Source organism: Amblyomma mixtum, chromosome 1, assembly GCF_055824585.1.
Source record: "Amblyomma mixtum isolate Tamu chromosome 1, ASM5582458v1, whole genome shotgun sequence".
In the NCBI taxonomy this organism is placed as follows: domain Eukaryota; kingdom Metazoa; phylum Arthropoda; class Arachnida; order Ixodida; family Ixodidae; genus Amblyomma; species Amblyomma mixtum.
Window position 1 is genome coordinate 82,421,515 of NC_143012.1, and position 144,179 is coordinate 82,565,693.

The 144,179-nt window shown below is 49.5% G+C and overlaps 4 protein-coding genes and 2 pseudogenes across 4 annotated transcripts; 4 read left to right on the forward strand and 2 right to left on the reverse strand.

Moving 5' to 3' along the window:
* Positions 1–4,096: 4,096 nt before the first annotated feature.
* Positions 4,097–88,880, reverse strand: LOC149366979 (flap endonuclease GEN homolog 1-like). The gene is made up of 5 exons (XM_089572442.1): positions 88,533–88,880; positions 81,157–81,340; positions 79,477–79,566; positions 77,301–77,387; positions 4,097–4,147 (listed from the first exon to the last, which is right to left on the reverse strand). Exons 1-5 carry the CDS (start codon positions 88,688–88,690, stop codon positions 4,097–4,099), a joined length of 570 nt encoding a protein of 189 aa, XP_089428568.1. The 5' UTR covers positions 88,691–88,880.
* On the reverse strand, positions 16,217–17,920 carry LOC149366980 (uncharacterized). Its single transcript, XM_089566234.1, has one exon. The coding sequence runs from the start codon at positions 17,840–17,842 to the stop codon at positions 16,217–16,219; it is 1,626 nt and encodes a 541-aa protein (XP_089422360.1). The 5' UTR covers positions 17,843–17,920.
* On the forward strand, positions 25,376–29,515 carry LOC149366981 (uncharacterized). The gene is made up of 2 exons (XM_089553475.1): positions 25,376–26,788; positions 26,883–29,515. The coding sequence occupies exons 1-2, from the start codon at positions 25,628–25,630 to the stop codon at positions 26,955–26,957; spliced, it is 1,236 nt and encodes a 411-aa protein (XP_089409601.1). The 5' UTR covers positions 25,376–25,627; the 3' UTR covers positions 26,958–29,515.
* On the forward strand, positions 54,500–61,735 carry LOC149366982 (uncharacterized; annotated as a pseudogene).
* Positions 64,181–65,296, forward strand: LOC149366983 (iripin-8-like). Its single transcript, XM_089570478.1, has one exon. It carries the CDS (start codon positions 64,181–64,183, stop codon positions 65,294–65,296), a length of 1,116 nt encoding a protein of 371 aa, XP_089426604.1.
* Positions 88,881–114,285: 25,405 nt separating the features above from the next.
* Positions 114,286–115,130, forward strand: LOC149366984 (uncharacterized; annotated as a pseudogene).
* Positions 115,131–144,179: the final 29,049 nt, after the last annotated feature.

Genomic DNA, 144,179 nt, shown 5'->3' on the forward strand with positions numbered 1-144,179 from the left:
TTTGTGATTCAAGACGCGCCTAGGTTTACCTCGATTGATCGCATCCAGACGGAGCCAATTCTGTGTTTTTCCAGAATGTTCTGGTAACTTTCCAAGCTTTATCTCGAAAGTTCGCCAGAGCGTTCAGGAACAAAGTAGAGTCGTTTATCGCTTTGTTTGTGATTAAAGACGCGCCTAGGTTTATCTCGATTGATCTTATCCAGACGGAGCCGATTCTATGTTTTTCCTGAATGTTCTAGCAACTTTCCAAGTTTTATCTCGACAGTTCGCTAGAACATTCAGGAACAACGTAGAATCGGCTCCGCATGGATGCGATCAATCGAGATAAATCTAGGCGCGTCTTGCATCACAAAAAAAGCGATAAAGCAGCGTGTCGGCAGCTTTGAAGAATGAACAAACACTACGAAGATTCGCGGCAGAGGGGAGTAATGAACAATCTTTGTAGTGCTCAGGAGGACACAGGGGCGCGATGGGGGGCACGGGCGTGGAAGTAGACAGGGACAAGCGCTTGTCCCTGTCTGCTTCTATGTCCCTGTCTTTTGTTGCGCCCCTTTGTCCTCCTGAAAAGTTATGAACCAACACGCCCAAAGACAAGTACTTCTGAGTATACTATCGCTCTTTGCATCCTTCCCACGTCATATCTTCCACCACATTTCCGGCCTTCTCACCTTCTCCCTTTGTCCACTTTTTTTCTCTCTTTCTCCTAATCCCCTACTATCAGTTCTCGGAAACCATGATATTCCGGTTACCCCCTCCGCCCGCACCTTTTGGCTTTCTCTGAACTCGAGCCATTCCCCCCCCCCCCCCGCCTTGTCCTTTCTTGGAAATGCCGCCCCCCCCCCCCCCTTTCTTTCTCCTTCCAGTGCCAGCCTATTTTGTTTGCCTTGTTCTCATTTCCCTGTACCACGCTGATTAATCCTCTTATCTGAGTTTTTCAGGTCCACCCAGCGCCAACCCCCTGTCGCAGCCCCTTCAAAGCCTTTGTTCATTACACACACCCCGGATATAAGTTTTTCCACTATTGCAGCTTAACGAATCAAAATTCACCTCCCTCCCCTTCCTGACACGCATCCCCTCTCACACCACTTTCCTTCCCCACCCCCGGGGCCTTCCTCCTCGGAGCGAAGGCCCTATTTAATCACTGCCAATGATGAACGCTTTGCCCAGACGAATACAAGTCCCCTTGTCGAAACGTTGGCTCAAGCAACCTGAGGTTTTCCCCTCCCTTGTTCATTTTGTGATCGCCAAGGAACATCTACCACACCCTCTCTCCACCATGGACTTTGTAGTGCTTGTTTGTTAAATCTTCAAAGCTGCCGGCAAGCCGCTTTATCGCTTTGTTTGTGATTCAAGACGCGCCTAGGTATAGCTCGATTGAACGCATCCAGACGGAGCCGATTCTGTTTTTCCAGAATGTTCTAGTAACTTTCCAAGCTTTCTCTCGAAAGTTCGCTAGAACATTGAGGAACAACGTAGAATCGGCTCCGCCTGGATGCGATCAGTCGAAATAAATCTAGGCACTTCTTGCATCACAAGCAAAGCGATAAAGCAGCGTGTCGGCAGCTTTGAAGAATGAACAAACACTACAAATATTCACGGCAAAGGGAAGTAATGCCCAATCTTTGTAGTGTTTGTTTATTCAATATTCAAAGCTGCCGGCAAGCCGATTTATCGTTTTGTTTGTGATGAAAGACGTGCCTAGATTTACTTCGATTGAACGCATCTAGGCGGAGCCGATTACACGTTGCTGCAGAATGTTCTAGTAACTTTCCAAGCTCTATCTCTAAAGTTCGCTGTCAGCTTTAAAAAGAGCACGGCCGATAGCAGCGGGCATTTTGTTCGACGACCACCGAGCACGCTTGTTGCTACGCCGCCGCCCCGTGATTCAGTTCTTTACGGGCGCAGGTCAGCCCAAATAAAGAGTTTCCATAACATAAGAGTAGCGCAAAACCAGGACGACGGACAAAAAGGGAGAGAACACACACCAACAACACATGGCTCGTTTGGGAGCCATCCCTGCTCTTTTCCTGTTCGCCGGACTGCAACCACCACTACGTGACCATATTTTTGACAAAGACTGCACATAATTTCCTCATTTTCAACCATGCTGATCGTTCTGGCCTGTGTGATTCCCATTAGTAAACGAGTTACCAATAAAAGCCGCGAGAGACGTGCGCCAAAGCTCTGTGAAGATAAGAAAGTGCCACTAACCTTGAAGCACTGCAGCTTTGTCATAGCTATCCATGCACGACTATTTGACAGGATTCGTTCCCGAACACTACTCACTGGTTGTCCCAGAAATGACTGATGGATTTTGAAAATCAATAAAAACAAAGACTGAATGAGGAAGAATTGTATTGTTTGCGGCGTTATGCTTCGAAAATCATGGAATTTTATCCCTTCAAAATTCAAATTTAGTTTACAATTCCACCAACACGTGGCGCTGCAGTCGATCTGGAACAGGTATAGCTAAAACGGAGCATATTTGAGCTCGTCATTCCGAAGTTCGCCATCAAGCTGATAGCGTGTGCTATTGAGATTGCAGTTCCGCTTTACCAAACTGGTTTATTCCGTTGAACAGGGGGTATTTATTGTGTTAGAGTTCCACTACCTGGAACACAGTTTTGTTGAAACGAGGCGCAGTTTCCAAAGAAAATACCCGCCACCTGTTGGTGAAAATGTTAACTAAATTTGAAATTTGAAGGGATAAAATTCCCTGATTTTCTAAGCGTAAGGCCGCATACAATACAATTCTATCTCATTCCGTCTTTTTTTTATTGAATTTCAAAATCCATCAGTCATTTTTGGGACACCCATTATGTACAAAAAACATTTCGTTTGCAGCACTGTGATCGGAGAGGTCTCGCTCCCGTTAAGTATGGTAAGTTTAGGAAATGAGCCGCTGACGAGTAATGTCTTTCTTCTGCTTGCTGCAGTGTGCAAATGATGAGAAGACCTGCATTTTTTAAGGCGAAAGCGTCATAAGGCTCCGTTACGTCAGCAAAAAGTGTGCGCAATTTTTGTCCGTGCGATTACGTCGTTCTCTGAAGGTAAATTCCAAGGCTTACAAGCTGCTCTTCGCCGTGGAGCCCATGAACAACTGGTCGCAGAAATTCGACAACTACATCACTATGCCATCAATAAAGGACATGACATTATCTACCAATGGCTACCGGGGTACAGCGGCATAGCAGGCAATCACCGCGCGGATGAGGTCGCGCGAACTGCTCACGACGACGGCGATTTTGTGTCGATCCCTCTTTCGAGATCAGACGCAGCGGGCAGGCTTCGCGCACTTGCGCGGAACAACACGCTTGCCGCGTGGAATTCCGGGTAATTCTGCAATTCACGTTTAAAAACCTTGGACCCAGATATGAAGCTCCGGCTTCCATCAGGCCTACCTCGACGAGAAGAAACTTTGCTGTGTCGCCTCTCGCTTGGTGTAGCTTTCACCAACCAATACTCATTCTTAATCGGTATTGCTGATAGCCCTGCATGTGCCATCTGCGGGCTGACGTCAATTTTCTGCTGCTCTTCTTTCTCTTTCTTTTTTTTATCTCCTCACCTCCTTCCCCCCGTGTAGTGCAGCAAACCGATTATTCTTCCGGTTAACCTCCCTGCATTTCCTTCTCCTCATCCTCCTGAAGATAAATTTGTCAAAGTGTGATTGTGACAGATAGCGCGTGAGAAAATGGTGCCATGGGAAAAATTTGGCTGGTGAAGTTTAATTAGTTGTTTAATTAAAGGTGAAAAAAACGCGAAAAAATGCACTTAGACGTCAAAATAGCCATGGACGTCGGTATAGTACATGGTCGTGGGAAAAGCCACGGAGGTCGATATAGTACGTGGACGTTTTGCTTTCGCATTGCTCCAATGCGAGTCGCCCCAGTGATCTCGAAGTTTTTGTTCGGTAAGATGCAATCGGCACTCCACTTCGGGCTCTAAACAAGCCGATCAAATAACACGAACTGATCAAGCTAGCAAATGCGATCTGAAGTCTTCAACTGTATTAATGACACCTATCTGTACACATAACTTCCATAATTTCAAGCCATGCTAATCTTTCCAGCATATTTGCTTCGCGTTGTTTCAAGACTCACCTATTAAAGACCGGTAGGGAAGCGCTGGGCTTGCTTGTGTAAAAGTCCTGTAAAGATAAGCAAGGGCAACAAATTTTATCAGGTGTTCACTCGAAGCACGTCTTATCGTGTGGCTACTTTCTGGCGGCTACGAAAGAATGGAGCGCCGGGGCAAATACGGCGCACTTGTGGGCTGTTCGATTGATGACAACAGGCAAGACCCCTGTTCAGGTTCTGCATATGGTTGCCATAAGGGAGTAATTACTCATTCGCATCCACCCAAGCGCAGCCTAACGGCTGCAAAGAAAAGCGATACAGCTTTCTCAGAAACTTCCTAGTTAAAGAAAAGTTCATCCTGTGGTCCGGGGTTCGAACCCGGGACCACCGCTTCACCGAAGCAGTCGCTCTACCAACTGAGCTAACCGGGACGGCAAGCTTATGGTCGGGCGAGAGCGAATTGAACAATAACTCGAAGTGGGAAGTGTGTTGGTAAAATGTTTAGGGGAATCCCCCAAGGTGGAGTAAATTTGTAATAAGGGAGTCATTTGTAGCCGTATGGCTGCGCTTGGGTGGGTGCCAATGAGTAATTACTCCCTTATTACAAATTTATTCCACCTTGGGGGATTCCCCTAAACATTTGACCAACATATGGTTGCCATGACAGACGCCATAAGTAATCACTAGCTAAAAGTCAAACCCAATGAAACCGAACAGGAGTGATAAAAAGCTACGAATGTCTCATAGCTTTGCATTACCCCTGTTCAATTCTAGTGCTTTTGACTTTCAGCTAGGCACAAGTAGTCACTAGCCGAAAGGCAAGCGCAATGGAACTGAATAGGAGTGATATAAAGCTATGAATATCTCATAGCTCAAGGAAGCGAGCCGTTGTTTCGCCGTAATCGAACTGTTAAAGAACAAAGAACGATATTTACGCGCAAGTCGGCACTACCCCTAGCTGCACAGAGAAACCCGAAGCTTTCAAATTTTGTATCCATGCTTTCATACCTAAATTAACGCGCATACGGCGTCTAGACTACGTCACAATACACAGCGCTTTGTCAAAATTGTTTAATCAGCACAGTGTATGGGGCAGGTAGATGATACGGTGCTCTGTGCTCGTTACACAATAAATGAGACCTTTCGTAAAGAAACATGAACTCACTCTCAGCTGTCTCTTTATAGTGAGGATCCCGATAACAATAACTACGGCAATAAGACCGTGCTCTTATCTGTGGCTATATCATTAATCCACAAAAATTGATTGCCTACGAGGCCGTCGAGAACACAAAACATCTAATTTACTGTCTTCCCCCACTGCCGTCTTAGTACCATGTTGAAGGGCACCTAAATAAGTAGCTAAAATTAACCAAAATGTTGAAAATAACGATCAACACAAACAAAATCCGCAAGTCAGCTGAAACGCCACTCGCGGAAATTATCACTTTATACATGCTGTAAGTAGCGAAGTGATTATGTTACTAGATGCACAGGCTTGCTCGGAACAACCGCAATGATTTGCACTGGAGTGCCAAGTTTTGAGTAGAATAGGATAGGATAGGATAACTTTATTTAGCTTTAGCGCAAGTGCTTTTATGCGGTCAGATGCGTCCATCCGCAATGGTCGGTTGCCGCTATTCCAGGGCTAAAAAGATGCGAAAATTTCTAACTTGTATGACAGCAAGAAGAAGTTATGGGCTTTCGACTTCTTAGGCCTTCCGAGGGCAGTGAAACATTTATTGTTGTTGCTAGCCTTTGAACAGATGGCACATACCCACACTGGGGGATAGGCCAAGAATCGGGAGGTAAAGGTTGCTTTTCACCTGTACATACTAATGGCAAAAGAATAGCACACGGCAGAGCAACACCAGGGAGTCTACCACAAGGAGGGCAGGGAGTTAAAAAAGATAAGGGAGATAAGAGTTAAGTGATAACAGATAAGAAATAAGAAACATAAGAGAGGGTCCCATGACCGTCCCACTTGAGAATGTAGCGCGTCAGGCGACACCTTCCGCTAAGCGCGAATGGTGTAGGTCTACCTTTATGGGCTTTAACGTCTCAAAGCGACTCAGGCTAAGGTGGAGGGCTCCGGATAATCTCGACCGCCCTGGGTTCTTTACCGTGCGCTCACATCGCAAAGTACAGGTGCCTCTAGCATTTCGCTTCCATCGAAGTGCAATCGCCGTGGCCGGGATCGAACCTGCCCCTTCTGGCTCAGCATTCGAGCACCGGTTTGGTTTATTTGGCTCGGTTTAATGGGGTTTGTCGTCCCAAACCAACACAGGCTATGAGAGACGCCGTAGTGGAGGGCTCCGGAAATTTCGACCACCTGGGGTTCTTTAACATGCACTGACAACGCGCAGCACACGGGTGCCTCATCGCGCTTTCGTGTATATGCAGAAATCGCGATGAGTTCTTTCGCTCCTACCTTCCTCCCTTCCCTTACAGAGCGGTTTAGGTGTCCGCCGAGATATGCGAGACAGATACTACGCCATTTCCTTTCCTCACAAACGAATTTACCAATTTTACCCGTGTGCTGTGTGATGTCAGTGCATGCTAAAGATCCCCAGGTGGTCGAAATTATTCCGGAGGCCTCCACTACGCCACCTCTTTCTCTCTTCAGCCGCCGTGGTGGCTCAGTGGTTATGGTGCTCGGCTACTGACCCGAAAGACGCGGGTTCGATCCCGGCCGCGGCGGTTGAATTTCTTTGGAGGAGAAATTCTAGAGGCCCGTGTACTGTGCAATGTCAGTGCACGTTAAAGAACCCCAGGTGGTCGAAATTTCCGGAGCCCTCCACTACGGCGTCTCTCATAGCCTTAGTCGCTTTGGGACGTTAAACCCCATAAACCAAACCAAACTAAACCATCTTGCTCTCTTTCTTCTTTCACTCCCAACTTCCTCCCTTCCCTTACGGCGCGGTTCAGGTGTCCGCCGAGATATGTGAGACAGATACTGCGCCATTTCCTTTCCTCAAAAATCAATTTACCAATTTACCAATTTATTTTAGAAAGCGCCCACTTGTCGCTGCTCAGCATCCTGCCTGAATGCTTGATTAGGCGCATTATACCATTTTAGAGAGCTATCTCTAATTAGCTCTTTCTTCAGCTTTGCGCAGTAGTTGCAGGCGTCGTCGCTGGCGTCCGCAGCGCCACCTGCCGCCTGTCAATGGAGGCAGGTGGCAGAAAGGGTATCCTCCTCTCATCTCTTAAGGGAGAAGGCAGAGAGAAAAAGTGGGAGAGAAGGAAAAAGTGCCGAAGGGTACTACGGGTGCAAAACTTTAGAGGGAGAATTCGTTGCTCAACATTTAGGGGAGAATAGCGTAAGAAAGGAGAGGATGAACGGCGGTGTTAGACCAAGTGGCTTACGCTACACCCTCGATTGCGGGAAGTGATTGGTTCGAATCCCACCGCTTAATCGCTCCACCGCGGTGCCAGAAGTGGTACAACCAGCTCCAGCAATCTATGACTTCGAGTCCAGAATGTAGAATTCCGCACGTTGGGGGAAAACTAATTACTCTATCGACTCATACCCTTGAGGCGAAGATTAGGTGCCTCCTCTGGCGCTGTGTGTGTGTGTGTGTGTGGAGGGGGGGGGGGCATTTCCGCATTATCTTTCATGCTGGCCTTATCTGTGTGCATCACGTGAGCACAGTGAATCCCACGAACGGAGCGGCCGGAAACAAAGCGGATTAACTTTTGGGGAAATGTATCTCTCGCCCCCTCATGTCCTTTCAGTACATGAAATAAATGAAATCAAATGAACGAGTGCGAAGTCCAGCCTCCACTAGCCAGCGAAATGATGGCTGCGGAAGCTCCTTAATCAACTTAATGTGAATGCCTATATTGTATTTGAGTTTCGCACAGCCATCATTCTTTCGGCTCAGATTTCTGTGGTGCGCATCTATTAACCTTGCTTTCAGCACAATATATCAGCTCTCTTCTATCAGCACGACGCCGTGATAGACTTATTGCTGCTAGTCGATGTGTCCTTAATATTCGCGTCTTTTTCCTTGCTATAGCCACTTCCTAAGCAATTCTGTCGGTATAATCAGCTGTTGTCACCCACTTCCTTCTCTGAACCAGCTCGCCAAATAAATGGACTGAGCGTACCACAAAATGCGGTATTCAATTATTCGATCAATGAAAGGACAATAATCTCAATGGAAGTATCTGATTTCCCCCCTTTCAGCCATGTTCATAGCGCAGTCTGTGTGCTGCCGATTAGTTTGGGACTTACCTATTAAAGGCCACAAGAGCAGAGCTGTGCTTCCTTGAGCCGGAGTCCTGTAGAGATAGGTAAAGGCAACAAAGCTTCGCGGCGTGACCCCCGTCGTATCGTGTGGCTACCTTCCGGCGTGGACGCAAGATTGCAGAGCTGGTGTACTGTTCGACTGATCACGGCGCACAAGGACTGAATGCAGGTTCAGCATATGGTTGCTGTGACAAGAGGTCGTAAGTAATCAGTAGCTGAGGGGCAGGGGCGCTCAATTGAATCCCTGGGATGATGCAAAGGCATATATATATCACAGCTGAAGGAAACGTGCCTTTAGTTCGCCGGAACGATGGTGTAAGAATAATTTAGGTGCTGACACTGACTGCCCGCCGCAGCGGAGAGCGCGCACAGATCTTGTTCGCCCTTTAGTACATGCGCCGACCGCAGCGACGCGGGGCCGCTGCGGAGCAGGGTCCATAAAGCCCCCAAGTTGCTCTACTTGCTTATCGGCCTTCAGCGTCAAAATTAACTCTTTTTCTGAAGCAGCTCTCACAAATGTGAAGACCACGCGATGTCTTACTCATCCTAACCTGAACATATTTTATCTTCTGAAGCAAACAGAGTGGTTTTTTGTTGAATATGCTGACTGCAACACAGTGTACTGGGACACCATACACGGGGTGATTGATTCCTACACGGTGACTTTCCCATGTACTGATCACAAGGAAGAAGTAATCGCACATCTCCACTATTACGTCAGCATCACCATCAGCAGTCTCAAGAAAAAAAGAAACAGGCCAAGCTGAGTTCAACCTAGATGGTGGAGGTTTCATTACTTAGTGCGTCGTCCAAATAGACGCTTGCAGTGATCAAGGTTGCTGTCATGGTCATGCCTCTAGACTACACAAAAGTAGCCCAGCGAGTTGTGGTTTATTGTGCTTTGTGCATAATCTAGCGAAAATACGCAATCATATCTCTCTATGACTGGAATATTGGCAAAATAATCCCTGTTTACAAATCTGGCGACAAAAACACTGTTAGTAACTACCGCCCCATATCACTAACGAGTATTCCATGTAAGCTACTTGAACACATCGTTGCATCTAACATCGCGAGCCATCTCGAGAACAACGATTTCTTTTTCCCACGCCAGCACGGATTCAGAAAAGGGTTTTCCTGTGATACACAACTAATTACACTAACTAGTGATTTATTCAAGAACATGGATGAAAACTACCAGACTGACTGCATATTCATTGACTTTTCCAGAGCGTTTGACCGTGTTGCCCATTGTCGCCTTATAGCTAAAATATCGTCGCTTAATTTAGACTCGCTAACTGTCTCCTGGATCCGGAACTTCATATCTTTGCGAAAGCAGTTCACGGTAACAAACAACTTTTCATCACCCCTTAGTGACGTCACTTCTGGCGTCCCTCAGGGAAGTGTTCTCGGTCCCTTATTATTTTCAATTTTCATAAATGACCTGCCATCGCATCTTATATCATCAGTCCGACTGTTCGCCGATGACTGCATAATTTATCGCCAAATCCCGCTCAACCACTGACCATGCAATTCTTCAGCGGGACCTTGAATGCGTAACTAACTGGTGCCCATCACGGCAAATTACACTTAATACTGACAAATGTAAAATTATGATAGTTAGCCGGAAGCATTCAAACTCGCTCTTCACTTATTCCCTTAACAGTGTCACGCTATCCCGCACGTCTTCCTGAAGAAAGATTAGAAATCAGATAAACGCCAAGGTATTTACCTTGGCGTTTATCTGATTTCTAATCTTTCTTGGGCGGAACATAATCAATACATAACTGCCAAAGCATCGCGCACGCTTGGCTACCTGAAAAGAAATCTTCATAGCGCACCTGTTTCTACCCGCAAGCTAGCATACTTAACATTTGTCCGTCCCCAACTAGAATATGCATCAGCTATCTGGTCACCACATCAGGCTTATTTAATTCATTCCCTCGAAGCAATTCAGAACCGTGCAGCGCGTTTTATTTCTCACGACTACAACCGTCATTCCAGCGTAACAAGCATCAAGTTATCTTTATCGCTAACAAGTTTACAGACACGTAGGGATATCGCACTTCTTTGCTTACTACAGAAACTGATATACAGTCGTCACGCGTCCACACTGCCACTGACACGCCGAATGCGCACTTCAGGTCGCCTAAATAATAATCTTAGCTTCCAACGTCTATTCGGCCGAACACTCGCGTTTAATTCTTCTGCTTTGCCACGTGCTATCAAGTGTTGGAATGGCCTTCCGGATTGCATTACTACCATACGTGACCCATTAATGTTCAAAAACGAATTTACCACCTTCATGCATCCATGATATTGTACATTGTGCTATTGTGTTCGTATGTGTAGTCAAATCCATGCAGTGCCGCTATTTGAGTAAAACACGTTTTTGGGCAAGTTGGTAACATTCTTGATTCATATTGCAGCGAAGAAGCACAAACGCACGCAGAAGGAACACGTCCGTGTTCGTCCGTGTTTTTTGCGTGTTCCTTCGCGTGTGTTTGTGCTTCTTCGCTGCAATATGAATCAAGAATGCCGCTATTTGTTTGCTGTTTTTTCCCTCTGTGTCAATATATTACGGTTTTCTTCAAGTACGGTGTAATAATTGTTTGCAGTCCAATGTATTTAATATTGTTTACTTTTGTTCTTTCCACTTTGTACCATCTTTCGTCTGCTAAATATTCTAACCCCTCCACTCAAACAATGTTCCAAGTGTGGAACCTGTGAGGTATTTGTATAAATAAATAAATAAATAAATAGAAGGGGCATACTTGTAGTTATACCTTTGTTTGTTGCACAGAATGACTATTCAGGCCTCAATTGAACAAACAAATGCCAATTATGCCGTTTATACTTCCGGAAGCGACAAATGGGTATTAATAGATGGCGCACTGGAAGGCTCCAAATTTAGACCACATCGAATCCTTCACACCACACAGCACACGGGCACCTTTCGCGTTGTTTTGAGGCCGCCGCAACCGGCATTCAACCCTAGTTCTCCGACTTAGTAGTCGAGCTTCCTGGTCATTAGGTATCCTCGTGCTTAAAATTCTGGAGGTCATGAGGTAATCGAATGAAATAATTGAAGCTACTAATAGGGGTCTGGGCTGCCTGTTTCTGTGTGGAGGAAGCCAATTTTTCAAGAAGCCTCTACAAAGACGCACTAGATGCGACATGCCGTGGCAGCGGAGCATTTACTTTCCTTCGGTGATCTCGTGGCCATTTCCCACTCGCTGTAAAATTTGGTCCCACAAAACATAGTGGCATGAAGGCAAAAGACACGCCGGGAACGAAGACATGCCAGTAATCTTTATAGCAAATATGCAGCCACATAATTTTCAGCACCCTAGAATGCTCGATGAAGGTTTTCATGGCCCAGTATAATTGAGATCAACATTTTCAGGTCAGCATTTTCGATTCTCCTGCGCCTTGCCGAACTTAACAATGCGCCTATAGACGCCGCGGCACCGAACAATCACGCAACACTTGCGTTACGGCCGCCGCAACACGGCGAAGAGACAAGACCCCGTTGTCTGGCGCCATCTGTCCGCATTCGAAAGAAGCGCAAGGAGGAGCAAACACTATCTGGTCGCGCCGCTGGGTGCAATGTCAGCACTTAAATATATTCTTACACCATGGCCGGAACCAAATCGTTGCAGACGACTGAATAATGGCTCCGTCCATGAATGCTTCAGTTTGCACAGAAAAGCGTGGAGGTTTCGAAGTGGGCTGTGGATCCTGTACAGAGACTATTCTGAGAAAAGGAGCGCTTGCGTACGAATACGAAGGAGAAGTGAAGAATGCTATGCTGAGCAAAAATTTTACTTCCGAACAGTTCCAAACCACACTTTTTAACGTGAAAGCCTTTAATGCCGCATAGTGTCGTTAGCAGCCGTGTCGGCAGATGTGTCCGCGTATCGGTTACGCGCATTATATGGGCATATGCCAATCATTAGTTAATCGATACTTAATCGATGGAATTTGAATGATATCGGAACGCGATTTAAGGCATTGTATGATAATTTAATGAAAATTAATGAACAGTTGAGTAATAATAGTTAACCAATTAGCCTAATCAACCTTTGCAGTTCGACCAGATAAATAAGCAAAACCGAGTAGGAAATTCGTTGAGTTGGGGAATCGAACCAGGGTCTCCGGAGTGCGAGACGAGCACGCTACCCCCCCCCCTCCCCCCCCCCCTCCCCCCCCCCCCGCCATGCCAGCTTGATAGTTTGGAATGAACAAATTAGCGTCTATACTCCGTTTCATACATAGCTGTCAACGTAGCCAAGGCTACGGCGCCTGTTCGCGCTCCTCGTCCGCATCGTAATGTAGTGCGTCGAAAGTGAAAAGAGTAATGAACTCAAAATTAAAGTTATTGTTGGTTAATATTGCAGTATAATGATAATGGTGTTTTATTTTGCAAAAAGATTGCTTTTTCTTTAATGTTCTTCAAAACAGAGTGCCTTAGTTTTCTGGGTTTTTTTCGGCTCCTCCTGTATCAGGTTTTCGCAGCTAGGCCGGCCGGCGATTTCGTCTGCTTTCGTCTTTCGGTTTCCGAGTATGCGAAAATGGCACCGCTATCTCCTACTCGCTTGTTTTCTTCGTCCACTGCGGCTTTAAAAACATCTCCTGCTCGCATATTCTCCAAGCTGAAGCCTCCGAAAATTTCGAAAGACTGCAAGCAGGTGATTGTCAACGTTTACTGTAGCGTAAGGAAGCGCTTCCCGGAGAAGACTGCGCGTGATGTTCTCGAAACTGTGGGTGAGGTGACCGGGGTGAGCCGTCGGACAGTTGCGAGGTTCAAGAAAGAAGGTCTCTCTACTGGAATAAGATCACCTTGTGTGCCGCATGCTAAAAAGTCGCTCATTGCCCGAGAAAAGCACTTCGCAATCACGTCCGTCGCCAATAGACTACACTGCCCTTTCCCTTCGAAGCAAGTAAAGAGCGCTGTGTTTTTCAAGGTAGGCATTAGAGTTTGACAGTTTCGACTTTCTACCTAATGATTATTTTAATAAAAATAAAAAAGAAATGAAAAAAAAAACAGCAAAAGCCGGGAGTCGAACCTTGGCATCTTGTAAAATGAACACACAGGCGCGCTTCGTACCACTCAGCCACGACGCGAGGCGGACGGATACATTTTCCTTGTTTTTTTGCAGAGGACTACTTTCGTACCTTTGGCAGCGTTGACAGCTATGTATGAAACGGAGTATAGTGAATACGGTGTCTTCGTTCACTTCCATCTTCCTCCCTTCTTGTTACGGCGAGGTTAAGGTGTCCACCGAGACATGCGAGACAGATACATTTTTTTCCCTAATAAACCAATTTACCGACGAGCAAGGCCTACAGCCGAACGGGCGATGGCGCTGTGTGGACTCCCTGGCAGCTTTGCAAGACGCTGTCGTGCTCCTCTCTTAGAAGCGAAGCATAACATCTTAACTACACATCAGTGACACAAGCAGCAACACCGCGCTTAAGGCTTTCGCCTCACCACACTTTAGGTCAGCAAAGTGCCCCCCTGAATTTTTTATACTTATATGCGTGGTGGGATGGCCCAAGCTATGGTAGTATGACCACGTGATCATATGACTATGGCCATTGGACACCTGACCTTGACCTTCGACATTGACCCTGACCCTTGACATTTGATTTGAGACAGTGGAGGCCGTGCTTAACAGAGTTTTGGATCATATAACTAGTTTCAAGCCACGTTGAACCCCAGTCATTTTTTTCCTTTCGCTTTTTCATTTCCCTTTGACTGCTTTAGAAGATCCTACTTCCTATCGTCAACCCCCCAGTCTTGTGTTCTTTCTCCGTGTATACTCTGTTTTAGTTAGCTTGTCAGCTTTGAGTCCTACGGATGTCAACCCAGAAATAAGTGACAGTGACCACCGGACACTAATCAATTCTACGGGCCGGATCGTCGACGTTCATGGTTTCCGCCGCTCGAAATGTGCAAAGTTAGATATTGAAACTGACTTTTTCCGATCACAACTTTAGAGTGGGCTATGTAAGTCATCCTGTCCGTCTGTATGTTCCCAGGCCTGTTCCGTGCCAAAAATGCAACAAGATTGGACAAGTGAGTGCTCTTTACAGAAACGAGCACCAGGAGGACATTTGCTAAATGGAGACTAGAACGAGATACAAATGCTGAAGAAGATGGTGAAAGACAATTCCACTCACCAAGAAGCTGCTGCGTCTATTGATCGACACTCACGTCGCTGCAGACGCCGACTCTCGAGTCACACAACACGGCTATAGTCTGGATAAGCCGACGTCACATCTAACGTCATCTGCAGTGTCCCCAAGTCGCCACGAAAGTTTAGTCAGATGCGGTTGTAAGAAAGGCCTCCCCCGATGTTCTGCTCTTACTGTTCTCCCAAAAAACACCATCACCGGCACGCCCCAGTTGGGTTGCTACTCCACCCAATAACATCGACAAACCCGAAAACGCACAGCAGAAAACAAAAATTGGCAGAGGCTTAGCTTGGTTAAGCCCCGTAAGTTGCGAAAGCAATAGCCCTTGCTGCGCCTGGTTTGGCTGGGGGAGTGTCTTGGTGGTGGTCTTTGTAAAGCTTGGATCCGCTGGCTTGGATCCGCTGGCGTGGTTCTGCTGGGACAGCAGCGACGAGCCGAGCTGGGGCCCCAGTTTTCTCTCCGTCTGGCGTGACGTCTTCACCGCTGCGCGGCGCGGCGTGGATCCGCTGGGACAGCAGCGACGAGCTCAGTTGGGCCCCAGTTTTCTCTCCCTCTGGCGTGACGTCACAACTGAGGACGAGCTAAAGGTCAAACTTGGATCCGCCGGGACGACGCTGAGGGCTCAAAACCTAGCGCAGTATTGCTTTCGCAATAAAAATAGTTCTTGAGGAAATGAGAGGTTCAGTAACTGCCTCACTCCTCGGTGGGATTATTGACTTTTACCCTCCGTGGTGGCTCATTGGTTAGGGCACTCGGCTGCAGATGCAGAGCCCCCGGGTTGGAACCCGACCAGGGCGGCCGCGTTTCGATGGAGGCGACCCGTCGAAGGTGCCATTCTGCTGTGTCGCTGTTGCGTTGTAGTTGCGACTGATGGAAGGATGAAAAGTGCACAGGCCTGCCCACTGGCTCGAGCTGAACCACAATCGCTGCAACGAGCAGACAGAGGAGAGTTACAAGATGTGAGAGGAAAGATTGAATGAACAGACACGCGTCGCAACAACCTCGTTTTCCCTCGCCAGTGTGCGGTGTCAGTCCACGTTAAAGATCCTCAGGTCGCCAAAATGATTCTGGAGCCGTCCAATACGACACCTCTTGCACTCTTCTTTCACTCTAACCTTCTCCCTTTCTCTCACGCTACCATTAAGATGTCCAGCAGCAAGTGGGTCAAATAATGCAGCGTTTCCTTTCGTAAAGAAAAAATTGGCTGGGGCTTAGCTTCGGTTAAGCCTGGTAGGTTGCGAAAGCAAAAGCGCAGCGCCTCACCAATACATGCAAAAAAAATGGCTGAGGCTTAACTTGGTTAAGCCTGGAGAATGCGAAGCATCATCGTGTCGCGTAATTTGGAGGCGCACAACCACAGCGACGGCGCGAGGTGGGCCCCCATTTCTCCACTCTCGTGACGTCATCGTGTCACGTGGTGTGACGTCAAGTATCACGTGATTTGAAGGCGCACAACCACAGCGACGGCGCGAGGTGGGCCCCCGTTTCTCCACTGCCGTGACGTCATCGTGTCACGTGGTGTGGCATCATCGAGTCACGTGATTTGGAGGCGCACAACCACAGCGTCGGCGCGAGGTGGGTCCCCGTCATAATCATCATCAAAACGTTTATTTCCACCGAAATGAGACTCCTTTTTGGACCCCCCGGCACGCAGGCCTAAGGGAGCCCTACTTAGGAGCCTCGCAAACTAAGGTCTGGTAAAGACACATTGTCTCTTCACGGCCTCAGCCGCCAGGCGGATGGCTTGTTGCTGCTTAGCGGGGTCCTCGCTCCGCAGCAAGGTCTCCCAGGCTTCTCTATCTTCTATATTTTGACCGGCGCCCGGGCTTCCAGCACATTCCCATATGACATGGTCGAGATTGCCCCTCTCCCCGCACGTTATACAATATTGGTCTTTCTCCTCTTTGGAGATTGTTATGTATACCCAGAAGGGGCTTATATGATTCCCCCCTTGCAATCTTCTCCACGCAATTGCCTCCTCTTTTGCGAGGGAACGGTCGGGCGGTGGATAGACCCTCCTGCTCAGCTTATAATGTTCCGTGATCTCGTGGTATGAAATTAGGCTATCTTTCATGTCTATGCGGGAGGGCTGCTCTGCGGCCGCCCGGTGATAGAGAGCTCGGGCAAGCTCGTGTGCAGCCTCATTTCCTGCAATAGACTCATGCGCTGGGATCCATATTATCTCTATGTTACGTTCTATTGGCCTCGCCTCGAGGACGTGTTTGGCCTCTTCCGAGATTCTTCCTTTCGCGAAGTTTCTTACTGCAGTTTTGCTGTCACTTAAAATCGTCGTGGCCTTGGTACCGACGCAAGCGAGCGCTATCGCCAACTCTTCCGCCGCATTGGCATCTCTCGTGCGGCTCGAAGCCGCTACCGTTTTTACTCCTGCCCCGTCGACCACAGCGGATACAGCCGCCCCGTGCTGTCCGCACGCCGCGTCTACGTACGCCACCTGGTCTGCCGGTCGCTCCTTCATCTTCCTCTCGTAGGCCTTAGCCCTATGTTCTCGCCTTTCCTTGTTATACACGGGGTGCATGTTCCGCGGCATAGGTGGGACGCATATCTTGGCCCTGATTCCCGCCGGGATGTTTACCATCTTGTGCGTGCTACTTTCTGGCCGGATTCCTACCCATTCGAGTATTGTCCTGCCCGTTTCAGACTGCCCGAGCCGTTCTAATTGGGATATTCTCACCCCCTCTGCCAGCTCAACCCATCTGTTGTGTACCCCCATTTTTTCAAGCCGCTCCGTCGACGTAGATATCGGAAGTCCCAGAGCTCGCTTGGCGCATTTCCTCAATATTCTGTCTACCTTCTCTATTTCTGCCTTGTTCATGTTTAGGTACGGCGTCGCATAACAGATCCGACTTATTACGTACGCCTGCGACATTCTCAGGAGATTCCTTTCTTTTAGTCCTCGCCCTTTTACCGCTACCCTCCTGAATATGCCTACCACTTGGTCTGCATATGTGGCTAATTTCTTTATGGTATTGGTGTTGTTGCCTTTCTTGTTGATAAACATGCCTAGGATCCTCATTTCCTCGACCCTGGGCACCTCCAGGCCTCCCACCACCACTTTAATTTCTACGTCTCTCTTGTTCCTGCTGTCGCTATTGTACACGAAGAGCTCCGACTTCTGCGGTGAGCACGCCAGGCCTCTTTCGGCCGCGTACTTCACCACTACGTCTGCTGCCCTTTGAAGACTCCACTCAATTTCCGCGTCGCTTCCGTTATTCATCCACATGTTTATGTCGTCCGCGTACATGCTGAATTTTAGATCAGGGATCTTGTTCAGCATGGCCGGGAGACCTCTCATCGCTATGTTGAATAAGAAGGGGGACAGTACGGCGCCTTGCGGGGTGCCTTTGCTGCCCAGCCTTATGGCGAGGGACTCTGCGTCGTGGAATTTAATCACCGCCTTCCTCCCTTGGAGAAAGTCCTTGATGTACTCGTATGTTCTCTTACCCACGTTTACCTCCTCCAGACCTCTGAGCACCGCCTCGTGTCGGACGTTGTCGAAGGCCTTCGTGAGGTCAAGACCTAGGATCACCTTGTTTCTCCACTGTCGTGACGTCATCGTGTCACGTGGTGTGACGTCATGTATCACGTGATTTGGAGGCGCATAACCACGGTGAAGGGCTGAAGTGGTAGCTAAAGTAGTATGCTTCGCATAAAAAAACCGCATCCTCGAACTCACACAACAGGCAGCGGAATATGCTACTCAGCTAGCCGACACTAACTGGGTGGACCGGTGAAACGCGGCTGCTCGCCAGATGTCTGGCCACAACACGTGCCGCCTGTTCCGCGCTCTCATCGATCCAATACAAACAGGCACGGAAACCCAACGTCAATTACATAGGGCCTTGCACAACTTTAAAGGAACGACAAAACAGCTAGCGCACACGCTCAGGGATCGATACGTGTGCACCACTAGGGACCCCCGGCAGGCGGCGTACTCGTATGCAGGCGAAGAGAACACGGAGCTGGACAAGCCGTTCCAACTCCACGACCTCCGGGCAGCCTTAAGCAAAATGAAGCGGGGCACTGCACCCGGGCGCGACAAGGTTACGGTCAAGCTCTTGGCCAACCTTCCCGACGCAGCCTACGCCGCGCTCCTCAAATACATCAATAGCATTTGGGACGGAGAGACTCCTCTCCCTCTCGATTGGAAATCGGCTCTCGTGACCTTTATTCCGAAGGCCGGCAAACCTATTGATGTGGAGAACCTTCGCCCCATCTCCCTCACGTCTTGTGTCTCGAAACACAGCACACTTTCCCGGACACCATGTTCGGTTTTCGCCCTCACAAGTGAGGATATACTTCTGCAGCTTCACCACGAAATCTTAGATCCTGTCGAATGTCCCCACAACGACAAGGTGGTCCTGGCCTTGGATCTTAAAGGCGCATTCGACAACGTCAAACACGAAGTAATTCTGGACCACCTCAGTAACACCAACTGTGGCCACAAAACATTCAACTACATAAAACAATTTCTTACAGACCGTCAAGCCTACATACACATACAAGATGCGGAACACGGGCCATACACAATCGGCTCGAGGGGAACACCTCAAGGCGCGGTCCTGTCTCCCCTCCTCTTCAATTTGGCAATGCTTCATCTTCCCTCCAAATTGTCTTCTTTGCCCGGGATACATCACGCTCTTTATGCGGATGACATTGCAATCTGAGCCACGCAAGGTAACTTGGGCCACATGGAATCCTGCCTGCAAGCAGCGGCGACCCTAGTCGACGACTACGCGGCCTACTGCGGACTCCAGTGCGCCCCATCTCAATCAGAATTTGTGCACATACGTCCCTCCCCTCGGGACACAACTCCTCTTTGCATCAGTCTCCCCTCGGGACCGATCCGGGAGTCCAAGGAGATCCGCGTCCTTGGTCTCTTCATACACCATCAACGCAGGGTCGACACTACCATAGCGAAACTTCGCATGGTGGGAGACCAGGTGGGCCGCATGGTCCGCCGGGTCTCCAACAAGCGGGGCGGATTACGAAGCAAGGATGCACTGCGGCTTGCCCATGCTTTTGTAACGAGTAGAATCCTCTACTCAACCTCCTACTTGCACCTGCGCAAACATGATGATGACCAACTGGAGGTCATCCACTGGAAAGTCATCAGGCGGGCTCTCGACCTCCCGGTCACCACGTCCAACTAGCGACTTCTGGCCTCGGGCGTGGTAAACACATTCCGGGAGCTTCGAGAAGCCCACTTAGTCAACCAATACACGCGTCTTGCACAGACCACGTCCGGTCGCCGCCTCTTGGACCGGCTACACATCAAACATGACTACCATATTGAGGAAAGGGAGAGAGTGCCAGAACCCTGGAGACGCGCCCTCCGAGTCCGACCACTTCCCCGCAACATGTCCAGAGAAGACCATAGCGGTCGTCGCCAGGCGCGCGCGGAAGCGTTGGCGCGATACTATGGTAACCAAGAACATGTGTATGACGTGGACGTTGCCGGCCCACACCACGGGGGGTGGTACACGGCCGCAGTCGTACACAACACAAACACAGTTAACGGGCTCACTTTCAAAGCCTACAGCGCAACACAAGCGGAGGAGATTGCCATTGCTCTGGCTCTCACTACTCCCAAGTCGAAACACATCATCACCGACTCGGGAGGAGCCTGTTGGAACTATGAGTTGGGCTGGGCTCCCCCGCTTGCCTGGCGCATACTAGAATACTGCTGCCGATGCGAAGATCCAACTCCACGTAACCTGATTTGGTCCCCCGGTCACCAGGGACTCCAAGGAAACGATCAGGCCGATCAGGCCGCCCGCGCACTCTCTCCCCAGGCTATCTCCCTGTCCTTGGAAGCCTACTCCCAACCAGACAATCTGGCCCTTACATTCAAAAACATCACCGATTACTACAACGAGCAGCACCGGCGCTACCCGGCCCCTTGTAAGGGACTGGATTGCGCTGACGAGCGCCTCCTCATCAAAATTATTACTAACACTGTACTGTGCCCGGCGGTACTTAAACATTTAAACACATCCTTTGATGGCACGTGCCAGTTCTGTGGGGAGGTGGCTGAAAGCTTTCACATGGTTTGGGCGTGTCAATCAAACCCATCTATCCCCCCCAACCCTAACCCCACCAGAGAGGACTGGGAGGCGGCCCTGCTCGGCCATCAGGACCTAAAGACCCAAAAGGGCTTGGTTCACCGGACGTGGGCGGCGTTGCTTGCCAATGGGGCCCCGGAATAGGGGCTCCACCTAGTATTGTTAGGGGAAAGGGCCAATAGGGCCTACCCCAATCACCTCTCTGTAAATATTTTTTGCACTATAAATGTTTTTCACCACCACCATCACCAATAGATTGCTGTGCCCGGCTGCCCTAAAACATTTCGACCCCTCCTTTAGCGGCAACTGACCGCACTGTAGTGCGGTGTCTTCGGACACTTATCACATGGTGCGGGCCTGTCCCTCCAACCCGGCCATTACCCTCCTCCCCAACCCAACCCGGGAGGACTGGGAGGCGACCCTGCTCGGCTGCCACGACTTACAGGCTCAACAAGCCTTAGTCGGGCGCGCCCAGGCGGCGGCTACCGCCACTGGGGTCCCAAACTAGGGACCTCCACCTAGTGTTTGTAAGGATCGGTCCCTTAGGGGCCGATTCAAACACCTCCTGTCTGTTCTGAATAAATGCTTTCACCACCACCACCAACTGAAGGAACGTAGTGCGCCGCGTCTACAGGTCACGCGTGGCTACCGGTCGCCGCGGCGCGACGACAGAAAGCGTTATGGAACGCAGTGCGCCGCGTCTACAGGTCACGCGCGGGGTGGTGGTGGGGGTGAAAACGTTTATTAAGAAGGGACAGGAGGTATGTTTGGATCAGCCCTTAAGGGACTGATCCTTACAAGCACTAGGTGGAGGTGTGCCGTTAAATGAGGGTCAAAATGTTTTAGTGCTGCCGGGCGCAGCAATGTGTCGGTGAGAAGACGGAGAAGGAGCTGCTCATCCGCCTTCTTCAGGCCTTTACATGGGCGAGGGTAAAGGCGATGGCTGTCTTGATAATAGGTTGTAATATCTTTAAAGGTATAGATCGGATTAGGATCGGGTTCCTGATCGGGTGGCGAGGAGAACACAGCCCGGTGAGAGAGCGCGCGGGCGGCTGCGTCTGCTGCCTCGTTTTCTGCCAACGTTTGATGAGCAGGGGCCCATATAAAGTAACGGTGTGCGGGATCCGTAGCTCGTATGCAATTTTGGTAGATTCGAAAGGCTAGGAAGGGAGTGCAGCCTCGTTCGACGTTCCGACAGACCCCTCGCGAGTCGGTGATTATGTATTTTGAATCGGAATGCGAGGCCGCGAGAGCAATCGCTACCTGTTCTGGTTGTGTTGCACTGCGGGCTCTGAAGGTGAGGCCGTTAACTGTGTTGCTGTTATGAACCACCCCGACCGTGTACCATCCCTCGTGGTGAGGACGGAGGCGTCAACGTAGTATACACCTGTTTTGTTGCCATTATGCCGGGCTAGCGCTTCCGCTCGGGCCAGGCGCCGACCATTCTTGTCTTCGCGTGACATGTTTGCTGGAATAGGCCTCACGTGGAGGGCACGTCTCCACAGTTCCGGGATGCGAAACCTGTCTTCCATTGCCGGGGTGTGTTAGATATGGAGTCGAGCAAGAAGGCGGTGACCCGACTCCGTTAGCGACAAACGCGTGTACTGGTTCGTAAAGTGCGCCTCCCGGAGCTCCCGCAAAGTAATCTCCACCCAAGAGCCATATGCCGGATGTTTGATGTAGTGATGGGGAGGTCAAGGGAAGGGTGACCTCAAGCGCATCCTCCTCTTGTTTCCGTAGGTGGAGATTAGGAGTCGAACAGAGAATTCGACTGGTTACAAACGCGTTTGCCAGCCGCACGGCATCCTTATTTCGTAACCGCGCGCGGTTGTTAGAAAGCCGGAGGACCATGCTGCCCACCTGGTCCCCCACTTTACGGAGTTTGGCTAATGTAGTATCTGGCCGTCTGTGTTTGTGGATGTGGAGTCCTAGTACCAGTATCTCGTCACTTTCGCGTATGGGACCACTCTCAAGAGAAAGAGAGCTAGAATCTAGTTGTGCACTCCTGTGAGGGGCGGAGGTGCACAAATTCCGCAGTGGCTCAGTGGTATGGCGCCCGTCCACCGAGCCGGTGTACCCGGGTGCGAACCCGACCGCGGCGGTCGCGTTTCGATGGAGGCGAAACGCAAGAGGCGCCCGTGTGCTTTGCGATGTCAGTGCACGTTAAAGATCCCCAGGTGGTGGTGGCCGCCGCGGTGGCTCAGTGGTTATTGTGTCCGCTATCCCTCCACTTGGCGGGGTGGCGGTGAATCGGACGAGTCCAGTATGCCAAAAGCAAGGGCATGGAGTCGGCCTCGAGCAAAATTTAGAATCGCAGTTTTAGAGTCACTTGAAATGTACCGGGCTTCCGTGCGGGTGATAGCAAGTGCAATGGCGGCTTCCTCTACAGCCTCTGCGGAAGTGTCTGGAGGGAGAGGTAGTGTGAGGAGAGTGGGATAAAGAGGAGTCCGCCACAGCTGCTGTCGCTACATCACCCGTGCAGGCAGCGTCAACCCATACGGCGTCCGGCTAGGAGCCGTAAGCTCGATGGAGTGCCTTCGCACGGGCTCTGCGGCGCTGCTCATGGCGGGACTGGTGCATATTCCTCGGGAGCGGCCAGATGAGGAGCTCCCCGTGAAGCGGTCGTGGGATGGCGAGGAGGGTTGGGTCATTGGCCGGTATTCTGATTCCGAGGGAGTCCAGGGTATACGGACCTGTGGAGGTTTGTGTGAGCCTGATGTATTGGGCTTGTCGGTGGGCCTCCACTAGTTACCCGATCGTGTTCTGGAGGCCCAGGCCTAGTAATCTGTCTGTGGGTGTGCTGAGGGGAAGATGAAGTGCTACCTTGAATGCCTTGCGAATCAAAGCATCCAAAGCGTTAATGTCATGTTTGGATAGTTGTAAGTATGGGGTAGTATACAGTACACGGCTGAGGACAAAGCCGTGAATGAGGCGACATAAGCCGCGCTCCTTCATGCCTCTGTGATGTCCCGAAACCCTTCGGATGAGGTGCGATATCGCGCCTACAACCTGCTTGAGTTTCTTGAGGGTGGTGGTATTTTGCCATCGTTCTGGATGTGCAGGCCCAATATGCGGAGGGTGCCAACCTCAGGTACCGGCTCACCATTCAGTTTAATGGCAATGGGGGAGCGGGGACCGCGGTGGTTCTTAGGCCGGATGAGAAGCAGTTCGGACTTCTCTGGGGAGCAAGACACTCCGATGGTCCGTGCGTAATTTTGGGTGACTGTGGCTGCTTCCTGTAAGGTGTTCTCTATGCCGCCGTCACTGCCCTGGGGGGTCCACAGGGTGATATCGTCGGCATAGAGAGTTATGCTTCAGGTGGGGAATAGTTGCCAATTTTCGGGCGAGGGGGATGAGGGTAATGTTAAGCAGAAAGGGGGAAAGGACGGACCATTGAGGGGTGCCGATACTCTGAAGTGTGTAGGAGGGGGAAGACAGAGGGCCGAAGTGGATCTCAGCCGTGCGGTCAGTCAGGAATGCTTGAATGTAGGCGTACGTGCGCACACCCACATCTAATGGGGAGAGGGCAGTGATGATCGCGTGATGTTCAATGCGATCAAAAGCTTTGGAAAGATCCAAAGAAGCGGGTCGAAAAGGTCGTGTGTGAGTTGCAGCATGGCGTCCTGTGCTGATAGATGGGGCGAAATCCCACCATGCTATGCGGGTAATGTTTGTTGTACGCCACGTGACTTGTGAGTCTCGCTAACACAACATGCTCGAGGAGCTTCCCGAGGCATGAGGTTAGCGAAATCGGCCGAAGGTTTTGGATTGTAAGTGGTTTGTTGGGTTTGAGTATGAATATTACCTTCGCGTGGCGCCACGGCTGTGGGAGGTTACCCTCCCTCCAGCACTTCCTCCCTCCCTCCAGTATTTCGTGATCTGGGTGATCGATTGGTTGTCCAGATTACGGAGCATGGAGTTGGTGATTTGGTCTGCCCCAGGTGCGGAGTTCGCGTAGAGAATCAGGAGGGCCGCTCTGACTTCCGTCTCCGTGATATCGGTGTCGAGTGTGGGATTTGCTTGTCCTGTGTAGTGGGGACACACCAAATCAGACACGTGACACGCCTCACACACGAACACATTGACGATCCCGACAGCCTTCTAGACACACTGCAAACCATGTACACCTCTCCAGGCGCCCCCACACCTCTACCCCACTACGCAGTAACTGTCTCACACTCGCCCCAGTTGGGGCTCTCCAGGGCTCCGCGACATCGCGCGCACTGTTGCTTCCGCAACAAAAAAGTTCGAGAAAAGAATTCCGACAACCGTTAAATCAAACAAGATTGTGGCGTTACAAGGGAATAGAGAAGCGCCAAACCAGGCAAATGGGAAGCAGTACAGGAACACACGCTTGTGCCGCAGTGAAGACGAAGACAATGCACCTTTTCTGTGAATTCATCTTCAATGCAGCAGAGCGCACTGCTGTCGCGAAGGCAGCAGAATTACGCGCAGTCTTGTTAGTTAATCAGTGGCTAAGGCGCTATTGAAGCTCGTAAAATGCACGCATGTAGCATATGGTCATAAAAAATTGGCAGAGGCTTAGCTTGGTTAAGCCCAGAAGGTCGCGAAAGCAAATTACGAGCAAGTTTAGCGACTACAGTAGTGAAAGGCGAAAGCCTGAGTGCTGCACGGAGCGCCGGTATTAGCTTAAAGTGGTATTGAGGTGTCCACTGAACCGCAGAGTTGTTAAAGGGAAGCTGAAACGGTTTTTTGATAATTCGAGGTTATTCAAGAATTCGAGATTGTCCGCTAGGGGGCCGAGTAGTACAGACGCACCCCACATCGGCTCCGCACAAAGACAGCGGAATTCGCCAATCACCAGCATCATCGGCCCAAATTTCACCATCCACTGATCTACGAATGTGAGTGCCGCACGCCATCAATTTTTGGCCCGCTTAAGCCATTTTTCGGGCACCCACGGCCCTTTCTTTGTGACCTCTTCGCCTGAGCTAGGCCTCGCTCCGCTGGGAGCTAGGCCTACTGCGTCGGACGCTTCCGCCACCAACACCATCATGGAGGTGCAGGTGCAGGGAGAGGTTCTTAACCCCCACGACTACGACCCAAGGGACTGGACGCACATTCTTAGTGTGCCTGCCCGCTCCAAGGACGTCCTTTCACCATCCCGAAGCCAGGAGGCCGCAGCCTCTGCTACCGGTGCCCCCAAGTCTGCGCGCCTTGACAAGTCAGCGCACCTACAAGCAACGCGCACAGCTGCGCAGCGTTCGCGGCAGCAGCCGCCGCTTCCTGCTGCAGACTACAAGGTCGTGCTCAGATCACGAGGCGGGCTGCAGCTGGACCTGCTTCCACCCCGACAACTACGGGAAGCCATCCTTCAAGCGGCGTCCCAGCTACACGAACCAACGCGTACCCAAATCAGGGTACACCCCGTAAACAATACGTGCACCGTAAGCACGCCCATAAAAGCTGACGCGCTTGTCCTGGTTAGCGTAACCAGCATCAAAAACCAAGGCAAGGACTTCGCCGTCGCAGCTTACATAGCCCCGCCGGATGGAGCGGTACGCGGAGTCATCTCCAATGCTTATTGGAATGAGACCCCGACAGAGCTCCTGCAAGACCTGATCACCGGCAACCCAGACGCCCTCATCGTGGACGCCCGCCGAATGGGCTCCACGCGTTCCATCTTAATCACTTTCCGAGCTGGACCTGTCCCACGCGCCGTCCTATATGGAGGAGCCCTCCACAGGTGCACACCCTATCGAGGGCATATAGACGCCTGCACTAACTGCCGCGTCCCTGGTCACCGGGCAGACGTGTGTGTCCACCCAAGATCCCATAAGTTCCCCCGCTGTGGGCAGTCCCACCCAAAGGAAGATGTGCCCTCATGCACCCCCAGCTGCATTCTCTGCGGAGGCCCTCATATGACCGGCACCGGGAACTGCAAGGGACGGGGCCGCAAACTAGCGTCCCCGAAGAACGCTCTCTCTCCTCCTGGTACATCGCGGCTTTCCCGCTGCGATCATCCAGGCACAGCCAGCAGACGCAGCTCGACGGCTTCCCGGTCGCCTTCTACAAGCCGGCAGAATGGCAGCAAGAACGCCACGCGTCTCATCTGGGCAGACCGCGTTTCCGGCAAAACCACCCGTCAACCCCCACCACCCCAGTCCTCCCAGGCAGACCCGAGAGACCAGGAACTCAAGGCCTTGCGTGACGAGGTAAGCCGCCTTTCCTCTCTCCTAAGCACCCCCGCCCCCTCAATGCCCCCTCAACCCGCACCCCCTGTCATTAATTCGAGCTCATCATCCACAGACACTTCGAGCACCCCTCCTGCAAAGAAACAGCGCACCACAGACGCCACACCCCCTCCCGTGCCCCCAGAAATAGACGCTAAATTAGCAGCACTCGAAGCAAAATTTGACCATAAACTAAAGGAGCTAGACGCCCGCCTCGAGGCCAGATTCAATCACCTTGCCGCCGCCCTCACCGAAAAACTTGAGCAGCGCATGGACGCTATGCTTACCAAGATGATGGAGCTCTTGGAGCATAATCTTACCCATCGCTTCACCCAACTTCAAACCCCCTCCACTCCCCCCATCCTACCACCACAAGCACAAAACACCTTCCCTGAGCCACACATACCAATTGACACCCGTCTTAATACCCTCCTCAATCCCCCCACCATCCAATATGGCGGGGGGGAACACTAATTATCTCCCCATTATAACTTGGAACTGCCGCGGCTTCCGGGCAAAGCGCGCACCTCTGCAACTTCTCCTTCCCACCATCACACCCACGCCCCACATACTTCTTCTCCAGGAGACTGCACACCGAGCAACCCTCCCCAGCTACACATCTACACACTCGGATACCACTAACACACCCAGGGCGTCCACACTCATCCACCGCAGCCTCACCTACAAAACTCATCACATTACGTCTGAGACGCCCTGCGTGATCACGGAAATTATACATCACACACATTCACTTCCTTCTATATTTATAGCAAACATATACCACCCCCCGTCCCTGCCGATGGCCCCGCTAGAATCACTTCTGCGAAAGCTACACCATCTAGCAGGGAAACATCCCCTACTCATCGGTGGGGACTTCAACAGTCAGCATACTGACTGGGGATACACAACCACGACACATCGAGGTCGCAGGCTCTGGCTGCTCCTGCAGAACCTCCAACTCACTGTGCACAACACGTTTCAGACGCCTACGCGGATCGGCAACAGTGTCAGCATGGACACCAGTCCGGACCTGACGCTGAGCCGCTGTATCCGCGGCGTTACCTGGAACAGAACACAACATACACTGGGCAGTGATCATTACATTATACAAATCACTGTCCCGTACAAACCACCCCGTCACGCAAATATGACACACGAACTCATTAACTGGGATGCCTTTCGCGCTGCACGCACCGCCCTCCCAGACACTCCCATCGCAGACATCGATGCATGGGTGCAATCACTCAAGCATGACGTTCACCACAACACGCGACACATTGAAACTACAACCGAAACACCGACCCTTGACACACGCCTAGCCCACCTCTGGGAGGCTTATCACAGCATCCTGGAACGCTGGAAAGGCAACAAACACAACAGAACGCTTAAAAAGCGGCTGGCCGCGCTGCAGACACAAATCCAGCAGCACTCTGAGGAGCTCTGTCGATCCAACTGGGGACAGATATGTGACGGCATCGCCGGAAACCTGTCCAGCAAACGTGCATGTCAACTCCTCCGACACCTCATTGACCCCACACGCACCAAATCAGCAGCACAGCACCACGTGACACGCCTCACACATGAACACATTGACGATCCCGACACCCTTCTAGACACACTTCAAACCATGTACACATCTCCAGGCGGCCCCATACCTCTACCGCACTACACAGGACAAGCAAATCCAACACTCGACACCGACATCACGGAGACGGAAGTCAGAGCGGCCCTCCTGACTTTCCGCGCCAACTCCGCACCTGGTGCAGACCAAATCACAAACTCCATGCTCCGTAATCTGGATGACCAATCGATCACCCACATTACGAAATACTTCAACCAGTGCTGGAGGGAGGGTAACCTCCCGCAGTCCTGGCGCCACGCGAAGGTAATATTTATACCAAAACCCAACAAACCACTCACCATTCAAAACCTTCGCCCGATTTCGCTAACCTCATGCCTCGGGAAGCTCCTCGAGCATGTTGTGTTAGCGAGACTCACAAGTCACATGGCGGACAACAATCTCTACCCGCATAGCATGGTGGGATTCCGCCCTCATCTATCCGCACAGGATGCCATGCTGCAACTCACACACGACCTTTTTGACCCGCTTCTTCCAGGTCACACCAAGGCAGTCTTAGCTTTGGATCTCTCCAAAGCTTTTGATCGCATTGAACATCAGGCGATCATGACTGCTCTATCCCCATTGAATGTGGGTGTGCGCACGTATGCCTACATTCAAGCATTCCTGACTGACCGCACGGCTGAGATACACTTCGGCCCTCTGTCTTCCCCCTCCTACACACTTCAGAGTATCGGCACCCCTCAAGGGTCCGTCCTTTCCCCCTTTCTCTTTAACATAATAATAGCCTTTATTTCCATCAACATGATGGGGGAGGTTAGGGAAAAAAAGCTGGAAAGCTTGACTGGTTCCCGCCCCCCCAAATCAAATACATGATTGCTTCCATCAAGGCAGAAATCAGCGGACAACAGAATACATTTCAAAGAACAATCATAGCTAACATGACAAATAAGAATAACACGTAATAAAGCAAGTTATCATGAAAAAAAGACACAGCGTAGTAACAAGAAACAAACAGACACTGATATAACTCTAGTGCTATTTAGGATATATCGCATTCACATGGCTCTAGACATACACAAAACTACAAATGTATATTTACGCGTGGAAAATAGCAGACTTCAAGCCATAACAAAAAGAGCACAAGATCCAAGAAAGGAGAAAAAAAAAATCAATTCAGGCACAGTAGGATGAAGGTAGAAATGATCTTCAAGTAAACACATTTGAGCACGAAAAAAAAAAATCTTAGGTCCTGCTTTGATGCGTTTTCGGGATGTATGGTGTGTCTATAAGAAATATTCAATAGTTCTGGCAGTTTATGTTTAATCATTTGCTTTCTGTAGTTTGTTCTGCATCTCTCAATGTTCCAGATTTCCCGACAACGTGTATCATGCGAAGGTATTCTCTTTGTTAAGGAAGCTAAGGAAGAAAGGAAGTTGATGTTTTGTTTGACATCTTTTTTGAATGTTAAGCACAGGCGGTAAGGGTAGAGCTGGGTGATTTTTATAATCCCTAACTTTTCATATAAAGGCAAACTTGGGTGATCCCGTGGAACATTAAAAACATGTCGCAGCATTCGTTTCTGCAATGTAAGGACTCTTCTTAAATTTGTAGCAGTAGTACTCCCCTTATAAAAATGGTCTATAGACTTTCTATAGACTTTTTATAGACTCTATAGCCATCCTATAGACTTTTCCTTTTGTCTATAGACAGTCTATAGAAAATCTATGGACTAAAGTCTATAGCTGCTTCAATTTCCTTTTGTCTATAGACGGTCTATAGACTCTCTATAGACTAAGGTCTATAGCCGCCTCAATTTCCTTTCGTCTATAGACTGTCTATAGACCCTCTATAGACTAAGGTCTATAGCTGCCTCAATTTCCTTTCGTCTATAGACTGTCTATAGACTCTCTATAGACTAAGGTCTATAGCTGTCTCAATTTCCTTTTGTCTATAGACTGTCTATAGACACTTTATAGACTAAAGTCTATAGCTGGCTCAATTTCCTTTTGTCTATAGACGATCTATTGACTCTCTATAGACTGAAGTCTATAACTACCTCCATTTCCTTTCGTCTATAGACGGTCTATAGACTCGCTATAGCCTAAGGTCTATAGCCTCCTCAATTTCCTTTTGTCTATAGACTGTCTATAGACTAAAGTCTATAATTGCTTCAATTTCCTTTCGTCTATAGACGGTCTATAGACTCGCTATAGACTAAGGTCTATAGCAGCCTCAATTTCCTTTTGTCTATAGACTGTCTATAGACTAAAGTCTATAATTGCTTCAATTTCCTTTCGTCTATAGACGGTCTATAGATTCGCTATAGACTAAGGTCTATAGCTGCCTCAATTTCCTTTTGTCTATAGACTGTCCATAGACTAAAGTCTATAACTGCTTCAGTTTCCTTTCGTCTATAGACGGTCTATAGACTAAGGTCTATAGCTGCCACAATATCCTTTCGTCTATAGACGGTCTATAGACTAAGGTCTATAGCTGCCACAATATCATTTCGTCTATAGACGGTCTATAGACTGTATTAGACCAAGGTCTATCGCTGCCTCAATTTCTTTTTGTCTATAGACGGTCTATAGACTCTCTATAGACTACGGTTTATAGCTGCTTCAATTTCCTTTCGTCTATAGACGGTCTATAGACTCTCTGTAGACTACGGTCTATAGCTGCTTCAATTTCCTTTTGTCTATAGACGGTCTATAGACTCTCTATAGACCACAGCCTACAACTACCTCAATTTCCTTTCGTCTATAGACTGTACACTATAGATAGTATACTGCCTATAGACCAGTCTATATTAAAACTTCCTGTTGGGCGAGTTGGTAGTTCATATTGAATTAGAAATATTATAGCGCAAACAAAGACACGGACAAAAAAGAGAGGAAACACACACACAAGCGCTAACTGTCAACTGAATTTATTCGGTCAAAGCCACACCTTTTGTAGGCCGAAGGATCGTGAGAAAAAATGACAAAAAAACACAAAACAAAGGTTGAGTCAGAGCCATAGACTGTTATAGACCAGTCTATAACAGTCGTAATTTTATCTAACAATGTTCGATACACTGACTTTCGACTAAGTCCAGAACAAGGTCAACTTCTTTTTGCACTGCATGTTGAGGGGACCTGCATCTAGTGACCGCAACTATGTCGGGAGTCCCCCACCTCCCCCACGCTATTACGGAAATTAAGAAGCATTGCGTAAGGCCATTGGAACACCCTCCTGTATATTGTTTTCAGGAGCATTGACAAGCTCCTTTTCGTTATACCGTGACGTATATTGTCAATACAATTAGATATTTCAAACTAACAAGTAAGCCGAGGAAAGGCAGCCATTCTTGAAGTAAGGGCGCCCGCAAACTGTACTACATCGAACGAATACGCTGTCCCTTAAAAGAATCGCTCTACACAATTCCATGCCATCTTTCGATCGTTACTGTCCAACGCGCTGAAATCAGAAACATTTCATCAACGGTTCTACATTTCTCTTTAAAACTTCCTGAATATAAAGGGGGAAATACGGGTGTGAGAATTCAAGGAAGCGCCCATCCCTTAGAAACATCTTAGATTAATCTCAAAGAGCCTGGTCCTCTGTGCGATTAACATCTGCCATTTCTGCCTTTGCAGTTTGTATTCACGTGAATAAGTACTGCGACGCAACAATCACAAAGCCAGTATTTTTTCGTTCCTACCCTTGCACCTGTTGCTTCGGAGCCGATGACTCGCTGATGTGGCGCATATCAGTTTTCTAAACACGAACACACGCAAAAAAGACGTTATGCTATGCAACCTTATAATTATTATTTGAGAATTGTACCACATACTATTCGGTGGGAGATGCGGCGCGTATACCGAGAAGTTAGATTTCGGTTCTGTTTTCACGAAAACAATAAGATTTTTACAGGGTAAGCGAAGAATTTAAGCTTATAAACCAATTGCCTTCTGTGGTCTTGGATATCAGATGAAGCTGCACACGGCAAGAGTGCGAGCGATAAAGATACGACCGTGAAATGGGTTTGTGTTTCACGTTTTACCCATTTTACGGCGAGACGGCGGAAAATCATTCGAGCTGCAAACAACCCTGTGCGTGGCTGCATCAATGGCGTTTGCGTGTTTTTCGCGGATTACGTTTTCTTCAAAATCCAGCTTCATCGTCCGCTTACGGTAAGTCTACACGTTTATATTTTATTCATTTGGTCTCCTAAACCACTCTAAGCAGAGCTGTGTGTGCAGAACAGATTATGTGCGCAGTTACAAACGTCCGATCTTCGTTTCTAAGGCGGAAGCCATCGGGTTCTCGATTTATGCCGCTTTTCTCTGTCCCGCTGTCTTTACTAACGCGCGGAAAGGCAGTCTGTGCGATGCCCTTGATGATAAGCCGCTCCTCGCGAGCTGTCTACTAGATTTTTCGTGTTTCAAGGTTGGTGCGCGGCTAGAAATGTCGTTTAGCCTGTGAATGACGGCCGAAATGGAACTGTGTGTTAGCGCCGTGGGAGCTGAATTTACTTTGCACCTCTGAAAACGTACTTACATACAGTCTCGTTCAGTGGTGGATTACATTTATTTTCTTATCTTTGTGTTATCGCCTGTATGGACCATGGAGTGCTGTTCATTTTGAGGTGTGCATTGCTTGCTACGTATGGACGCTCGCTCGGTGCGCGTCGTGGACGCCGACGTTTCAGCAAAGGTGTCTTGTAACGCTATAGACTGGAGCGCGAGACGTTTGTCAAAGTTGTATTCAAGCTGCCCTGGAGGAATGCTTGTAGTGTGATGGGTGAATAAAATTCGTTGCCGGCGCGAATGGCTGGCGTGCTCAAACACCGCGAAGAAGCCACGAGCTCCATCCCATCTCCCCTTCGTTGCACACGTATGGATTCGTCCGTGTCTGTCATCAGAGCCGTTGGCCGCCGCCGCTGGCTTGCGGGCACTTCATTTTGAAAGCTGGGTAAAGGTCGGCTCGACAAGAGGTGGCTTACATTTCGTTCCGAGTGGTTCGTTCATGAATCCCGCTCACGCGTGCACAGATTTCTAGAATACCATTTGCGCGAGAGGCAAAGTATGTGTTTCTGATTTCAGACTGCTACGTTACGAAAGCGCCGATGTGACTCGCCGCTCATTTGCGCCTAAAATTAAATTAAGCTCTCGTGTTACTATAGCTGCGCCTGTTGAAGGCGTTAATTGTTTCATTGAAATACTTCCTACTTTGAGCACGTTCAATGCTTTTGCTGATTTTTCTAGCAGCGTTGGGTTAGGCAGCCTCCATGCAAGAAACACACCTATTTACTGCGCTGTTGGAGCTGCACTTGAAGGAAAAACTAAGTGAATTTCAGACGGTATTTTATCGTGACAGTAATTTGCTGTCTCACCCTCGCGACTGCATTTGAAACGGCGCAGCTGCAGCCTCTGTGTGCTGTATTAGTTTTCTGAATAATGAGCGTGGCATGGAAGCGCTGCAACCCACTTGTTTCTAAGAGCGCGCGCAGATGTACGAGTATGCTGTTCCGTCTTTGTGCTTCAAGTTATAGGCGCAAATCTGTGGTGAACTGGTTGCTTCTGCCTGCTGGTTTTGTATAGTTTGTGCCCGTTTGAGTATCGGCTTACGTACACCCGGCCAAATCTTTAACTGGCTTAGGTGTTGCATCGCTAAATGCACCCTGTAAAAAGATGCCTTTTGGCTACACTGCTGGCATATTCATGTTGTAATTTGATGCGTGAGATGGCATTTCATAGTTTCCTTTTGTTAATATAATGTTTGAGTGGAGTGCTTGCATGTTTAGATCAAAGTTATCAGAAATATTCATCGTCTGCCGCTATGAAGAGCCGAAACAAGCGGAATACGCAGCAATGGTTCTGGTGGCGCATTTGCACTAATCTGGGTAAACGACTTGTCCGCCATGAAAGGAGTGGTACTTTACCCAGAGGATGAGGCCATATGGACCAGATCCATTGCTGCGTATGCCGCTTGTTTCAGCTGTTCGTAGTGGCAGACGAATGTTTCTGATAACGTTGATCTAAACACGCAAGTACTGCACTCAAACATTATATGAACAAAAAGGAACAACGAAATGACATTTCACTCGTTAAATTACAGCATGAATATGCCAGCAGTGTAGCCGAAAGGCACCTTTTTTACAAGGTGCATTTAGCGACGCAACACCCGAGTCAGTTAAAAATTTGGCCGGGTGTACCAGGCTTAATTCACGCAGGGTATTCTGAAGCGCTTCTCCTATAGCGGTTATAAGAATAAATGCTGCAATATTCTCCTTTTTGGATCCCTCTGTAAGGTGCACTGAATCTGTATTTTATGCAGGTGGTATTCTTAACAGCTCCTTGCGAGTCAATGCAGATATGTGGCACAATTGTTCGAAGTCTTCTGTTACAAATAGTGTAAAAGGATTGCCTTAAAGAGATCAGTATTGGCTGTAACAGTATTGCCATACAGAAATCAATATCAGTACTGGATTCAGAGTAGAGTGCTTCAGGGATCAGGGGTCTTTGTTACAATGTTTTATGACGACACTTATAATCTGTCGTGTATTTACTGAAATGATTGAGCCGGCGTGATAGCTCAGTGGCTATCATGTTCGTATGGCGACCTGAAAGATGCAGGTTCGATTTCTGCCTAGGCGGTCGCATTTTAATAAAGGCAAAATGCTAAAGGCCTGTGTACTCTGCACAGGTGACCGAAATTATTCCCCAGCCTTTCACTTCAGCGTCTCGTAGCCTGTGTCGCCTTGGGTCTTTGAACCCCATAAAACCAAACCAAAAGATCAAGATTAGCCAGGATATGCCTTGCATTGTAAAGCACATGTGTGGAGATGGAACGGGAATTTTTTTTTCAGTTCCTCTTATATTATTTTTTTCCTTTGTGCTGTACAGGTGAAAATGCCCGGATGATTTACTGCAGACAACAGGCCACAAGAATGCTTCTGAGGAAACTAGCCGGACTGTTACTTTCAATTTTTATGTTAATGTGGTGCATTCTTATGGTGCATGTATTGCATATTCCCAGCTTGGATAGCTTGGAAATAAACTAAATTTGTAAGTATATTGATTGTTTCATGTGTGAACTCTGTCTGGTGACCTTTTTCAATGATTGTGGACAGTCTATAGGCAGTCTATAGATAATGGTCTACTAATAGTTTAGTAGACAGAGGTCTATATACTGTCTATAGACAAAGGTCTCTAGCGCTGCCAGGCCACACACCTATGGAATGTCTATAGACAGTCTATAGACATACGTCTACTGGACCAGTAGACTTTTGTCTGTAGACTGTCTATAGACAGTAATCTACAGGAAGTCTATGGCCATAAGTCTATAGGTCGTCTATAGCCCGTCTATAGACAAGAGTCTATAGACGGTCTATAGACAGCTCTATAGGAAATGTATGACCATAAGTCTATAGATCGTCTATAGACTGTCTATAGACCTGTGTCTATAGACTTCCTATAGACCTATAGACTTTCAGTAGATATTTGTCTATAGACTGTCTATAGACAAAAGTCTACTAAAAGTGTATGGCCATAAATCTATAGACTGTCTATAGACCAGTCTAAAGGATTTGTCTATAGACAGTCTATAGACTTCATAGACTAAAGTCTATAGACAGTCTATGGACTGTCTATAGAAATTTTTATAAGGGTCCCCCAGACTAAGTGGGCATAATTAATGTGAGAGTCAAATAAAGCATTGTAAAGAATGACCTTCACCTTTAATGGCAACAACTCTTTATTAATGTATGTAACTCCTACGACGCTTGAAATCTTGGAAACAACATGTTCCACGTGATCATCCCATGACAGGTGTTCATTAAAAACTACACCAAGAGTCTTGAAGGCATAGACTATTTCTATTTTTGAGTTGCCTAACAACAAATCTGTATTAACAGAAACGTTTTTATTTTTGGGACGAAAAAGTATGGCCTTAGTCTTTGACGTGTTAATTTTTAATGCGTTAGCCTTAGCCCAATCATTTAGCCGTGCTAATGAGTTGTTTGCATTAGTGATCAGGCCATTAGGATTCGCAGCAGAGAAAAGCATAGTCGTATCATCGGCATAAATTATATAATTAGTGTTCGGGTCTATATGTACAATGTCATTTAAATAGATATTAAATAAACAGGGACCAAGGATACTTCCCTGAGGTACTCCTGACGTTATTGGTTTTACAACTGACGAGAAACCATTGAGGTAAACATACTGCTGACGATAATTTAAATACGATTTCAGCAGCTTTAGAACATTTCCACGTATTCCATATGCTTCTAATATTCTAAGCAAGAGAGAATGGTTTAGAAAATCGAATGCTTTCGTAAAGTCTACAAACACACCTAAGGCCAATTCTTTTTGCTCAAAAGCATTTAAGATGAACTCTTTTTGTTCTAGTAATGCCAGTTCTGTTGACCGGTGTTTACGGAAGCCAAACTGTGACCTGGTTAGTATGTTGTGTTTATCGCAAAAGTTAGTCATTTTGAAGAGAATCACTTTTTCTAAACCCTTAGAGAAAACTGGAAGTATTGACACAGGTCTATAATTAGCAACGTCGTTCTTATCACCTTTTTTATACAACACTGTGACTTTCGCAAGCTGTAATCGCTTCGGAAACACTCCCTGCAATAAGCACAGGTTAAATATATAGGCCAAGCAAGGTGAAATAATTTCAATTACATGTTTCACAGGCTGGATTTTTATGCCATCTGCATCGCTGCTCTTGCAATTGTTTAGTCCCTTAAATACTGAAACAACTTCATCCTCAATTACAGGGCTCAAGAAAAGGGATTCCTGGTGTGCTACTTTAATATAACTGAGTGCACCATCAGTAGGACTGTCTGGGTTAAGATTGACGAAATATCTATTGAACTCGTCCGCCAATCGTGCCCCTGAGATTTGTTCCTTGCCAAGCTCGATCTTCGTAACAACGGTTTGATTCGTGCGGCGGTATAGGAGTGCGTTTAGTTTTTTCCAAATTTCATCTGTCTTGCCTTCTGAGGTCTCAAAAGAATTGCAAAAGTAATCATTTCTCGCACACCTAATCTCTTTTGTCAATTTGTTGCGAAATATTTTATAAGTTTTTAATACATCTAGATCACGAGTCGCTAGAAATTTAGCATATAGTTTGTCCCTTGTTTTCATCTTTCGCAGAAGTCGGGGCAGCTGAAGAGGTTGGGTGGTGTGTTTGCGGGCGTGGAGGGCCGAGTTACCGCGCCGAGGCACGCGTTCCATCGCACAAGGCCCGCCGCCGTCGAGCCATCGTCGCATCCACAACCACCCGAACCAGAGTCACCGCCGCAGCCCCAGTATGTGAATTGTCCGTCGGACTTTCTGTTCTTTTTCCTATCTAACTTTTTGTATATTACTTCTTTTCATGCCCTGTACGCCTTCTTGTTCTCTGTAGTTGGATTTGTGTGTTCTTTGTATTGTCTCTGTCTTGCTTGTCGCGTTTCGTGTTTTGTATAGTTTTTCGGCTACTCATCTGTTCGTTTTACCTGTTTTTTGTGTTTTCCTGCATTCGAGTAAATATTTCTTCTAAACCCGCAACCCCTTGAGTTCCTTTGGAGTACTGACGCACCGACACACGTGCACCACGCACGGGCTGACCCTTATAAAAATTTCTATAGACAGTCCATAGACTGTCTATAGACTTTAGTCTATGAAGTCTATAGACTGTCTATAGACAAATCCTTTAGACTGGTCTATAGACAGTCTATAGATTTATGGCCATACACTTTTAGTAGACTTTTGTCTATAGACAGTCTATAGACAAATATCTACTGAAAGTCTATAGGTCTATAGGAAGTCTATAGACACAGGTCTATAGACAGTCTATAGACGATCTATAGACTTATGGTCATACATTTCCTATAGAGCTGTCTATAGACCGTCTATAGACTCTTGTCTATAGACGGGCTATAGACGACCTATAGACTTATGGCCATAGACTTCCTGTAGATTACTGTCTATAGACAGTCTACAGACAAAAGTCTACTGGTCCAGTAGACGTATGTCTATAGACTGTCTATAGACATTCCATAGGTGTGTGGCCTGGCAGCGCTAGAGACCTTTGTCTATAGACAGTATATAGACCTCTGTCTACTAAACTATTAGTAGACCATTATCTATAGACTGCCTATAGACTGTCCACAATCATTGAAAAAGGTCACCAGACAGAGTTCACACATGAAACAATCAATATACTTACAAATTTAGTTTATTTCCAAGCTATCCAAGCTGGGAATATGCAATACATGCACCATAAGAATGCACCACATTAACATAAAAATTGAAAGTAACAGTCCGGCTAGTTTCCTCAGAAGCATTCTTGTGGCCTGTTGTCTGCAGTAAATCATCCGGGCATTTTCACCTGTACAGCACAAAGGAAAAAAATAATATAAGAGGAACTGAAAAAAAAATTCCCGTTCCATCTCCACACATGTGCTTTACAATGCAAGGCATATCCTGGCTAATCTTGATCTTTTGGTTTGGTTTTATGGGGTTCAAAGACCCAAGGCGACACAGGCTACGAGACGCTGAAGTGAAAGGCTGGGGAATAATTTCGGTCACCTGTGCAGAGTACCCAGGCCTTTAGCATTTTGCCTTTATTAAAATGCGACCGCCTAGGCAGAAATCGAACCTGCATCTTTCAGGTCGCCATACGAACATGATAGCCACTGAGCTATCACGCCGGCTCAATCATTTCAGTAAATACACGACAGATTATAAGTGTCGTCATAAAACATTGTAACAAAGACCCCTGATCCCTGAAGCACTCTACTCTGAATCCAGTACTGATATTGATTTCTGTATGGCAATACTGTTACAGCCAATACTGATCTCTTTAAGGCAATCCTTTTACACTATTTGTAACAGAAGACTTCGAACAATTGTGCCACATATCTGCATTGACTCGCAAGGAGCTGTTAAGAATACCACCTGCATAAAATACAGATTCAGTGCACCTTACAGAGGGATCCAAAAAGGAGAATATTGCAGCATTTATTCTTATAACCGCTATAGGAGAAGCGCTTCAGAATACCCTGCGTGAATTAAGCCTGGTACACCCGGCCAAATTTTTAACTGACTCGGGTGTTGCGTCGCTAAATGCACCTTGTAAAAAAGGTGCCTTTCGGCTACACTGCTGGCATATTCATGCTGTAATTTAACGAGTGAAATGTCATTTCGTTGTTCCTTTTTGTTCATATAATGTTTGAGTGCAGTACTTGCGTGTTTAGATCAACGTTATCAGAAACATTCGTCTGCCACTACGAACAGCTGAAACAAGCGGCATACGCAGCAATGGATCTGGTCCATATGGCCTCATCCTCTGGGTAAAGTACCACTCCTTTCATGGCGGACAAGTCGTTTACCCAGATTAGTGCAAATGCGCCACCAGAACCATTGCTGCGTATTCCGCTTGTTTCGGCTCTTCATAGCGGCAGACGATGAATATTTCTGATAACTTTGATCTAAACATGCAAGCACTCCACTCAAACATTATATTAACAAAAGGAAACTATGAAATGCCATCTCACGCATCAAATTACAACATGAATATGCCAGCAGTGTAGCCAAAAGGCATCTTTTTACAGGGTGCATTTAGCGATGCAACACCTAAGCCAGTTAAAGATTTGGCCGGGTGTACGTAAGCCGATACTCAAACGGGCACAAACTATACAAAACCAGCAGGCAGAAGCAACCAGTTCACCACAGATTTGCGCCTATAACTTGAAGCACAAAGACGGAACAGCATACTCGTACATCTGCGCGCGCTCTTAGAAACAAGTGGGTTGCAGCGCTTCCATGCCACGCTCATTATTCAGAAAACTAATACAGCACACAGAGGCTGCAGCTGCGCCGTTTCAAATGCAGTCGCGAGGGTGAGACAGCAAATTACTGTCACGATAAAATACCGTCTGAAATTCACTTAGTTTTTCCTTCAAGTGCAGCTCCAACAGCGCAGTAAATAGGTGTGTTTCTTGCATGGAGGCCGCCTAACCCAACGCTGCTAGAAAAATCAGCAAAAGCATTGAACGTGCTCAAAGTAGGAAGTATTTCAATGAAACAATTAACGCCTTCAACAGGCGCAGCTATAGTAACACGAGAGCTTAATTTAATTTTAGGCGCAAATGAGCGGCGAGTCACATCGGCGCTTTCGTAACGTAGCAGTCTGAAATCAGAAACACATACTTTGCCTCTCGCGCAAATGGTATTCTAGAAATCTGTGCACGCGTGAGCGGGATTCATGAACGAACCACTCGGAACGAAATGTAAGCCACCTCTTGTCGAGCCGACCTTTACCCAGCTTTCAAAATGAAGTGCCCGCAAGCCAGCGGCGGCGGCCAACGGCTCTGATGACAGACACGGACGAATCCATACGTGTGCAACGAAGGGGAGATGGGATGGAGCTCGTGGCTTCTTCGCGGTGTTTGAGCACGCCAGCCATTCGCGCCGGCAACGAATTTTATTCACCCATCACACTACAAGCATTCCTCCAGGGCAGCTTGAATACAACTTTGACAAACGTCTCGCGCTCCAGTCTATAGCGTTACAAGACACCTTTGCTGAAACGTCGGCGTCCACGACGCGCACCGAGCGAGCGTCCATACGTAGCAAGCAATGCACACCTCAAAATGAACAGCACTCCATGGTCCATACAGGCGATAACACAAAGATAAGAAAATAAATGTAATCCACCACTGAACGAGACTGTATGTAAGTACGTTTTCAGAGGTGCAAAGTAAATTCAGCTCCCACGGCACTAACACACAGTTCCATTTCGGCCGTCATTCACAGGCTAAACGACATTTCTAGCCGCGCACCAACCTTGAAACACGAAAAATCTAGTAGACAGCTCGCGAGGAGCGGCTTATCATCAAGGGCATCGCACAGACTGCCTTTCCGCGCGTTAGTAAAGACAGCGGGACAGAGAAAAGCGGCATAAATCGAGAACCCGATGGCTTCCGCCTTAGAAACGAAGATCGGACGTTTGTAACTGCGCACATAATCTGTTCTGCACACACAGCTCTGCTTAGAGTGGTTTAGGAGACCAAATGAATAAAATATAAACGTGTAGACTTACCGTAAGCGGACGATGAAGCTGGATTTTGAAGAAAACGTAATCCGCGAAAAACACGCAAACGCCATTGATGCAGCCACGCACAGGGTTGTTTGCAGCTCGAATGATTTTCCGCCGTCTCGCCGTAAAATGGGTAAAACGTGAAACACAAACCCATTTCACGGTCGTATCTTTATCGCTCGCACTCTTGCCGTGTGCAGCTTCATCTGATATCCAAGACCACAGAAGGCAATTGGTTTATAAGCTTAAATTCTTCGCTTACCCTGTAAAAATCTTATTGTTTTCGTGAAAACAGAACCGAAATCTAACTTCTCGGTATACGCGCCGCATCTCCCACCGAATAGTATGTGGTACAATTCTCAAATAATAATTATAAGGTTGCATAGCATAACGTCTTTTTTGCGTGTGTTCGTGTTTAGAAAACTGATATGCGCCACATCAGCGAGTCATCGGCTCCGAAGCAACAGGTGCAAGGGTAGGAACGAAAAAATACTGGCTTTGTGATTGTTGCGTCGCAGTACTTATTCACGTGAATACAAACTGCAAAGGCAGAAATGGCAGATGTTAATCGCACAGAGGACCAGGCTCTTTGAGATTAATCTAAGATGTTTCTAAGGGATGGGCGCTTCCTTGAATTCTCACACCCGTATTTCCCCCTTTATATTCAGGAAGTTTTAAAGAGAAATGTAGAACCGTTGATGAAATGTTTCTGATTTCAGCGCGTTGGACAGTAACGATCGAAAGATGGCATGGAATTGTGTAGAGCGATTCTTTTAAGGGACAGCGTATTCGTTCGATGTAGTACAGTTTGCGGGCGCCCTTACTTCAAGAATGGCTGCCTTTCCTCGGCTTACTTGTTAGTTTGAAATATCTAATTGTATTGACAATATACGTCACGGTATAACGAAAAGGAGCTTGTCAATGCTCCTGAAAACAATATACAGGAGGGTGTTCCAATGGCCTTACGCAATGCTTCTTAATTTCCGTAATAGCGAAGGAGGTGGGGGACTCCCGACATAGTTGCGGTCACTAGATGCAGGTCCCCTCAACATGCAGTGCAAAAAGAAGTTGACCTTGTTCTGGACTTAGTCGAAAGTCAGTGTATCGAACATTGTTAGATAAAATTACGACTGTTATAGACTGGTCTATAACAGTCTATGGCTCTGACTCAACCTTTGTTTTGTGTTTTTTTGTCATTTTTTCTCACGATCCTTCGGCCTACAAAAGGTGTGGCTTTGACCGAATAAATTCAGTTGACAGCGCTTGTGTGTGTGTTTCCTCTCTTTTTTGTCCGTGTCTTTGTTTGCGCTATAATATTTCTAATTCAATATGAACTACCAACTCGCCCAACAGGAAGTTTTAATATAGACTGGTCTATAGGCAGTATACTATCTATAGTGTACAGTCTATAGACGAAAGGAAATTGAGGTAGTTGTAGGCTGTGGTCTATAGAGAGTCTATAGACCGTCTATAGACAAAAGGAAATTGAAGCAGCTATAGACCGTAGTCTACAGAGAGTCTATAGACCGTCTATAGACGAAAGGAAATTGAAGCAGCTATAAACCGTAGTCTATAGAGAGTCTATAGACCGTCTATAGACAAAAAGAAATTGAGGCAGCGATAGACCTTGGTCTAATACAGTCTATAGACCGTCTATAGACGAAATGATATTGTGGCAGCTATAGACCTTAGTCTATAGACCGTCTATAGACGAAAGGATATTGTGGCAGCTATAGACCTTAGTCTATAGACCGTCTATAGACGAAAGGAAACTGAAGCAGTTATAGACTTTAGTCTATGGACAGTCTATAGACAAAAGGAAATTGAGGCAGCTATAGACCTTAGTCTATAGCGAATCTATAGACCGTCTATAGACGAAAGGAAATTGAAGCAATTATAGACTTTAGTCTATAGACAGTCTATAGACAAAAGGAAATTGAGGCTGCTATAGACCTTAGTCTATAGCGAGTCTATAGACCGTCTATAGACGAAAGGAAATTGAAGCAATTATAGACTTTAGTCTATAGACAGTCTATAGACAAAAGGAAATTGAGGAGGCTATAGACCTTAGGCTATAGCGAGTCTATAGACCGTCTATAGACGAAAGGAAATGGAGGTAGTTATAGACTTCAGTCTATAGAGAGTCAATAGATCGTCTATAGACAAAAGGAAATTGAGCCAGCTATAGACTTTAGTCTATAAAGTGTCTATAGACAGTCTATAGACAAAAGGAAATTGAGACAGCTATAGACCTTAGTCTATAGAGAGTCTATAGACAGTCTATAGACGAAAGGAAATTGAGGCAGCTATAGACCTTAGTCTATAGAGGGTCTATAGACAGTCTATAGACGAAAGGAAATTGAGGCGGCTATAGACCTTAGTCTATAGAGAGTCTATAGACCGTCTATAGACAAAAGGAAATTGAAGCAGCTATAGACTTTAGTCCATAGATTTTCTATAGACTGTCTATAGACAAAAGGAAAAGTCTATAGGATGGCTATAGAGTCTATAAAAAGTCTATAGAAAGTCTATAGACCATTTTTATAAGGGGACCGACCTCAAAAAAATAAATGTACAACGCTCGCTTTTAGGCCACAGGGGAGCGTAAATCGGCCCCTGTGCCTCGACGGCTTGCACCAGGCAGCCGGTTGGTGGGCGATAGTTGTGACAGTCTAACTAGAGGGACACTCAGGACATCTACATCAACTTTTGGTTTTAGTAAAAGTTGATTCATGGCTTTTATATGCCGATGTTTGTCGGGCAGCGAAAGCTTTCTTTTATTGCCAAGTAAATTAGAAGTGAAATAGAGCATTCTTTCCCCGCTACCGGATTCAAGCTCCTGAAGTCGATAACTAAAAGGACTCGCTTGAAAGTGAATGGCAATGTGACCTAGCCTTGGATGCTCGCAATGAGAGAAAACATTGTCGTTTTACTCGTGCACTAGTTCAGCATAATACAGTTATTTATAGGTGGGATAGGAGACCGGTCGGAGAGCAGCCAAGGCACGTTTGAGTGAGTGACAGTTAGGTGAGTGACAGGACGCCGAAGCTCCGTGACCAGGATGGCGATGAAGGGACCCCAGCACCTCACACCAAATGTAACGTGGCGGCGAGCCGAAGAATGAGGCGTGGTGAACCATGAACGAGAGATGATTTAATGGCCGCTGGCCAAGCGCGAGCGCTCCGTCCCGCGCCACTGCCAACTCCGTCTTCGTCACAATATGAATAAAGTCTGTTCAGCTGAAATGGGAATCGTGTAAGCTGTGGTTGCGGTTGGTTCCATAATCAGTGAGAAATCGGCTGTAAATTTAAGTTTTGTTGCTTGAGTTAATTAAGCTACAGTCAGTTAACTTTATATTAGGCCATATCAGTCAAGAACATATTAACTTTGTAATGAGTCGTGGGAAATCGGGTGTAAATAGATTTTTTGCTGCTTGAGTTTTAATTCAATTCTAGTCAATTAAATTTTTATTTGGTTGTTTCAGTCGAGAACGTAATGACTTTTTATGGACCAAACTCATTAGGATTTGGGTATTAATATACCTTTTTAGACTCCATATCGTACTGCAGATATCGTACTGCAGCCCAAGGAAATACAACTGCACACACGGAAAAGGACATCTAACACGCGAGCATTTTTAACTCTCAAATTCCAAAAAAATATTGGCACTGTGGGACATGACCACGCTCTGCGAACACCGGCAGAAACGCATTGCGCGGTCAGAACATGGAACTACTTCGAAGCGTTTTGTTGCAAAAGCAACACTACGCTAGGTGTGAGCGATTTCGCGGAGCCCCGGAGAGCCCCAACTGCGCATGCGCGAGGAGTGAGTGACGTCAGAGCAGCGCGGAGCCGCCGCTGACTCCTCCGCTGCGCGGGCGACTCAGAGGTGCCGCCGCCGCTGCGATTACCGCGCCGTTGCTTCCGCAATTCTACTCGGTATCGCCATTGGTCAAACCACAGCCAATTTTTTTCACAGGATGCGCCGACAGACGCCCCGAGGAGCTGTAACTTCCTCTCTGCTGCTCAACACAGCCCTGGCGCCGCTATCTGATGAACCAAGAAATATACCTTGATTTACGATTATCGGGGAGGCGGAAGACACACTGCAGGCTGCGGATAAGGAGGACAGAATGGTAGGCCCCAATCATTTGACCCCAACCTAGAGACCCGACCATCACGGTCGTAGGTATACAGCCGTACCCACGGTAATGAGAGCCCGCGCGCTCGGTTTACAGATACAAGCCATCATAAACCATAAATACGCTGGATAAGCAGCAACTGACGCGTCTGACCAGAATGGTTGCTGGACACAACTACGGGCACAGCAAAACCGACAGCCCGGCTTTTAGTGATGCGTTTGTAGTCGGACGCAACACGTACCATCTTCCATTTCACAATCTAGCCCGGGGCCGGTTAATACGGGCCACACCACGGTGACGAACGCAGTCAATACGGCACTTAAAATTCCTGCACAGGCTAGTACTACCCAGCAAACCAAAAACCTCTCAGAGACGTCTAGCTATAGACGTCTCCAAGAGGTTTTTGGTTTGCTGGGTATAAAGTCACAACACAGTAGTATAGATAATCGTAGTCCTATACGCTGGCCAAATCAAAAGACTTAGACGACCCCAACGGGTTCCCCAAGCAGCGCAATTAATCGGCCCAATATTAGAAATGAATTGGCAAGTGCCGGCCTTACATAGGAACAGGGTGAAACCATCCTTTTCCTATATTGAGCCAATTACCTGTGCTGCTAGCCTTCCCCTGGCCGGACACGCGATAAGTGTGTCTCTCTGTCTCCCGGTTTCATCAGCCGAACAATGTCTCTGACGTCAAATTGAGGTTGAGAGAAGCCAACAGCCACAGAAACCAAGGGGCACAGGGGATTTTTTTTAAATTTATTTATTTTGTGGTGTTGATCAACTTAAAACATTAATGAATATGTTATCGCTTAAAGGTAATTGATTAGAAAAGCAGAAGAAAAAACAACCACATGCCGCCGGTGGGATCCGAACCCACGACCTCCGAATTACGCGCCCGGTGCTCTACCTCTGAGCTACGGCGAAGGCTGTCAAATCTGCTGCTTTCGGGGGTATTTATGTTTACAAATAACTAACCTTGAGAGTGTTCATCAGCGCCACCCACGTTCTTAAGCGGCGGACGTAGAACGTCCTGAGTTACCGCTGGTGTGACGTAGAACGCCATCGAACGGCGAGGGTGGAAGCTGTGTGAGAACCCTCTTATGCTTCCTATGGCGTCAAGGCTGCCAGAACCGAGGCCCTCGCTAAGCAATTAAGCAAACAAGGGAAGGGGAATGAGGGGCCCGTTATAAATATGAGAGAAGCCAACAGTCACGTGAGGCATGGAAAAACTGCAATATAATCGCTGCTGCATCTTTTTAATTCACTATATACAGTGTTGAAGCCAGCCTTCCTCAAGGGTCGAAATGACAACGAATGTAGAAGCAGTGATTGCATTGCGGCTTTTTCATGCCTCATGTCGACCTATAGCCACCCTTTGACGTCACAGTCATCGTTCGGCTGTTGAAACCGAAACGGCACAAGAAAGAAATTCGATTATTAATGGTTTAGCGGGCGTAGGAGAATCATCATCATCGTCAGCCTGACTACGCCCACTGCAGGGCAAAGGCCTCTCCCATGTCTCTCCAATTAACCCTGTCCTTCGCCAGTTGCGGCCACCGTATCCCCGCAACCTTCTTGATCTCATCCGCCCACCTAACTTTCTGCCGCCCCCTGCTACACTTGCCCTCTCTCGTAATCCACTCTGTTACCCTTCAGGACCAGCGGTTATCTTGCCTTCACATTACATGCCTGCCCAAGCCCACTTCTTCCTCTTTATTTCAGCTAGGATGTCATTAACCAGCGTTTGTTCCCTCACCCACTCCGCCACGCACCCTAAAGTTAGGTGTCTGTACTCCTTTAAGAATAGAAGAGAGAAAGAAAGAAAAGAACATGGGGAAGAAGACAGAGGGACGCGGTAGTAGAGAAAGGAATGAAGGGAAGGGGAAAAATTGCTGTATAAACAAGGCTGCGGCTTAGTTACATCATGACTCTCTCTGAATGTTTCAATTAAGCCGGAGCCTTACTTAGGTAATTTTTGTTACGGTAACATCTCGTATACACCTATGAGACACACTTGTAGGCTAACGAAAAGGCTTGACCTTAAACTGCGAACTGCGGAGTGAGCCATGTAAAGGAAACCGGAGCGAAGTAGAATGGCTCAGGAAAAGCGCGAGTTAACAATTTCGAAGGAATCGAGAATAAATGGGCAGGGCATGCATTTAATACAAAAGGAGAGAGAGAGAGAAAAAAAAGGACGGAAAGGCAGGGACGTTAACCAGGCGATGCCCAGTTGGCTACCCTACACTTGGGGAGGGGTACAAAGGGGAAAAAAGGAAAAAGAGCGGCAAGGAAATGAGTTGTCTAAGTGTCCAGCGACCACTATGTCACAGAGACAGAGGGCGCGCACTGAAAACTTAAAGATTATAGGCGGGAATGCAACCTAGAGTAATGTAACCAATCGTCCTTAGGGGTAACGGAGTGGATCCCAAGCAGCGAGCCAGGTTGGAGGACGAAGATTGTGAAGTTTACGGGCCTACCCGGTGGGCACTGAACCTCCCTCGGACGTCCTGCAGACAGCCTGAACATCCGCAGGACGTCTCTGGGAGTTTTTAGTGCCCATTAGGCTATAGCCACAGCTGGCACATGACAGGGGAAACTGGAGGGAGATGAGAGAGGCCTTCGTTCTGCAGCGGACGTACTTAAAGCTGATTCCGATGATGACATCGTGGCACACTGGCATTTCTTTCATTTCGCCTCCATCGAAATGCAGCCACAGTGACCTAGCAGCCAAATGCCATAGCCACTGTGCCACATAGGCGGGTCAGCTATAACAGCATGTATTTTTGCACTTAGAACAATGGGGAGTAAATGACGTCATAGCTTCAATCATGCCGGAGGAAATAACTTAGAGCTTATGAGGCCCAGAGGAGGCAACCGGTGACCTCTCGAAGTGTCAGAAAAAAGAAGGGAAGAAAAAAATTGGAGGGAACATTGAGGCTCCGCCTTAATGGCACGACGCGATAGCGTAATTGACATTTAATGCCAATTTTTTTTATTTGCAGTGAAAAACTGTTAGAGGGAGTCCAACCACGATGGCCCGTCCCTAAAAATACAAAACAGTTCTGCTCGTTTTATTCTTTGTAATTATAATCGAGCTGCCTGCATTTCTGCAATAAAATTAAATCTTAGCCTGCCATATTTAGCATCCCACCGTAAAGCCCTTAGACTTTCACTTTTTTTTTACAAGATATTTCAGCATCCTTCCCTTCGCGACGAACTGACCTCCCCTCCCCAATACATTTCATCAAGGCTAGATCACGAGAACAAAGTCAGAATTCCATTATGCAAAACCAATGCCATGTTTCAGTCATGGCTTCCCCGCACAGCTGCTGAGAGGAATCACCTCCCCGCATCAACCGCTATAATTACTGACTGCATAACTTTAGGAGCACTTATTTCATTTTTTATGCACCAGTATTTTTTTCACTGTATTGCTGCACTGTATGTATTGTATTATATACTATTAACCAGCAGATCAAGAACCCATTAGATAACATTATATAACTAGGAGCCATCATTTCTGTATTACTAATTACTTTGCTGCGCTGTGCGTTGTTTTTCTTTTAGTTCATTTAACCACTCCTCTCAAAAATTCCTGTGGCCCTGAGGGTACACGAAATGAATGACTAAATAAATAACTAAATGGTCGGTTGGTTTATGGGGTTTAACGTCCCAAAGCGACTAAGGCTATGAGAGACGCCGTAGTGGAGGGCTCCGGAAATTTCGACCACCTGGGGTTCTTTAACGTGCACTGACATCGCACAGTACACCGGCCTCTAGAATTTCTCCTCCAAAGAAAATCAGCAGCCGAGCACTATAACCACTGAGCCACCGCGGCGGCAAATAAATAAATAAAAATTGGCAGAGGTTTAGCTTGGTTAAGCCCGGTAGGTTGCGAAAGCAAATGGCAAACTATCTTTGCACACAGTGAGAAAGATCCACCGTGACTACCCGCCGCGCTCCGCCGACGGATCGAGCTGGGGGGCCTTTTTTATGCAGCTGGTATGACGTCACCTCGACTGTTCGACTGTAGCGCCGCTGGTGAGAGGAGCGCGAGGCTCATTGCCGTGACTACCGCCGCCCTCCGCCGACGGATCGAGCTGGGGGCCCTTTTTTATGCAGCTGGTATGACGTCACCTCGACTGTAGCGCCACTGGGGAGAGGAGCGCGAGGCTCACCGCCATGACTACCGCCGCCCTCCGCCGACGGATCGAGCTGGGGGCCTTTTTTTTCGCGGGTGGTATGACGTCACTCCGCGAAAGGTCAACTGTAACTACCGCCGCGCCACGCTGAAGGCTCAAAACCTAGCGTAGTATTGCTTTCGCAATAAAATAACGCCACGGGTAAGCGTGCTCTGAAGACGACAAAGGGAGCGCGAGGCGGGCGCACGGGATGATCACGTGATCGTCCCCTCGGCAGCCTCACGAGTGCTCCTGACTCGCCAATGGCTGCAGCGTCATCATTGCGGCTCAGAGCGGATTTCGTGCGGGGCGTAAAACTGCTACACGTTACGTTGGCCATGGCAGACATAGTACCGTCGAATAAGCTGCATTCAGCATCAGAGATTAGGCGCGCGCGCCAACGTGAGAGAACTGGTGAGCAATGGCAAACTCCAGCCATGTGTGAGGCAGAACTTGTCAGCAAACAAGGAAACAGTGAGTGAATGGGAATGTGAGTGAGTGGACATGAGCATGAGTGAATGCTTTGGAGTGGGATTGAGTGGTTGTGAGTGTGGGTAAGTGTTTGTGAGTGCGAGTGGTCATGAGCGTGAGTGGTTGTGATTGCGAGTGGTCATGAGCGTGTGTGAGTGGTTACGAGTGTGAGTGGACATGAGTGCGAGTGTGAGTGACTGGTTGAGCGGAATTTAGTGCGAGTATGAGTGAATGGTTGTGAGGCAGAACTTGTCAGCAAACAAGGAAACAGTGAGTGAACGGGAATGTGAGTGAGTGGACATGAGCATGAGTGAATGGTTGTGAGTGCGATTGAGTAGTTGTGAGTGTGAGTGAGTGGTTGTGAAAATGCCAGTGGTCATGAGTGCCAGTGGATGGTTGTGAGTGCGAGTGGACAAGAGTGTGAATGTGAGTGAGTGAATGTACGTGTGAGTGCCATGAGTATGAGTGTGATTGAGCTACGTACCTCTCATAGTGCCGAGGTATGGTCAGAACGCGTAAGCCTGGCGGCTTCACGGTCAAACTGAACTTGGGAACGCGGCATATGTTCGGGAGAGCAAAGCGTCCGGACTAGCTTTCTCCTATTCAAGGAGCCGCCGCTGGCTAACTGTCTGCTAAAGGATGTACAGCGCATTCGCAAAGCCGAAGTGCGGCGAGAATACCGCCGTGGGGGCATCTTTTTGCTGAGTTGTTCAGGTTAAGCAGTATATAGCTTAGCCGTTGCGTTTTCTTTTTTTAAGTTCAGCTGGGATATCGTTAACTCGCGTTTGTTCCCGATCCACTCTGCTCTCTTCCTGGATCCTAACTTCACACCTGCCATTTCCCTCTCTGTACACTGTAAACAAAAATATACCCAAAAGGGAGTAAAAATGGTGGCGGCCACCCTTTTTACTCCATTTGTGAAAACATTTACTCCATGAGTGGGGAGTAAAAAGGTGGACTGTTCTCCATTTTACTCCCATGAGGGAATAATGGAGTAAAAATGAGGATTTACCAGCATTTACTCCACACTGTTAGCAAAAAACACCCAAAAGGGAGTAAATGGCTTGTCCTCTAATGCACACTCAAAAGGAGTTTTTTTTTTACTTCATATGTATGGTGTTTTTATTTACTCCCTTATATAAGGGAGTTATTTTGGAGTGAAAAGGGAGTAAAATTTTACTACCCACAGAGATGGAGCCCAAAAATGGCGTCATGTTTATTTATCCTCATTCAGGCTCATTCCTACAGCAGTGAAAGCGGCGGAAACGGGCAGTAGCTCTGCGGGCCGCCGGCAACCCAACTTGGGAAACTGAACTGCCCTAAAGTGACCCCGCCTCACGCATTCTTTCCGCCGTCTGCTAGCCCAGCGGCGGCGTACGTGGCAGGAGTCGTCTGCTTGTCCAGCGCTGGATTAAGGTGGGCGGGGGGGGGGGGGCTTAGGAGGCTGCAGCCCAGTGCCTCACCTCCGACAACAGGAGAAGGGGGCCCATTTATTCTAACCTGCTTATTATATGGAAATGGGAACCACAGTCAATGGAACTTCGAGTGAAACGTATGAAGCGAGAAAACCGAAACGAGGAGACGGGCCCCCGGCTAATGTAACTTCGTTTAGCCGAATCGGTTGGTAGGAAAGCTTGTCGAGCTGCAAAAACAGGAATCCTCCTCCACCCCGGTGGGGCCCCCTTAGAAGCGATATATGCGTTTGCTTAAGGATTGGGGGAGGGTTTTTGTGGTTTTTTGTCAATCCCCCCATCCAGTGGCGTCTGAAGGTGTAGTGTGTTTGAAAATCCTGGAGTCGTCGCTCCTGCATTACGATTCCGGCAGCGCTGAAATTTTTCTCCCTGCTTGAACTGGTGGCCGGAACGGCTAATTCTTATAATTCTTAGAACGCTTGAAGTACGAAGCGGAGTGACAGGCGTGGTGTCGTAAGGGATGGAGTAAAGGGTGGTTCTTTTCTCTTCTTCTTTGTACGGAGAGGTTGTCCCTCCGTTCTTCTCTCTTCCAACGAAGTACTGAGCCAGTAGGATGAGACTTGCAGGAAAGACAGGGACTCTTGTCGAGCACTGATATAGGTTTTATGTACACAGACGACTATTTACAAGGAGTATATACATGAGAGCATCATGTCCCACCAGCCGCCCCGTGGACCCACTCCACGGCTACTCGAGAGCACGGTGTGCGTGCCTGGCTCCGGTCGAGACCAAAATCTCTGTGTCGCGATGGCGGCAGAGCATCGCGCGCCCCCGCGCTCTCTCCCCACGCGAAACAGGAGGAGCCTCGTCACTACATATGTTTTCGCTCTCTCCCTAAAAGCCCCGGCCTCGGTGCCATACACAGCTTGGAAACGCGGCGACGAACGCCCTCCCGCAACAGGGACCCCTCGGGGCAGGTAAGATGCCGCTAAACGTTCCCCGATGAGGCTAGCAAATGGGCGCGCAGCCACCGGGCATCGTCCGTACCGCGCCACGCCGTGCGGCACCGGCCCTGTCAGAGAAGGGATGCCTTCGCTAACCCGCGCCCTCCGCGAGCCGCGAGGCGCGAAAGCTGCCCCTCCCTCTCCCCACAACAGACCTGTGGGCGATCCGCACTCGGCCACGGAGGATGCTTTCTTCCCGCAGGCCACGACCGGGCGGAAACGCGACCTTCAACTGATAGGGGTGACCCCTCGTTTACTTTGGTGAAAAAAAAAAAAAAAACACGGAAACGAGCTCTTAGCGAAACAGCGAACGCCTTCCAGGCTAACGACCGCGATGCTGTCGCTGCGCCGCTCGTAGAGCGGCTTTTTCAGTCGTTATTACGGCGCCGGTTAAAATGGAAAGAGGCGATTGCATGGCGCCAACCTTACAGATGGCGTGCCATGACACGCTGTCTTTTTTACTTGTCAGAGCCAGAAAATAAGTGACAGCACGGCGCTCTCCTGCGAATGCTGTGTTCACTTCGCTGAAAAGCGATTACGGCGAAACGCAGCAACCAAGGCTGCGCCAGAACAGTACGAGCTGAGCCGTAGTGGAGACACCAGTGGCATTCCTCTAATGCCATTCATGTGGTGGGGGGCCCCCTTCGCTCTTGCCCGCTACTATTGTCCGTCTCCCCTGCCGGAACCGCCGCGAGTAGCTCCTGCCTGGTAGACGGACAAGAGAGAAGGCAGTCACTCTGCAGTGCGATGCGAAGTGTCTTCCCGAGAATGGCACCACAAAATGTCTCGGCGAGTGGAAGAAGTTAACCCTTTCTCGAGGCGCTGCTGGAAGAAAACATTGACGTTTCGTACTGGCAGTGACATGTTCCTCTTGTCCACCTTGGTCAACACATAGGAGGTGTTGCCTCGGTCAACGACCAGTCTTTCGGCAATACCGCAGTTCATTAGAAAAGCTTCCCTGGGCGGCGCGACCCCGCGTGCGCTGTATGCAGCCTTACCTCCGCTTCTCGAAAGCTTCCATTCTTCTTACCCTTCCTACTGCAAGACGCCCACAGCTGGTGGCTTTTCCCCAACGTTGGTACTTGCTAGAACCGAAAATGGGTTTTGAGTCCCAACTAGCTTTTGTTTGCTTTTTGTTAGCGTTTGTGCTATCCTACCATCCTTGTACATTCCCTCCTCGATGGTCTACACACAAATCACTTCCTGCTGTGCATGCAAGAGCACCATGGCCATTTTCGCACTTCCGCATAAGATTTTAGCTAGGCTGGCAGCGTTGTGGTCGCCAAAGCTGCATGTTCTCACTAACGGCGAAAGCCACAAGCCGGAAATGCAGAGGTTCGTGAACCTCGGTTCTCGAACCGAATGGTGGTGACCGGTGGTTGGTACTAGGAATTATTCTGGGGAGGGGATACTGTTCCCGGCGTATGCTGGTGATGTCGGCCATTTAGTGGCATCACTGTTGGGGACCAGGGGAGGGGGGTGAATACCCGCGTGCCACGCACCTGCGGCACGGCGAGCGCACCTAGTGATTCCCTAGGTTCTCCAGAGACAGGCCGAGGGAGGCGCGGTGACGCCACGTCTGGTTGAGAACAAGGGCAACACCAAAAAACGTCACGGAGAAGCGCATTCCATCGACCAATCAGCGTCTCCGGCCTACCTACCCCCAAACGCTTCTGAACTGATATCAGGAGGTCGCGTTCGTCTTGCCACGCCAAGTCCGGAGGAACAGCGTTCGTCGTTCGTGCTTTGCACACCTGTCAAATTCCATTTTATCTCAACTTTTTGTCAGCTGTGACGCCGTCCGTTCATGTGAAAATGCCCGGTCGGAAGCATCAAAGTGGTGCGTCTAAACGAAAGGCGAAGTTAGAAAGAGAAGATCGAGGCTGCCAAAGATGACAAAGTATCTTCTGAATGCAGCTTCTGCGGAGCATTATGACTGCTCTACCCAGAGTCCGTACCAATACCCCGATAGTACCGACAGTGCTTCTGTGAAGGACTTGCCAGCTCCATCACTACGGTTTCCTGGCAACAAGCCAGATTTCACTCATCTTGGTTGTCTGGATCCTTCGAAAACGGTCCCAACCTCGTTCGTCCATATATCTGAGCAACCGAGGCTAACCGAGGTCTGTCCTGTTCCTGAGTTAGCAACGTCGTTGCTACTCGGCCCGGCCCCTGCCACGGAGCTCCAGGTGTCCTTTCCGCCAGGCCCGATTTCTGCTTCTGCTGATCAACAGGCGCCAAACATCTCCGATGAGCCTCCTTCTACTGACGAACGCCAGCAAACAACACTGCAAGAACCGACTCACTTGTTTCCTACTAGTGCGGCTTCGAGTCATCGTGTTCCCACCCACAAAGTCTGCCTCAAGAGGACTGGTCAGACGGCTTCTCGCTGCGACAACAAAGAAGTACAGACCTCCCCGCAGCAGGACGTAGGTTGTGAGGTTCTCCAAAGTGACCCTGCTAAGTGGCCGGACGTCATTACTGATAGCTTTCGGAGTGTATGCCTTGAGAAAGGACCAGTGTATTTTCAAAATCGCGCAGAAACTTTTCCGTCTTCCGAAAGACAATACACAACTCAGAAGCGTTATATATCACCTCATCTTTTCGTGCGAAAGGCTATAAATGGGGAAGCGTACGAGCGACACTGGTTGATGTATTCAGAGTCCAAAGGTTCCGTTTACTGCTTCATGTGCAAACTATTTTCAATTCGAAGCAACCAGAGTACTTTCACCACTCATGGCTTTTCTGATTGGAAAAAAGCAGAAGAAAAGGTTTGCGCACATGAAAATAGCGTCGAGCACCGGAACTGTGTGACAGCATGGCTCGCCCGGTCTAACTCGAACAGCACAATTGACAAGGAGCTGGTTAAGCATCTTGTCACTGAGACCGCTTACTGGGCAGAGGTGTTGAAGCGCGTAGTCGTTGTAGTTAAGCTTCTAGCTGAGCGCAGCCTAGCGTTTAGGGGAAGTGATGAAGTTTTTGGTTCACCGAGAAATGGCAATTACATGAGAGTACTTGAAATCATTGCCAAGTTTGATCCCTTTCTAGAGGAGCACATCAAACGCTATGGGAACAAGGGAAAAGGTCACCCATCGTACCTGTCAAAAACCATTTGTGACGAATTTATCGAGCATATGGCAAAGGCTGTCAAAGATCGTCTCGTTGACGAAGTGAAACGCGCAAAATACTTCTCTTTAATTGTTGATTCCACTCCAGACCTTACACACGTTGATCAACTGTCAGTTGTTTTACGATACTACTTAAATGGGCAAGTGTACGAACGGTTTCTTGGATTTGTTCCAACTGAATCGCATACCGGCTTGCATCTTTTCGACACCGTGATGACCCTCTTGACAGCCAATGGCATCTCAATTGGTGATTGTAGGGGCCAAGCATACGACAACGCGAGTAATATGTCAGGAAAGTACAAAGGACTGCAAGCTCAAATAAAACACCTGAACGAATTGGCAGTCTACGTCCCATGTGCTGGTCATTCACTAAATTTAGTTGGCGCGTGTAGTGTTGACAGTTGCCTTGAGGCTGTCAAATTTTTTGCTCTAACTCAGAGACTGTATGTGTTCTTTGCTGCCTCACCTAAGCGATGGAAACATCTTTTGAACAGCATGGGTGAAAGTGGTGACTGTGGGCAACTTGTTTTGAAAAGTCTCTCTCAGACCAGGTGGTCAAGGCACGCTGAATCACGTAAGGCCATTTTGAAAAATTTCAAAGCAGTCTTGTGCTGCCTTGAAGCGATCTCAAAGAACGAAGAAGAAAACGGTGACACTCGGAACGAAGCGCACTCTCTCTTCAAGAAGATGACAAAACTAGAGACTGCATTCATGGCAATTTTCTGGAGTGAAATCTTGGAGCGTTTTGACAAAACGAGCGTAGCAGTTCAGAAACCAGGATTAGACATTTCTACTGCTGTAGAACTGCTGAGCTCTCTAGAAGGCTTTGTTAATTCGTTGCGACCTCTCTTTGATACCTTCGAGGAGAGAGCACGCACGCTAAGTACAAATAAATGTTATCAGGATGAGGGCAAACGTATCATTTTGAGTAAGCAGCCGGACGGAAAAAGCGATAGTGTGCTACGAGGTAGAGAAAAATTTATCGTGGAGACCTTCAATGTCGTGCTGGATAGCCTAGGCTCTGCTTTGCGCGTGCGAAAGGCTGCCTACGCTGAGCTCTGCGAAAGGTTCGGATTCATAAAATTGCTGACAGAGGTTGGCAGCGAGGCCTAGCTCTCTGGCACAGCAGGCTGAGAGGTTGGTGAAAACCTACGAAAATGATTTGGAACCAGCATTTCCCGCTGAAATCGTTCAGTTTGCGAACTTTCTGCACAACTCTGTGTGCAAAGACACGAGTTCCTTGGGAATAATGAAGTTGCTGCAAGAAAGAAAGCTTACTGATGTGTTTCCGAACCTTTCCATTGCTTTGAGAATATACTTAAGCATACCTATGACAAACTGTGAGACCGAGAGATCGTTTTCTAAGTTGTCGCTGATAAAAAGTCGCCTTCGTTTGAGCCTCCTTGACAATGAGTTGAACTCGCTTGCTATCATGTCCATTGAAAGTGACCTTCTCCGCAATCTATCTTTTGAACAGACTATATCTGATTTCGCCAAAGCGAAGGCGCGAAAAATGCCATTTTAAAATGAACTGTTTGCGGAGTACATGAAAAGTTCCAACGACTTTGTTGCATGTATCATCTCCCACCCTCCATGTTAACAATGAAACTCTGAGCAGTGTAATTCAAAAGATGTAAATCTTCGTTGTCCGTCTCTTCTTTGTTCTTGTGATATTGAGCCTGCTTGTAATGAGCTGTATTGTTGTTGTTTTTGATAGTGCCACATTTATTTGGTGTCATCTTTGCTTGTCTTTCCTTCAACGAAAGTATTTTAAAATATGCTTTGCAATTAGAGTTTGTAATTTTCGTATGTATTCTAGTGAACTTTATGGTGTTTGTATTGCCTTAAGTATTGTATATATCTGTTGTATATTTATGATGTAACGTGTATAACGATTACTGCAGTCTGATACTTGAATTTTAATAAAGAAGGTTTTGGTACAATCAAGCGTCTCCTCACAGGATTAGATTTAGTGATCCAAACAAATCCTAACTTTTTCAGAAAACAGAATGCAGATTAGGTGAATTCGCTCAGTAAACAGATGTGCTAGTGTTTACGACAGCACGCGTCTCCTAAATTTTGTTGCTCTCCTTATAGTAATAACACCGGGGTTTTTGCTTTAGCTTTACCAAACCGAAAAACAAATCGGGATGTGCTAGCTTCTTTGAGGTCCCACAGTTTCACTTCGTGCTCCGGCGGCCACTAGGAAAGCGAAACACTCGTTTATGGGTTTATGTTTAGATTTAGATCACCTCCGGCTATACAGGACGCGGATAATTTCGACCACCTCGGGTTCTTTAAAGTGCACTGATGTCGCATATTACACGGGCCTCTAACATTCCGCCTCCAGCGAAATGCGACCGGCGTGGCCGGGACAATTTATTTTGTTCGTTCTTTTTTCTAAGTATTGGTATTGTAGAATGAAGGTGTGAATGAAAGGAAAGAAATAGGTGCCGTAGTGTAGAGCTCAGAAATAATTTCGACCACTTGGGGATCTTTAACGCGCTCTGACATCGCACAACACACGGGCGCCTTTTTGCATTTTGCCTCCATCAAAACACGGTCGCCGTGTGGCTGGGTTTGAATCCGGGTACTCGGCTCAGCAGCCGAGCATCTAACCACTGAAACGGGACTTTAATTCTCCTTTTCAAATTTTCCTCACGAGGGCAGTAGTAAAAGTTCATCGTGTGATCAAATTAAATTTAATAACTTTTAATATTACCCTCTCGGGCACTAATTAACGAGTGTCTCTATTTCCTAGTCGTTGCCCGAGCACCCATCTCAGCTTTATGAAGCTAGCTCAGCCTGCTTTTCCTTGATGCGCTAGCATTAAAACAGCGCTGCGAAGGAAAACCCGTCTGTCGGCGTGTGTACGGCGTCACTGAAAGAGGAGAGGAGGAGGCGCGCTGCACTGCAGCCCCGCAAGTTGTCGGTCGGCCCACGTGGCTCTTCCGTGGCGTTCGGCGCTCGGCCATACACGCACACGTGTCGGGCGTTCTAAAAGTCGCCTGGTGTTTTTTGCGCTGTAAACCTAATGCTACTGCGTTACTTCTGCATGAATCCCATTGATCGCCTTCGCTCTTTTTACTTGTTGGAATTAAAATGAAACATGGCATATATTCTAGTCGTGTAGCGGGGAGCAGGAAAGAGGGGGCAAGTAGAGGGAGAGGGGGCATACATCCGCATTAGCCCAGGGCCCCCATTTTATGCAAAGCATACTACTTTAGCTACCACTTCAGCCCTTCACCGTGGTTATGCGCCTCCAAATCACGTGATACATGACGTCACACCACGTGACACGATGACGTCACGACAGTGGAGAAACGGGGGCCCACCTCGCGCCGTCGCTGTGGTTGTGCGCCTCCAAATCACGTGACACGATGATGCCACACCGCGTGACACGATGACGTCACGACAGTGGAGAAACGGGGGCCCTCCTCGCGCCGTCGACGTGGTTGTGCGCCTCCAAATTACGCGACACGATGATGCTTCGCATTCTCCAGGCTTAACCAAGTTAAGCCTCAGCCAATTTTTTCATAATCCGGCCCTGTGCTTGTCGTCTCCTTTTGCTGTACGAGCTCGTTTCGTTGGCCAGGTTCGTAGATAAGGCGATGTAACATTATAATCAGTAGTTCAAGGAAAATTCACGTTCACAACAGTAGACATATTAGTCAGAGTTCCTTCCCTGCCAGGCTTGACGAACGTTTGCTTGACTATCTGGCGGATATTTCTGGGAACGGCGAAGTGGTCACCTCTAAGAAGTCTCGTCTACCGAGAACGGCGGATTCATGCTTTCGCTTTGTGCGATAGATAGGTGCAATACACAGATGTAGAACTAAGGTCCCTAGATCGGTTTTAGTAGATCGGCTGCGGTGTCTTGCACCTGACACCTGAACTTCCTCGTCTCTTGCTGGACTCCAGTGATGACTTGTCCCAGTTCGGCGGCGAGGTGCTATTTCCCGGGTGTCCCAGCTAAATGTAACCAACCTTTTAAAAAAGACGAAGTGTCCTAGTCCAGGGAAACCAACTAAAGGTTGTTCAGAGTCGCATGGCCTAGTCTCGAGTAGTTTTTTCATTCATCAAAGTAAATTAGTTAAGCTTAATTAGGTAACTTTTTAATTATAGACCTTAGGAAAAAAGTGTCAATGGAAATGTTTTAGATCGCCTCGAAAAACCGCCAGTAGTGCTGTTTCCATCACGGTACGATTTGCGTAGCTTCATTTGTCGGCCTTAAAAGAAAGTTAACGCGTGACCAGTTGCTCGCTCGCATCTCTGCCCCAATGTGCACCCAAAGTCTCATCGAGGTGAGGACTTCAGGAAAACAGAATTTTATTCTCTAAGGTGCATCTTGGGACGTTGAAGTGGCACGGTTGTCATGTGGAAGCTTTTTTTTATCGTCTGAATTACGGTTAACGGCCGGTAAAAAAACTATCTTACGCAAATAGTACGTTGCTGCAAATGTTTCAGTCAGCGGTTTTTCAAAACGATCTGCAACTTTTCCATTGACACTTTGTTCATCAAGTCAATAATTAAAGTTAGCTTATTATGATTAACTAATTACTTAACTTTGAAAAACGAAAAAAAATGTTCCAGGCTAGGTCACACGACTCTAAAGAACCCTCAGTTGGTTTCAGACGGCTAGGGCATCCCGTGTTTTTTAAAAGCTTGGCTACATTTAGCTGGAACACCTGGTATATATTCATTTCCCCTTCGAATGACGTGTCGACTTCCCCTTGCTTAGCTGCCCTCGTGAGGGCGCGACAGTTCAGCGTGCCTAGTACAAGAAAAAAAGTCGTGGTGGTGGTGGTGGTGGGGGGGGGGGGGGATCGGGAGGGGGGTCGGTTAGTCAGACTATGGAAGGGTTCTCCTCCAAGTCCACCACAGGCGAGGTGAGAGGGTAGTCTGGAGATGAGTCATAACTATTGTCTGAAACAAACTCAGTCACATGCCTTGCCCCTACAGAACTCGCAGAGGGATGGCACGCCTTTCTCCTCATCCTGTCAGCCTCGTTTTCGCTGGAACTAGCTAGGCGCGGAGGGTCATTAAGACAGGCGCGCTTTGTTAGGGGCCCTCCTTCTGAAGAACTTGAGCTTGCTTCTGGGAAGTTGTTCTTTGCCTGCTTCTTGGTCTTCTTCCTGGGGCTTCACTTCCTCTTCGGGTGGGTTCACTTGCCTATGTTTCTTTGTCCTCTTTGGCCTGGTCCCAGGTGGCCGGAACCACGTCCACTTCCCTCCCGTGATATTCCTGAAAGCCTCCTAACTCATTCTAGTTGAAACGTCTGACTAATATCTTTCCGCACACGACCGAAAAACGTGAAAGACTTAAGCCTTTTCACTTCCGCCATGGCGGCGAAGACGGGCGCGCGCGCGCCGTTCACGTGGTCGCCTCTCTTTTTGCTCGACACGACGCATCAAACTAAAAATAAACCATTTGGTACAAGGAAGTTTAGTAAATTAAATTCCACTTTGTGCAACTAATGTGGTGTTGGTTCTTAAGCATAAATTAAAAATTATACTGTAAATCGTGTTGCTAGTGTCTTCACGCAGACTGTGTTTCGGAAAATTCGGTGTTATTTAATCATTTTTGTTCTGTGATGGCCATAATTAAACTTATCATGCATCTCTTTGCGGGCTTGGCGCTTCGTGAGGCCATCGTGCAAGAGCAGGACGAGTAATTTGTTTGAATGCAGCCCGATAGTCCCCTCGCAAGTGGAGTGCAACGATTACTTCAGATATGACTGATCAGTTCACTGGAGGACAGCTCCGTTGAGCACTTTATGGATGCCTCAGCCGTGCCACAGCAGCTTGCCGAGCTGCGTTGTCCAACCTGATTTGCACGCACCAAGCTTGAAAATAAATTATTTTCCCACAGCCTCTTCCACCATGCTCTTGGGCCCCCTTTCTTTACTCCCCAGGGTGGCTAGTGGTAGCGCAAGCCATTCTGTGTGCGCCAGAAGCGTAATTCTTGTAACTCAAAGCAATAATCGGGTCTTTTTTCTGGGAATTCTTTGGCACCCTAATTTATGAATATTTGTTAGGTAGAATGGGTATTATAACTAAAAGGTAGGCAAGGATATACAGCGCATCAGGAGAGGAAACCAACCCGGTAAAAAGTCCAATTCTTTGTAAATGTCCGTTACCTGCAGCAACATTTGGCTACAATTAGTTCAGGGCGAAACGACAGGTTCAACGTTGCGGTCTTGAAGGCGCGTTTCCCAAAGGCTATGAAGCCGATGAATCTCAACCCCTCACCGCTTAGGAACGCCGCAATGCTACCATTCGAATGCAACGCGCGGAAGAATCGCTAGAAGGACGCGCATACCATTGCTTGCGCAATTTACCCGGTTTAACCAAAGCTAAACCATTGGCAATTTTTTTTTGCATTCCTTCCACGAAAACCAGACACTGCGGCCAGGATTCGATCCCACGACCTTGTGATCAGCAGACGAATGCCATAACTACGTAGTCAGCAACCGCGGCTGGTCGGTCAGCTAGAACCACAAGCGGTAGACGGTATAGGATACTAATTTACAGAATGTAAGTGAATGCATTCCGGGGATTAGTGGGGCAGATGGATGGATCACACACACGTGACTGTGGGCAAATTAGAAAGCTGTCACCTCCCCACCAGCCTGTCCTTCATGTCAAAGCTAGGGATAAGCAGAATTCGAAATGTGTACTTGACGCATGAGCCGTAGCCAAGCTCGAAAATGCACAGTATAATCTGCAAATCATTATCTGTATTACTTCGCTGGATTAAAATAGCTCAACGTTCAGTGATTGCTCCCTGAAGATAATCTTGAATCTTTTTAAATAATATTTTTGGAGACAATCTTGCACTCAAGCCGGATAGAAATGTACTGTCTCTTCGCCAAATGGGAGGCGATGACCAAGCGGCAAAATAGGGCGACGCGCTCTCCATGCCCAATTTTCATGACACCACGGTTAATCCTAGATTAAGCTGTGGTTAACCTTGGCCCCCCTACCCCGATTTCACACTAGCAGATCCAACGGAATCTGTCTAGGGAGGGAATCGGTACACCCCATAGGCCGGGAGGGGGCCCCTTTGAGGGGCATTTAACGCTTCGTTCTTGAGTGAGACGTCACGTGAAAACTATTTGTGGACTGTGCGAAAATTTCTTGTTCAATATCCGCCAATATGGCCTGAAATTCCCAAAATAATTCGATGCACCTGGTGCAGGCGCAATCTGAAAAAAATTCCAAACAAAGTTGCCTCGGTAAACCGGGTGAGGAGTGTATACCGCGAATTGTATTAGTAATATTTTTTTTTACGCACAACCACGTATTTCTTCGCCTAGCATTTTATAAACAGGGATCCACAACAAAGAGAAGCCGATAAGATGGCACTTTTGTCGACAAAAAATATGTCCGCCAGCCGACGTTTCGACCAGAGGCGCCCTGTCTTCATCCGTTTACCGAAACGTTGGCTGGAAGGCTGAGCCTACCCCCTTCGACCCTTGTTCGTTTTTCTTTCTATAAATAGAAACAATTACTCCTCTCTGTAGTTACATTTTCGTGCAATGCCTGTAAAGGCCTGGGGGTTCGTAAATCAATATACATAGCACCTCGCCGCCGAACTGGGTCAAGTCATCACTGGAGACCAGCAAGAGACGAGGTAGTCCAAGTGTCAGGTGCAAGACACCGCAGCCCATCTACTAAAGCCGATCTAGGGACCTTAGTTCTACATCTGTGTATTGCACCTATCTATCGCACAAAGCGAAAGCATGAATCCGGTTCTCGGTAGACGAGACTTCTTAGAGATGACCACTTCGCCGTTCCCAGAAATATCCGCCAGATAGTCAAGCCAACGTTCGTCAAGCCTGGCAGGAAAGGAACGCTGACTAATATGCCTACCCAGAGTAACATCTGCTGACATCTGTCCATCTGCCTCAAAGACAGTCTCCTTTGTGTCCATGGTGAGGTCACCAAATAATCTATGGCAGCGTCTCTCGAGAGTTGGCAGCAGAGCATTCTTTCCCACACTGGAATTTCCGGAAAGAAGGCACAGCTGGGTCTTTCCGCGGCTTTGTGCGCGTCCCAGACGGGAGGGGGCGATCCATTGTCTGGACTGAAGTGTACCAGGCCCTTCTTGCTCTTCCTGCTAGGATGAATCATGCGCGTGGCTTGACGCTCGTGCTTCAAAGCTAAGCCAATCAGAACAGCGTTTTTTCACGAGAGAGAAAATTCTTCAGGCGCCATTCGCTGTGCCTGGCCGGGGTAAAAATCGAAACTCCCATTGGCCACCGCAGAGGAAGGGGGAAAAAGCAAAAAAAAAAAAAACACCACTGCCAGTCGGTATAAAAAGAGGCGCCTTACATGCGACCTCCAGACCTCGGAAAACATCCACCATGTTGTTTGACGGTGCGCCGCTCGTGAAAGCTCACAACCACTTCGCCGTGAACCTCCTCAAGCGCTTGGCGACGGAGAATCCTTCTTCCAACGTGTTCTTCTCGCCGACTTACATCGCCGCCGTTTTCGCCATGGCCTACGCCGGCGCCGCGGGGAGCTCGGAAGACCAGCTGTCATCGGTGCTGGGTCACACCGAGGTCGGCCTCACGGACAAGCCCTGGCTCCTCCAGGCGTACAGGCTCCTCCTCGAGCGCACGTACTCGAACGTGACGCTGGAAGTGGACAACATAGTCCTGGCGCAGGACAGCTTCGAAATCGACGAAAGCTACAGGCAGCAGCTGCACCATGTGTTTGACGCAGAGCTTATGTCCGTGGACTTCGCCAGCTTCGGAGTCGACCCCGCGGAGGTCAACGCTTTGGAGCGAGAAAATATCGACGGCATCCTGCCCGAAGATGAGCCGCTGGGCATGGTTCTCTTCCTGTTCAACGCCGTCCACTTCGAGGCTACCTGGGTGACCATGTTCGACCCGTGGGACTCAGGGAACAAGTCCTTTTTCAACCTGGGTACCACCGAGGTCAGTAAGCCGACGATGCAACTCACCAGCCACTTCCCCTACACTCGTCTCGACGTGCTCGGCGCGGCCGCCGTGGAGATCCCGTGCTCGGGAAACAGGTTCGCCATGGTGGTGCTGCTTCCGGACTCCGCGACGGAGCTCGCAGAGCTCAGGGACGACCTGTCGCTTGCGGTTCTCGAAGACCTCGGCAGGAGTCTCAGCCCCTGTCTGGTAGCGCTCAGCCTGCCCAAGTTCAACGTGAGCGTCAGCTACGACCTGGTGCCCACCATGCGAGCCATGGGACTCAACGTCGTCTTCGGAGAGTGGGCCGACTTCAGCGGAATCAGCGCGACCACGCCGACCTACATCTCGGCCGCCTTCCACAAAGCGTCTTTTGAGGTCAGTGAAGAAGGAACCGTCGAGCCCGCAGTGACCACCAGTTCGGCGGATGGACCTCCACCGGATATCACCCCGTTCACCGTGGATCGCCCGTTCATCTACTACATCAGGGATCGAAAAAACAACCGCATTTTTTTCATGGGTGAGATCCACAGCCTTTGAGATGGGAGTCATCGTCCTCTGCACGAGAAGAATTTCAACTGAAGGAGCGGTTCCACGGCAGGCAAGCGTCTGAAAAGTCGGGTTGAAATAAACTACTCATACTTTCACTGCATTTCTGAGACTTCGTTTTTATTCCCGGTCTGAACTTCCTCATTCTTATTAGTGGCTTAGAGGAGTATGCCAACGGCCCTTGACATGGGCGTCCGGAAGGGGGGGGGGCAAGTGGGGCGACTGCCCCCCCCCCCTCCTGGAATTGCGGTTATTTATGCACTAGTAGAAAACAACTACACAGCTTGATTAGCACGCTTAGGTGATATTAAGTTATCGAATTTTGCTTATCGAGTTCAATTCTTTGTTCATTAATAAATTCTGTTTGTTCTCCAAGCCTAGCCCTAATTTTTGTTTCATGTGCGCAATTTATACTACACATAGTTCCTTTTTGGTGCTAACCTCCGCACCCCCCTGGAAAAACTTCTGCGGACGCCCTTGAGCCTATTCGTAAGGCCCATTAATATCCTCACACAAAGGCCTTACTTCTTAGATTGAATGTCCCGCAAAAACGTAGCATCTAGTGAGAAGCACAGATGGTTTAAGGGAAGTAAGGAACAATGGGGATTTAACATAAGGGGTCACTGAATTGTGTAACAAAGGAGAAAGCGGATCATTTTGATGTACCTGACCGCTTCCTCTGAACATCCCCCGTCTGGTGCTGTGACAAACTTAATGGCTGTCATCTGTAATGCTTACATCTATTCTCAAAACCAGACCAATAAAAAGTATAGGCTTCCCAAGAACTCATTCTTTGGGTAATTTTTCACTTAATTGGGACCTTTCCTTGTAAGTGAGCTAGTATATATATGCGCGCGCAGGGTGTCATGACATTCGAAACACCTGTAGACTGCGACCGTGCGGCACCTGAGCTGGGGCAGCGGAAATCAAAGGATACCAGGCGGGCTGTAGTAATGAAATGAAAGAAGTGAAGGGACAGTTAGAAAGAATGGGGAGAGATAAACTACAAAGAGATCTTGTTACATATTCGCATATTAAAGCGCTAACCGCATGAGGCGATAATTCGCGGCGACACGCCGCGCGATGAAATGAGGGCCGCCGAACCACTGTCGCTCATTGCGTCGCCCGGTTTCTGGGTTTGCAGAAAATATCGCCCATCGCCCGGAAATGCCGCGCGAGACTAGCCAATGACGGTAGGTCTTGCGGGTGCGCAACTTCCGAGCCGTTTTTTTTTTTTTTTCACCGGAGACGCAGCCGACGTAGCCCTCACCACGGCCGGTGCTCCTCCCGTGACGTCGCGAAAAGAGGCCCACAGTCGCCGCCACTTACGGCGGAGCTTAAGGAATCGCGACCGGAATCAACTAGCAGCAATAAGCTTACATTTATCAGTCCACATTTTTTTCTTTAGTTAAAATACTGGAATGAATAGCAGACAATTTACGCGGAATTTATTTTGAGGCACTAGCCGCAAACCATCTGTGCAAAGATTGTTTAAGCACTGATGTCAGCACCTCTATCGCATTGCGCCTTCTCGACTTTCTCAGTAGATGTTTTTCTTCATGCATTACTTGAAATAAATTTGCCAATATTTTAAAACTTTTCCTTTTTTTCACCTGGTTTTATGAAGCATAGCGATAATGAAGAATCAAAAACTCTCGAATAGCTTTCACAACTGCGTATGTGTATTTTTATTGGAGATACATGTATTTGCTCTAGGGCCATATTTTACATGAATACGATCGCTTTCGATACAGGTACATACATTGCCACAGTTTAAGTATTTACAACATAACAAGTGGGTTTAGAAGTTGACATATAAAACACTCATGTTGCTATTTACAGCGGAACCGCTGCCTTATTCCGCAGAGTCTCAGCTTTTCTCTTTTTCGCCTTGGCGTTGGCATCCAATATTTTGTCGTTCATCTTGCAGCAGTAGTTCTTGAGGAAAATGTTCGTGCTACACCACAAGAGGTGTTTTAGAACAACTTCGCACTTGTGGCCATCCTCGCAGGTGTCAAACTCTGAGGAATCGTCACCGGCGAGCAGTTCAAGCGTGAGGTCCGTGACTAAATGAAAAAGTCCTTGTTTGTTGATAGTTGCTTAAAGGGCCACTGCCCAGGGTCCGGACATTTTTGAAAAACAAGCCCACTGCATAGATGAGGCATCGAAGATAACCTCTGCAAAATACTAGAACCATGCGCGCCCCGAAAAGCTGCGAAAATTCAAATCAAAGCCCGTTCGTTCTTTCCTTCCTTCAAAAACGGGCCCGGCCCACTACTCTGCACCCCGCTGACGTCAAGGGGGGCTACTTTCGCTAAAGGCACTCCATTGGTGCATCGTTCTGACTGACGGGAGAAGGTTGGGCGTAGCCTTGGCGTCGCGTCGTCTGCACAAGGCTTTCCGCAGCGCCTTCTGTTCTGGCTCATGCCTACAAACCCGCATGAAGGAACAAAAAAAAAAACTGCGGAGGGAGCGTGCGGCGACAGCCTTGAACCCTAGCCATAAAAAGTAAAAAAATAGTAAAACTGAGGGAGTTGGTTCGCCCCCCCCCCCTCCCCCCCTGCCGTGATCACGCCACGAGACGCTCTGCGTGCGCGCTCCCTTCTCAGTTTCTTTTCTTCTATGCGAGCCCCCCAAAACAAGGTTTTAATTAGTAGTGCAGCAGAGCCTTTCCCTCGCTCGCCCACTTAACCGCTCCGCACACACACCGCTTATCTTTCGTGCATCTTGCGTACGCCTTGACTCCAATGAATGACATATGCTTTGGAGCGGAGAAAAGACACAAACACACAGAACACAAACACGCATGGAGAAAAGCAAACGGGCGGTTGCCGGGTCCGCGCTTCGCCGTGTGTTTCGAACACAACCGACTTCCGCCCCTCCGCTCGTGAAACGGTGGGGAGGCCTAAAAGAAAATGAAAAGGTGGCTCGTTAACTGGGAATGACAAACAGATGTATGAAAGTATGCGCTCGCTAACAAGTCTAGGTGGTCGAGCCGATCGCGCCTCTCGATCGTTCAGTGTGCAGAGAAAATGCAAAAACCAAGAAAAAAATTCTATTGAAGGCGGGGCCATGACGTCGCCCTGTGACGCACTCCACAGACACCACGCCTCCGGCTTACACCGGAGAAGGAAGGGGTGATTTTGCCTTGCCGAGCCTACTCGACGAGGAGCGGGAGAGAAGAATTTCGAGGAGGGAATGGAAGGAGAGGAGGCTCGCTCAAAGAGAGGTAGAGAGTGTCTGCTGCGCTGGGGTGGGCACGGGCCCTTTAACAACTACGTAGTTGTGTGCGACAGCGTTGACGGCAAATGTTGCTGGGTAAACAAGCCCACCCCTGTCAAGTTGCTTCACAAGGTCGTATCGTCCATCCGTGTCGGATATTGATGTCGTCCTTTTTTCCGTGAGCGCATCCCTGCATTTTGTACACTTGAGCTTTTTAAGTGTTGCGTACACTGCATAGCCTGCCACATATACCAGCACCGGGACGATGTCTTTTAGTTCCGACAGTGCATCTTCGGTCACCACTGCATTTAGGCTAGGTCGTGGATAGTCTGGTCGCAAGTGAAGCTCATCCCATCGCTCATCCTTACTGATGGCTGGCAAAGTGCTTTGTAGCTGTAGCTTCTTTTCACATTCATACACTTGCCTCATCGACACATGATACTGGGATCCAGCTAGCATCCTGTACTTTCCGAAGCGCTCCTCCAGACTGTCGGTTTGGATCTTTCCTAGAAGGACATATTGGCTTCCTCGAAGCGTCGACATTCCTTAATAATTCCGTCGACTGTAGTGCAGTTCTTGTATACGAGCAAGTTGAAGGCATCGTCGGCGATTCCCTTCAACACGTGGCCGACTTTGTCAGGCTCTGGCATGTTGGCGTCAACTTTGTGACAGAGGGCCAGCACATCTTGAATGTACGACACATATGACTCCGTAGATGTTTGCTCGGGAGGCGAGGTCCTTCTTAGCGGCCAGCGTTCGGCCGAGCGGCCGTCCAAACAATTCGCGGAGTTTCTCTTTGCACACGTCCCAGCTGGTCAGATGGTCCTCGTGCGTCTCATACGATACCCGGGCAGTGTCTTTTAGATAGAATATTACATTTGCGAGCATGAGGGTCGAATCCCAGCGGTTGTAGGTACTCACTCGCTCGTACATGTTGATCCAGTCGTCGACGTCAGTGTTGTCGGTACCAGAAAAGGTCCCAGGGTCACGAGGGGGAGAAAGAACGAGTGATGTCATGGCCGGGGCTGAGGTTTGCTGGGCGGCGTCTTGGGTCATGATGAGTGAAGGCAACTGGCGGCCGCTGCGGAGCTCCGTCGTCGGTAGACGTAGGGGAAAGCCGCACCTCCACCAAATATGTTGCGGGAAAGAATATATTTACAGATATTTACAAATAGACAAGAACAGCTTCGAGCGGCACTGAGAACACAGTCCGAACTTCGTTGTCCTCTTCTACTCTTCCCACTCGTGCCATCGCTCTTTGTCGTCGTCGTCTACCCGCATCAATATGATAGCTTGAGCTCTTCGAAGCAGTACTTCGTAAACTCCACAAAAGCATATGTTGTGTGGTCGATAGCGGCATGGGTTTCTCTTGTTAGCGTACCGCTGTCCAAACTTTTGCCTTTCCACTCCTCCAACCAGGCCAAGAGATTGTGAAGGAAATTAATCTTGATGTCATTTTCCGAATTAAACACTGGTTCTTGCAACTTGTCTCTAAGCCCTTTTCCCTTCCAAGGCGTCCTCACGTTCACAATCTTCCACCATTTCACCACCAACTCAATGAAAGTGGCAGTCCCTTCGAAAAATAAGAGGTTGTGCTTCATCCCAAGGGCTCGCAGGGCCTGAGGAAGGTATTCATTGAAAATTTGCAAAGCCAACTTTACATTTTGTCGTTCGATGTTCGATGGATTGAGAGCTTTTCTTGACAGTCTGTAGCCATAGCTTAACAGCCTCTCGCACTCCAAGTTGTATAGATTCCTGATGGTAGCAAATGACGCAGAGAGCATTCGCTGTCCTCCAGTGTGGTCTTTTTCGAACTCGGGAAAGTAGAAACAATGTTGGTCGTTTTTCTGGTTAAGCCAATTATTGCGTATACACTTTAGTATGTGTACCGGGTCTATTACAAAAAAGAGGCCTTGCAGGGTCCGATGGATGCGAAGAAACAATTTGTTTAGAAGGAGGTGACGAGAAGTGAGACATAGCCTTTGTGTTGATGGCATTGTTGTCACTTACAACACACACTACCCTGTAGCCAATTTCTTCCAGGCCACATATTACTTTCCGCAGCAACTGGTGCAAATACTCTGATTCAGCTTTTTGGACAGGGACGATGTGAGCGGCTTCCTCAAATTGGCACAAGAGGCTCCGCACCATAAAGACAAGTGCGTTGGTTGCTGCACCCGAGCTGTTCAGAGCAGCACCTGTAATATTGCCTCCTTTATAATCGAAATAAGGCTTGATGTGAATTTCGTCCACCATCAGTGTCACAAAACGTTGGCGAACATTCAAGTCGGTGATTCTTCCGGCCATGTAGCGGAGGAACGATTCACTCTGATGTTCGACTTGAGGATTCATGCCATACGGTGAGCATATTGATCGAATGGTCACTGGGTGCGGCAGAGTCATGATTCCAGATCCGCGGATATATTGGTATGCGTGAGGCGCGATACAGTGAAAAGTAGGCAGCAAAATATCATGAAGTCGGCTTAGTAGCGTCTCCGAACTTTTTTCATTGAGAGTAGCTTCAATTGCTCGCTAAGAAATTGTATGATGTTGGTGCTCTCATCTGTGGGCGAAAAAGATAACTTTTCCAGCTGGAGAAGAATCTGTTTGCAGATGTCGTCGTTAGCAGATTCAGGACTTTGACTGAGGTCGCCACTGCTTTTTTCAATGACCTCAAGTAGCTCCACCATTGCTTTCTTGCTGTTTGCTACTGTTGGGATGGAGAAATTGGTGCCTAGTTTTGTTATTGGCATTTTTACGAAGTGAACTGTCACGCTAAGGTCAGCTTTTACTGCAACTGAATATTTGATGCATGGAGCTTCGTCTCCAGTGATGTGCACTAAAATATGGCGTTCACTCCCTTCAATAGCATGCCAGAATGCAGACTTTTTGCTTCCTATATATTCCGTCCAGTCTTTTAGGTTTAGAATCCTATCTGCTTCTTGCTCTTCGCGGAACACTTCAGCTGACTCTTCAAGCGCTTTCCTCAAAGCAGCAGCCTCAAGACGCATGCGCTTCGAGTCTGGGTCATCCCTTGAGGTGCTTGGCCGGAAACTTTGAAGGGATTGCACCTGGGCGAAGGCGCAGATGCGAAAGGGGTGAAGAGGTGGTGCGCCCTGTAACCTCGTCGATGTGGGAGGCCTCTCGCACGATGTCAGCCTCAATAAAGTGAAGCTCGCAAACCTAGAAGGAAGTTAAATTTTTGTTTAAATAGCAGTTGTAGCTTGGCAACAGTTTTCTTGAAAGTCTGCATTCGCTACCCACAGTGCTAACCAGCTGCTAGTTTAAATACACTTTTTTTTACAATGCATGAGCATAAGCTTATCGTAGTTTGCAAAAGTAACTATTCTATAAGGAAGTTTCGAACATCTTACCCTGGACTGCGGTGATACAACTAAGTTCTCTCGTGGTATTGCCCTAATCCAGGCGTTCTGTTCTTCTTCATGCCGGGGAAACTTGAAAACGTGGTTTTTGGGACCCGATTTGTAGTTAGTCCGGCAATTGGGCACGCAGCACTTGTTAGGCATATCCTGGCAGAAGCGTAATCCACATTCCGTAATCCAGCGATGGCACTAGAAGATCGTCTCGGACACAACCGCACGCGCAGCACGAGGTTAGGCACAGTCAACGTCTAGAAAAAAATGTGCGTTCGGAAGCATGTCGCGACATGCCATGACTTTCCCCCAGGCAGTGAAGGAAGTGTCACGTGTTACCAGAACGGATCGCATTGTCGTCTCCTTCGTCCCCCACTCTGACTTCTCGGTCCAGGCCTCATTTGTGTACCTTCCAGGCCTCATTTTCAACACGAGTGCGCTGCTCGTAGCTTCGAGACGTGCTGCACGGAACTTCTATGTGGGCCTCTTTCACGTGACGTAGCTCAGGGGGGGGGGGGGGGGGGGAGTAACAGCCCACAGGCCTTATGTTGAGACCGGCCGTGCCCTCACCATGGCAGGTTGTTGTGTAGTGGTTTTTTTTTTTATTTTGCATTGAATATGGAAGGTAAAAGAATTTTTCTACCCCGGCTTCTGCTATCGCCGCTGGAAGCACCTGAGCTGGGGCAGCGGAAATAAAGGATAGCAGGCAGTGTGCAGAAGCGAAAGGAAAGGGGTGAGGGGATAGTAGAAAGACAGGCATTGCGAGTTTCCGTCGGCGTACCATGGCGGACAAAGACGCTGGGGAGGCCGGCAGCAGACTGAAAGAGCGCGCGCTCATGGAGGAAGGAAAAAATGCGTGCGCTTTTCTGTCACGTGACTTTGCGTATTGGAAAAAAATAAAATTATTGCCCACATATATTTTTCTCAATGTTTTTATTGTGTTTTATCTTGTGTGGAGCCTTAGGAACGTTGTTCTACGCGTTAATTAACGCAAAATGACTGAACGCTGAAGTGGCAGCAGTCGAGCAACAGTGAAAACGCGCCGCTCCGACGCCGAGTCGCTTCGTGCGGTTTGCGCCAGCGACAGCGGTGGGCGACGGCGTCGTCATCGCGCGACGCATCGCGAAGGAATATCACCTCATGCGGTTACCGCTTAACACGTGTACTAAGCTGAACACGCGCACGACACAACGCTCAGTACATCACCCGGTGCGTTTTCTTCGGGTCCCAGCCTCTCAACAGCGCAGCAAAATAAAGACGCAGACAGAAGAAATTACGAGACGGGACAACGAATATTGAACAATAAACTAGCCGGAACTTCAATACGTTACATAACTGTTCTGTGACTGCTCTCTGCATCCCACAACGGCCTTACATTCATAACTCGCTGACTTCAACGAGAACGGCAGGCAGCAGTCTGGCGACAATGCTTCTGTTGTGGAATATGGCGGACATAGTGCAACCACCGTGACTGCGGGGCTTTATCGTGAAATTCTGGTCACCGCAACTGCAGCGAAGACGCCACCGGCAGGAAAAGTGATACATTGCAAGCAAGGGCGTCCGCAGAATTTTTTTCAGGGGGGGGCCCATTGGTTGTTGGCGCCGGAGGGGGGGGGGGGGTATATTCGTAGCGAAAAGACACTATTTGCGGAGTAAATTTATTTATTTATATATAAATAAAAAATAAGTAAAATACACACATGAAAGAAAATTACAAGCAGCAAATTAAAGCGCGGATTGTAGAGATACATTGGAGTTTATCAACAAAGAAACAATTAAAATTAATAAAAATTCAAAAAGATACTATCAATACTCGAAGTGCTCAGTCTTACTGCATACGGGTTCTCGACTCACCCGAATTGATGACCAGCACACAGCGCAATATGTTCACAAACGCGCAACTACAGTCACTCAGTCAGTCTTCCTTGAACAGCAACTGTAGGCGCCTCGGATTTTTCTGGGCGAATTGCGTAGTTACACGGGTGATAAATTCATTTCTGTGCTTCATTACACGCTCTCAGTGCACAGTCATCATATATATTGATTGGAAAAATGGTTGAACGAGTACGTTGAAAACAAAAGATGACTATATACAACGAAAACTTATTTACAAGATAAATGCACGCTCGCAGCTTCATACACCTCGCTCCATCTTGCTCGCGCATCCGCACAGTCGAGCAACCGCACACACACTGCTCGTCGCTCGTCGTTTTCTCGTCCGCTGTCTTGGTTGTTCTCACCTTCGTTGACAACCCGCCACTAAAAACACCGAAGCACAAACACAGAGGCGCGCACATGTGCAAGGGCTTACTTGCCACAATATCCACGAATGCGCACTTTTGGGGTGTAAGGAACGCCGCGCGACTTCCGAGGGGAAGGGACACCCGCAACTAATTCGGTCGGAAAATTTGTTTTTGTGCTTTTATGGGGTTCAGAGCCCCAAAACGACTCAGGCTATAAGGGACGGAGTAGTACAGAGTTTCGGATAATGTCGACCACCTGGGTCTCTTTACCATGCACTGACACGCACAGTACATGGGCGCTGTTGTGATTTGAGGCCCAGCCAGAGGTGACAGGCGAGCCAGGCAGGCGCCATCGGGCTGCGTTGACCAAAGGCGCTGGTTTTCGGAGAAGACGCAAGGAACGCTGGTGTGGGGGCGCCTCTGGAGACTGCGTCGCCGTGAACAAAAGCAGCTAATCCCCTTTGCCGAAGGTTCTGAAAGCGGCGTTTCTACCGCCCTGAGCTCTCCCGTGGATCGGAGGAGACAGCGAGCGGCGGCGGCGCCAACTCGTCGCCCGCTTGCCCCTCAGCAGCCCGACAAAGCGGGGGTGGACACGGCTGATTTGTCCTTCCCCCCTCAAGAATTCATCGGTGGCCGGCGTACGAACGTATCCTGATTCTAGCGAGCGACCTGTGCCCTCTTAGCGCGCGAGCGGCGCGAACTTGATTACTTTTGTATTTTGTAAATAGTGTACAAAGCTCTCCCCTGTCCTTTCTCGCTGTCGCTCCCTCACTATCCTCTCCCTTTCCCTTTCGTTTCCGCCGGCTGCAGCTCGGGTGCTTAAGATATTAGATAGCAATTGCCGCGGCCGGCAACACTCTTTTGCTTCACTTTTTATTTTTATTTTTTTTTTTAAAATAAACCACTACCACCACCACCACCTGTGCCCTGTGCACTGTCTGCCTCCGTGTCGCTATCTCTCTAGAGATCAAAGAAACAGACACCCATCTCGAAACACATGCTCGCCGGTGCCGCTGCATGTCTGCAACAGGTCGTCCTTCAGCAGAGCTGGCGGTGGCGTGGTTTGAAAACGGCGGAACGACGCGGCATTTCGCAGATGTGACCAAGCGTCGAAGCGGGGCTGCTTTTACCCTTTTGGCTGAGCGCACCACCGCCCCTGGCGTGCGGCCATCACTCACGGTTCGAGTGAGTGATTTTCCAGGGGGGTGCAGCCGCCCCCCCTTGCCCCCCCCCTCCGGACGCCCATGATTGCAAGCATAAGATCTTCACCACACTTCGTAAGGTTCTTCCAGAGATCTTTCGTGCCTGCCATCCGGAGGCCAGGCTTGCTACCCGTAGATCGCAGCGTCCCAGCACTGATTATTGCTGCCCCATTTTTAAAGGATGAGACTGAGTAGACGCTGTATTCGGTGTTCACATTTCGCAGGGATCGTTAAAAAGGCCTCGCCTTTTGTTACTACCTGGTTGCTCCGACAGCGCCGTGGCTGCCTGGTCGATGTTATGCTGACAGGTCGCCTCGTTGCGCTCTTATCGGGTGACAGCGGAACCCGTTTTTGAGGAAAATCGGCTTGTGTGGAATCCCATTATCTCTGATCGGCGGGTATTGGCGATAGCTTTGTTGCATTGTTTTGCGCTGTGGTCCTATGCCAGCTGTCGCGATCGGATGCTGCCGTCAGCTAACTGCTCGCACAATTTGGTGCAATTAACTCCCTTCCTAGACTGGAGTAAATGCTGGTAAATCCTCATTTTTACTCTCTTATTCCCTCATGGGAGTAAAATGGAGGACAGTCCACCTTTTTACTCCCCACTCGTGGAGTAAATGTTTTCACAAATGGAGTAAAAAGGGTTGGCCGCCACCATTTTTACTCCGTTTTGGGTATATTTTTGTTTACAGTGCAGTCTAGAAAGGGAGTTAATTGTGCCAAATACTCCACCAGTGCCGAAATGGAGTAAAAAAACCCCATTTTGTGCAATCCGCCCCGCCGCCTAGCGTCTCGTCTGCTTTTAGTCAGTTGTCGGATAACGGCGGTGAGTGACGACCGCTTGGTTGCCATCATCGCTGGATCTCTGCTGACTTCTGCTCTTTCACGGGCGCCTGCCACGGTACAAGATATCGACTTGTCGCCGTTTTCCGCTGCAGTACGTTGCATAATTCAATTGCTCCTGTGAAGCCTCCAGTGCTCTAACGATACCTGACTTTTCTTTGTGTCGCCACCCCGTTACAGCCCCCACTTAGGCCTAATTCTCACAGGCTTTTTACAGTGTGGTTCTCGCAATGTATTGCAGCAGATTATGTGTTGCATGTACATGGAACTGTGATAGAACATAGTGTCAACGCTGAGCCCTTGATTGAGCTCATGAGGCCACATTTTTTCTCAGTCATATTGAAAAGCCAAGCCTTAATGAAATGAATATGAAAGCAACACTGCCATTCCAAACTACCATCAGGTGTAGTTTCATCTTTTCTGGTCTGGTTTTGGGTCAAATATAGCGTGGTGCATGACCGTGATAACCACTCAGTGGCTCCTTTTCAGTTTTCAAGCTACTGATTATAATGTTACTTCCCTTTATCTACGAACGTGGCCAACAAAACGAGCTCGTACAGCAAAAGGAGACGACAAGCAGACGACTCCTGCCGCGTACGCTGCCGCTGGGCAAGCAGACGGCGGAAAGAATGCGTGGCGCGGGGTCACATTAGAGCAGCGCAGTTTCCCACGTTAGGTTGCCGGCGGGCCGCAGAGCTACTGCCCGTTTCCGCCGCTGTCACTGCTGTAAGAATGAGCCTGAGTGAGGATAAATAAACATGACGCCATTTTTGGGCTCCATCTCTGTGGGTAGTAAAAAATTTACTCCCTTTTCACTCCAAAATAACTCCCTTATATAAGGGAGTAAAAAAACACCATACATATGGAGTTAAAAAATACCTTTTGGGTGTGCGTTAGAGGACAAGCCATTTACTCCCTTTTGGGTGTTTTTTTGCTAACAGTGTAGCTATCCGTGCTGCCGTCTACTTAATTTCAAGTCTTTCCGTTACCCTCCGAAACACAGCCCCACAGGGGAGCACTGGCAGTATACAACTATTATGTACTGTCCTCGTGAAGGGTCTTGGCAGATGGTATAACGCTCGACCGTGCCGAATGTTTAGAACAACCTTACCTTTCCCGTAATGTTGAAGCCCCGGTAGACCGTCTTCGCGCCGTACAGAAATGCGTCGTTGTCTGCTGTGATGCAGCCATGCACCACCTGCGCATGAAGAAGGCAGGGAGGGGGAACAGAATGAGACGCAACATGAGAAACGTCCAAGAAAAGAGTACATAACAGAAAGGAAGCCAGTTCCCATTCACTTGCATGCTCCGTAATCCTCGCCTTCGTGGCAAGGAATACATAGCTTCACATGCTGTTTTGAGTTTCTATTGAGTAAGGTCTTGGTTTGGAGTGTTTACTGACCCGCTGTCATTTAACTGGGGTTAAACATTACTTTGCCATTCTGAATTGGTGGCTAGTTTGTGCGTTTGTTCAGCTTCTTGATCTTGCGCCTTTGTTCACTGTTGTTAACTTGACGTGGCCATTTGAGTTGAAGCTCTTTTGTGCGTTGTTTTTGCGTTTCTGGTTTTAACTTGGTGCCTTTTGTTGGGAAAGCAACACTACGCGAGTCGCCGAGCCATTTCGCGGAGCTGAGGCACGGCCATACTGCGCATGCGTGAGGAGCAGTGACGTCACACGGCGCACAGATGGTGCGCCGCCGCCATCGCTGCGCGGGAGACTCAGAGGTGCCGCCGCCGCGTTCACCAGTTGCGCATGCACAGTAGCGGCGCATAGCTAGCGTGCCGGGGCCGCCGCCGCTGCCGCGCGCTCTCCATCGCCTCTCTCTCTCTCTCCTCGTTACTTTCGCAATCCTCCAGGTTTAATCATCATCATCAGCCGGACTACACCCACTGCAGGGCAAAGGCCTCTCCCATGTCTCTCCAATTAACCCCGTCCTTTGCCAGTTGCGGCCACTGTATCCCAAAAACTCCTTAATCTCATCCGCCCACCTAACTTTCTGCCGTCCCCTGCTACGCTTGCTTTCTCTTGGAATCCACTCCGTTACCGTTAAGGACCAGCAGTTATCTTGCCTTCGCATTACATGCTCTGTCCAAGCCCATTTCTTCCTCTTGATTCCTCCAGGCTTAAGCAGAGCTAAACCACTGCCAATTTTTTAAAGGCATTTCCAAACAAGGTGGTCATCAAGTGCTTTACCGTTCGTGCGTTCAGAAATGTGTTGTTTGTGTTGGTTATGTGTTGGTAAAGCCAAGTAGTTCCCATGCTTGCTTTGCAAAGCATTTTTTTTCACTTTTTTTATTACGAGGGCCAGCCCAGAGGTATAGATTCACTTGAGACTTTTCACGATTTATGTTCTCGAATTCTGCAAACGCACAGAGATTATCCTGTGTATAACACGTTTGGCAACCCAGCAAAAAAAAAACCTCTCAGAGACGTCTAGCCAGACGTCTCTGAGAGGTTTTTGGTTTGCTGGGAACTTAACAGAGGGTCACAGAGAGCGCTGAAATACGCCTTTGCGCTTCCTTGAGCAATAAAGTTGACAGTCTGCTCTTCGAAGTGCCGTGTGTGTTCCCTCATGTTTTCCTAACCCTTTCGCGCCGTTACACCCTCAGTATGAACCAATAAGCCCGGCAAATCTTATTGCATCTTATTGGCTGTTAGACGTTTGATCAGAATCTTCTTTCCCAATCCTGCATTATGGGAAACAGCCAATTACTGCGCATATCATTTCGGTAAGCTCCGCTGCGCCGTTCTGCTACAGCATACATAAACATTTTTGAACGGGTACGTGCTGGGCGAAGAAGACGGGACGCAACAAAGGAACACACACGACATATACAGAGCGCACTGCGCTCTGTACATGTCGTGTGTGTTCTTTTGTTGTGCCCCCTCTTCTTCGCGCAAGTACGTACCCCTTCAAAGATGAACCAACTCACCCAAACAAGAGTTTTACTTATACATAAACAGTACCGGCGAAATGCGCAGGCGCTGTTGAGAACAACCCAAAGGGCACCAACACTCCATGGGACGTCCTGGGGACGTATGGAACGTCCCGCGGACGTGCAGTGCAGTTTCAGTGCCCAATGGGAATGGCGAGAAGTTATGTGCTTCTGCGGAAAAAAAAAGAGATTCCGGATCCTTCAGTTGTTGCTTCATCATGGAAAACAGTCCATTGGGACGTCAGATCCATGCTTAAGGTGCCCACATGGTGTGAACATTTCTTGTACTTGAAACATAGGTCATTCCGCAGCAGTAAACGCTACTAACCAATCGTGCTGGTCGCACTCACCCCTTTTTCGTTGAGGAAAGCACACATGCTCTCCGCCTCGCCTTTGCTTCGACAGTATGGAAGGCCCAGAAAGTCAAGGAGCTGTCGACACTGGAGTCATTGTATAGCGGGAAGAAAACAAGAAGAAACCCAGCAACACGAAAATTATTTCTAATTCTCCATTGAATTTTTCAGTCATGGTTTCTTTTGTTGCGGAAGCAACACTACGCTAGTTGTGAACGATTTCAAGAAGCCCCGGAGAGCCCAAACTGCGCATGCGCGAGGACCGAATGTGAGGCAGTTACTGCGTAATTTCCTTTCCTCAAATACAACTTTCATTTTCTTCATTACGGGCCCTCTTTGTCTTCTTTCACACCGACTTCCTCCCATCCTGTACGGTGCGTTTCAGGTGTCCACCGAGATGACAGAGAATTACTGCCCCATTTTCTTTCCTCAAAAAGCGTTGTGTTCAAAGGGCAAAGCATCGCGCCGAACGGGTGGTGCGTTCCGTGGACTCCCTGGCAGCGCCACAACACGCTGTCGGGTTCCACTCCTAAAGGCGAAGCTTAAGCGTCATTAATTAGCTGTTATTCAATAGTTAGTCATTAATTAGTAATTTGTCATTACTTAGTAATTAATAGTTAATTATATGTGACGTCATCCAGTGGTGACGTCACCAGTGCCACAGAGGCAGTCAAAGTGGTGCGGAAAACGCTTTCGCCTCTACGCACTTTAGACAGTCGAAGTGCCCCCTGAGATGCCGTAGCCGCCACGACTGCCGCGCCGTTGCTTCCGCAATTCTACTCGGGATGGCCATTGGTCAAACCACAACCAATTTTTCTTTCTACTTTTTGTTTGAAGTGCCTTTGCAACGACGGGTTTTCGATTGATCACTACGTGGAGAATCACTTTTGCTAGCATATTCCGTGCTCCCAAAAGGCACAAAAGCAAAATATAGGGCATAAGTGAGATGATACAATTTGGTGGCTACAAAATTCCAAGACTATGGACCCGATGACACTGCCAGATTGGATGCGGTCGAATTAGGGTAACTATAGCCGGGCCGGCCGAGCCTGTGAGTTCCCTTACAAAAATTTTCTTATACAGTCTACAGACTGTCCATAGACTTCTCTCTATAAAGTCTTTGATTCATAATTAAAACTGCGCGAACAAAACAAAGACACTAGAAAGAAACCAGACACCACACACAAGCGCTTGTGTGTGTTGTCTGGTTTCTTTCTAGTGTCCTTGTTTTGTTCGCGCAGTTTTAATTATGAATGATACTTACCAACTAGCCCGCCAGAAGATTCTTTTGAAAGTCTTTGACTCTCTACACACAGATCCCAGAGAACAGTTTATAGGCAATACAAATGTTATACCGTCTATAGACAATCTATAGATTTGTGGCCATATAATTTGCGTAGACTTTTGTCGATAGACAGTCTATAGACTATGAATACACAGAAATAAATATCTATAGGAAGCCAATAGACTATAGGAAGCCTATAGATTGTTTATAGACCATTTTTATAAGGGATGATTCCCCAATTCGTGTTTCTTTTGTCATTACTGACGTCATGGCCGAACAAAACTAAATAGAACAGTGCAAACTACGTTGAGCCTTAAACTTTCATTTTATGCGATGTGACTGTGCACCAACTTCGCCCATTGCCTTTCCTGCGAGATCCCGAGCATACGCACCTCATTTGTCGCTTCATCGAGGAGGGGCCTTGCTATAGTGCCACCGCTGCCGCCTTGTGCTTGCCTGCCGCCCTTTCGCTTCGCCAGGACTTGTCTCTTTAACGCTGGAGCATCTCCGTCCAGCACGAAAAAAGGCTTGATTCCATGATTCAGGATCAATTTCTTGCACCGCAATAACAGGTTCCTAATTCAACGAAAAAAGGGAATTCGTGTGGGCATTTTAGCGCATTTATTTCAGAGCGCGGTATATTAATGGTTCATCTTTTACACTCACATTAAGGTGCAGTGAAGAGGAATCTAAATTCGTCTTTTTGCCGCAGGAACTCAATCTACACGTTCCGAGCATTCTTAGAAACTTCGATGTGTTGCCCTGTGTGGCCGATTTCCCTAATTAAATCGAATTAACGTCCGGCTCCCGCCTTTTTTTTTTAATTCTCCCCATACAGTGGAGGGCGTCGGCCAACGCGTGGAGTGCCTTTCACCCAGTCCGGTGGCGGCTTGCCGCTCTGCCATCGGCGGAGTAATACGTGGTAGTACGTAGAAGCAAATAGTCCGCGCGTATATTTATTTCTGCTGGCTTATTTTGCGGCTATATTGTCCGAGAATGAAGCTGGAAACCTAAAAAATAAAATAAGGCGAAAGCAAAGCCTCCACGGAGCTGGCTGAAAGCAGGGGGGTAAAGCTGAGCTCGCAAAGCGGTCCACGCATGTAAGTCGCCATCTTGAACGCCATCTTACAACACACTATTGTGGCCAGCACAGTTTTTTTCCGCAAAGTCAAGGATGGGTGAAGTTTGAGTTTGAATTCGGAAAACTGCGGCAGAGATAATAATTATATGTCACTCTTACGCGTATTTTCAATGTTTTAAACACATTTTGTAATCTTTAGCACACTGATTGTGGTCATTTCTTTTAATATCGGACGATTGCGAACATGTTCATGAGTGAACTGAATAAACGCTCTCGAAGTTTCGGTTTTAAACTTCTGCTTTCGAACCTGATTTCAAGGCACTTAATTCAAGGAGCTGCATACGACAAGGAGTCACTCGCGCTCTCGTTCACCGCGATGCCACCTTCGTGCGTTGATGCATGGCAAAAGCCCCAAAAGGATCGGGCACTTTGCATCATTTGTGAGTAAACGTGGGAAGAGATACATATGCACATTTCACGACAGCTGTGTACTGTAAAGCGTGTGTATGAAAATCTCCCGCGCTTGGAACTCTCTTTAAAGACGAATGACACCAAGCGAATGAACCTTGCAGCCGTTTACTTTTTCACGGCATTCGGCTTTCTTAACGCCATTGCCTCAATCTGCTTGACAGAGAACAGATTGGCGATACTTATAAAGGATGCAGGTGTTCTTGCTTAAATGCGTTTTATTACGATTTTCATCACTAATGCATGCGGTAATTAGGGTAACACTTTTGAAACGAACGGCCGCGCAACGACAACGGCACAAGAAGGACGTGCGCAGTCTACCAACTGTTTATTTTACGGAAAAGAGGCACACTTATGATCCTCAGCTAAAGCATCTGACAGCGCATTATTGCTCCGAACACAGCCAGTGGCAGGAAATCGGCATGTAAACAAGACAGCATACATGTAATCGCAGGACCCTTCTTATCCCGTGCGTATAAAGTACTACTTGCGGCACTAGCTTCTCATAAACGGGTTTTGAAACCAAACAGAGGAATAAAAAATATCTCAGCAAGAAAGCAGTGTCACACATTAGAAGCAAAAGCAGTCATAAATCTAAAAAAAAACAATACAAAAATAATAACAAAAACCCACCACAACAACCAACCAAGCACCCACAATTTAATGCGCACAATGCTGGACATGAAACGAAGGTTTCTCGAGCGGTACATGGCGTTTCATGCATTTCTGCCTCCACCTTGTTTCACTCGTTCGTGATGAAGCTCTGAGCGTTGCTGCGCACGAAAAATCCCATTATGAGCTCGTCTCGCGCCAGAAAAAACACGGCACCGTCTTTCTCGGCGAAGGAGAAAGATAAAAAAAAAAAACGCGAGAGGCCAACGGCACTCTAACAAACCTTCGACATTTAATATAACAAAACGCTGAACATTCAAAACAAACCAGGCAAAGCAGTTGCTCCATTTACCTTGGGCATTCGTTTCCTTTGCGAATTGTGTTCGCCCTTTTGGGGTCAAAGCAAATTTCCGACGTGTATTTGCACTCGACAACAGAGGACATGTAAAATCATGTGCGCTCTACAGACGAAATACACTCCAGCGCGTCACAATCGCGGTACTAGCCTTCAAATCACAATTCAGAAGTCACAAGCCACCTATATGAAATTACAGTCAGTATGCGACACTGCATGCCATTGAAAACGGTCCAAACGCGACGATTTTGCCGTTGTTTACAGCAGTTTAGAGCAGTCGAGAGCTACTCTGCATACCGCCATCTTCCCACGGACTACGTTGCCAGGTTCCAAATCCGTTCTTTGCCCAGATTTAGAAAGTGACAAAACAGCTGGCAACACGCCCAAACCGTTGTGTGATGGCTGCATTCATGCGTTGCCCACTGGAATGCATGGGCTCAATGGGCAGCTTTCCCTCTAGAGTTGGTTGTATTAACTCTATGGCTGAAAGCACTCCACGCGTTGGTCGAGTCCGCCCACCGTACAGGGAGAATTAAAAAAATAAAGGCGGGAGCCGGTCGTTAATTCGATTTAATTAGGGAAATCGGCCACACAGGGCAATCAATCGAAGTTTCTAAGAATGCTGGGAACGTGTAGATTGAGTTCCCGCAGCAAAAAGACGAGTTCAGATTCCTCTTCAGTGCACCTTTCATACCTAACAATTTTAGACAAAAACATTTTTGGATGGGAAACAGTTTATGAACGCAATTTTTTCGATATAATTCGTAAGATTTCAGTATAACAATCAATATATCCGCAGACCGCTCGACGGCAGTACAGTATTTTTTTTTTGCTATTAACGTTTTTGCTATCATCAAGATGTTTTTCAACTAGTAGTATTATATAACTTCATCTCTTAGACTGCTCCCGCCATAGATTGTATGCACAGCTCTATGGTTGAGTTTGAAAACTGCTCATCATTCATGGGAGACTCCTTAGTAATGGGTATATAAGCTCGGCTCCATGGTATCCGTTCGAAGGTGAGTGTATACTAGTTGCATGCTCAGCTGTATAGGGGAGATCAAGTGCCGTCTGCGGTGCTGTTTCTAGCAAAGCGCTGTAAGCTGTGTACTTGTTCTTAACAAAGCATTGTAAGTTTTGTACTTGTTCCTAGCAAATCGTTATAAGTTGCGTACTTGTTACTAGCAAAGCGTTGTAAGTTGTGTACTTGTTATAAGCAAAGCGTTGTAAGTTGTGTACCATCCCAACTGGCGGGCCCGCGCAGCTGTGCAAGGTTGCTTCACCATTTTCAATAATGTTACCTTTTACGTTAATTGAATGTAAAAACGTTGGAAAAGAAGACGCTAAGAACAATGTATTAAAGATTGTAGTAATGTTTCGGCGTTGCCTGCAGTTGGTTCCAACAGTTTCTTTGGCTGGGAAGCTATAGATAATGATCTGACTGACGCGTCTTTTATGAGACTGGAGAATGCACTGCCCTCGTGGAATGCGTAAGTGCTCTGAAACAAGCAATGCTGAACGAAAATAATTTCACTTCTCATTCAATCGGTGAGCATCCGCTTCAATAATCGGTGCCGGTTCTCTTACTGGTGTAGAACCGCGGAGATTTAAAAAAAATAAAAAATGACAAAAGTGGCATATATTAGCGGTTCAATAGCTTCCCACCCAGCTGACAAAACACGCGCATACTTATTACATTTGTGGCACGTGAAAATCTCGCTGAGTGTGCAAAATCTCTCTGAACTGCAATTGGTAGTTAGTTTTCGTTGTTCGAAGTTAACCGTTATCGTCAAAACGCGACCCGCGGTTCTCTAGGACTGTCACCAGGCGTCCGTGGGTAGAATTTTTCTTTTTTGGACGTGCCAAAATGTGCTAAACATGCATGTTTTTTGTCTGTTAGATGGAAATCTATTCAGGCGCTATAATATGCGTCATTTCTGCCGTATTTGTTTTTAAGAGTGCCGGTTCCAAATAACTATCCATTGGACCCCAAAACCTCTGGGCATATACCGAGATTCACATTTCATTAAAACGCTGCAGAAGCAGCCCTTTCTTTTTGGTGCAGTATAGTTCTTTTAAAAAATACGCTCTTGGCGTTCACATGAAATTACAAAATGAACACTTCATAATCAAAAGAACAACATCGGAATAAGTTAAGCAGTACATGGTAGATATACTGTGCGGAGAGCAGATATGAGCAGCAAGAATTGTGATGAAGCACGAAGAAAACACATGCACAAAAAATCTCTGCCTCTCCCGTAACCGAGAGTAGAGTAAGCATGAAATGTTCACGGGCATAACGCATTAGTTGTAGATGGTATACACTAGTCGAAATCTTGAAATGGGTCTAGTGTTCAACACACCACACCACACCACACTCTTCTTGTTGCGTCGAAGCGATCGCCTGCAATAGTGCGGGCTTAAATAGGCAGCCGCGAACCGTGGCGGCCTTGTCGCTTTCGGGAGCGGCCGCATAATCATGGCGTTGTCGGCAGGGGAGAGCAGTCTTCTGCTGTGGCGTATCACTCGCAAAGCGATCGCTTTCCGCAAGACGCTTCCTACCTCTCCTTTCATCAGACTCCATTGCTCAGCTTAAGCAGCTGTGACGCTGGCGGCATTGAAATGCAGGACGATGCAGAAGCGTACGCGGACACGACGAGACGCAGGCCTGACAAGAATGTATATGCAGCGCGTTAGAATTCTCCGCGAGCGTGTATGCATCTGCCTGCCACAGGGGGGAACATCAAGAACTGAAGGCCCAGCGGACGGTCTTTTACATGCGTGAGTGTGGGACCGCGGCGCCATCCTTGGGGACGGCGCGGAAGCAGTTTTTCCGCCTAAAGCCCTTCTCGCCCTGGAGCGCCCCTCTTGCTCTAAGCGGCCCTCTCTCAAAGCCCCTAACAGATCACGTATGAGTCTCGTTAAATCTCGTACGGTGCCCAGATGCTCTCGTTTCAGCTCCCGGATGTGTGGAATTCAGTGCCCGGATGTTGGCTCTCGGTCTCGGCGTGACACTGCCGACAACGGGAGCTAAAAACACTTCATGCTTAAAAAACACGCAAGCGGCAAGTCGAATAAAAGTACTGTTATATACCAAGAGTTGCAGGGAAGTAAGTAATCCTAAAAGAAATAGGCTTTTTGGGGTGGAAATGTGGCGTTTGCGGCATAGTATTACCAGCGTTGGCGGACATCAGAAAGCCGGTGAATCGTCTAAAGTAGTGAGCTGATTAACTCATTTTTAATAATTAACTTCCTAACTATTAGAGTTCGGCGCCTAGTTACAATTGAAGATTTCTAGCCGGTCGTTACTAATAGCGATATCAATTTTTAGAGTTTAGAAAATGCGATTACCCTTGGAGCAGGGGCGTAGCCAGGGGAGGGGGGGGGGGGGCTTATGGGGCTTCAGCCCCCCCCCTCCCCCCCCCCCCCCCCGAAACTTTTCGAACTGTTACGCACCGCTGATTTTGTCACCTACAATGTCTTTTTCAGACTAGAAAAGACATTTTGGCTTGAACATTGCTAACTCGGGTTGGATTTCGTGGCAACGCCCATGCACCTGGAGTCACGTAACGCGAGGAGCCCCATCCCAGCGCAAGCTTTCAAGGGCCTATCGATGGCAAGCGGGCTCGCCGCGGCATCTCGCGGCGGCCGCGGAGTCTACGGAGCCACGCATTTCAATTCCGAAACTTAAGGGGCATAAAGCTCCCATAAACTTTTGACGCGACAGCTGCGCTGAGATTGAAAAATTCGTGCTTTAGATTTTCAAATCGGGAACTTCAAATAATTTTTTATTCTTATATTTTGGGTATTTTTGCATACTTTGCAGAACTCGTTTATACATGCGCTCGTTGTTGAGGCTAAAATCTCGGTGGAATTGCTCGCAATATATTAAAAGTCTTTTACTATTAAAAGTCTTACTACTCGCAATACATGACCGGTGACGGCTGCTGCTGCGCAGTGCACTGGAGCGAGGGACAGCGTCACTGAGATTTTTCTCTGGCCGTTGCATACGTACAAAAATGTAAAGGTTCTTGAACAACAAAGATTCATTAAAATATTTGTCCTCTACTTGTTCATTTCATGGCCTTTAAGTTTTTCACATCAGCGGCATGCACTGCTTTGCTAGTTTCGGACTGATATAGTTCTAGACCTCGTGTGATATTTTCTTTACTTATTAAATATGTAAAAACATGCAAGCATTGGTATCAGTTATGTCTGCCACGATTTTTAAGACATGCGAATACATTCTTTTATATTAAAAAAATATACATTTCACTTGTCTAGACAGTGCGTAGCGTTACTGAATACACAATGGCATTGTCAATGACAATGCAGTTATTATTCTTGCGTTTGATTCCTCCACAGATTCTACGAGGAGGCCATGCTGCAACATGAGCACCCCCCCCCCCCCCCCCCCCTGAACAAAATTTCTGGCTACGCCACTGTCTTGGGGCTGTGGGTCAACAAAATTCGGCTTTTTTGACTACTTACATGCACTGGAAAGGTTGCTTTGCCTGAAAGCTTTTCGAAAGCTCAATGTATCGGTACGATGCAGCCAGATTTTGTCGAGACACAGCACCGAGGATAATCACGTTTTCAAAATTCTTAAAACTGACATGGTTACTACTAACGACCGGCTACAAATCTCTAATTGCAACTATAGGCGCCTAAATATTATAGTAAAAAATAATTATTGAAAATTAGTTAACCAGTTCACTACTTAAACCGATTCACCTGTTTTCTGGTGTTCGCCAACACTGGTAATACAATGCAGCAAAAGCCATAATTTTACCCCAAAAAAGCTTATTTTTGAAAATTACCAAGTCTTCCCTGAAACACCCGGTATGCACTACGCACGTTCCTTAATCAGAGCGCCCGTAACAACAATTATTACTTTTAACAACGCAAACTTGCTCTTTCATCTTAAGCGGGAGGACTACGGGCATCGCGCCGCGAAAGCTATAAACATAAACTGGCTCACATATCGCCGTTTTAGAGCCCAGCAAACCAAAAACCTCTCAGAGACGTCTAGCTAGACGTCTCTGAGAGGTTTTTGGTTTGCTGGGAGAGAACAGTTGCAGGCAGCTGCTGACAATATCCGCAGCTGAAAAAGCTTTCTAGTATAGTTTTTGTTATTATTAAATAAGAGAATACTTAACATTGGCCTCGACCAACCTTTTCTAGCAACAAGAGAAAAGTGCAAAAATCTAGCCATTGTACGCCATACTATACTTCACGAATTCCCGGCTTACCTGATATGCAGGTTTCTCTTTTTCGCCTTTTTCGCGATTCTTTCGTTGGCGACGATCCATCCGCTGAGATCGATGGCCAATCTTTTCCCTCGGAGGTTGCTCAACTTAACCGTTCTCTTCGCGGTCTCCAGCGCTTCCCACAAATTTTTCACCCCCATATGTGTACTTTTGACGACAAGGGCACTTTGCACGCAGGCACAGCACAAACAACTCCTCGGCGGCTGAGCAACTGTCGAACCAGTTGCAAGTAAGGTGCGCACTCTAGGGCAGGTATGCAGCGCACATTCAGAAACAATAGGCGCTGCGTTTTATCAGCGAGAGGCCTCGAAAGGCCACGCGACGAATGCACGCTTTATCAGTGAGAAACGCCCGCTCAAAGCAGCTGGAGGCGGCCGCGACATATGGGACTCTCGCGTTGGGTAACCCTTCATACTGTGCGCAACCGGAAACCGCACGCTGACGTATAGCTAAGGGCTTGGCCACACGTCACCATGGTGGTTCCGGCTGATAGTTGAGTCACACGTCGCCGTCACGTAGAGGTGTGCGCCGAGGCATCGGCGCGTAGTAGCTGACTGTTTTCTCTCGACGCGATGGCGCGACATTTAAATAGGAATAAAGAGCAACGCAACGACCTATGGAAAGGAAAACGATAAGTGTAATGTTAAGAGACAGATGTGACGTTAAGGCTCACTGCGCAGTTCGCAGTTTAAGGTCAAGCCTTTTCGTTAGCCTACAAGTGTGTCTCATAGGTGTATATAGGAGGTATTCACATGACGTCATCCGCAAGGGGCGCTAGCGGCCGGCGCGGCATTCGCCATGTTGGTGGTCGCGCGCGCGGCCGCCGCAGCCAGCGGCAGCGTTTGAATAGCTGGTGATGTGTGAAATGTGAGTGTATTTCGCGTCTCGCCGCACGTAATTTCTGTCCGACCCGTGCCGCCGCGTGACTGAGTGAATATTCCGCGAACTGTGCGAAGCAGAAAAGAGCGGGCACGCTCAGAAGGTTCTACTTTGTGAAAAGGTCGACCCCCCGTAGGAATGCGGAGGCACCGGCATGGTGTGCGACGTATACAAGACTGCTGCCGCGCGTTGAATTCACCGGTATCGAGGCCCACCTTGTGCACGGCTTAAGTTTGCTGGCAGGCCAAGGAATTAAAGGATATAAACCTATGAGAGGGTGCAATTACTTGACAAGCGGGCGAGTCCAAGAGTCGTGCTGTGGGTGCCGACGTCCGCGGTGCCGACGGCCGAAGTGCCGTTTTTGAAGAGGTGAGTAATTCGAAGGGTCTGTTCACTTAGCTGTAGCTTAACTTGTCATCTCTACCTGCTGAAAGTGACGTGTTACAACTGAATCTAGCGGAACGGCTGCACACTGCGTTGCTGCGAAAACGGTCTTGTGCATACGAAGCAGCGCTACGTAGCTACAATCAAAACTGCAAAACATTCTTGCTGTGTCTGCCGTTCGTGCTGCGAGCGCATGGCAGTATTTGTTTGGCCGTTCTGTCGGGTAAATAAGGCAGCTATGACGCTTTGCCTTTCTGCTGAAAGACCGTACATCTGAGAAGCGTCAGCAGTTCGCGGACTACAGCTAGGCGCTTGAATTATCAATTTCTGCGGTGGCAGGTCTGTAATTTCGGTAATTAATCGTGCTGTTTATCCACGATGTGCCCTGCATGACTAGCTGACAGTTATCAACTGATATTAAAAGCTGCAAGTCGTGTACGTTCTTGCGTGCAGCGCAGCCAGCCAGTTTTGCTGCCGAGTTGAGGCAGCTCGGTTATATCACGGCGCAGAAGAATTCTGCTGCAAACTTCATGCACAATACGCGCTCCACAAAGATAAGTGGTCGCTGACGTATTCAACAACTTACAAATATGTTACGGATCACTAACAGTTCAGGCCGGGTACCTCACTGCGCACCGTGACACTGCGCGAGCTGGCCTGAAACGACCGCAAACATGGCGCGCCTGCCGCGACGACGCTCGCGCCGTCTGGTAGCGCGGCCTCAGTGAATACCTCCTATACTGGCGAGATGTAACCGTAAGAAAAATTACCTAAATAAGGCTCCGGCTTAAATGAAACGTTCAGAGGGAGCCTTGAGGTAACTAAGCCGTAGCCTTGTTTATACAGCAATTTTTCCCATTCCCTTCATTCCTTTCTCCACTACCGCGTCCCTCTATTTTCTTCCCCTTCTTCTTTTCTTTCTTTCTCTCTTCTATCCTTAAAGGAGTATAGAGACCTAACTTTAGGGTGCGTGCTTTCTTCTTTGTAATGATGCGTAAGAGGGCGGAGTGGGTGAGAGAACAAACACTGGTTAATGACATCCTAGTTGAAATCAAGAGGAAGAAGTGGGCTTGGGAAGGGCATGTAATGCGAAGGAAATATAACCGCTGGTCCTTGAGGCTAACGGAGTGGATTCCAATAGAAGCCAAACGTAGCAGGGGGCGGCCGAAAGTTAGGTGGGCGGGTTAGATGAGAAGTTTGCGGGGATACAGTGGCGGTAACTGGCAAAGGACAGGGTTAATTGGAGAGACATGGGAGAGGCCTTTGCCCTGCAGTGGGTGTAGTCAAGCTGATGATGAAAGACCTTTTTCCCGAACATCTAGCTGCGTCTTGAGATTTTGTAGTGTCTTGTTTAATTCTTTTTCCTGTCTCAGGGATACAATCATGCCAATGAGGGGAGCATCTGCGCATGCGTGTCGTCACCGGTCAGAGCAACGTGGGATTCCTAAACTTCTCTTTCAGAAGAGTGAAATGGCCCTCGGAATCACGACCTGAGGTTCGTGGGCACTGTGATTGCGGGTGGAATCGGCGATACATCATCGCGAGAGGTGAAACTTATAGCGAGATGGAAATGTCTGACCCCTATACATTTCTGGTGCCGGACGGATGTTTTCGCATTATTAAGGCGAAAGCCTTTAATGCCTCATACTGTCGTTAGCAGACGCTGTCGGCAGCCGTTTCGACTGACGCGTCGGCAGATTTGTCCGCCTTCCGGCGTCACTGCTTAAAAAGAAGCTGCGCCGAGGGTGGGAAGCGAACCAGGGCCTTTGGCATTTGAAGCGGAGACACTACCACTCCGCCACGAAGGGTTTTTTTTCTTTATTACTCCGCCACGAAGGCTCAAGTTTCGAGCATGAATAAAGGCGCATCTAGTGAATGCATGGGTTTCATAAATAAAATAAAAGGAATAAAGTGAAGGAAATGGGAAAATAAAAATAAGAATAAGAAAATAAACAAAAATAAAAACAAAATAATAAGAAGAAATTGAAATAAAAATGAAAACAATAAAATAAGAAAAAGAGCAAAAAAAAACAAAATATGAAAAATGAAAAGTCAACAAAAACAAACAGTGCGCCAGGAAACGCTTTCGCCTTGCAGCACTTTAGAGAGCCAAAGTGCCCCCTGAATTTTTCCGTTGCATTCGAAGGTGAAGTCTCGTTGTACGCGACGCCAACCGTTTTGCCCCAGAATGTTCCGGATGGTATCGTGTACGATTCAGCGTTTCGTGTAGCATAAACGTACTGGTTAGAGCATCGCTCGCGGCAGGGATTCGAACCGGCGAGCTATATAATCAGGGCTGCGTAAAAAAATCGTATCATGGTAATTTGTCGTTCTAGAGATTGATGAGTGATTGGTCAGTGATAGGCGATGACGAGCTAATGAAGACATGGCAGTTAATTGGTTAATTGATTAAATAAATAAATGAAATAGGAAAAAAGGGGGTTCGGCCCCCGGAAAGTGCGGAACGGCCGAGCCAGCACGCATTCACACGAGTGGACAGGTGTATTAAATCACCTGTAAAGTAAGTATGCGCCTGAAATTTGACCCATATGTGCGCTTGGGTGCCTGCAGGCTGCATGAAAAAGGAGGAATAATTTTATTGAACCAGAGCCGAGAAATCGAGCATTAACCTTTTGGGGCTTTCCATGGGACGCACAACTTTTTGGACACCGCAAGTTGTGGGGACGTTTTTTGATGTCTTCGGGATAAATGAGCACCTCCTGGGGAGATTCCAAATGTCCCGATGGGTTATTCTTGGGAGATTTTGAGGAGGTTTTGTGTTTGTTGGGAAGGTGTCAAAATGCTCAGAACGAAAAGTGGATGCTTGATGATGTTAATTAAAAAAATACAGTGTATAATTGATCAATTAACTAATTGAAACAAGTGAAAAAGAATTAAATTAGAGAGCTAGGAGCTCCCTGACCGAACGACCTTGTCGAGGGCAGCCCTGGATGATGCGTACCATACGTCCCAAAGCAACTCAGGATATGAGATAGTGGAGGGCTCCGGAAATTTCGACCACCTGGGGTTCTTTAACGTGCACTGAAATGGCACAGTACACGGGCCTCTAGCACATTAAGGTGGCGGTCCCACTCTGACGGTGAGCGGGAAACATTTTTGGTGATATTTGTACGTCGACTGTACCTCGCTCGTTAGCTTCATAAATATGGTTAAGATATCTCCGAAAAGCTACTTTTCTCTGCTTTCAAAAGATGCATTTTGTTTAACGGTAGCTGCAAATTTGTTTCAACTGTAAAAGAAAACGCAAAGATAAAAACTGGCAGTTGAGCTCAACTTGTCTCAGGAAATGCAAAATTGTGAAAAACCTCTTGCACCTAGAGAAATATCTTTCGAGATACTTTGAGATCGGATGCTAATGAACGTATTTAAGCATTTAGAAGTACGTGTATAGATTAGTTTATTAGCCACGCATGTTTGAAAAGCATAGAAAACAGAACAATGTAATCTGCAATAACTTTTGGGATATGCATTGCACTGCGGCGCCTTTTTGTAGTTTGAGATCGTGTAATCGCCCTTTCATTCTGAAAATTTCATCCGTCTGCCTTGTTTAGTTTAAAAGTTATTCCTGATCAAATTTAGCGTTTTTTCGAAATAGTTAAAAACGGAATGCAATACTGTTCAGGTAGCCAGCGCGTGGCAGTTTTGAGATTTTGCGTGAAGAAACTTAATACTTCTCTCTACGCGGCTAAGCATCGCCTTTACTCTACGGCTTTTGGGGAATGCGCAATGTCTAGTTGATTTTAGCTACCTTTTTTGTTCTCGTCATGAAGGACACAAGCTCTTGAAACGTTCCGCGGCTTCTTTTTTTCTGGCAAATATACTCTTAAAATGTCGGTCTCTCATTCTTTTAATCAACTTGTAACAATTGCCAAGAACAAAGTCCACAGAATACAAACAATAATAGCAATAACGCAGCGACATGCGATAAATGTAGATAAATGTAGTAAGTAGCGCCATCTACACACATGCACGTGTACTAAATAATTACAGTTCAAAAAAATAACGAGTGTGGCGCTGCTAAACATTTACAATCAGGAGGTGTTCACGAGAGGGAACGGTACCTCTACGATGTTTGCACGTTTCCCTCGATTTTGCCCTATGTAGTGTATGTCGAACTTCCAAGCAGATTTCCGCCATATTGCTTTGCTGGATTGTTTTGTAGCGTAAAGCTAGTAAAGCCACACTACGCGGGTCAGAGCCGAGTTTTGCGCGAGTGTGCGCCGCCTGTTATGCGCATGCGCGAAAACCGCGTGACGTCACGAGAGGCGCAGGTCCGCAGGTGCGTCGCCTCCTCGCCACAGCCGGTGCGAGCTCCTGGCTGCCGGCGCCGCCGGCGTGCGCTCCTCTCCGACGCGTGACCTCGTGTTTACGACAGTTGCGCCGCGCGCTACTGCGCATGCGCGAGGAGGGTGCGCGGAGAAATGACGGTCGCGCTCAACATGTAAGCTCTGGTAAGCTAAGGAGAGTCGAGCCGCTGTCAAACGACGCAGAAGACTGGAAAATGTAAATTCTTCCGATCCCGAGGTTGTCGCCTGGCAGTTCGCCGTCGAGCAGCCAAGGCGAAACGTGCGGCCGAAACACCGGAGCACTTTACGCTACGTATATCCAGGCATAGCAGAGCTAAGCCACTGCCAATTTTTTTCACCTGACGCTACGAAACGCATTCTGGGCGTCGTATTATTTTTCGAGGACAGGCATTGCTAAAGTGACAGGAAAGGGAAGAGACAGGCTTTCGCTTCGTGCTGCCGGTTCGTTTTTCCGGCTAGCGCTGTGGAGGGGAAGTTGGAGAGCGCTCGATTCGCCTGCACTCAATGCACCAGTTCGGCAAAGTTCTGCGGCAGCGGCGGTGCGGCGGGTGTGTACCGCTAGTTCCGGCACTTTGAGCGCAGTTTGGCACTGTCTGCTTCCAAAACGGATGGTCGAGTGCAGGCCTGGTCGTCGCTAGCCATTGCGATGCCAATGAATTGCAGCCAGCTGTTTACAGCCTACATCAGCGGCAGCCAACCTCTCGTATCTCATGAAGAAATGTGCAAACAGCACATCAGAATAACATGTTGCCATGAACCAGCCTCGATCCGAGCAGCGCTCTAGCTTGTCGACGAGTGAAAGTTACTTGAGTCTCCGCCGTTTATCACAGCCCGCAAACCATCATCTGCTTCCATGGCGGCTGCAGCTGCACTATTTCAGCACTAACCATGGAGCAGGTGCAGTTTTCCTGAACTAGACTCGCACTTCTTTCAAACGAATGCCGTGGTTCAGAGGGCGCCATGTTCCACCGCTGAAATAAATCCATGTGGTATATAAGTCGGGTACAACTCAAGAACGAAGCAGCACATGCCCATCAAAGGAGACCGCCCAGCCAAGCGCGTCGACCGAACAGGTTTCTGTTTGGTCTCCACAGGTGCGCCGCGACAGCAGTGGAGATTGAAGCTGCCACGACCGTCTGTTGCCGAATATGACCCCACCTGTAACATTCAGCGCTTTTGCGAAAAAGACGCTCTCGCGCGGTTCTATGCGAAAGGTGAGCAGCCCAGCCCTCTCCCCCCCCCCCCCTTTAGTGGCCAGTGCAGCTGAGACAATAAACGGGGGCACCACACCTACTAGTACCTTCGCCTTTCTCCCTGTCTTTTCCCCTGCTCCAGCTCAGGTGCTCCTAGAGACGATGGCGGATGCCGGGGCAGCAAAATCTTTTCCTTTCTTTTTGCGTTATTATTCTTTTAGCCTTATCCCGAACAAAGGACATCCACTCTCGGCTACACGGGGACAAAACGCCGTCTCCTTCCTTCTCTTTCGCAGGCTTGGCTGCATGCACAGCCACAGAAATCGACGTGACTGGCTGGAGGGCTCCCTCTGAGTTGCATGTGCCGCTTCGTTCTTTAGTTGTAACCGACTATAGTGTTGTGAGGTCCCCTCTTCCGGAACTGGCACAAAGGACCGCCCCCTCCCCTTGTTGCGTGCCCCTCCTGCAGGCGGGGTAGACTAGCGCCGCAGGAAAAGGAATTCTCGGAAAATGATTACAAGCACGTTATAAGCGGTGTTTACATGACGGGTTGAGTGGAGGATTTGAGCTGAAAACCGGTTACTGGGTTCATGTAAACGGGTCGGGTCCGGGAGTCGAGGGAGCGAGTCCAGTCAACTCCGCTGCAGGGGGTGGGTTGACTCCCTCGACCCGAACAGCAGAAGCACGTAAACCGGTCTGAGTCGGATTAGTGGAAGGAGAGGTGATAAATGCGAACCTGTTATTCGCTTGCGCCGTAGCGCCTGCGAGGCAGCCGTGCATGCCGCAATCTTCCCGGCTGCCACCGCCCTTTCCCGCTGCGCCGTTCGACGCTTAGTGCCGCTGCTGTTGAACCGGTCGCGACTCGCTAAAATCGAGTTCATGTAAACATGCAGTCAAGTTGGGCTGACCTTGCTCAACTCGATCTCCTGGCTCGACCCGCCGAAGTCGGGTTCATGTAAACGATGCTACAGTTTCCTGACAATAGACGGTGTGAAAATATCAGCTGTTCCTACAGTTTCCAGGTACGCGCGCGTGGACACGCACGCATACACACACACATACGCGGGCGCACTTTTTCAATCTTTGATCCAACCAAATCGAGGCAAATCGACGCAAGGAAAGAAAGATATACATTTCAGCACGCGATGGAAAATTCTGGAGGGAATAAGCAACCTAATGATGCAAACTGGATACAAGAAAGACGTACGTCTAAAATGAATAAGAGCGCGCAGTTGAGGGTCCAAACAAGAGAGGGGAGGGGGTCGCCCTAAGTGCCTACAGAACTATCGCTTTGTAGCCGACCCCCTTTTTTTTGGCAGCATTCCTGCACACCTCGCCCCCCCCCCCCCCTCCCCCCCCCCCCCTTTTTTTCTTCGTACAATGTCTATAAAAAAGTCTCGAGTCCGCCTCGTGAATGGTATGCATCTGTATACTGCATTTTTGTGAGCCTTGGCAAAATTCCGTCGAAGTTGATCGGAATTGGTTGCAAGGTGCCGCCGCATGTACGACGAATATTTGCTTCTGAGGTAAACACATTCCGACACCCTGCGGTGCTAACCCTCTCAATAGCAATTTCACGTCTCTTGCGCAATGTCGATTCATCTCAAGGGTAAACAGAAATTGACAATTGCCCACTTCTCTCTGCCTTTTTCTTTACCAACCATAGTTTATAAGGTTGGACAGGCATACGCTGAGCGTTGACTAAATTGTATAGCTGTCTTTGTTATAGTTTTCTTATCATAGATGCAATATCATTTGATAAAAAAATATATATTTTTTCAGCGCTATAGTTAGCAGGTTACACTCTAGACCAGGAGTGTTCCGACTACTACTAATATTACTATGCATCAACAGTGACGAAGTGATTGAACGCGCAAAAGACGAGGGCAGAAGGAAGGACACAAGAAAGGCACCGATTTCAACTATAAGGTTCATTGAAAAAACAGACAAAAACGCTAGAAATATATACATGGGTATTGGTTGCAAGGTGCCGCCGCATGTACGACGAATATTTGCTTCTGAGGTAAACACATTCCGACACCCTGCGGTGCTAACCTTCTCAATAGCAATTTCACGTCTCTTGCGCAATGTCGATTCATCTCAAGGGTAAACAGAAATTGACAATTGCCCACTTCTCTCTGCCTTTTTCTTTACCAACCATAGTTTATAAGGTTGGACAGGCATACGCTGAGCGTTGACTAAATTGTATAGCTGTCTTTGTTATAGTTTTCTTGTCAGATGGAATATCATTTGATAAAATAATATATTTTTTTTCAGCCCTATAGTTAGCAGGTTACACTCTAGACCAGGAGTGTTCCGACTACTACTAATATTACTATGCATCAACAGTGACGAAGTGATTGAACGCGCAAAAGACGAGGGCTGAAGGAAGGACACAAGAAAGGCACCGATTTCAACTATAAGGTTCATTGAAAAAAACAAAACAAAAAACGTTAGAAATATATACATGGGACATAAACATAATTAATTTTCTTTATTTCACACCTTCCTTATTTTTGGCGTCCGCTTCCTTTTTTCGCTTACTTACTAATTTACTCTGTGCAATTATGTCGACAATTATCACTAACTCTCCCAAGTTTCCACTGTGTCGACGTTGTGCCTTTTGCGATGCGGGCTGGGCTGCATTATTTTTTTCTTTTTCTTTGCTCCCACTAATATATGTCATGACATTGAAAACAGGAAAGTCTGTAGTCGGGTAAAACTCAAGAACGAAACGGCACATTCCCTCAAAGGAGGCCCTCCAGGTAGTAACATCGACGGTACAGCTTTCTGCGGCTATTTAGCCAAGGCTAAACAAGAGAGAGAAGGAAACGGTCCTCTGTTCCCGTGCTGGCATCCTTATCCCGAACAAGGATCACCCCACCTCTGACGCCGTTCGGACAAAGACGGTACCCTCTTTGACCCGGCTCTCCAACTTTTTCCCTTCACCCTTCCGGAACCATAGACCGAATAAAGGAAGCCCCACTCTCTTTGGCTTTGGCGAGGGACAGGCAGAGAAAGAAGCATGCGGAACCACCCCAGCCAACACCTCCCCCCACGCACGACGGGGACTAGCAGCCGGGCTTGCCATGGTTCGTTTGTAATCCTCTGAAGGCAGGCGCAGCAACAAAAGAAAAGCCTTCACGCAGCACGGGTGCACGGGTCAAGAAAGGACCGGACACGTATCTCAACATCTCAACCAAAGCCAGTCTCGGGTCGCTGGGGGCAAGACGGGTTGACACTTTCTCAGTGATGGATCAGTGTCGTAGCCTGGTGGCAGAATATGAACTACTCGCATGATGGCGGCAGTGGAACCGCCACCTTAAACGCAACACTCCAATCGACACATGAAATTTGCATTTTAAACATGTCCATGGCTGTTTCTGAAAAGTCCTGAAAATATTGCGGTACAAGTTTCTTTTTGGGCATAGTACACTTCTCTAAACACATATATATATGCCAAAGTGGTCACTTATATGTGTGCACATTGTTCCGGCCTTTATATTTGTTCCATGCAAGTTTGTTATAAACAAATCAAGCAAAGTGGAAGATGTGGGAGTCACTCTTGTTGGTTCCTTAATAACATTCTTACATCCGTAAACGTTTATTAATTGTTCAAGTACTCGTTCTAAAGGCAAATCCCCAAGCATATTAATGTTGAAATCACCGCCAATGACTACACGTAGCTTATTTTCATTAGAAAATGTCAGCAATGATTCTAAAAATACAAAAAAGTTTTGCACATTCCCAGTTGGCGGACGATATACTACGCCGATTAAATATTTTCCAACTACCAAACAAAGAACTTCATAATCTTCATGCATGCAAGTAAAGTTTGGCACTTGGTCACAAACAAGGTGTTTCTTCACCATCAAAGACACTCCTCCTCCACGAGAGGTGGTTCTGTTTAACAGATAAGTGTTGTAAGAAGGTAATTTTAGAGCATTGGCTTCATCATTATACCAGGTCTCAGTTAACATAACTACGTCAAAAGCAAAATCAAGCCTACTGAACAGTATTTCAAATTCGGCGGTTTTTTTTCGTGCTGACTGGGCATTGAGATGAAAGAGTTTGAAAGCATTTGCATATTCCCCTCCACAGACTTCTCGAAAGTCCGATGGGGCAATGTAATCATTTTTTGGGATTGCCATGATGCTGACATCACCCTCATACCCCTCGCCCGGAAATTGGAAACTATTCCCCACCTCAAGCACACTCTTTATGCCGACGATATCACCCTGTGGACCACCCACGGCAGTGACGGCGACATAGAGAACACCTTACAGGAAGCAGCCACCCTCACCCAAAATTACGCACGGACCATCGGACTGTCTTGCTCCCCAGAGAAGTCCGAACTGCTCCTCATCCGGCCTAAGAACCACCGCTGTCCCCGCTCCCCCATTGCCATTGAATTGAATGGTTACCCGGTACCTGAGGTTGGCACCCTCCGTGTATTGGGCTTGCACATCCAGAACGATGGCAAAAACACCACTACCCTCAAGAAACTCAAGCAGGTTGCAGGCGCGATATCGCACCTCATCCGCAGGGTTTCGGGACATCATAGAGGCATGAAGGAGCGCGACCTATGTCGCCTCATTCATGCCTTTGTCCTCAGCCGTGTACTGTATACTACCCCATATTTACAACTATCCAAACATGACATAAACGCTTTGGATGCTTTGATTCGCAAGGCATTCAAGGTAGCACTTCATCTTCCCCTCAACACACCCACAGACAGATTACTAGGCCTGGGCCTCCACAACACGATCGGGGAACTGGTGGAGGCCCACCGACAGGCCCAATACATCAGGCTCACAAAAACTTCCACAGGTCGGTATATCCTGGACTCCCTGGGAATCAAAATACCGGCCAACGACCCAACCCTTCTCGCCATCCCACGATCCCTTCACCGAGAGCTTCTCATCAGGCCGCTCCCGAGGAATATGCACCCGTCCCACCATGAGCAGCGCCGCAGAGCCCGTGCGAAGGCACTCCATCGAGCGTACGGCCCCCAGCCGGACGCCGTATGGGTGGACGCTGCCTGCACGGGTGATGAAGCGACAGCAGCTGCGGTGGACTCCTCTTCATCCACCCTCCTCACACTACCTCTCCCTCCAGATACGTCCCCAGAGGCTGCAGAGGAAGCCGCCATTGCACTTGCTATAACCCGCACGGAAGCCCGGTATATTTTAACTGACTCTAAAGCTGCGATTCTAAATTTCGCTCGAGGCCGAGTTCATGTCCCTGCTTTTGGCATACTGGACTCGCCCGATGCACCCCCGCCCAGCCAAGTGGAGCTGATATGGGTGCCTGCGCACTCCGGGAATCCCGGAAACGAGGCCGCCAACCTTTTAGCCCGAGGTTCTTTAAACCGGGCTCAGGTGGCCTCGGATCGGGGATTCACGAAGGATCGCATGCACTCATTCAGTGAGCTGACCCAGGCATACAGAGCCTCTCGCCAGCTCTACCCCCCGCCCCACCCGTCCCTAGATAACAGACACGCAACACTCTGGAGCAGATTACAAACACATACTCTCCCCTCGCCCCTTACCCTAACCCACTATCATCCCTCCTTCCCCACTCCTGCTTGCGCCCTATGCCCAGAACGCTTCGCTTCTTCCCTCCACATCATTTCCCTCTGCCCGGCGGACCCTCCCCCGCGGGACCTAGAGAACCTCAAGACCTGGGAGGACTGGGAGACCCTGCTGCACTCGGAGGACCCGGCCGTGCAGACCATCGCCACCGGCCGTGCTGCCAGTGTTATGGACCTCAGGAGCATAAACACTTGAGTGCAGTGGGGTCGTGCGGGGACCCTGGGGCGTGCCCCGAATTCCTTTGTAAATAAAGTTTTCTCTCTCTCTCTCAAGAATTCGAATCTATCAAGCTTCTAGATGAATCATGCAAAGTATTTTTGCACCAGCATTTAAAATGGTGACATAATCGGCGATTAAAACCCCGACGATGTTCAGGCTTCTCCTCACTACGTTGGAGGAGTGCGAGGAAACTCGACCGTGACGTCATTATCGCCGAAACTTCCGATGTCCGCTGCTTACGCCTGCATGCTGCTGGGCGTCGTCAGATGGCGCCAAACAATGCATTGTGAGCTTCACCTTCGATGGCGTCGGTTTTCTTCCATGGAATAACCCTTTATTCGCTGGAAACGTAGTGCCGTTATACGTGACGTCATTATCGGGGCCTCTGCCCGTCGCTGTGCACTTCAGAGAAGCCTGAACACCGATGACGACTTTATTCGGTCATTACGCCACCATTTGAAGTGCTAGAGCAAAACGATTTCGCAGGCTTTACCAGCACATTTCGCACATTCGGCAACCTTAAATTCATAGAATTCTAAAACCGCTTCAGTTGCCCTTTAAGGCACCTTTCCTTTCCTCCAAATCAACGCAGTCTACAACGCTGTGTATGTCCGAGCGCACCAATGAACGCCGGAATTAGCTTAAAGTGCTATTGAGGTTTCCAGTACACCACAGAGTTGGTAAGGCGCCTTTCCTTTCCTCCAATTCAACGCAGTCTACAACGCTGTCTATGTCAGTGCGCATCAATGAACGCCACAACAGAGCTCAAGCTAAAGGTCAAACGTGGATCCGTCAGGACGGCGCTGAAGGCTCAAAACCTAGCGCAGTATTGCTTTCGCAATAAAAAGCGTTGACCGGTCGAAGACCCTTTTGGACGCGTAGGAGCCGTTGCTACTCTTGCGGGAGTTGGCGAGTTTGTTTTTTGTTTTGAGGGAAGGAATTGGCGCAGTATCTGTGATCTCGGTGTGCACCTGAACCGCGCCGCAGGGGAAGGCATAAAGGAGGGAGTAAAAGAAGAAAATTTGGAGGACGCTTAAGCTTCGGCTTTGAGTGGAACGCGATAGCGTGGGGCCAGAAATGACTGGTGGATCGGGCTTTATAGGAAACACAAGCCCGTGGACTCCTGGACCAGTAGGGGACCCCCGTGGTGGTGGAAACTTTTATTGCCAATGATGTAAATCGTGGGGGTGAAGCCCCCTACATGGCACTTGGATGCCTCCTCAATGTGAGGAGGAGGCACCCTTAAAACGCGAAGGATTGCCCCTGGAACACAATCCTTCTGTGAGCGCTGGAGATGATCCGGCGCTGCTCTTGAGCGGACGAGCTGGTCAGAAGAGACTCCCAGTAAGACTCCGCCGCGGTTGGTGATGGGGGATGTGGGACCCCCGTGGAACATTTTTTTTTGTGTAATAAAGTTGTTTCCATCTATCCATTCTTCTCAGCATGATGAGAGTCTTAACCACTGAGCCACTGCTACTGAAGCGCACGATTTCGCTTTTTAAGGCGAAAGCCTTAAATGGCTCATGGTCACGGTGTTTGCCCATGCTCACAGTGTCCGCCCGTTCGCTGGAATCGTGCCCACTGTGACGTTTCCTCTGCACAGCGGCGCAACCTCCTCCCCTCCTTAGCAATCGGCGCGCCGTTGGGGGGCGCAGCTGCGCATAGCAACCGTGACGTCACACAGTAGCGGTAGAACGAGCGCCCGCGCGTCGGCGGTGGAAGCTGCACCGCAGCTTCTCCGCAAGACGTCTCGTTGCAGTCGAGTGAGTGAGTCCCGTGGCTCCGAAGCGGTCCAGTGATACCGCGCCAAGCGGTTCGGAGAAGCGGCAGTGGATTGGCCACAAGGCTTTCGCCAAGCAGACTTTACAATTTCCAAAGTGTCTTCAGTAATTTTCGTCGGCAAAGCTTTGGTGTCTCATTTGCGATCCAGGATGCTTTGTAAAATAGGAATGACCCGGGGGAAGGCGGCCGTTGTGGAATCTGACGCCTTAACGCATCATTCTGGCACCGACTACAGACCACACACTCTCCCCTCACCCCTTACCCTAGCCCACTATCATCCCTCCTTCCCTACTCCTACTTGCGCCCTATGCCCAGAACCCCTTCGCCTCTTCCCTATAGGGACACGTCACATTTGGTGGGGATGTGGGGCGAAAGCAACCACTCTACTGATGAAAAACGCGTCTATTGTGTGGTGGGAGGCGCTGCTGAGCGGCGATAACCTGGAGGGCCAACGGGCCCTCAGACATCAGGTCCGCAGGGCAGCTCAAGCCAGTAGAGCCCTGGAATGAAGACCCCACCGACAAGCTCGCCCAACTCCCCTTCACTCTAATAAAGTTTTCTTCTCCTCCCTTCCCTCCACATTCTTTCCCTCTGCCCGGAGGACCCTCCCCCGTGGGGCCTAGGGAACCTCCAGACATGGGAGGACTGGGAGCTCCTGCTGCGCTCGGAGGGCCCGGCCGTGCAGACCATCGCCACCGGTCGAGCTGTCAGTGTTATGGACCTTAGGAGCATAATCACAGTGCATTGCGGTCGTGCGGGGACCCAGGGCCGTGCCTCAAATTCCTTTCAAGTTTTAGAGCGCAGCTCTTTGGCGCCAATTCCTTTCAAGTTTTAGAGCGCAGCTCTTTGGCGCCAATTCCTTTCAAGTTTTAGAGCGCAGCTCTTTACCGCCAATTCCTTTCAAGTTTTAGAGCGCAGCTCTTTAGCGCCCGTTTCTGTGTTTCGCGGCATCGCCATCGCCGTTGTCCCTTGTAACCGGCAGTGGACACCTTAGTCGCGCTTTAAGCAGCGAAACCAATGGAGCGGGAGCTTGTAAAGCAGATGGAAGGTAAAATTGGTGAATTGGCAAATTGGTTTTTGAGGGAAAAAAATGGAGCAGCATGTCTCTCACATATCTCGGTGGACACTTAAACCGCGCTCTAAGGTAAGGGAGGAAGGTAGGAGTGAAAGAAGAGAAAATAAGGTGCAGCAAAGCAGAAATTTGAGACAGTTGGTAAGTATTCATGATATTGTTCACAGCGCAACAGAAACGCAACAGAAGCGTTTTTCCCGTTTCTGTTGCGCTGTGAACAATAAAAAATAAGGTGCCGCAGTGGAGGTATCCGGGATAATTTTGATCACCTGGGGATCTTCAAAGTGCAGTGACATTGCGCAGCGCCCGCCTCCATCGAAACGCGGCCTATAGCTGCCCCCTTAGAACAGTGGGCACCTCAATCGTGCTTTAAGCGACGTGGCGAAAGTGACAGATGTGCGCTGCATGCGTTGGCATTGACGTTGTGCCAGAAACGCGGCGCTCAAGCCATAGGCCGTCGGCGTTCATTGCGTTCATTGGCGTTGGCGTTGAAAACGTTTTACACTCCGATCATTTTAAGGAAAGGAAGTGCGTATAATGGCTCCCTGGGTCAGTGGACGCTCGGAGACTAACCAGCCGCTGCTGCGATTCAGGGAAATAACGCATTATAGCGACAACCACCGCTTTTTCCCGGCCCCTGCAAAGGGGCTAAGACGGAGGAGCGAACTTTAAGGCGCCTGCAGACAGGTACTCTACTTTGTCCTGCAATCTTAAGCATTATGATCCTAACACTAACACGGATGGGCGATGCCCGCACTGTGGGGAGACCTGTGATATCTTCCACATGGTGTGGGCATGTACTCGAAAATCCCCACCTCCCACCTTCCCCTACCCCTTCCAGAGAAGCATGGGAGACTGCCCTCCTCAACTGCTCCTCGCTTGAGTCCCAAAGGGCTCTGGTGAAACGGGCGAGAGACGGGGCATTGTCATGTGGTGTCCCGGACTAGGGACGCCGACCATGCAGCGGGGCCACTCTGGCTCCCAAACTCTATTGCAGCAAGTAAAAGTTTTCACCACCACCGCCCGAATCGCGCTTATAGGTACGTGGGGACAAGTTGTAATTGTACATACATGTCTTGCTCGCTTGAATTCTTTTCCCCAGAGTATCGAAAAGCTGAAACAGCTGATGAGCTGCGCTCAAATATCGCAGTAGGAAGTAACGTAATCGTCGGCAATTTTTTTTCTCTGTCTCTCTCTCTAGACATCGTACTCACACCTGTTGATGAAAAATGGCGTGTCTCCTGGCTATAGTGAACTAGAATTCTAGTTCACTATACTCCTGGTGTGAGCGCATGCTCACCGCTTTGGCTCAACGGTTACCGCACTCAGCTGTTTAACCAGAGTACCCGGTACGAGGCCAAGAGCGGCGGACGCGTTTCGATGGAGACGAAACGCAAGAGGCGCCGATGTGGTGTGCGACATCAGTGCATGTTAAAGATCCCTAGGTCGAAATTATCAATGCGAAAGCATTACTAGGCTATTATGGCAGTTTTGTGTCCGCAAAATGTGTCTGCAGCAGTTGTGTTGCTCTCAGAAGAGATAGAGCCAAAAAAGTGGTTGTAATCGCTAGAGGACGATGCGCAAAAAATTTGATACCGATGGAATGATTAGCTAATTACAGCCAAAAATGTCAAAAGCGCCGAAATAGCGCGGACGTCGATATTGTGAGTGGACGGGAAGCGTGGAGCCGATTTTGAATACGAATCATGGCGCGAAATTTGGAAATTTGAAATTTGTCATGCAATCGATAACTAATCAATTAAAAGGGTCCATTATAAAAAACGCACAAGCAATTAAGGGACGATCAATAACTAAATTAATTGAGTACGGATAATTTATCGATAATTGATACGTAATCGATAATAGATAAGTGACCGAAGATAATTGATTACTTATTGATAAGTGATTGGTAATCAGCAATTGATAATTGATCGATAAGTGATTGGTAATTGGTAATTGATAACTGATAATTTATAAGTGATAATTGATTATTTCTAGATCTATATTTGATAATTGATAAGCGTCAATCAATTCATAATGAATAAGTATTTGCTAATTACATTTTAAGTAATAATTAGGTTATAACGATCAATGACTGATATTTAACTGACAGCTGACAATTTATTCATGACTGATCGATGCTAATAAAGCAGTCTAAGTGGATGAGACAAGAAATGAGAAAGTTTCAACGAAATGGGGAAATTTATTGGCGAACGAGGCAGAGGCGACTAGTTCCAAGGAGGCGTCATTATGAGCATGTTAATTACATTGGATTGGAAAAAACTTTATTTGTGCCTGCAGTTGGGCGCTCGAGCGCCCCGACGAGGGCCTACGTCGTCTACGAGGCTGCCGTTACTCGGCGCGGGTCTGCGCAGAAGTCGCAGTTAAGTGAGTAGCAAAGTACGTTTCCGCGACTTTTCCTCTTCGCTTGGCGCACACGTAGCGCCATCAGGCGGCGCCCACTAAAACCACTCTCTCCTCCTCCTCGCAATGTACATACGGCACTGCCCCAACAGAAAGCGCGCGACGGCAGCACCTCCCGCTCGTCTCGTTCAGCAGCAGTGGAGCGGTGTGGAGACGCAGGAATCGCGCAGTGAGCGGCGAACAGCGCAGCGCACATCCAAGGCGCGTTCAGCACGAAGCTTGCGGCTTGCTGCCCGTTGGTTCGGCGCGGAAGCTATGCTGGCGTCCGTGGCATCGGGTCTGTTGAGAGGCCTTCTAGAGAGAGAGAGAGAGAAACTTTATCACAACAGGAATTCGGGGCACGCCCCAGGGTCCCGCACGACCCCAGACTCCGAGCAATTTCTCCAACGGGCAAGGCGTCCGCACTGGACGGGCGATGGCGTTCCGCGGAATCCCTGGGAGGCTGCGACATGCGATCGCGTTCCACTCTTAAAGGCGAAGCTTGTTCTCCAACTTTTATTGCGAAAGCAATACTACTTGCACTTTCACGCCTTTGCCGTGCTGCGGCGGTGACCACCATTGACCTTTGCGAAAGCAATACTACTTGCACTTTCACGCCTTTGCCGTGCCGCGGCGGTGACCACCATTGTCCTTCATTTGACCTTGATTGCATTAGATTGGATTAGATTAGATTCGATTGCACTGGATTGGACTGGATTGGACTGGACTGGATTCGATTGGATTAAATTAGATTAGATTGGATTACATTAGATTACATTGGATTGGATTGGATTAGATTGGATTGGAGTGGATTGGATTGGATTAGATTGGATTGCATAACCGATGCATCAGCACAAGTCTTAGCACAAGCACCACCACCAGCTACACTACCAGCTGTACCATGGCGCAGGTACGGATATTGCTTTCGCAATTACCGGGGGCTAACCAAGCTAAGCCACAGCGAATTTTTTTTATGCCACTCTCGAGCTATCCTGTCGCTCGAGAGTGGCATAAAAAAAATTCGCTGTGGCTTAGCTTGGTTAGCCCCCGGTAATTGAGCATCCGATGAGCCCGCGGAACTCGCGCCAGCACCCAGGGATTACTCGGCCATACTACAAAACTACAGAGGCAGAAGATTGCGGTATCCCCCACCGCACAAATCTCTCAGCAGAGAGGAAGCTGTCACTTGGAGACAATTACAAACAGGCTCTTTCCCAAACCTACATATACTAAACAAAATGCACCCTACCATATACGCGGACAAATGTCCCTGGTGCGACGGAACACCTACTCTCTATCACATCACATGGGCCTGCCAAAAGATAGACGTGGTCCCCAAAATACAAAACCCGAGTGCGGAGCAGTGGGAGACTCTGCTGTCCAGCGACCGCTGTGAAGACCAAGAAGGTCTGGTACAGCGAGCTCAACGGGCGGCAGTGGCCAGCGGAGCCCTGGACTGAGGGCAACCGACCACTGATTAGAGGCGGACGACTTCGACAGAGAAGACTCCTGGGGGTAAAATCAAGGAGAAAACATCTCTGAAGATGCTCCCAAACCGCAGGAAAAAGGACTAGAGTAAAATAAAGTTTTTCCTTCCTTCCTTCCTATGCCACTCTCACTTTCCTCCCTTTCCTCAAGGCGCGGTTGAGGTGTCCACCTAGCAATAAGACGGTTACTGCCCCATTTGGTTTCCTCAAAACCACTTATAATTTACTCAACCAGCACTGCGACCGCCGTGCAGTTGGAAGCGCGAAATTAGTAACAAAAAAATTGTAGGGCAGATTACACTCTCGTGTAAGACTGATGACGCAGCGAATCGCTGCTTGAGTTTCGTTCGACTAAGTTAACCGTGATTATACTCGTCATCGCCCCTTCCCCCAAGATCAACAGAAAAAAAAGGGGCCTTGAAGAAAAGGGGTCAGCTACGAAGAGAATTTTATTGGACCCCATGGTTACACGATAAGGGACCACAGTCCCTCAAAAAATACAAGAGTACAGTTCGCGACTAGTGTCGCTCGATTACGGAAAAGCGATCACTCAAGACACGACGGCGACTCCTGTCGCCCTGCAAACAAAAGTCATTCACTGCACGTAATAATGTCCACAGTGTCCATAATGTCCGGATGCCGCGGGGGAAGCACGCTCCCTAACTAAATAAGAAACGCGCAACAACACCGCGCACTGCACACACTCAATATGGCAGGAGCCGTACGGTCACGCGGCCCCTGTCGACGGCGATGAAGCGAGTGCTCCAACGCCGAAGGAACTCTTCCTCGGGGAGCATCACTCGGTCCAGGCGCGCCCGAACCCGCTGGAGCAGGGGGAACATGGCTCGCTGCGGTCGGCCCTGTAGAGACGCGACGCCACGCTGGCGCCACAACACAAAAGCGCCCACACAAAGGAGCAGGCGCACAAAAAAGTCGCGCGGCCTAGTGCGCGCGTCGAGAGTTGCAAAAAACATGCGGGACAAAAGTCTCCAAAAAGTGCGCGCCACGACGCACTCGAACATGGCGTGCTCGAGGGTCTCGGTCGCACCCCACTGGGGGCACCGCGAAGAAGGAGCGATACCCCACGCGGCGATGCGGACCCCCGTCGGAAGGACACTCCAGCCTCGCAGCCAGCCGAAGTCGCGGACGTCTGGTGGTAACGTGTGTGACGTCAAGTCCCGCCACCGTACCAGCCTGCTCCGCTGTAGCTGGTCGGGTGTAGCCTCCTGAATTGCCAGGAGCTCGCAAACGCGGGAGGCCTGCGTCTCAGAGACGTCGACCTCGGGCACGGTGGCGGTGAGGGACTCGGCCGTCCGGCCGACATACCTGAAGAACCCCGGCTGCTGTTCGGCTGAAGGACCTGTGCAATTACCAAAAAAGAGGCGCCGCGAATTCCCGAGAAGGTAGGCGAGGAGCCCTCTCCCCGGGTAGTCGGTGGCGTTGACTAGGTCGCGGACGCCTCGAACAGCAAGGACGCTGCACATAGTGCGCAGGTTGGGCAGGCTAAACCCGCCCATGCTCGTGGGAAGACGGAGGAGCGCGCGAGTGACGGACTCCGTCTTTCCCGCCCAGAAAAAACTGCCACATAGTGTGGCCAAACGACGCGTAAAAGTGCGCGGCGGGCAAGCGACGCGGGCGATGTAAAAGAGCGACGCGCACACGGACGATCTTATCACGAACGCGCGCTCTGACAGCGAGAGATTGAAATTCGCTGCCACTGCCAGACGTCGCTCTGCGGTCGCTCTCAGCTCGGACCACGTTTCTCGGGCCACCTCCCCTGAGGAGAGGAACACGACACCTAACACCTTTACCGCCGATACCCACTCTATGTCGCCCAGCAGGTCCGACGAAAAGGAGCCAAAGCGCAAACTTGCCCCTGTTAAGCAGGGCACCAGACAGCTCGCTATAACTCGTGAAAAGCCGTAAACACGCTACGTAGCTGTCCTCGTCCCGCAGAAACAGGGACACGTCGTCGGCGTATGCGGAAACCTTGACCTGACCTTGACCTGGTAGGGGGAATCCGCGCACCGATGGACTCGCTGCTAAGCGGCGCAGGAATGGGTCCAAGCATAGGACGAACAACATTGGCGACAGGGGACAGCCCTGTTAATGCCGCGTTCTATACTAAACGGGTCGCTTAACGAGCCGTTAAAAAGCAAACGGGCTGTGAGGCCCGAATACAGCTGCTCTAAACGCTCCACGAACTCTGGCGGAAAGCCGAAAGGGGTCAGCTGTGTTTAGAAAAAATTTATTTACATATGTACACATGCCAAGGTTACAAGATACATTCACATTTACAAAAACACATGACATTAAACATGTAAGGTGAGCCAATTAAAGAGGTACCATAAACATTTGTAAGTAACTAACAGGAATGGGCAATATAAAATAGGAATGCATATATACCGATTGACAGAAGAGCGAAAAGTCGATAATTAGACATTGAAACATTGAAAAGTTAGCTACGAATAACAATCCACCCAACCGTCCCAGAAGCAGCCGCTTAATTGGAGCTCTACTGCTGCATGCTATCGTTTTTTGGTGCAAAAATGTGAACGGTTGGAGCAGTATATCTTCCGTATTGACTAAGAAAATATAAAACATAATATTTCTGTAGAGTTATCATTGCATTGCACTGAGGGCGCTGCATAGGGTTGTTAAAGCGGTTGTATAATAGCGCACGCAAAGGAAAAAAAAAATCTGCTTCCCGTAACCGAGAGTAGAGTAAGCATGAAATGTTTACGGGCACAACACGAAGCGAACGCGGACACGACGAGACACAGGCCTGACCAGAATGCGTATGCAGCGCGCTCGGAACTGTCTAAAGTGCGTAGAGGCGAAAGCGTTTTTCGCACCACTTTGCCTATGTAACACTGGTGACGTCATCACTGGATTACCTCACGCATAATTGGTGACGAAGTAACTTGTAAATTGGTAAATTGATTTTTGAGGAATGGAAATGGTGCAGTGTCTCACATATATCGGCGGACACCTGAACCGCGCCGTAAGGTAAGGGAGGAAGGTAGGAGTGAAAGAAGAAAGAGAGAAAGAGGTGCTGTAGTGGAGGTCTCTGGAAAAATTTCGACTACCTGGGTGATGAGAAATTACTAATTGTGACTAATTAAAGATTAATGACGGAATACTAATTAACCGTTAATTAATGACGCTTAAGCTTCGGCTTAGGAGTGGAACGCGACAGCGTGTTGTAGCATTGCCAGTCAGTCCACGGAACGCCACCACCTGTTCGTCGCGATGCCTTGCCCTTTGAACGCGATGCTTTTTGAGGAAAGGAAATTACGCAGTAATTTGTCATCTCGGTGGACACCCGAACCGCACCGTAAAGGAAGGGAGGAACGCCACGACCCGTTCGGCGCGAAGCTACCGGCGCTTATATGCCGGTCCTCTAGGAGGGCTTAGAGAATCTCGTTAAATCTCGTTAAATCTCGTACGGTGCCCGGATGCGCTCGTATCAGTGCCCGGATGAGCGGATTTCAGTGCCCGCATGTTGGCTCTCGGTCTCGGCGGGACGTCAGCACACCGCCGACAACGAGAGCTAAAAGAATTTCATGCTTAAAACGGTCAGTACGTACAAGTGCTTATTCCAGTACGGCCCACGGACGCCTTACGGCACCTGCCGGAGCGGACGACAACTAACACAATAGTTGTCCGCTACGACAGGGGCGTCAAGCGTCCGTGGGTGACCTGATTACTGCGAACACAGGCACCGCTGCGCACGACTAACGGAACAACCTCCGACTGTTAGAGTGTTAGATGTTTGTGAAAACGAAACGATCTCACGGACATCATCCATTGAACGAAAAGGACGTATAACTACGGCACATGGAATTGCCGTCTAGCCGTTTGTTTTCGCTTGCCTTAGTATTAAGCGCGCAAAGCTGCGATAAATCATTAGTTTGTGTACATTAAGCATTTACAATGTTCGAGCCAACAAGTTTCTGTATTACCTTTTAATTATTCTGCGCTGGGTGTAATCTGACAAACATTTTTTATTCCAAATAGTCAGTCGGACCTGAGTACAACGCATAGTTTATAGTTATAGTTTAGTGGATATAACGTCTCAAAGCGTCTCAGGCTATGCGGACGCCGTAGTGAGAGAGAGACAGAGAGAGAGAGAGAGAGGAAAAAACCTTCATCATAAAAGGTAAGGGTTCCGGAAATCTCGACCACCTGAGGTTCTTTCACGTGCACTGATATCGCAAACAGTAATCTAACCCTTGCTGCACCTTTATTACCCCGCTACAGGAATGCATGCGTGCTGTTTAATGTTGTAATCTCAGGCACACTAAAGGAGGGTTGTCCCTAGAGAAACCTTTGTGCTCTTTTGTTACGTTATTTGTAGGCAGACAGTGATTGCGTAACATGTACATGTCTGCTTAAAATCATCGCCTGTTAGCAGCGTATCAGCGTGAGCATTTGTTTTACAGAGAAAGCTGCAATAGTTTCTTACAAGTCATTTAACACAAGGAATTTAGGGGGTACAACGGCAGCCATGTAACTCACAAGGCGTTACGTGTAACACGCTAGGTGGGCAGCACTACCGCGCACCAACTGAGAGTCATTGAGGTGTCCACTGACCTAGGGAGCCAGTTATGTGCTTTTACTTTCCTCAAAATCAATGGAGTAATTGGTTTGTGAGGAAAGTAAATGGCGCAGTAATTGTCTCAAATATCAGTGAACACCGGAACCGGGCCGTATGGAAAGGGACGAAAGTGGGAGCAAAACAAGAAACAGGTGCCGTAGTCGAGGGCACAGGAATAATTTCGACCTCCCGGTGATAATTAACGAGCACTGACGTCGCACAGCACGCGGGAGCCTTTGCAGAGTTCTAAGACCTTAACTCCGGCTCAGCAGCCGAGCGCCTAACCACTGAGGTATTGCGGCGGGTCCAATTAAGTTTAAGAAAAATTGAAATTTGTTTTTTTTTGGGTAGTTGAGGGCTCCGGAATAATTTCGACCGCTTTTAGATCTTCAATGTGCACTGATATCGCACAGCGCACGGGCCTGCATCGAAACGTGGGCGCCGCGGTCGGGTTTGGAATCGAGCTCAGTATTTCGGAAAAATATTCAGTATTCAGGTTCCAATCTGGATGGATAGATGGAAACAACTTTATTACACACACACGAAAAAAAATCTTACAGGGTGGTCCCCTACTGGTCCAGGAGTCCACGGGCTAGTGCTTCACGTAAAGCCCGATCCACTAGCCATTTCTGGCCGGCGGGCTGAGCGGTCTGTAAAGCAGCCTCCCAGGAAGAATGAGTGGGATTGGGGATGGGGGACACTGCCTTTGGGGAAGGAAGGACATTCCCAAATGTAGTAAAAAAGTGTGGATCTGGGCACGCCACAGATGTTACAATCAGGAGGAAAGGTGGGGTGAAAGCATGAGAGACGGTGGAGCGAAAAAATTACGAGGAACTTTAGCGGCTACAGTGGTGAAAGGCGAAAGCCTGAGTGCTGCATTCTGCTACGCGATTGTTCACTTCACATTCTGTTGGTGCAACTGCCAATTAATGACGCTTATTCTTTGCCTTTAGGAGTGGAACGCGACAGCGTGTTGTAGCGCTGCCGCGGAGTCCAAGGAACGCCACCACCCGTTCGGCGCGATGGCTTGCCCTTTGAACGCAACGATTTTTGAGGAAAGGAAATGGGGCTGTAATTCTCTGTCATCTCGGTGGACACCTGAGCCGTACCGTACAGGAAGGGAGGAAGTGTGAGTGAAAGAAGAAAGAGGGGCCGTAATGAAGAAAATGAAAATTGTATTTGGGGAAAGGAAATTACGCAGTATCTCAGTAGACACTAGTCGAAAATTGTATTTGAGGAAAGGAAGTTGCGCAGTAACTGCCTCACATATTTCGGTGGACACCCGTCAATATTCGTGCGCGGTGACGTCACGACAATTTGAACCAATCTGAAACGCGGACAAATACGTCTTGCTCGTCGGTAAATTGGTTTTTGAGGAAAGGAAATGTATCTGTCTCTCATATCTCGGTGGACACCTAAACCTCGCCGTAACGGGAAGGGAGGAAGATGGGAGTGAACGAAGACACCGTATTCACTAGACGCACCTTTGTTCATTCCAAACCATCGAGCTGGCATGGCGGAGTGGTAGCGTGCTCGACTCGCACTCCGGAGACCGGGGTTCGATTCCCGAACTCGACCAATTTCTTACTCGGTTTTATTTATTTGTCTGGTCTGTCTAGAAAGGTTAATTAGGCTAATTGGTTAAGTAAGCAATTAACTAAACTCAGTCAAACTAACTTGGTTAATAGTAATGTGTAGTAATGTGTAGTGTAGTGGTTAATAATGTGTAGTGTGTAGTGTAATAATGTGTAGTGTAGTGGTTAATAATAATGTAATGTGTAGTGGTTAATAGTAATGAGTAGTAATGTGTCAAAAACGAAAGCCATCACGTTCACGACGATCAAGCCGGAGTCCTATACTTATAGTATAAACGATGCCCAGCTGGAATCAGTGTCCAACATAAAGTATTTAGGCGTTCATTTATCATCCAACCTGTCATGGAACCTTCATATAGATATGACGCTCAGCAAGGCATCCAAAGCGCTTGGCTTCATTAGGCGCAACTTGCATCTGGCCAACTCGTCTACAAAACTTACGGCATACACTGCATTAATCCGCTCAAAACTCGAATACGCGTCGCTTATATGGAATCCACATCAGACCTATCTAATAAATAAAGTTAAATCTCTTCAAAACAAAGCTGCCCGGTTCATCGTAAAGAACTACTCACGCACAGCAAGCGTATCTGAAATGAAAAAGTCCCTTATCTCTGCTCGAGAAACGCAGGTTGCTTCAGCTCATGTCCTTCTTTCACAAACTTTACCATAGTCATTCACCATTTTCTGCGCTACACGTAGTACCAGCTAACCAAGTATTTCCGCGACTGGATCACCAACACAAAGTACAGCCCATTTTCGCCCGCACAAATCTGTTTTTTCAGTCACCGCTTCTTGTTGCCATTCGCAACTGGAACCAGTTCCCGGAAAACGTGGCATCCATCACTGACCACGTTACATTTGTCGACAATCTGAAGTGCTTCCTGGGGCTGTGAATGTTGTATGAGCCGCATACATCTACCTGTTTGCTTCATGTTCGAATTTTGTGTGCACTCGCCTGTTTGTGTATTTTCTCCGTATTCTAAACTTTTATTGTACCCCCCCCCCCTATGTAATGCCCACACGGGCCTTTAGGGTAAATGAATAAAAAAAAAACTAAACTCAGTCAAACTAACTTGGTGCATCACTATACGATCCCTTCAATTGGTTGCATGGTTAGTAGCCAAAGTACAATTGGCCCCGTTTGAAATTCGCGCAGTGTGGCGTCACGACCGTTTCGACCAATTGAAAAGCGTGACATTTCTGTCGACAGCTCCTGCTTACAACGATCAGGCATTAAAGGCTTCCGCCTTAAAAAACAAACTCGCCAACTCCCGCAAGAGTAGCAAGAATACCGGCCAACGACCCAACCCTTCTCGCCATCCCACGACCCCTTCACCGGGAGCTTCTCATTAGGCCGCTCCCGAGGAATATGCACCCGTCCTACCATGAACAGCGCCGCAGAGCCCGTACGAAGGCACTCCATCGAGCGTACGGCCCCGAGCCGGACGCCGTATGGGTGGACGCTGCCTGCACGGGTGATGAAGCGATAGCAGCTGTGGTGGACTCTTCATCCACCCACCTCACACTAACTCTCCCTCCAGACACGTCCCCAGAGGCTGCAGAGGAAGCCGCCATTGCACTTGCCATCGCTCGCAAGGAAGCCCGGTATATATTAAGTGACTCTAAAACTGCGATTCTAAATTTTGCTCGAGGCCGAGTTCATGTCCCTGCTTTTGGCATACTGGACTCGCCCGATGCACCCCCGCCCCGCCAAGTGGAGCTGATATGGGTGCCTGCGCACTCCGGGAATCCCGGAAACGAGGCCGCCAACCTTTTAGCCCGAGGTTCTTTAAACCGGGCTCAGGTGGCCTCGGATCGGGGATTCACGAAGCATCGCATGCACTCATTCAGTGAGCTGACCCAGGCATACAGAGCCTCTCGCCAGCTCTACCCCCCGCCCCACCCCTCCCTAGATAACAAACACGCAACACTCTGGCGCAGATTACAAACACATACTCTCCCCTCGCCCCTTACCCTAACCCACTATCATCCCTCCTTCCCCACTGCTGCTTGCGCCCTATGCCCAGAACCATTCGCTTCTTCCCTCCACATCCTTTCCCTCTGCCCGGCGGACCCTCCCCCGCGGGACCTAGAGAACCTCAAGACCTGGGAGGACTGGGAGACCCTGCTGCGCTCGGAAAACCCGGCCGTGCAGACCATCGCCACCGGCCGTGCTGCCAGTGTTATGGACCTCAGGAACATAAACACTTGAGTGCAGTGGGGTCGTGCGGGGACCCTGGGGCGTGCCCAGAATTCCTGTGTAAATAAAGTTTTCTCTCTCTCTCTCTCTCTCTCTCGAGAGAGAGAGGTGACTGTGGCAAGAATACGATGTATTGCCGGCGTCGCCACGCCCTTTAAGTAGTGGCGGTACGCGGCCTGGGAATCTGTGCAAATTTCGGTTACGTTTTTGTCAATGGTGGAGTGGGCCAAAGCAAGTGCGAATGCGGCTCCTTCCGCTTCTGCAGGCGAATTAGTCCGGATAGTGGCGGCGGCCCCCACTGTGCCGTCTTCATAGGCTGCGACTGCCGTGAAATATCCTGGTTTCGAATTTTGTGCCCCGTAGACGTAAAGGATATCGGAGCGGTTGCTGTATGTTTTCTGTATGTTTCTGTATGTTTTCTGTATGTTTCTCGTGCCAGCCGCCTACCCTGATGGAGACTAGCGCTCATACTGCGCGGTAGGGGCTTCTGATATATGTGATCCTGAGTGCGCAGAGAAATCATGTAAGGTGTAGGACTTGTTGGGGTGGGAATGGGTGGATTGAGACGTAGCTGTCGCAGTCGGCATTGTCCTATTTCCGTGCGACTCAGACGGACTAATTGGTTGGTGCGTTGAGCTTCTATTAATTCGATCACTGTATTAAGGCGGAAGCCTTAAATGTCTCATCGTTGTAAGCAGCAGTTGTCGACAGAAAATGTCACGCTTTTCAGTTGGTGGAAACGGTCGTGACGTCACAGTGCGGGAATTTCAAACGGGGCCAATTGTACTTTGGCTAGTAACCATGCAACCAATTGAAGGGATAGTATAGTGATGCTCCAAGTAAGTGGGATTGAGCTTAGTTAATTGCTTAATTACCCAATTAGCCTAACTAGCTTTACTAGTCAGGCCATATAAATAAATAAAACCGATTAAGAAATTGGTCGAGCTCAGGAATCGAACCCCGGTCTTCGGCGTGAGAGACGAGCACGCTATCCACTCCGCCATGCCAGCTCCATGGTTTGGAATGAACAAAGGCGCGTCTAGTGAATACGGTGTCTTCACTCACTCTCATCCTCCTCCATTCCCTTCCGGCGAGGTTTAGGTGTCCACCGACAAATGAGAGATAGATACATTTCCTGTCCTCAAAAACCAATTTACCGATGAGCGAGGCGTAGAACCGAATGGGCGATGGCGTTCTATGGACTCCTTGGCAGCGCTGCAAGACGCTGTCGCGTTCCACTCTTAGGGGCGAAGCTTAACATCTTAACCACACATCAGTGACCACACTTTAGGTCAAAAAAGTTCCTCCCTGAATTTTGTGAGACAGTTACTGCGTAATTTATTCACAAAGGAAAATTGGGTCACTGACCACGTCAAAAAATGAAAAATGACGTTTCGGGTCCCATACGGGGCCCTTGTTCACAATAAGGTTGTCACAGAAGAAGGGATGGTTATATACGCTTCAGAATCTTCTGCAAACTTTTCACGTAGATATGATGTAGCGTGCCCTGATTCTTGTTTAGCGTGTTGGCCGTTGTCTGGATGATTAGGAATTCTAGATGTAGTCTTGCAGATAGGTTTCTTTCTGTCGCCAGGATTTCCACCTCATCCCAGCCTATCTCGTGGCCAGTGGACAGCACGTGCTCTGCAACTGCATTTTTTGCAGCGCGCTTGTTTCTGACGTCGGCCTGGTGCTCCTTAATGCTTCACCCTGACCAGACGGTGTTCCGTCGAACCTTGGACTAAGTTACTGCGTAATTTCGTTTCCTCAAATACAATTTTCATTTTCTTCATTACGGCTCCTCTTTATCTATCTTCTTTCACTCCCACTTCCTCCCTTCCTCTACGGTGCGGTTCAGGTGTCCACCGAGGTGACAGAGAAATACTGCGCCATTTCCTTTCCTCAAAAAGCGTTGCGTTCAAAGGGCAAGGCATCCGCCGAAACGGGTGGTGGGGTTCCGTGGACTCCCTGGCAGCGCTACAACGCGCGGTCGCGTTCCACTCCTAAAGACGAAGCTTAAGCGTCATTTATTAGCAGTTAATTAGTATTCAGACATTAATCAGTAATTAATCATTAATTAGTGATTTGTCATCACTTAGTAATTAGTACTCAATTATATGTGACGCCACCAGTGCCACAGAAACAGCGAAGGTGGTGCGGATTCCGCCTCTACCCACTTTAGACAGTCAAAGTGCCCCCTGAATTTTTGTGGGTACCAGTGGCCAGGGCGCGTTTCGTGCTAACCGTCCGTGGAAGACGCAGGGCGGAGGTGGCAGCCGTGCGTATTAGGATGTCTGCCTGTTGTCTTTGCCGCTGCGTGAGTATGTGGTATGGAAGGTGGCATGTGATGCGGCTAATGATTACTGCATTTGTCATATTGAGCGTCTCGCGTTCAGACAGCCCATTTTTGCGTGCTGCCACCCGGAGGGAGGAAGTGGGAGTAAAAGAAGAAAGAGGGGCTCTAATGAAGAAAATTAAAATTGTATTTGATTGGTTTGAATTGGTTTATGTGGTTTAACGTCACAAAGCGACTCAGGCTATGAGAGGCTGTAGTGAAGGGTTCCGGAAATTTCGACCAGCTGGGGTTCTTTAACGTCCACTGACATCGTACAGTACACGGGCCTCTAGAATAGAGAGTTTTAGTATTGCGGGCTTTGCGTAATTGCGTGCATAGCGGAATAGCGGGTCCAGAGTGCGCATGCGCAGAACGCTAACGGGGAAATAGCGTTAGCGTTGCGACTTTTGCGTCCTTAGCGTGGAAACATGGCGGCGTCCTTTCAAGCGAGAGCCGCCCGCTTCAGCCGATTCAGCAGCTCTTGCGATTCCGGTCGGCATGTTTACCGGCAACTACTGGTGTTGTTGGTTTTCGCTATGGCTTACCTTGCTTCGACGATAAAGTTTAAGCTGCAATTCAGCCCAGTTTTTGAGATACGCTCTCGATTCTGGAGCGCGCAAGCCTAATGGAAACTCAAGCTGCACTGCTACCGTCTGCAACGGCCCGAAACGCAGCAGAAACCCAGCAAAAACGTCTGGAACGAGACAAAAATAGATTTGGAGGTTTTTCGCGATGTTTTATGGACTTAAATTATGTAAAAAGAGTTTATATTAAATTTACATAAGTTTTTTGAACATTAGACGTCATGTGATGGCAAATATTCTTGCTCCAACGGCGTGTAGTTAACATTGCCTTTAATAGATGGCGCCACTGTTTTACGTTTTTATTTCATTTTATTGTAATTTCGGGGTCATTTTGCAGACGAAAATGAACACTGCACTAATAATTCGTATAAAAAACTCGGAAATATTATAATTTGGCAAGTTAGCGGCCGTGTCGACCATTTTAGAAGGACCATTCGCATCCATGTCAAGCAGATGGCGTTCAACGTTTTCAAAACGCTATACTAAAACTGTCTGTGGGGATAAGTTGCTTGCGGCACGCTAACGTAATTTCCCTTAGGTCCGCTATCACGCTAACGCTATACTAAAACTCTCTAATTTTTCCTCCAAAGAAATTTTTGAGGAAAAGGAATTACGCAGGAGCTGTCTCACATATCTCGGGTGTCTAAAAGTGTGACACTTCTGCTGACAAGCTTCTGCTGACAGCCTTCTGTCGATAACGATGAGGCATGAAAGGCTTTAAGAAAGGCAGACACAGCGTGGTGGTTAGAACGGCACGAGGAGCGAAGCACGGGCGACGAACAGACAAGGTGGCAGATGAACGACATCTGTGCATCCGGGTAACCAGACCTGGTGAGCCGTCTTCGCCTGGATCAGCGCTAGCTGGGGGCCTGCTGTCGCCCGCCTGCCTCCTGCTGCCTTGGAGATACCCCTAAGCCTTGCACAGACACAATAGAGGTGGTGGTGGGGCTGCTGTTGCGGCTGAGAGAAGGATGAAAAGGAAAGTGCACGGGCCTGCCTACTGGCTCAAGCCGAGCCACCACCGCTGCCACGTGCAGATAGAGGAGAGTTAACCGATAAAAAGAGTGGAAGAAGAGACGCGCGCCGCGTCCGCCGAAGCGAAGCCGCTGGCTGACGCAACATATACCCCTAACAGATAAAACGAGGCATTTCGAAAGAATAGAGGAACACACGCTTGTGCCGCAGTGAAGACGAAGAAAATGTACTCATTAATGCCCGCATTAAAATTACGCACTAACTGTCTTACACTCGCTACAGTTATAGTTGGTCTCCGGGGCTCCGCAAGGTCACCCGCACCTAGCGCACTGTTGCTTCCGCAAGAAAACAGTTCGAGAAAATTATTACGACAATTACGACAATAACACACATAAGAGAAGTTTACTTGGACTCTCAATAAAAAAAAAGAAGTTTATTTGCACTCACGATCAAAAAGGGACATCGATCAAAACTCTTGTCACGAACAAGATTGTAGCGTTACAAGGGAATAGAAAAGCGCAAAACCAGGCAAACGGGAAGCAGTACAGGAACACACGCTTGTGCCACAGCGAAGACAAATAAAATGCACCTTTTCTGCGGATTCATCTTGAATGCTGCAGTGCATGCACTGTTTCGCGAAGGCAGCAGAATTACGCGCAGTATTGTTAATTAATCAGTGGCTAAGGTGCTATTGAAGCTCGTAAAATGCACGCCATGTAGCATATGGTCATAAAAAAAGCGTTGACCGGTCGAAAACCCTTTTGGACGCGTAGGGTGCTGTTGCTACTCTTGAGGTAGTTTGAGAGTTTGTGTTTTGTTTTTCAGGGAAGGAATTGAGGTAGTATCTGTCATCTCGGTGGACACCTGAACTGCGCCATAGAGAAGGTGGTGGTGGTGAAAACTTCATTTGAAACTGGGGAGTTTGGGACACGTAGGTCCTTGGGCCCCCGCACGGCCCCACTGCGCTCAAACGTTCACGTCCCGGAGGCTCATGACGCTGGCAGCCCGGCCGGTGGCGATGGCTTGCTTGGCCGGGTCCTCGGAGCGCAGTAGGGTCTCCCATGCCTCCAAAGTGGTAAGGTGCTCCAGGCCCCGCGGGGGAGGGTCCGCCGGGCAGAGGAATAGGATATGGTCTAGAGTGGCTTTGGGGTGGTGGCAGAGGGTACAGGAGGGGTTCGTGTGGACTTGGTGATAGCGCGAGCGTATAGAAGGCGAGGGTAAAGTGCGTGTTTGGAGTCGCCTCCAAAGTGTCTGATGGTAATTGTTGACGGAGGGACAGGATGGGGGTTGAGTCGACGCTCGGCTTTGCAGGCCTGCACCATTTCACTGAATGAGTGCATGCGCTCCCGCGAAAATCCCAGAAGGGAGGCCGCCGGTGCCCGGTTGAGAGAACCTCGGGCTAAAGCGTTGGCGGCCTCGTTGCTGGTGTTCCCGGAGTGGGTAGGCACCCATATCAGCTCCACGTGGCGGGGAGGGTGGTGGTGGTGAAAACATTTATTCAGAACAGGAGGTGTTTGGATCGGCCCGTAAGGGACCGATCCGTACAAACAATAGGTGGAGGTCCCTAGTTTGGGACCCCAGTGGCGGTAGCCGCCGCCCGGGCGCGCCGGACTAAGGCTTGTTGGGCCTGTAAGTCGTGGCAGCCGAGCGGGGTCGCCTCCCAGTCCTCCCGGGTTGGGTTGGGGATAGGGGGAATGGCCGGGTTGGAGGGGCAGGCCCACACCATGTGATAGGTGTCCGAAGACACCGCACCACAGTGCGGGCAGTTGCCGCTAAAGGAGGGGTCAAAATGTTTTAGTGCTGCCGGGAACAGCAATGTATTCGTGAAGAGGCGGAGAAGAAGCCGCTCATCCGCCTTCTTGAGGCCTTTACATGGGCTAGGGTAAAGGCGATGGCTATCTTGAAAGTAGGTTGCGATATTTTTGAACGTATAAACCGGATTAAAATCGGGTTCCTGATCAGGTGGGGAGGAGAAAACAGCCCGGTGAGAGAGCGCGCGGGCGGCTGCGTCTGCTGCCTCGTTTCCTGCCAACCCCTGATGAGCAGGGGCCCATATGAGGTGACGGTGTGCGGGGTCCGTATACCGTATGCAATTTTGGTATATTCGATAGGCTAGGAAGGGAGTGCTGTCTTGTTCGACGTTCCGACAGGCCCCTCGCGAGTCGGTAATTATGTATTTTGAATTGGAATGTGAGGCCGCCAGAGCAATCGCGACCTCTTCTGCTTATGTTGCACTGCGGGCTCTGAAAGTGAGGCCGTTAACTGTGTTGCTGTTGTGAACTACCACGGCCGTGTACCATCCCCCGTGGTGAGGTCCGGAGGCGTCCACGTAGTATACACCTGTTTTGTTGCCATAATATCGGGCTAGCGCTTCCGCTCGTGACAGGCGCCGAGCATTATGGTCTTCATGTGACATGTTTGCTGGAAGAGGCCGCACGTGGAGGGCACGTCTCCACAGTTCCGGGATGCGAAACCTGTCTTCCATTGGAGGGGTGTGTTGGATATGGAGTCGAGGAAGAAGGCGGCGACCCGACTCTGTTAGCGACAAGCGCGTGTACTGGTTTGTAAGGTGCGCCTCCCGGAACTCCCGGAAAGTATTCACCACCCCAAGAGCCATAAGCCGGCTGTTTGAAGTAGTGATAGGGAGGTCAAGGGCACGTTTAACAATTTTGCGAAGGATGACCTCAGGCGTCCTCCTCTTGTTTCCGTAGGTGGAGATAAGGAGTCGAATAGAGAATTCGACTAGTTACGAAGGCGTTTGCCAGCCGCAAGGCATCCTTACTTCGTAACCCTCCGCGTTTGTTGGAAACCCGGCGGACCATGCGGCCCACCTGGTCCCCCACCTTACGGAGTTTGGCCAATGTAGTGTCTGGCCGCCTGTATTTGTGGATGTAGAGTCCGAGTACCCGTATCTCATCACTTTCGCGTATGGGACCACTCTCAAGAGAGAGAGATATTTTAGTTGTGCACTTCTGTGAGGGGCGGAGGTGCACAAATTCCGATTTTTGAGGGGAACATTGAAGACCGCAGCGGCGGGCGTAGCGGTCTACTATCGTCGCCGCTGTTTGCAGGCTGGTTTCAATGTCTCCTGTGCTGCCCTGCGTGGCCCACAGAGTGATGTCATCGGCGTACAGGGCGTGCTGCACGCCGGCGACACCACTCAGCTGGGCCGGCAGGTGCATCATGGCCAGATTTAAGAGCAGCGGGGAAAGTACCGCGCCTTGAGGGGTTCCCCGCGTGCCGAGTAGGTAAGGACCATGGTCTCTATCTTGAATTCGAATGTAGGATTGACGATCCATTAAAAATTGGCTTATGTATCGGAATGTGTTGAGGCCAGAGTCGGTGTGACTTAGGTTAGTGAGTATGATCTCATGTGTTACATTGTCAAATGCCCCTTTAAGATCCAATGCGAGTACGACCCGGTCATTATGGGGGCATTCGAGGGGGTCAAGGACTTCCCGATTGAGTTGCAGGAGGACATCCTGTGCGGATCTGTGTGGGCGGAATCCGAACATGGTGCTCGCAAAGACATGTTTGTATTCAAGATATGTAGATAACCGATCCCGCACCATCGTTTCCATTAGTTTGCCCACACATGAGGTGAGAGAGATGGGGCGGAGGTTATCTGTGTCAATTGGTTTGCCAGCTTTAGGAATAAAAGTGACCAAAGCCGTTTTCCATTCGATTGGCAGGGGGGTGTCCCCGCGCCAAATCGCATTGACGTATTCCAGGAGGGACTGGTATGCCAAGTCGGGCAGGTTTGTCAAAAGCTTGACGGTGACCTTATCCCGCCCTGGCGCAGTGCCCCGTTTCATTTTGGCGAGAGCCGCCCGCAGATCATGGAGCTGGAAAGGTTGATCCAGCTCCGTGTTCTGTCTGCCTGCATAAGAGTACGCAGATCCACGGGGGTCTTGGGCTGTACACAGATACTGGTCCCGAAGTTTCTGTGCCAGTTGAGTCGTGTTGCCAGGAAAAGCGTGCATGGCTCGCTGCAAATGTTTTTGTGTTTCGGTTCGTGTTTGGGTTGGGTCGATTAGGGCTCGAAAGAGACGCCACGTGTTTCGGCTGGACATTTGTCGCGCGGCCGTGTTGCATCTATCTACCCAGTTGGAGTCGGCGAGTTGGGCCGCGTACTCTGCCGCTTTCTGGGTAAGCTCGGCAATTCGAACTTTAAGCTGTCTATTGTGTTTCTGGCGTCGCCAACGGCGGACGAGGCTGCGACGGGCTTCCCAGAGGTGTAGAAGGTGGTTATCCACGTCCGTGACCGCCTCTGAGAGCTGGATGTGTGTTTCGTGCGAGGAAAGGTGTGCCAGCAGCTGTTGGGACCATGCTGTGTAGCCTTGCGCGGAAATGGGTGTATTATCAAGTGAGTTAAAATTTTGCCTGACTTTCGTCCAATCTGGGATACGGGCTTGTGTTCTAGGACGCTTGAGAGGGCGTGTGCGTAGTGTAGTGTTAATGATGCAGTGGTCGCTACCGAGGGTCTCCTCGGTGTTGAGCCAGTCTGCGTGTTGTATGTTGCGAGTGAAGGTTAAGTCCGGGCACGTATCCCGTGTCACGGAGTTTCCTAGCCGTGTTGGGTGGACGGGGTCCGTGTGGAGGGTGAGGCCCAACGTGGACGCAAGCTCCGCCAGCCTACGTCCGCGCGACTCCTCCTTGCGATACCCCCACAGCTGACTGGGAGCATTAAAGTCGCCCACAATCAGCAGGGGATCGCGGCCCGCTACTCTTAGCGCGCGGCTAAAGAGGTCCGCAAAAGTCACTCGCTTGAGTTTGGGAGCGCAGTACACGTTGAGTATATGCAACGGCGGGTCCCTGCGGCGGAGTGGTAGGATAGTCACCATTACATAGGAATACTCGAGCTTGAGGTCGAGATCCACTAGGTTGGCTGTGTAGTCTTTGTGAACGAGAAGACAAGACGCGGGGTCCTGTTGGAACGTCGTGTAATTTGAAATTGTGGCGCCCAGGCCTGGCTCTTGGAGGGCAACCACGGCTGGTAAGGACCCGAAACTTTCAAGGTAGAGGCGGAAATTGGCCCGCTTAGTGCGGTCCTTAAAGCCTCTACAGTTCCACTGTGTTATTGAAGTTGACATGGCCGAATTGGAGATGGCGGAACTGCTTTGATTAAGGTGTCTCGCCATGATTTAAAATTCTTGGGGGGGAGGAGGAGGGATTGGCTGCCTCAGAGCCAGCTACTTGCGCCATCAAGGGGGTGATGATGGAAGGAGCGGGGTAGCTGTCCTCATTGTCCGAATCAATAATCAGACGGTTGAATTTTGAAGGACGATATACGTCCCTAATGGGCCCCGTCCGACGGAGGAGGCGGGGGTTGTGCAAGATGTGTTTTGATGCTACCGCGGGGACGGCAGATTTGACCTTGGTCAAGATTTGGTCCATGGCGGTCTCGATCATAGATCGTAATTTAGAGGTTAAGCGCTCCTCCATCGCGGAGATAGCTGTCACGAGGGCAGGCGAGATCTCCGCGTCGCTCTCCATTGCGCCCGAGTTCTGCGGGCTCGAAGCGGCGGACGCCAATTTTGATTCTAAATTTTGAATTTTGTTGAGCAAAAGCTCATTCTGTGCCCGGAGCACGTCGATCTGTTTTTTGTATTCCGCGTCGAGTGCGGAGACGGTAACTGGGGAGGCGGGGGAATGGGAGGAGGAGGAGGCGATCTCAGCCCAGCTGCTCACCTGTTGTTTGCCGTGTTGAGACGCTGATGCCCGGGCGCCGGCAGCGCCATTTGTCTTGAGCGCAGGGAAGTGGCCAGCGTCCCTGCCGCTGGGCGGTGGCGGTGGGGCGTAGTCTTGTTCCCGGGCGGTGACTTCACCGAGGATGATGATGATGACGTTTTGTTGTCGATGCCGTCAGCCCCATGGGGCGTTCCGCCACCGGCACCTGAATTGGGATGACTGGGCTGCCGGCCAGGTCGCTGTTTTCCAGGGAACTCGGAGCGCCTAGCCTTGCGGCCGGGCACCTTGAGCTGCCTGAATTTCCCCGTGCAGTCCCGGGAGTTGGTGGCGTGGGCTTGCCCACAGACTGCACAGGACGGAGTGCACTCATGCGGTGTCTCCACCCCGTCGACGGTCGACACCGCACTGAAACAAAGGCCACACTTTTGATCCGGGCAGGGGCATGTGTCCGCTCGGTGTCCCACGGTACCGCACCGCACGCAGGCCGCGATCGTTTTCTTATAGGCACGCACAAGGGTGACTTCTGAGTTGTAATGAACGTATCGCGGCACCACTTTGCCCACAAAGGTGAGCGCCGCGACGTCTGATTTTCCAAGCTTGCGGATATCGGCAAGCTCTCCAGCACGCCACTGGATCTTGTTTTGCAGAGACTCACTGGTCTCGTGCTTGGCCACGGTGATGACGCCGCGGCACACGTCACCAGTGAGCTTCAACTGGCCGTACATAGAGATAACATTCAGCAAAGCGGAAAGTTGGGCAAGTTGGATAACGTTCATGTTGTAAAAAATAGCGCACAGGGAACACACGGGACGGACTGCGGACTGCGGACTGCACGGTCTGCGTCGTTTACTTTCCGTCCCGTGTGTTCCCTGTGCGCTATTTTTTACATCATGTACATAGAGAGCTGGCCTTTCGGTGTTGTTAGTTCGAAGTCCCGCAATAGCTTGTCTGCGACGTGCGGCTCTCGGGTGCCTGCCACGATCAGGTTTTGCTCCCATGTGGGGAGCAGGCTGAGCGATGCTGCGGCCTTGGCGCCCAGGTAGGCCGCGAACGCTGCTCCCCTCACCATGTTGAAAGACATCCTTCAGAGCGACGGTCACCCGGGGCTTCAGGATGATAACGATGTCTTCGGGATGAAGCCGCGGAAGCCGCTTTGGTTTCCAAGCAGGTCCCTGGGGCCCACCGTGAAGCGCTGCAGCGCGCGCAGCAGCGCTGTGCCGTGTTGAGCGGCCTGGCGACGTGGCGTCCGCTTTCTTGGAGTTAGCGTTCCGCTTGCGGGAGCGGCGTTCCACTAGCTTGAATAACTTCAAGTTCTCGATGGGCGCAGAGTCCGGGCTATCAGGCGCTGGATGTGCTGGAACCTCGGACCAGGCCATGGCGTCCGGGTCGTAGCCACGTTGTAAGCTTGGCGAAGCCATCTTGCCGCGGGTGGGCGACTCACTCACGGCCGGGCGCCGGCGTAGACGTTAGGCCTAGCGCCGCCGCCACGATACCCAAGTGAAGATCGGCCCTAAATGGCCTAAATTTTGCCCCACCTGTGTGCGAGAGGTATGCACAGGTAGCTGTCGTCTTCGGGAAGCCAGACGCGGCTGTGTTGACGGGGTTGCGGTCGAAGATCCGTGGCTCCAGCCAAAACTTGGCGGAGCCGATGCACTGACGTCCTCTCGCTCCGCGCGCTCACAGCGCCCCCCCGTGGCGGGGCGGGTGTGCGGCGAGGGAGTTCAGTATGCGAAATGCAGGTACGTGAACTCTCCCGCGAGCAAAATTTAGTATGGCAGTTTTAGAATCAGATAGTATAAATCGGGCCTCCGTGCGTGTGATGGCCAGGGCAATGGCGGCCTCTTCAGCCTCCTCCGAAGTGGCAGCGGGGGATATGTGAAGGGTGGCAATCGGTTTGAGGGAAGGGTTTGTGATGGCTACAACCGCGTCCTCGCCTGTGCATGCAGCATCCACCCAAACAGCATACGGTTCCGTGCCACATTGTTTGTGGAGCGCCCGAGCGCGAGCTCTGCGTCGGGGTTCGTGGTAGGTGGGGTGCATGTTTTTGGGGAGAGGTTTCATAAGTAGTTCGCGGTGGATATGGCGGGGGACCTGGAGCTGTGTGGGATCCCTGGCTGGTATTCGGATACCGAGAGTGTGTCTGCCAGTGGTGGTTCTCGCGAGACGTATGTATTGTGTCTGTCGGTGGGCCTCGATAAACTCCCCTATCGTATTGTGCAGGCCTAGTTGTAGTAGTTTTTCGGTTGAGGTATTTAGAGGTAGGTGTAGTGTTGTCTTAAATGCTGTTCGGATCATGGCATCCAAGGTGGACATCTCCCCGGCCTGGAGTTTCAGTTAGGGGAGCGTGAAGATAAAGCGGCTAACGACGAAGGTATGAATGAGACGACATAGGTCATGCTCCTTCATGCCCCGGTGGTGTGCAGAAACGTGGCGGATTAGGTGGGATATCGACACCTGTCGTCTGCTTGAGTTTCCGTATGGTGAGTGTGTTTTTCCCGTTGTTCTGGATGTGGAGGCCCAGTACGCGGAGAGTGTTTACCTCCGGGATGTGCCGGTTTTCCTGCATCACGTTGATGGGGGCTGTGGGACAGTTTCGGGCTGTGGGGCGGATTATGAGGAGCCCCGACTTCTCCGGAGAGCAGGAGAGTCCGATACTCCGCGCACGTGTTTGGGTGAGGGTACGTGCCGACTGTAGAATATTCTCTGTCTCCATCACTGCCATGGGTGGTCCATAGCGTGATATCATCGGCATAGAGTGTATGTCGAAGACGAGGGATGGTTTGTAGATTGCGGGCAAGGGGAATGAGTGTGACATTGAAGAGAAAACGGGAGAGGACAGACCCCTGGGGAGTGCCAACCCCACTAAGGGTGTATGGGGGGGATATGTGGGGACCGAAGTGAATTTCGGCCGTGCGGTTAGTAAGGAATGCTAGAATATACGTGTGCATACGTTCACCTATGTTCAAGAGGGAGAGGGCCGCCATGATCGCTTGATGGTCTTGGCAATCAAAGGCCTTGGAGAGATCCAAGGCTAGGACAGCTTTGGTGTGACACGGAATAAGGGGGTCGAAAATGTCCTGCGTGAGTTGGAGCACGGCGTCCTGTGCCGACAGATGGGGACGGAAGCCCACCAAGCTGTGCGGGTAGAGCTCTTGCTCCACCATGTGTTGGGTGAGTCGGGCAAGTGCTACGTGTTCAAAAAGCTTGCCTAGGCATGAGGTTAGTGAAATGAGACGGAGATTTGAGGGTGTAAGAGGTTTGTGGGGCTTTGGTATGAATAAGATTTTAGAGTGTCGCCAGGAATGGGGCAGAGTGCCTTGCTGTCAGCATTTGTTGAAGTGCCCCGTGAGCTGGGCGATCGATTTATCGTCCAAACTGCGGAGCATGGTATTGGAGATCCGGTCAACTCCTGGGGGGAAGTTGGAGCGGAGAGTCAGGAGGGCCGCTCTGACTTCTGCTTCCATGATCTCTGCGTCGAGGTTGGCATTCGGGGCACCTGTATAGGGGGGCAGGGGGTTTGAGGCGCCGGGAGCTGTATGCCTTATACACAAGACCAGCCTTTCTCCCGACGAACTCATCAGTATACTTAGAAACGCGTCGTAGGGAAAGACATAATGGAGGGAATGAAAGAAGAAAATTTGCAGGACGCTTAAGCTTCGCCTTTCAGTGGAACACGACAGCGTGGGGCCAGAAATGGCTGGTGGATCGGGCTTTACGTGAAGCAGAAGCCCGTGGACTCCTGGACCAGTAGCGGACCACCCTGAAAGATTGTTTTTTTATGTGTGTAATAAAGTTGTTTCCATCCATACATCATCCGGCCCAGCATGACGAGCGCAATCGCTACTGAAGTGCACGATTTCGCTTTGTAAGGCGAAAGCCTTAAATGGCTCATGCTCACGGTGTCCATCCATGCTTGCGGTGTCCGTCCGTGCGCTGGAATCATGCCAACTGTGGAGTCTCCTACGCGCAGCGGCGCAACTTCCTCCCCTCCTTAGCAACCGGCGGGCCGTTGGGGGGCGCAGCTGTGCATAGCAACCGTGACGTCACACAGTAGCGGTAGAACGAGCGCGCGCGCATCGGCGGTGGCAGCTGCACCGCCGCTTCTTCGCCAGACGTCTCGTTGCAGTCCAGTGAGTGAGTCGCGTGGCTCCGAAGCGGCCCAGTGATACCGCGCCAAGCGGTTGGAGGAAGCGACAGTGGGTTGACCACATGGCTTTCGCCAAGCACACTTTAGAATTTCCAAAGTGTCTTCGGTAATTTTCGTCGGCAAAGCTTTGGTGTCTCATCTGCGATCTAGGATGCTTTGTAAATTAGGAATAACGCAGGAGAAGGCGGCCGTTGTGGAACCTGACGCCTTAACGCCGCATCCTGGCACAGACTACAGACCACACTATCTCCCCTCACCCCTTGCCCTAGCCCACTATCATTCCTCCTTTCCTACTCCTACTTGCGCCCTATGCCCAGAACCCCTTCGCCTGTTCCCTACAGGGACACGTCACATTTGGTGGGGATGTGGGGCCAAACCAAACACTCTACTGATGGAAAACACGTCTGTTGTGTGGTGGGAGGCGCTGCTGAGCGGCAATAACCTGGAGGGCCAACGGGCCCTCAGACATCAGGTCCGCAGGGCAGCTCAAGCCAGTAGAGCCCTGGAATGAGGACCCCACCGAGAAGCTCGCCCAACTCCCCTTCACTCTAATAAAGTTTTCTTCTCCCTTCCCTCCACATTCTTTCCCTCTGCTCGTGGACCCTCCCACGCGGGGCCTAGAGAACCTCAAGACTTGGGAGGACTGGGAGGACTGGGAGCTCCTGCTGCGCTCGGAGGACCCGGCCTTGCAGACCATCGCCACCGGCTGGGCTGTCAGTGTTATGGACCTTAGCAGTATAACCAAAGTGCATTGCAGTCGTGTGGGGACCCAGGGCCGTGCCCCGAATTCCTTTCATACAATATTTTAGAGCGCAGCTCTTTGGCGCCTGTTTCTGCGTTTCGCGGCGTAGCCGTCGCCGTTGTCCCCTGTATCCAGCAGTGGACACCTTAGTCGCACTTCAAGTTGGAACACATCGAGGTCGCAGGTTCTGGCTGCTCCTGCAGAACCTTCAACTCACAACGCGTTTCACACGCCAAGATCGGCAATAGTGTCAGCATGGACACCAATCCGGACCTGACGCTTAGCCGCTACATCCGCGATGTTACCTGGAACACAACACAACATACACTGGCAGTGATCATTACATTTTTCAAATCACTCTCCCATACAAACCACCCCGTCACGCAATTACAACACACAAACTCATTAACTGGGATGCCTTGCGCGCTGTACGCACCGCCCTCCCTGACACTCCCATCGCAGACATCGACGCATGGGTGCAATCACTCAAGCATGATGTTCACCATAACACGCGACACATTGACACTACAACCGAACCCACTATCCTCGACACGAACCTAGCCCACTTCTGGGAGGCTTATCACGGCCTCCTGGAAGGATGGAAAGGCAACAAACATAACAGGACACTTAAAAAGCGGCTGGCCGCGCTGCAAACACAAATCCAACAACACTCTTAGGAGCTCTGCCAGTCCAACTGGGGACAGGTATTTGACGGCATCGCAGGAAACCTGTCCAGCAAACGCGCATGGCAACTCCTCCGATACCTCGTTGACCCCTCACGCACCAAATCAGCAACAAAACACCACGTGACACGCCTCACACACGAACACATTGACGATCCCGACACCCACGTAGACACACTTCAAACCATGTACACCTCTCCACGCGCACCCACACCTCTACCCCACTACACAGGACAAGCAAATCCTACACTCGACACCGACATCACGGAGACGGAAGTCAGAGCGGCCCTCCTGATTCTCCGCGTCAACTCCGCACCTGGTGCAGACCAAATCAAACTCCATGCTCCGTAATATGGATGACCAATCGATCGCCCAGATTACGAAATACTTCAACCAGAGCTGGTGGAAGGGTAACCTCCCGCCGTCGTGGCGCCACGCGAAGGTAATATTCATACCAAAACCCAACAAACCACGTACGATCCAAAACCTTCGGCCGATTTCGCTAGCCTCATGCGTCGGGAAGCTCCTCGAGTATGTTGTGTTAACGAGACTCACAAGTCACATGGCGGACAACAATCTTTACCCGCATAGCATGGTGGGATTTTGCCCCCATCCATCCGCACAGGACCCCATGCTGCAACTCACACACGACCTTTTCGACCCGCTTCTTCCAGGTCACACCAAGGCAGTCTTAGCTATGGATCTTTCCAAAGCTTTTGATCGCATTGGACATCAGGCGATCATGACTGCCCTATCCCCATTGAATGTGGGTGTGTGCACGTCTGCCTGCATTCAAGCATTCCTGACTGACCGCACGGCTGAGATACACTTCGGCCCCTGTCTTCCCCGTCCTACAGACTTCAGAGTATCGGCACCCCTCAAGGGTCCGTCCTTTCACCCTTTCTGTTTAACATTAGCCTCATCCCCCTCGCCCGAAAATTGGCAACTATTCCCCACTTAAAGCCCACTCTTTATGCCGTCGATATCACCCTGTCGACCACCCACGGCAGTGACGGCGGCATAGAGAACACCTTACGGGAAGCAGCCACACTCACCAAAAATTACTCACGGACCATCGGACTGTCTTGCTCCCCAGAGAAGGCCGAACTGCTCCTCATCCGGCCTAAGAACCACCATTGTCCCCGCTCCCCTATTTCCTTTGAACTGAATGGTGACCCGGTACCTGAGGTTGGCACCCTCCGTGTATTGGGCCTGCACATCCAGAACGATGGCAAAAACACCACCGCCCTCAAGAAACTCAAGCAGGCTGTAGGCGCGATACCGAACCTCATCCGAATGGTTTCGGGACATCACAGAGGCGTGAAGAAGCGCGACCTACGTCGCCTCATTCACGCCTTTGTCCTCAGCCGTGTGCTGTACACTACCCCATACTTACAACTATCTAAACATGACATAAACGCTTTGGATGCTTTGATTCGCAAGGCATTCAAGGTAGCACTTTATCTTCCCCTCAACACGCCCACAGACAGATTACTAGGCCTGGGCCTCCACAACACGATCGGGGAACCGGTGGAGGCCCACCGACAGGACCAATACATCAGGCTCACACAAACCTCCACAGGTCGGTATATCCTGGACTCCCTCGGAATCAGAATACCGGCCAATAACCCAACCCTCCTCGCCATCCCACGACCCCTTCACCAGGAGCTCCTCATCAGGCCGCTCCCGAGGAATATGCACCCGTCCCACCATCAGCAGCGCCGCAGAGCCTGTGCGAAGGCACTCCATCAAGCGTACGGCTCCGAGCCGGACGCCGTATCGGTGGACGCTGCCTGCACGGGTGATAAACCGACGGCAGCTGTGGTGGACTCGTCTTTATCCACCCTCCTCACACTATCTCTCCCTCCAGACACGTCCCCAGAGGCTGCAGAGGAAGCCGCCATTGCAATTGCTATCACCCGCACGGAAGCCCGGTACATTTTAAGTGATTCTAAAACTGCGATTCTAAATTTTGCTTTCGCCATTACCTCCACCACTTACAAATACATCATAAGTGACTCCAAAACAGCAATTCGAAATTTTGCAAAAGGAAGGGCCCACTCAGCAGCCATCAAAATCTTACAAAAAATCTCCAATACCCGCCAGATAACATTGATCTGGGTCCCCGCATATTCGGACCATCCTGGAAACGAGGCGGAGCACAAATTTGCCCGAGGATTCGTGGTTAACCGGGAGGTGCGCTACCCCGAGCTCAGGTCGGCCAAGGAGCGAATGACAACCTACAAAGAAATTACTACCCACTTCAAGAAAGAAAGACAGATCTTCCCAGAACCACATAAATCCCTCAGTAAAACACAACAAGTCAGTTGGCGGTAGCTCCAAACAGACACTTTCTTTAATCCATACATGTACTATCGCGCTCAATATGAGTTGCAACGCGCGGTCATCGACCGGGGTTCGTTCCGTGGTGTGCCTCCCCCAAACAGTCGCTCGGAATTCTGGGAGAAACTTTTTCCTGAGCGGGGGTGCTGTTGTTTCCTGAAACAGCAGTTTCTCCCAGAATTCCGAGCGACTGTTCGGAGGAGGCACACCACGGAACAAGCCCCGGTCGATGACCGCGCGTTGCAACTCATATTGAGCGCGATAGTACTCCATATGGTTCCCGGAGCAGTACAGCCCCGTCTGTTCTCTCTGTGGGCACCAAAAGGCAGACACACCGCACATCCTATACTCATGTACTCAAGACAAGCCATCGCACAGTCTGCAGCTCTCTACCCAATCTCAGTGAGAGGCCGCGCTGCTCAGCTCGGACCCGGAGGTTCAACTTCGAGCCACAGAGCGAACCGAAGAGGTCGCTGAACGACATCGTCGGTCGGCCACCTGGCGTCCGGCCTAGAAGAGGAGCCCACCGCGGGGAGGGGAACATGACCCCAATCCGCGCCTAAGAGCTCTTCTTTAATAAAGTTTACCTCCTCCTCCTAAATTTTGCTCGAGGCCGACTCCATGTCCCTCCTTTTGGCATACTGGACTCGCCCTACGCACCCCCACCCCGCCAAGTGTGGCTGATATGGGTGCCTGTGTAGTTCGGGAATCCCGGAAACGAGGCCACCAACCTTTATAGCCCGAGGCTCTTTAAACCGGGCTCAGGTGGCCTCGGATCGGGGATTCACGATGCATGCACTCATTCAGCGAGCTGACACAGCCATACAGAGCCTCACGCCAGCTCTACCCCCCCGCCCCACCCCTCCCTAGACAACAAACAAGCAACACTCTGGCGCAGACTACAGACACACTCTCTGCCCTCACCCCTTACCCTAGCCCACTATCATCCCTCCTTCCGCACTCCTGCTTGCGCCCTATGCCCAGAATCCTTCGCCTCTTCCCTCGACATCCTTTCCCTCTGCTCGGGGGACCCTCCCCCGCGGGAGCCTTCCCCGCGGTACCCTCCCCCGCGGGACCCTCCGCCCGGGAGGCGACCCTGCTCGGCTGCTCTGACCTGCAGGCCTAACGGGCCCTGGTCGCGCGAGCCCCGGCGGCGGCCGACGGCACTGGGGTCCCGAACTAGGGACCTCCACTTAGTACTTGTAAGGGCTTGCCCCCTCTGGGTCAGCTCATGCATAACCTCCGGATGTGTATCTGTACATGAATGTTTTCCACCACCGTCATCCATCGAAACGCGGCGCATAGCTGCCCTCTTACAACAGTGGACACCTCAATCGTACTTTAAGCTACGTGACGAAAGTGACGAATGTGCGCTAGATTCGTTGGCATTGACATCGTTGTGCCAGAAACGCAGCGCTCAAGCCATAGGCCGTCGCCATTCGTTGTGTTCATTGGCGTTGGCGTGGACAACGTTTTACACTCCGATCATTTTAAGGAAATGAAGTGCGCGTGACTGGCTCCCTGGGTCACTGGACGCCTTAATCGCACTTATAAGTACGTCGGGACAAGTTGTCTGTAATTGCACATGCCTCTTGCTCGCTCGAATTGTTTGCCTGAAACTATCGAAAAGCTGAAACTGCTGATGAGCTGCGCTCAAATTACGCATCAGGAAGTAACGTATTCGTCGGCAATTTTTTATGCCCATCTTACAAGCCAGGTAGTGCGACTGGCCACAACTACGACCGGCCGCAGGGTCTTAGAAGATTTAAACATTAGCTTTCCGCAGCAAGTGGCTGGGAGACAACATATACCTAAAGAGTGGAAGAGCAAATTCCTTACGCTTCCGCTTCCCAAAAACATGCACCCGGAGCATCATCATGCTAGACGAGTGGCGAGGAGCAAGAAGATGAACGAGTGCTATTCAACAAAAAAAGGAGCCTTCTTCGTGGACGCTGCGGGTCCTGTACAAGGAATATCAACAATCTCAGTGGTGCACCAAATGCAAGTCGTGGACGGGCTTTCAGTTCGTAACGGGGATACACAGGCTATGGAGGAAGTAGCGATAGCCCTAGCCGCAACGCACTCCGAATCTAAATACATAGTTACAGATTCCCAGGGGGCTTATAAAAACTATATGCGTGGCAGAATCACGCCGCTAGCCTGCAAAATTCCTAGTCAATGTAGGATTTCAGCTGAACGGAAGGAATTAATATGGGTACCAGGTCACCAGGGAGTTGAAGGAAACGAGCGCGCACACGCTTCGGCCCGAGCTTTTCTTCCCCGGCATCCTTCTACGTCCTCCCTTCCTGATTCTGGCTCCCCCTCTCCGCTAACGACATATTCAGAAATATTGCAACATTTGCGCCTTGAAAGGCAGACACTCCCGAGGCCCGCTAAGGGTCTCAGTAAATCAGAGGAATGTCACCTTCGCAGGCTACAAACTATGTCTTTCAATAACCCAGCTACGCTTCACGCCATTGAGCCCGAGTCCTTTTCGGCACAGTGCAAATTTTGTGGCCAGAAGGCAAACTTGCACCACATGGTATGGGCTTGTCAGAAAAATGACAGCATTGAGATCATAAATCAGCCAACGCGGGAGGGCTGGGAGGCGGCCCTGTCCAGCTCGGACCTCGAGGAACAACGAGCCCTCGTCGCCAGAGCACGGGCAGCGGCTTTCACCAACGGCGTCCCGGACTAGGTACCCGATCAGCCTTCCCTTCAACTAAGGCTTTAATAAACGTTTTCATCATCATCATCATGCGAAGCATACTACTTTAGCTACCACTTCAGCCCTTCACCGTGGTTATGCGCCTCCAAATCACGTGATACATGACGTCACACCACGTGACACGATGACGTCACGGCAGTGGAGAAACGGGGGCCCACCTCGCGCCGTCGCTGTGGTTGTGCGCCTCCAAATCACGTGATACATGACGTCACACCACGTGACACGATGACGTCACGACAGTGCAGAAACGGGGGCCCACCTCGCGCCGTCGCTGTGGCTGTGCGCCTCCAAATCACGTGATACATGACGTCACACCACGTGACACGATGACGTCACGACAGTGGAGAAACGGGGGCCCACCTCGCGCCGCCGCTGTGGTTGTGCGCCTTCAAATTATGCGACACGATGATGCTTCGCATTCTCCAGGCTTAACCAAGTTAAGCCTCAGCCATTTTTTCTCTGTCCGTCTCTTCTAGATAACGTACTCACACCTGTTGATGAAAAATGGCGTGTCCCCCGGCGTGAGCGCATGCTCGCCGCTGTGGCTCAACGGTTACCGCACTCAGCTGTTTAACCGGAGTACGCGGTACGAGGCCGTCAGCATATGCCCATATCAGGCATGCATCCGAAACGCGGACACATTTGCTAACACATCTTGGTCACGATGATGATGATGAAAACTTTGTTTGTAACAAGGGAGTTTTGGACACGTCGGTCCTTGGGCCCCCGCACGGCCCCACTGCACTCAAACGTTCATGTCCCGGAGGCTCATGACGCTGGCAGCCCGGCCGGTGGCGATGGCTTGCTTGGCCGGGTCCTCGGAGCGCAGTAGGGTCTCCCAAGCCTCCCAAGTGGTAAGGTGCTCCAGGCCCCGCGGGGGAGGATCCGCCGGGCAGAGGAAAAGAATATGGTCGAGATTCGCTTTGGGGTGGTGGCAGAGGGTACAGGAAGGGTTCGTGTGGACTGGGTGATATCGCGAGCGTATATAAGGGGAGGGCAAAGTGCGTGTTTGGAGCCGCCTCCAATGTGTCTGATGGTAATTGTCGCGACAGTATGAGGCATTAAAGGCTTTCACCTTAATAGTGTTGGCTTCTTATGTGAAAACGAAACGATCTCGATGGACATCATCCATCACAGAATACTATCATTTAGAATATAAAGGATACATCACTGCACAGGGAGTTGCCTGTCTACCCCTTTGCTTTCGCTTGCCTTAGTATTCAGCGCGCAAAGCTGCGATAATTCATTACTTTGTGTACATTAAGCATTTACAATGTGCGAGCCAAAACGGTTTCCGTATTACCTTTTAATTATTCTGCGCTGGGTGTGATCTGACAAACTTTTTTAAGTACAAATAGTCACTCCGACCTGTGTACAGCGCATAGCTTATAGTTATAGTTTAGGGGATATAACGTCCCAAAGCGTCTAAGGCTATGGGGACGCCGTAGCGAGAGAGACAGAGAGAGAGAGAGAAAAACTTTCATCATAAAAGGAAAGGGTTCCGGAAATTTCGACCACCTGGGGTTCTTTCACGTGCACTGGTGTAGCAAACAATTAGTAATCTAACCATTGCTGCACCTTTACTTCCTCCCTACAGGAATCCATGCGTGCTGTTTAATGTTGTAATCTCAGGCACACTAAAGGAGGGTTGTCACTAGAGAAACCTTTGCTCTCTTGTTTTGTTATGTCATTTGTAGGCACCCAGTGATGGCGTAACATGTACATCTCTGCTTAAAATCATCGCCTGCTAGCAGCGTATCGGCGTGAGCATTTGTTTTACAGAGAAAGCTGCAATAGTTTCTTAGAAGTCATTTAACACAAGCAATTTAGGGGTACAACGGCAGCCATGTAACTCACAAGGCGTTATGTGTAACACGCTAGGTGGGCTCCACCACCGCGCACCAACTAAGAGTGATTTAGGTGTCCACTGACCTAGGGAGCCAGTTATGTGATTTTACTTTCCTTAAAACCATTGAAGTAATTGGTTTTTGAGAAAAATAAACGGCGCAGTAATTTTCTCAAATTTGAGTGAACACTGGAACCGGGCTGTGTGGAAAGGGACGAAAGTGGGAGCGAAACAAGAAAGAGGTGCCGTTGTCGAGGGCACAGGATGGATGGAAACAACTTTATTACAAAAAAAAAATCTTCCAGGGTGGTCCCCTACTGGTCCAGGAGTCCACGGGCTAGTGCTTCGCGTAAAGCCCGATCCACTAGCCATTTCTGGCCGGCGGGCTGAGCGGTCCGTAAAGCAGCCTCCCAGGAAGAATGAGTGGGATTGGGTTTGGGGGATACTGCCTTTGGGGAAGGACATTCCCAAAGGTAATGGAAAAGTGTGGATTTGGGCACGCCACAGGTGTTACAATCAGGAGAAAAGGTGAGGTGAAAGCATGAGAGGCGGTGGGGTGAAATAAAGCAGCCTGTCTGTAATTGCCGCCATGTGGCGCTGGATAAGGGCGACAAGGTACTGTGGGGTGGTGGCAGTGTCATGCGGCTGAATTTGTAAAATGTGGTAATTTCGTGATATGTAGAGAGGACCGAAGAGGCTTCTTGCGCGGGGTTGGGTGCCTGATCCTCCGGGGTCCGGGAGGAGAGTTCTCGGGCCAGCGCATGAACGCGCTCATTACCGGGGATCGAGGCATGCCCAGGGACCCACGACAGAGTAACCGTTCGGTCGAGAGAGGTGGCCGTGGTAAGAATACGGTGTGTTGCCGGAGTCGCCACGCCCTTTAGGTAGTGGCGGTACGCGGCCTGGGAATCTGTGCAAATTTCTGTTATGTTTTTGTCAATGATGGAGTGGGCCAGAGCAAGTGCGATGGCGGCTCCTTCCGCCTCTGCAGGCGAATTAGTTCGAATAGTGGCAGCGGCCCCCACTGTGCCGTCTTCATAGGCTGCGACTGCCGTGAAATATCCTGGTTTAGAATTTTGTGCCGCGTCGACATAAAGGATATCGGAGCGGTTGCTGTATGTTTTCGTGTAATAGCTCGCTCGTGCCTGCCGCCTACCGTGATGGAGACTAGCACTCATATTGCGCGGTAGGGGCTTCTGATATATGTGATCCTGCGTGCGCAGATAAATCATGTAAGGTGTAGGACTTGTTGGGGTGGGAATTGGTGGATTGAGACGTAGCTGTCGCAGTAGGCATTGTCCTGTTTCCGTGCGACTCAGGCGCACTAATTGGTTGGTGCGTTGAGCCTCTATTAATTCGATCACTGTATTGTGGGTACCAATGGCCAGGAGACGTTTCGTGCTAACCGTCCGTGGAAGACGTAAGGCAGAGGTGACAGCCGTGCGTATTAGGATGTCTGCCTGTTGTCTTTGCCGCTGAGTGAGTATGTGGTATGGAAGGTGGTATGTAATGCGGCTAATGATTAGTGCATTTGTCATATTGAGGGTCTCGCGTTCAGACAGACCATGATTGCGTGCTGCCACCAGCCTGATAAGTGCAGCGACCTGTTTGGTCTGTCTCTGCAAGAGCTGAAGGGTGGCGGTTGCATCGAGTGTGTTGTTAATTAGAAGGCCGAGAATCTTCACCTGAGGCACAATGGGCACTGGATTCCCGTACATGTGCAGTTCAATCGGGGGGTCACTGGGGAGGGGTTTCAGCTGCAGGAGTTCCGATTTATTTGGAGAGCAACGGAGGCCTGTGTTTGCTAAATGAGTGGTGATGATGTCTATGGCAGATTGCAGGATATCCTGGGCTGTTCCAAGGGATCCTCCCGTTGTCCAGAGGGTTATATCATCTGCGTATATGGCTGTGTGGAGCCCTGGGACAGGAATAACACAGGAATAACCTCCCGGGGATAATTAACAGGTACTGACAGCGCACAGCACGCGGGAGCCTTTGCTGGGTTCTAACCCCTTAACTCCGGCACAGTAGCCGAACGCGCTAACGACTGAGCCATTGCTGCCAGTCCAATAGGGTCTAAGAAAAATTTAAATTTGTTTTTTGGGGGAAAGAAGTGCGCCAGTATTTTTCTCGCATCCCGGTGGACACCTGATAAAGAAGGGGCAGAAAGAAGATAGGAAGAGGTGCCGTAGTGGAGTGCTCCGGAACAATTTTGACCGCCTGGAGATCTTTAATGTGCACTGACATCGCACAACGCACGGGCCTCTATTGAAACGCGGCCGCCGCGGTCGGCTTTGAATCGGGCTCAGTATTTCGCAAAAGTATTCTGTATTCCGGTTCCAATCTTGATCCTGCTTCGAATCCGGTTCGGATCAGTAGCTGAGCACCCTAGACATTGCCCAACAATCCTTAGTCGGGCGTGCCCGGGCGGCAGCCACCGCTACTGGGGTCCCATAGTAGGGACTTCCACCTAGTGTTTGTAAGAATCAGTCTCTTGCGGGCTGATCCAGACATACCTCCAGTCCCTTCTTAATAAATGTTTTCACCACCACCACCGCCACCACTGCAGGTAAGAGTCTATAATAAATTGTTAAATTGGCTTTTGAGAATGGAAGTGGCGCAGTATTTGTCACATATCTCGGTGGACACCTGAACCACGCTTTAAGATAAAGGAGGAAGGTGGGAGTTCGTGATTGGGAAGAGGTGTGAGCTTAGTATATAAATGAAATAAATGGGTAAATTGGTTTTTGAGGAAAGGAAATGGCGCAGTACCTGTCGCACATATCCCTGCGGACACCTGAACCGCGCCGCAAGGGAAGGGAGAAAGGTGGGAATGAAAGAAGAGAGAGAGAAAGAGGTGCCGTAATGGAGGTCTCCGGAATAATTTCGATCACCTGGGGATCTTTACCGTGCACTGACATCGCACAGCACACGGGCGCCTCTTGCGTTTCGCCTCCATCGAAACGCGGCCGCCGAGTTCGGGTTCGAACCCGGGTAACTCCGGCTCGGTAGACGAGCGCCTTACCACTGAGCCACCGCGGTGGGTTAGTTTATAATGCCCTGCGTTGATTTTCGAAGAAGGAAATTTGCATAACTGCCTCAATTTGTACATGGATACCACTGCCACCTAATAGCGCGATTGAGGAGCCCACTATGAGCGTTTCCTTTCCCCAAAACCAACGGAGGGTTTAGACTGTGAATAACACAACACTGGAAACTACACTGTTGTTGTTGCCGCGGCGGTTGAATTTCGATGGAGGCGAAATGCTAGAGGCCCGTGTACTGTGCGATGTCAGTGCACGTTAAAGAACCCCAGGTGGTCAAAATTTCCGGAGCCCTTCACAACGGCGTCTCTCTTAGCCTGAGTAGCTTTGGGACGTATAAAACCCAACCGACCGACCGACCGACCGACCGACCGACCGACCGACCGACCGACCGACCGACCGACCGACCGACCGACCGACCGACCGACCGACCGACCGACCGACCGACCGACCGACCGACCGACCGACCGACCGACCGACCGACCGACCGACCGACCGACCGACCGACCGACCGACCAATTAACTCCTGTTGTTGTTGTTGGGACTCTAAGAAGGATGGGTGGGGTAGTGCACGGGCCTGCCCCCTGGCTCGGGCTGAGCCACGCTCGATGCCACGTACAAACAGAAGAGAGTTGAAAGATGTGAGAACAAAGATCGAAAAATGCGCGTCGCCACAACCGTGTCCGCCGAAGCGACGACGTCGGCTGTACCCCCTCCCGTATCCCCATACGCCTCGTGCAGATATCCTGTATCTGTGCATAATGTATATTGCCCCTTATATACTCTCGCGCTATCACCAAGTCCACACAAACCCCTCCTGTACCCTCTGCCACCACCCCAAGGCCACTCTAAATACCGAGTATGAGTACCGAGTACCAAACCGAGTATGAGGTCCTTGGAGCACTCGGATAACACAGCAAAGCAACCAGGGAAAGTAACTCCGCGGATCTGGATTCTCGAAGTGCAGACACCGATCGGAGTTACGACGTGGCCACCAGCTGTCCGGATCTGCGGCCCAGACCAAGGGGTCAGTACCTTCCTCAGGGCCGTGGCTGACCGACTGCTCATTACAGAAAAATCGGCGCCGGTATCCACCAGTGAGTAACGTCGTGGTTGTCAGCGGATACCGGAATTTCGGCAGAAACCAGTCGGTCGCAGCGCGTCGTTGAGGTCGTCGGGTCAGGTCGTCGTCGGTAGGAGCGTCGCGGCGAATCTTCGAATGGAGGCTCTTGACACGGTCCAGTAGCGGCGGCCCTACCCCCGGAGGACGCCGTCTTCAGTTTTCCCGACGAGGGGACGCACCTCTGAACTGGCCAGAGGTCGATGGGCGGCCGGGCAAAGAGAACCGCCTTGGGGATGGCGATCTGGACTGGCGCCACTGCGGGGCCGAGGACTGCACGTTGTCAGCCAGGTACAGCTCGATATCCCGTGGTCTTTCACCGTAGCGCGGTCGAGGTGCGTGAGGTGAAAACCCTCTTAAACCCATTCTGCGGTAGGGGCAGTGGCGGAGGATGTGGCCGGGCTCCCCGCAGTGGTAACAGAGCGGCCGATTGTTTGGCGTACGCCACACGTGCGCTTTGCTCATGGGGGGCCTGTACTCCTGCGGCACAGATGGTACTGCTGCGCTCGGGTACTGCAGAGATGGCACTGGCATGGGAACGACGGGGGAAAAGGCTTGCATCGCTGGCCCAGGACTTCGTAGTGCCTCGTTGTACGTCATAACAGAGGGCGCCGGGTGTGGAGCTGGGGGCGGCTGCACAGCTCGTCGGATTTCGTGACGGACCACGTCTGTTACGGCAGCGACACTGGCCTGTGGAGCTTCCAAGCGAAGTTTCGCCAATTCCTCGCGCACAACGCTTCTTACAAGCTCCCGAAGCTCCTCGGCGGGCAGCGACGTAGGCGGGTACTGGGAAGCGGCTGCTACAGTAGCCTCACGTCCGTAGTGCGCGCCCCGTTCCTGCAGAGAGCGCTCGATACTCGTTGCCTCCCTTGTGAAGTCGGCCACTGTTCTTGGCGGGTCACGGACAAGTCCGGCAAATAGCTGTTCTTTTACGCCGCGCATTAAGTGGCGCACCTTCTTCGCCTCTGGCATAGCAGGGTCGGCCCGATTGAACAGACGCGTCATGTCCTCGACGAACATCGCGACGCTCTCGTTGGACTGCTGGGACCTCGAGTGCAGAGCGATTTCAGCCTTTCCTTTTCTTTCGTTGGTGGTAAACGTCGCGAGGAGTTCTCGACGAAACACTTCCCAGGTGGTAAAGGAGGCTTCGTGATTTTCGAACCATGTTTAGGCTGAGTCCTGCAGTGCAAAGTAGACATTGCGCAATTTGCGCTCGCCGTCCCATTCGTTGAAGCCCGCCACTCGGTCAAAGCTGGCCAACCAGTCTTCTACGTCCTCGAACCTGTCCCCGTGGAACGGCGGCTGCGACCGAGGTGCGTGAAGGACGAATGGCGGGGCATTCCCGGAATGCTGAGTCGTCTGGCTAGCCACGGTTGAGGTCATTGCTCTTACCGCTCTTACCGGCGCTGTCAGTTGGCTGAACTCCGGTTGTAGGCCTCGCAGACGGCGGCTTGCTTTGTGGACGGGTGTTGTGTCCACGCGTGGAGAACAGGTGTCGAGAGTGTCCTCGCAATCTGAGTACATGGGACGTTACCCAGCACCTCCACCAAATATGTCACCGAAAACGGGTGAAGAAATAGCCCAGGTTCTAATTAGACGAGGTGGGCGTGTCAGCCAGCCGGCAGCTCGAGCGAGGAAGAAGACGATCTTCG

Excerpts from the sequence above, each read along its gene's own strand:
- LOC149366980 (XM_089566234.1), bottom strand. The coding sequence starts at position 17,842 with ATGAGAGGTCTCCCGGCCATGCTGAACAAGATCCCTGATCTAAAATTC.
- LOC149366981 (XM_089553475.1), top strand. The coding sequence starts at position 25,628 with ATGGAGGTGCAGGTGCAGGGAGAGGTTCTTAACCCCCACGACTACGAC. Across the intron at positions 26,789-26,882 it reads TCAAGGCCTTGCGTGACGAG|ACACTTCGAGCACCCCTCCT; the intron begins GTAAGCCGCCTT and ends CATCATCCACAG.
- LOC149366983 (XM_089570478.1), top strand. The coding sequence starts at position 64,181 with ATGTTGTTTGACGGTGCGCCGCTCGTGAAAGCTCACAACCACTTCGCC.
- LOC149366979 (XM_089572442.1), bottom strand. The coding sequence starts at position 88,690 with ATGGGGGTGAAAAATTTGTGGGAAGCGCTGGAGACCGCGAAGAGAACG. Across the intron at positions 79,567-81,156 it reads TCGATGAAGCGACAAATGAG|TGTCGACAGCTCCTTGACTT; the intron begins GTGCGTATGCTC and ends CAATGACTCCAG. Across the intron at positions 77,388-79,476 it reads CTTTCCTCAACGAAAAAGGG|GTGGTGCATGGCTGCATCAC; the intron begins GTGAGTGCGACC and ends CTTCATGCGCAG.